The sequence below is a fragment of the Trachurus trachurus genome (assembly GCF_905171665.1).
Source record: "Trachurus trachurus genome assembly, chromosome: 11".
Taxonomy (NCBI): Eukaryota; Metazoa; Chordata; class Actinopteri; order Carangiformes; family Carangidae; genus Trachurus; species Trachurus trachurus.
This window is the reverse complement of record NC_139904.1, coordinates 20,891,018-21,035,196: the sequence shown is the minus strand read 5'-3', so window position 1 is coordinate 21,035,196 and position 144,179 is coordinate 20,891,018. Positions and strand designations below refer to the sequence as shown.

The 144,179-nt window shown below is 43.1% G+C and overlaps 6 protein-coding genes across 10 annotated transcripts in view; 3 read left to right on the top strand and 3 right to left on the bottom strand.

Moving 5' to 3' along the window:
* Positions 1–37,730, bottom strand: part of trit1 (tRNA isopentenyltransferase 1) — a 42,317-nt gene extending 4,587 nt beyond the window's left edge. The window contains exons 1-8 of one of the 2 annotated variants that reach the window (XM_083982450.1): positions 37,554–37,730; positions 20,855–20,995; positions 17,614–17,712; positions 16,881–17,038; positions 15,011–15,153; positions 14,740–14,851; positions 9,470–9,582; positions 9,273–9,350 (exon numbers count right to left, since the gene is read on the bottom strand). In XM_083982450.1, the coding sequence (XP_083838576.1) occupies positions 9,273–9,350; positions 9,470–9,582; positions 14,740–14,851; positions 15,011–15,153; positions 16,881–17,038; positions 17,614–17,712; positions 20,855–20,995; positions 37,554–37,712 (1,003 nt within the window). In that variant the 5' untranslated portion in view covers positions 37,713–37,730. The remainder of the gene's footprint in view (positions 1–9,272; positions 9,351–9,469; positions 9,583–14,739; positions 14,852–15,010; positions 15,154–16,880; positions 17,039–17,613; positions 17,713–20,854; positions 20,996–37,553) is intronic. The other variant, XM_083982449.1, reaches the window with a different exon arrangement.
* A 3,210-nt stretch (positions 37,731–40,940) lies between these two features.
* Positions 40,941–45,513, bottom strand: myclb (MYCL proto-oncogene, bHLH transcription factor b). The gene is made up of 3 exons (XM_083981921.1): positions 45,269–45,513; positions 43,669–44,373; positions 40,941–41,779 (listed from the first exon to the last, which is right to left on the bottom strand). Exons 2-3 carry the CDS (start codon positions 44,312–44,314, stop codon positions 40,974–40,976), a joined length of 1,452 nt encoding a protein of 483 aa, XP_083838047.1. The 5' UTR covers positions 44,315–44,373; positions 45,269–45,513; the 3' UTR covers positions 40,941–40,973.
* A 30,380-nt stretch (positions 45,514–75,893) lies between these two features.
* mfsd2ab (MFSD2 lysolipid transporter A, lysophospholipid b) lies at positions 75,894–92,123 on the top strand. The gene is made up of 14 exons (XM_083982001.1): positions 75,894–76,124; positions 79,312–79,437; positions 80,248–80,372; positions 84,883–85,006; positions 85,316–85,394; positions 85,516–85,688; positions 85,792–85,882; positions 86,413–86,531; positions 86,787–86,870; positions 88,769–88,852; positions 89,032–89,144; positions 89,238–89,381; positions 89,743–89,919; positions 90,188–92,123. The coding sequence occupies exons 1-14, from the start codon at positions 76,035–76,037 to the stop codon at positions 90,240–90,242; spliced, it is 1,584 nt and encodes a 527-aa protein (XP_083838127.1). The 5' UTR covers positions 75,894–76,034; the 3' UTR covers positions 90,243–92,123.
* Positions 92,124–93,033: 910 nt separating this feature from the next.
* On the top strand, positions 93,034–94,572 carry LOC310993924 (SOSS complex subunit C-like). Of its 2 annotated transcripts, none has more exons than XM_083982405.1 (2): positions 93,034–93,502; positions 94,469–94,572. In XM_083982405.1, exon 1 carries the CDS (start codon positions 93,187–93,189, stop codon positions 93,496–93,498), a length of 312 nt encoding a protein of 103 aa, XP_083838531.1. In that variant the 5' UTR covers positions 93,034–93,186; the 3' UTR covers positions 93,499–93,502; positions 94,469–94,572. The 2 variants fall into 2 exon arrangements, with proteins under 2 accessions (XP_083838531.1, XP_083838532.1); XM_083982406.1 differs by having other exon boundaries at positions 94,472–94,562.
* On the top strand, positions 93,380–99,530 carry yars1 (tyrosyl-tRNA synthetase 1). 3 transcript variants are annotated; one of them, XM_083982399.1, is made up of 15 exons: positions 93,380–93,502; positions 94,472–94,622; positions 95,178–95,256; positions 95,366–95,512; positions 95,619–95,794; positions 95,883–96,012; positions 96,137–96,217; positions 96,890–96,982; positions 97,201–97,336; positions 97,459–97,544; positions 97,652–97,784; positions 97,891–98,009; positions 98,116–98,309; positions 98,414–98,555; positions 98,730–99,530. In XM_083982399.1, exons 2-15 carry the CDS (start codon positions 94,543–94,545, stop codon positions 98,838–98,840), a joined length of 1,707 nt encoding a protein of 568 aa, XP_083838525.1. In that variant the 5' UTR covers positions 93,380–93,502; positions 94,472–94,542; the 3' UTR covers positions 98,841–99,530. The 3 variants fall into 3 exon arrangements, with proteins under 3 accessions (XP_083838525.1, XP_083838526.1, XP_083838527.1); XM_083982400.1 differs by lacking the exon at positions 93,380–93,502 and having other exon boundaries at positions 94,536–94,622; positions 95,174–95,256; XM_083982401.1 differs by lacking the exon at positions 93,380–93,502 and having other exon boundaries at positions 94,613–94,637; positions 95,181–95,256.
* A 1,212-nt stretch (positions 99,531–100,742) lies between these two features.
* nhsl3 (NHS like 3) lies at positions 100,743–134,536 on the bottom strand (the record flags this gene model as incomplete). The annotated part of the gene is made up of 9 exons (XM_083981778.1): positions 100,743–100,809; positions 101,290–104,740; positions 104,856–105,053; positions 105,194–105,360; positions 105,453–105,560; positions 106,663–106,801; positions 106,919–106,968; positions 107,114–107,272; positions 134,305–134,536. The coding sequence occupies 9 exons, from the start codon at positions 134,534–134,536 to the stop codon at positions 100,769–100,771; spliced, it is 4,545 nt and encodes a 1,514-aa protein (XP_083837904.1). The 3' UTR covers positions 100,743–100,768.
* Between the last annotated feature and the right edge of the window lie 9,643 nt (positions 134,537–144,179).

The following is a 144,179-nucleotide window of genomic DNA, read 5'->3' as shown; positions in this document are numbered from 1 at the left end:
CGAGGGCAGCAGACACCCTATAGACTGCAGTTCCTCTACTGGGACTCCATTATTACTAAGGAACACAAAGTGGTTACTGTATGACCGATCATCATTCTACACGGCCGACAGCATTGCCTCTGTCAGAGGACTGAGTGTGTGGGAACAATGGGAGTCTTCACAGAGCCACGCCCAGGAAGCTGTACACTTAGGTTTTGTTTGACCTGCTTTTTTTTTTTTTTTTGGCATGAGCCACATTTTCTTCCCTGCGGTTTTTAAATTTGCGTGTTACCGGCTTTAATTTACAATTAGCCGTGTTTTAACCACGTGATGTATTTCATTTATTTCACGTGGAGGTCAGCTGAATAACTGACGGGAGGGAGTGAAGAGGCAAAATAAACACAGAGATCCTCATCGGCGGCGTCTGAGCGCCCGGCAACACTCAGCCTCCCGCCGTGTGTTTTCTCTGCGCGCGCTGATAATCCCCCAGCCTCCCCTGCATGTGTGTTTATGCAGTCGTTAACAGCGGGTCAATTTGTCTGGTAGTGTTTTTGTTTAAAAAAAAAAAAAAACAGTAGTGACTGTTAATCAAAGCGTCAGGTTTCATCACCGTGGTTACAGTGTGTGTGTGTGTGTGTTTGAGGGGGAAGTCTTTTGTATTTGTGGCACAAAAGCAGGCAGGTGGTGGTGGCGAGCGTCACCTGGCATACCCATACCAGATGCAGTGTTGGAGTAGGTGCCCTCCTGTTGCCACTGTCTCTCCTCTCACTTTGTTCTTTTCATCTCAATGCCGCCGGCCCCTCCCGCCGCAACTCCCTTCAGCACACGCCCCCTCTCCCCTCCCCTCCCCTCCCTTCCCCACGGGGCAGTGTGGAGTGGTGGTAAATAAAAGGGAGATACTGTGTGGTGGGTTGCCAGATGCTGGATGGAACGTCCTCCTCCACCTCAAGCCCTCAAGCCTGCTCTGCTGCTCCGCTCGCTTTTTGTTTGGGATCTGGTGAAATCTAACTCTGCTAATCCACTCCGCAGTGAATGAGGGTTGATAAGAAATGCTGAGGGGACAAAGAGCAGGGTGGTCGACTCGACTCGACACACAGACACACACACACCCTTTGAGTGTTGCCTCTTGCTTTGCCAACAAGAAAGAGCATCTCCTGTCGCTGGGCAGCTGCCTGCCAGTGTTGTGTTGAAACAGTGGTCCACCTGTTGTAACGAGTCACTTGCGGTCTCATGTTTGCTGAGTGAGGGTGTGCGCTTGTGTGTGCTTTGCTATAAAAACTCAGCTACCACTGTGTGTGTGTGTGTGTGTGTGTGTGTGTGTGTGTGTGTGTGGCGTCCTCAGCCCAGCTGTGCTTCTTTGGCCGCGCTCCACACTGGAACACGACAGCTGCCTCTGGCTCACTCAGCAGCCTCCTTCCTCTTTCCTAGGCTCCCACTTCCACTTTCTCTCCCCTCTCTCGTTATCCGTCGTTCAAGTCCGACATCTCTAGATCAGGTAAAGTCCCGGAGGTCTGAGAGCTTCTTGAAGACGTGGCCACGGAGAAGTTCAGAAAAATTGGCGCTGAAGTAATTAAATGGTTTTTTGGCACATTGGTTGTTGATGTCTCTTTTGCCTCTATTCTTCTTCACTCCGATCACAATGTTGTGCAAGTTCTGGGGAATCCCAGTGTGTCTCTGCTTTCCTGTCTCTATCTGTCCTGTCAACTGTCTCTGAAATACTCAACTGTCTAAAAAACACATTATGCAAATTTTAAGAAAATAAAATGCAAATCTCAGCATTCCAGAGGATTTTCATACAAATATATTCAAAACTTAAGATAACATAATAACTATGTCGTAACTTGTATTGATCTTTAGACAACTTTCTCTTTTATTAACAGCTTTTCCTTTCCAAACAACGTTTTTTTTTGCCATATTTTAGCACATTTTGGTGTTTGCACAAGAGCCGATGCAAATTTAGTGCAAATATGTCAGCATTGGTGGATTTGTTGGTCGATAACTAACAAGGAACTTAAGCACAGAAATGCAACAAGATTGAAAATGCAACAACATCTGTCCAAAACAACATTTTTGGAATTCTTTTTGCTCTAAAATATTGATAAAGATCACGAGCATCAACAAGGTCATATAGTATGGAGCTCCAGAGTTCAGAGCTGTGATACTCCCTGGCTTTTCACTTGTGTGGTGTAGGAGACGAGCAGCCCTGAGTGCTCTGGAGTCAAACCAAGGGTGGTGTGGTTGCATGCTGCTGCTGCTGCTGCTGTTATTCTTTATTTATGGGGATTTCTGCTGCAGTGGAGGCCTGTCTTCTCTTAAAATACATACATGATGACAAAGATTTTTTTCTATTAAATTTAGACCTTGTCTTTCAATTTCTCCCCTTTTCACTCATTACTTACTGGAAATGCATATGTACGTATTGTCTCATCTCTGTTTAACCCTCCGTGTCCTGGAGGTGACGGGGAGGTCTCCGTGGCAACAACAACAACCCTGACTTGCCTTTAGCTCCATGGGAGGAGGAGGCATCTGTGTGTCTATGTGTGTCTATGAAAGCTTTGCACTTGCTAGAAGACAAGGGTGTAAACTCGCCCCACACCTGTTGCCTCAGCTGGATCAGATTACGTTCACTCTCCATGCACCCAGCTACCCATGTGCTACCCTCCCCTACCCCTCCCCTCTCCTCTCTTTCTCCCTCTCTCTCACCCTCCATCCCTCCATCCCTCACTCACCCCTGAGACTAAAAGATACCTACACCCCTGTTACTTAACACTCACGGGGCCTCAGTCAAACTACACCTGCGTATTCTGGTTACAGGTAGAGCGAGTGTGCTCATGTGCATGTCTCTGGGGACTTAAAAGCTCCGAGGGCGCTGGCATCCTCAGCATAAAAGGTGGCACTTATTAAAATGAATATAACCTCATATTAACATTTTTTTATGAGTAATTAAATCCACTAATTAAACATTTCCTTATAACCACACAAGCGCACGTCCTATAAGCGTACACCCACATGCAGGCGCACTTTAAGGCAGGAGAAATTAATCTTGATTTAATTTGAGCTGACTGACCTGGTGATTCAATCCCCACAGTAACCCACAGTTGAGTCCATCAAGAAGCACGTAACCTGCTGAAAAGTATTTAAGGCACTCAGCACCCACCTGCTCCCTCGCTGTCAGTTGCCGCCGCTTCAACAACAAACTGGAAATCTAGGTTAAACTTGTGCCTTTGAGCCATGTGATTGTGATTTCGCCTCATTCTGCGTATTTACGAGCGCGGCCAACAACCAGGTCGTTCTCTAGCTTCGGCAACCTACTTCACTGTGTCTGAAGCTCCCTGTTGTTTCCATTCATCTTCATCTCTGACCAGGGGTGGAAGTAACAGATGACGTGATTATTTTTCCGATAGAAAGAGCCACAACAGCAGCAGCAGCGTCCTGGTCTGTGTAAAGAGAGAAGCCGCTCTCAGCCATATTGCCATATTTTGGCAAATTTTGGTGTTTGCACAAGAGCCGATGCAAACTTAGTGCAAATATGTCAGCGTTGGTCGATCTGGCAGTCGATAACTAACAAGGAATTTAAGCACAGAGATGCAACAGGATTGAAAAACGCAACAAAATCTGTCCAACTGTTGTTCTGTCAAATTGCTGCTGTTCAATTTGGTGCCAGTGAACAAATGAATCAGATGTCCACGCCTGGAATATATATACACACACACAACACGATCAGACCCTTTATACATCTAAGCGAAAATGGAAGTGATTCCAAACCGCAATGCAATTTTAAACACAACACAGAGAAATTCACCTCTTGTTTCTCTTACTGAGACACATTGAGCTTTGGTCCCTTCTTTAGGTTATCCAACACTTGTTGTTAGCTTAGCATATTAGGTATCAATCTTCTCATCCAACGCTTGGCATGAAAACAAAGAATTCAGGGGCGGCGTTTAGCTCACTGGGTGCAGGCGGCCCCGGTTCGAGTCCCGCGTCGGACGGCCCTTTCCCGCGTGTCATTCCCCCACTCTCTGCCTCCCCATTTCCTGTCTCTCTCTCGACTGCACTATCAATTAAAGGCAATAAAATCCCCCAAAAAACAAAAACAAAACAAAGAATTCAATTTCTTAAAATGTCGATGCAAATAGTATACTATATAGACTCATTAGTAAAGTTATGAGGAAAACAAGTTCAGATTTTGCACTTAAAACTGATGATTGTTTTGTGACATCACCTTAATCCTACACCACACCACAGTGTCTCAGAGGCTTATTGTGTGTCTAATGGAGCGCATGAATCTCCGCTTGTTAAAGACACAGCATTTTTGGAATTATTTTACTCTCAGATATTGGTAAAGGTCATGTAGTACATGTACATACATGACTAAGATGATGAAAAAGATCTTTTTTTTTTAAATTAAATGTAGTTGTTTCTTTCCATTTCTGGCCTTTTCACTTATGATTTACTGGAGCTGCCTGGTGACTCAATCCCCACAGTAACCCACAGTTGAGTCCATCAAGAAGCACGTAACCTGCTGAAAAGTATTTAAGACACTCAACACCCACCTGCTCCCTCGCTGTCAGTTGCTGTCGCTTCAACAACAAACTGGAAATCTAGGTTAAACTTGTGCCTTTGAGCTGTGTGATTTCGCCTCGCTACTGTGTATTTACGAGCCGGCCAACAACCAGGTCGTTCTCTAGCTTCTGTAACCTACTTCACTGTGTCAGAAGCAGTGAAGCTCCCTGTTTGTTTCCATTCATCTCTATCTCTGACCAGGGGTGGATAAAGTGATGATTCTTTAGATAGAAAGAGCCACAACAGCAGCTGCAGCAGAGGAGAAGCCGCTGGTGCGTCAGAAGCAGCAGCAGCAGCAGCAGCAGCAGCAGCAGCAGCAGCGTCCTGGTGTGTGGCTGCTGGAGGACACCACTCTGTGTACAGACAGGATCCGCTCTCAGCTCACATGCTCCAAATGTTTACATTCGCTGAGCGAGGGTCAGCGGGTGCATTTGGACCTCCGGTGGGTCAAACTATGCAATATGATCACTACTGCGCAATGGACCTCAAGATGGTGTCACGATCACGGAGCAAAGGTTCAGATTAGTGTCGGTCAAAAAACTTTGCATCTGCCTTAACTAATCAATCAGTGATTTATTGCACCACCAGGCAAAAAAGTGCTCCAAAAAAATCAAAACACACCTTCCACTTTGTGAGACCAACAAGTGCACACTGGTTCTGGCAGAAGCGAAAAAATGCGACTTCTGCGTTCACTTCTACTGTCAGTGAGGCATACACCACCTTCCACCTGTCTTTTTTTTTTTTTTTTTTGGATCACCGCTGCTTCGTTCAGCTCGGCGTTTGAAAAACTTGCGAGATCAGAGACCGGACTGATTTTGTTTTGCACTGCGAGGGGAATGAGCAGAGAGGAGTCTGGTTTGGAGCAGATTGCGGACGACTCGGCTGCACAGGGGAGTAATTCTCGGGCAGGTGTGTTCCACAAATGACAGATTGTTGCAAACCCACAGTACGGCAAGAGAGCATCAACAACTACTGTGTTGCTTAGCGACGTACAGCGTTTTTGTCAGTTTACTGCCTGCAGCTGCTTTTTGCGTTTATGTTATGTTTATACATCTGCATCTATTCCACTGATTCATTCTGCTGTTAATTCCATGAGAGGTGGCAGCTACGTGATGTATGTAACTTAATATTACCACATAAAGTCTGTGGATTGGCATTACAGCTCATCAGCACCACACACTATACAACACCTGAATCAACAACTAATGTCTAATAGGAACTGAGCGTTATAAGCTTCATAAAGGAGGTTTCAGGGCCTGACTGGATTTGACTGGCTCCTACTCATCTGGTGACACCATATACACAGTGAGATATCAACACCAGTACATCTTAACTGACTTTTTAGGAACAGTGCGTTTACGCGCAACTCTCCAGCACCAGTCTTTCCGCCGCTGCCTTTGAAACCACCCGTCCATCTATGCTTGGTTTGGTCCGCGTAGCCCTCTGTGACCCTGCTGCCTGAGTTTGTGTGGTCGGGGCAAATTCCCGGGAGCTCTGTAATGCTTCAAGAGATTAGCCTGCTCAGCTGAGGCCTCCTGGCATCTGTGTGAGTGTGTGTGTGTTGGCTCAGATGAAACAGAAAAGAGGTCAGCAGTCACAGCGGGAGAGGGAGGTGAACGGAGACGACGCAGAACAGAAAGGCGGGAATAGCCGGGGTTAAGGAGCAGGGGTGGCAGCGACGACAAAGCCCGTCCTTTAGGCAAATATATGTTGAAGACCTGGCACTGAGAATCATCTATAGATAGGGAGTGTGATCCTGGTGAGCTCGGAGCCTGCTTAAAGGGATACTTTACCCAAAATCAATAATTCACCAATCATCTACTCACCGTCAAGCCAAGGAAGGGTTTGGAGAACTTTCAGAGTTATCAAAACGCTTTTGGAGTTCCAGGGGGGGTCCAGCTGGCAACGGATTTTCATATAATGGCGGCAGATAGTGCTCACTTTTGAATTGTCCAAAACACACACTATGAAACATCCAAATACCTCCATACTGCTCGTCTGTACTGACCCAAGTGTCCTGAAGCCGCCACATGAAAAAGTTGTTCAGAAAACATTTATTTCATCTCTGTTTTTAGCCTTGTTGTAGTAGTAGCTCCCAGTGGCTGCACGAGATGCGCAAGATTTGCTGCAAGATGTTCTTCCGTGTTTACATCATACAACTTTTTCATGTGGCGGCTTCAGGACACTTGAAGCCGTAAGCAGTATGGAGGTATTTGGATGTTTCATAGCGTGTGTTAGTGACGATTGTCAGCCGGACCCCCCCTGGAACTTCAAAAGCGTTTTGATGACTCTGAAAGTTCTCTGAACCCTTCCTTGGCATGACGGTGAGTAGAAAATTGGTATAAAAAATAAAAAAAACAATAATTGGAATTATTGATTTTGGGTGAAGTATCCCTTTAAAAGGCATTTGTCAACCATGGTCATATTCTCTAAATCTAGTGAAAGTGAAGCTTTTTGGAAAGTTCTTCAGGGCTTGATCTTCGCGATCTCCTCTTCCTCGCTGGAGTGCATGTTTCACATTGAGCAACAGTCCATTGAATTTAGTCAGGTGCATATTTCTTGTGCAGTATTTTGTAACAGCTCTGTAGTTCTTCTAGTTTAACTCAGATTTGAGAGAGAGATAAAGTGATTAAATAAGAGAGAGATAAAGTGATTAAATAAGAACGTGTTCTTAATTGATTCTGCCTGGTTAAATAAAGGTTAAATAAAATAAATAAATAAATAAAAAATGAACACTGTGAAAACAGAGAACCAAACTCTTCCCTCTTCACATCTTAATCCACTGTGCTGTGTTATGGCATCTACTGTAAGACACCTTCAGACTCATGGATCTACAGCTCCAACATGACCACTTCTGGAACTCGCTTCATCGTCTCATTGGTACCAGCTGCAACATGTTGCTATCAGACATCATTAGAAATGCTTGGCTGTGTTTGTTTTCCACTAAAACAAACAACACGATCCTGGTTGACAAGTGTCAGAACTCTGTAGCGCTTCTACCAGATTCTGTAGTAGTGAAGTGGTGTCTTTACAGAGTCCGTGGGAGGCGGTGTCAGACTCTTAACATTTAGTGCTGATCATATTTGCTGCCTGCTCTACTGTCAGTCCTGATGTCATTCAGGCACTACAATAGCTACAGGGATTTTCAGGGGACTTTCTTCCATGTTTACTCAGGCTGCACTTGCAGACAGGAGTTTGAGATCATCTCTGTTTGACTAAAGCTTTTGAAGAGCTGTAGGAGGCTCAGCCGTTGCATTTCCCAAACATCTTGAGCAGAGTTGGTGTGTAAAATGTACTATTATGACAATACCCAGGAAATAGGCAAAATTCAGAGAATAAAAAATATCAGATTTTACATTTGACACTTTAGCAGATCCCACCAACCACAAATAAACTGCATGAGCATTTTCACAGTACCTTTGGTGACTGCTGAGTTGCATCAGTAGCTACTTTCATTCCCATTTATAGGCAAGAGAAACTTTATGGGACACAAAGTTTCAGACTTTCACACTTAAAGTTTGCCATCACCTCAACAGCTACACTTGTTGTTGCTAAAAAAAAACTGTCTGGCAAATCCTGAGCCTAGACTTGTGAGGAAGCACACACACACACACATACACACACACTGCCTGGCGCACATGCGCAGAAGCAGAGGCGACTTCAGACAGATTACGGCATATGTAAAAGGGTAGTAGCACGGATATACACACACACATGTGATGAAGACCATATGGTGTGTGCAGCGGGTAGGCGGGCAGTCAGAAAGAGGGGTATTGAGGTTTAAGGCCTGGCGTGGCTTAAGCCATTTGGGCCTAACAGGATTAGGAGGCTGGGTTACTGCAGGGCATGCTGCTGGTGGGACAGAGAGGCCAGGTTTCCATTTGGAACAGAGAAACACACACAGTCTTTATATACATTTAAAACACGTCCGACTTCCACAGGCAACAACCAGGGTGGGAAATCAGCACCTGCCAAACACAAGCTGGTTTTGGCAGTGCTGGCTTATTTTTAAATCCATCCTCCTGTGCCAGCCACTCTGGCAGGTAACCAGCCACTATAGTTCATTTCTATGCATTTGGTGCCACAGGGGGACTTGGTATTGGAAAAAGGGTCAGCTGCAGGTGTACGCCAGGGATGGAACTTGAAACATTATCTCCTCGATAACGTCACAGCAGATCACAGAGTCGGCATTGAATCAAATCCAATTCTCAGCCAGTGAATAAATGAATCAAATGTCCACACCTAAAATATATATATATAACACAATCAGACCCTTTATACATCTAAGCAAAACGGAAGTGATTCCAAACCGCAATGCAATTTTAAACACAACACAGAGAAATACACCTCTTGTTTCTCTTACTGAGACACAGTGAGCTTTGCATATAAGGTATCAATCTTCTCATCCAATGCTTGTTATGAAAACAAAGAATTCAATTTCTCAAAATGTCAAAAAACTGATTCAAAAGTATAAAATATTATACGATATAGAGTCATTAGTAAAGTTATGAGGAAAACAAGTTCAGATTTTGTCCAAATTAAACTGCACTTAAAACTGATGATTGTTTTGTGACACAACCTTAATCCTACACCACACCACAGTGTCTCAGAGGCTTATTGTGTGTCTAATGGAGCGCATGAATCTCAGCTTGTTAAAGAGAGTGCTGATTGCTAAGGAAGTGGACTGTGGAGGACAGACACACTGGATGAGGTGGGTGAAAGGTACTCACGTTTAAGGAAGCGGTTACGGACCCATTTGTTCTGTTTACGGGCATAACGTTTTGTAGCGATCTTCACAGCTTCTATACCTGGACAGAATTAAAAAAGAGACCGAAACATTTTTGTTAAAAATACATTCACCTCGCTGATCTGTAAATCAGTCGACCAACCAGTGATTCTAAGTCCATCTCTGGGACTTTGATCAGACCTTTGTCTCGTAGTGTGCACTTCTCCTGCTGGGTGATGCTTTCAGGAGCAGTCAGGTACTCATGGAACTCCTTAAAACCAATGGACTGGAAAATCCCGTGTTGATAGCTCTGACTAGAGAGGAGAGGAGAGGAGAGGAGAGGAGAGGAGAGGAGAGGAGAGGAGAGGAGAGGAGAGGAGAGGAGAGGAGAGGAGAGACGTTACCCACCAATACAAAAAGTTTCCATCTCCAGCTTGACATTTCTAGACACCCAGTGGTGACTCATGTCACCTTCTCCACCTCCCCCTCCATCTCCCTCTGCCTCCCTGAACAAAGAATATCTGTCTGAGCAGATGTGAGGCCCTTCGGGGGACAAAGTGACAGAACAATATTAAAAAAAGTGAAAGGCACTGGCAGAAGAACCCACAGGTGCCAAGACTATAGTAGTCTGACCGGGGTGACATCAGGTTGGGGCAGAAGCCGCTGGTTACATCAGCAGACGGTGCAGACAGAACAATATCAAACCATATCATCCCAATTTGAGCAATGCTGTCTGTTCAAGCCCAAGCTGTACCTCTGTGATTGTAGTAATAGCCCCTCTATTGCAATGTGTGTTAAGTTCAATGACCTCAAATCCTTTCTGAATTTGGAATGATTGCAAAAGTAGCAGAGGTTAGCTGTGGTGTCATTTTTCTCTCTGCCAGTGCAAGAAAGTATGTTTTATTCTATCATAACAGTTGACCTCACTAACGAAAAATCAATGTTAAATGGAAACAGCAAAACAATGGCACTGAGGAATACAGACTGTTTACACTCTGGCATAGACGGTGCTGTGTAAATGCTAGCGAAAAGCTGCTATATGCGGCGTCTACAATGTTGGTAGAGCACCCGCCCCATGTGTCAGTCCTCACTGCAGGCGGCCCCGGTTCGAATCCCGCGTCTAGCGGCCCTATCCTGCGTGTCATTCCCCCTCTCTTTACCTCCCATTTCCTGTCTCTCTCAACTGTCCTATCAAATAAAGGCATGACAAAAAATATATACTTAAATGTGACACTTGATTGGGAGGGGGGCTTTAAGGGGGGGAATATAAAATGCTTAATTTCTTCATGTTACACACTTCAAACAAATATTAACCCACAAACTCAGATTGCTCACACACGGGAGACACACACAAAGCATGAATGCTGCATACTGCACACCCTGAATGACAGGCGCATGGGGATGACCCACTGGTCTGGTTAGACTATGACAGGCAGGTCTGTGGTTTCTGCAGCACCCAGTGCAGACGGCTGATGGTGTCGCCTGACCTGGCTCCTCTGTATTCAGCCACACGTTTCTAAGATGACTTTATTTGTGTGTACAGTATGTGTATGTGCTAGGGTGGGGTAGGGTTGGGGGCTGCTTTTAAACATGTAAAGCTCTTTGTGCTACATTTTTAATGTATGAAAAATGCTTTATAAATAAAGATTTGATTTGATTTGATGCGTGTACGGAGGGCAAGTCAATTCAGTGTGAAAAGTTCAACTCTTTTGAAAGTGTAAAAAAAAGTAAAAGAAAAAAAAATCAATATGTGGTGGTCTGTGTTATGTGAAACACTTTTTTAAAACAAAATTATCTGTTTGATACTACAGCTGAAGAAGAATTGGATGTTGTTAGAATCATCTGCTCTGCTTCTGTTATGCTCTTTACACTGTCCATGTGGATTTCTATGTAGCAAGGAACATGCACTTATTGTTACTCAAATAATATATATAATGTAAGACCAAAATAGCTCTGATGTGACTGCGTTATGATTGACAGTATGACAGTGGTACTGCTTTTGTGGCAAATTGTGTCAGCTAACAGATCAGTGAGCCATGTATCACTGCAAAAAATACAAAATGTTGTATTATATTGTATTGTATTTACATCCCAAATAAATAAAACAGCACAGTTTTATTTTTACAGCTGCCATGTTCTGGTCGGCCTGATCAAAACAATTTCATTTCCTTAGATAACATCACTGAATTCACCATTGTGACCTGCACAGTTTATGTTAATTCTCAGATGGTCTGATTTCATTCCAAGTTAACAAGAAAATCCTTCTTTGGAGCCAACAGGAAAGACAAATCGAAGACACATGATCTTTGCAGATGACTTGTTGTCTGATAATGTTCAGGTCATTACACCGAACATGAGATTTCTTTGGATTTATAGACTTTCTTTTGTATGGGTTTTATATTTTCTGTAGGTTATTTTTTTTGTTCTTTTGCCTTTTCCTATAGCAACTTTATTCTTTTCTTTTTTTAAACACATGGTAGACCAAACATTGCAATAATAATAATCAGTATGTTTAGCCCATAACTCGTAACATTTAACAGAAACAAGAAGAGGAAATAACAAAAAATAAATCTGGCTAGACGGGCAGAGACAGAAATTTGAGAATAGCGACTGAGCACAGGAAATGTAGAGTCAATGGAGGGAGGAAAAGAAAGACAGGGAAAGGCAGGGAGGGAGGGAGAGATCTGACCTTGATGTCTGGCCACAGCAGCCAGCTGGGGATGGAGACATGAGGGTGAAGGAGAGACAGACAGAGAGAGAGAGAGAGAGAGAGAAGTAAGGGGGGTAAAGTGCTTGGGTGATCAGATTGCTGAGAGGGCAATAGTGGCAGAGATGGAGGGAGGGAAGGAGAGAGAGAGAGAGAGAGAGAGAGAGGAGGAGGAGGAGGCTGTTTGATGAGGTGGGATGGGGTGATGGGGTGATGAAAGAAAGGAGGGACGAAGGAAGGGAACTGGCAGCTTCCTGGGCATGGTTCCATCAATGCATCAACTCCCTGCAGCCACACCCCAACACACACATACAAGTATCGATATCTACTGCCACACACACACACACACACACACACACACACACACACACACAGCAGTCTGTTTCCACATATCTGTTTCAGCTATTAGTGTAGCTCATGTACATCTTTATACATATTTCATGTTGCACACACATCTCTTATTTAAACATTTCATTGTCAATGCCAAATTCTGACACAGTATCAATAACATCAGGATTCATATATTCATACATTTTTACACATGAGAAGAAAAAAAAACAACACATATGTGAATAAAAGATAAAATCACACTCATTGGTGAGTAGGTAGCTGCTGCAGCTAAATCTAGAAATGCCTTGGTAGAGTTAAATTGGAGAATTTGTTCCTGCCAGAGAAAGTGCTTGTTGCTGGAAAGTAAAAAAAAATAAAGCTTGCAGAATCAATTCCTGCGTGCTTGTTAGTGAAAATGTCAATCATGATATCTTCCATAGAAGGCAGTGAGTTGTAATTCATGGACAATTACCGACACTCCTTATCTCTCAAATTGTCTTCTGGTGCAGCGTGTGTCGTGACTCACACTTGCACGTTACACAGCAAGAAAGCGAATAATACACACTGACAGATGTTCTGTTGACACTGTGTCTGACATTTTGGTTTCTGTGTTTTATAAAATACTTTTCCACTGGTCAAAAAATGTCCTTTAGAATTACAATAAATTCCAATTAACACCCTTCAACCAAAAAAAAATGCATCCGTGTGGGGCCAGTAGAGGGTCCAGCTCAATTTAAAACATATTTAAAACAAGTGGGGACACCATGTCATAACTGTAAGTTGAATTATTTATATAATAAGAAGCTCTAGCTCATAAACCACACCATACAACAAGAGAGCAAACAGTGGACCCATATGATGAGAGTGACACAGCTCCAGTTCACTACTGATCATGTGGTTACTGTTAAGGAGAGACAAAATGTCAATCTATATCATGTTAAACTAATCCACAGTTTAGCAGACACCATAGTACTGTGAGTATTTTGTTTCCAGGACCACAACAACGTCCATCAAATGTGTGGAGAACTACCCGAGGCCCTGTGGTAATAAGCACCAATCACCAGACTCCCCGGGCAGTGCTAAGGTCCTACAGAGAGGCTTTATCTCTGCAATTATTAATAATCACTGGACATCCAAAAGAAATATTAGTCCCGCCTGATCTAAACTCGCAACCGTGTGTGGGCTGTATCTAAATTGGTCGGTACAGAACAGAGTGACCTGTCAGAGCAGGAAGGAGAAATAAATAACTGGATAGCTACTTGGCCGACTTCATCGCCCTGGTTACATGGACGAGAGGAGTTAGCTCCGGCTTCAGACTGAACGTCTGGATCATTAATTCAGAAGAGGATGAGAATCTGAACTTGAACTCACACAGACACCTTGACCCCTCAGACCCAACAGCAACAACTACAGGGTCACTGGCAGACACTAGACAGCAAATAGGTTTTTGGTCCTTATGGCAGATTCAGACAGAGTTATGGACAGAGGTGGGTAGAGCAGCCAAAATGTTTACTCAAGTAAGAGTATTGTTACTTATAATAATATAATACTACTCAAGTAAAAGTAAAAAAGTAGCCACCCAAGTATGTACAAGAGTAAAAGAGTACTTGGTGAAAAAACTACTCAAGTACTGAGTAACTGCTGAGTAACCTATGATTTATTCGTTGTAGTAGTTGTTGTAATCAGCGCATGATTGTAATAAAATACACAAAAATATAAAATAGCAATGAACAAATTCAGATGTTGCCAAAGAACAACACTTAACAACCAAGACAATATATTAAATCTTCTCTTTACAAAGTAACATAAAGTAAGGCAAATTCAGCCACAATAACTTGCATACAGATGTCTATGAACTGTCCATAAACTCTTTGTGTGCGGTCATGTTGCTGCCTGGCTCTGTCTGATCGGTGAAACCGAGTTAAACGTCGCTAGTGGCTACATTTGATTGGTGAGACGCAGCCACATGATGGAGCCTCTGTTGGAAGTATGTCTGTCAAAATAAAATGAACAGATCGCGCATTGGATCGCTAAAAATTAGTAGCGAGTGGAATGTACCTCAATGTAACGGAGTAAAAGTACAATATACAAAGTCTCAAGTAAGAGTAAAAAACGTATGCTGCATTAAAAAAAACTACTCTTACAAGTACAGTTTATCCAAAAAGTTACTCAAGTAAATGTAGCACATTACTACCCAGCTCTGGTTGTGGATTGTTTTTTTACAGTAAGAAAAAACAAAAAACAGAAATGCTAGAAACAGAAGCCATATGCAACAATTCCCACGATCCTAAAATCCCAGTTCCAACGTGTTTTGCCCTAAGCTAAGGAGCTCTCCAAGAGATAAAAGAAAAGATGATGAATTTGAAAAAAAACAGAGTCTGGTTGACTGTGTTTATTCAAGAGAGTGGATATGTTTCGTTGCTGATTTGCTTACCTGTCATCCTGGACTTTCTGCTGATTAAAGCGTACATGGAAGTCTCTGAGCTCCTCTATCAGTCCTGCAGACAACATCTCATCAACACGAGCATCCAACCGCTCGTCAAGAGCTGCAGGGGAACAAAGGAAATAATATGTAACAAGTGTACCAGAAAAATATGACAGACACACCAAAAATCTTATTTCATGCTGCACTGAAGATCTCATAGGAATATCGACGTTTATGTTCTTTAAATGCGAGGAAATGGATGCGATCGTTCCCTCCTTACCCTCCATGTCTGCGTGCAGCCAGAATATGCAGGGGTCTGGGTACCTGAGTGGCCCCCCAAGCTCATCGCCTCCCTCCTGGCCCCTCTGCTCCTCCAGCCAGTGACTGTGAGGGACGCCTGTCTCCTCATGGATTTGCAGGCTCCTGCAGATCAACATACAAGCAAAGATGTTAAGGTTTAATAAACCTCTAAATTGCACATTGTGCAGACATAACCAAACTAATCATTTTTTAGAGGTTTTTCAGAATAATACAATTTCCTATGATCTTCCTGTACTTGAGTTGAGTTAATCATTTATTCATCCATATAATCCATTGTAAATGAAAACCTCAACTTCCCCCTGTGAGGAGCAAATCAAGAGTAGTTTGAAAAGGAAAAGGTGATCCCTGCACCAGAAATGTTAAACTGTAAAAATAAAAAGAGGAGATCCCCAGTCCAGTTATTTTTCAGCCAAGATTTTAAAATGTCAGATTTAATTCCAAACTAGATTCTTTAGCTGTGCCTGGTTGTGCTCTTTTTCGTTATGATTAAAATAAAAAAGATTCCTGTCCTCTCCCGTCAACAAGAAGAACAGGGTAACCTAACCTGCTCACACAAAAGACCAGAGTGCACTCAATGCTGCTCATCAAGCTTTGTATGTGTGTGTGTATGTATGTGTGTGTGTGTGTGTGTCAACGGACACTCGTCCTGTCAACGCTGATTGGGTGGAGGTCGTATACTGTGACTGTCAGCCTGAGACAGAACATTGGCCCTTCAAGACCTCACACAAAACATGAGAAAACTCAAAAATGTTGTTATCGCATGACACACCGAAAAACACTATACACCACATTATCCCAAGGTTGAAAAGAACAGTTTCCCATTGCACTCATAAAAATGCTGTAATTCTGCTGCTGAAATAAAGGCACCTCCATAAACATGTAGTATTATTCAAATGTTTACAGTTTTTGAAATTAATCTGAGGAACTTGTTTTTTTTGTTTGTTTTTTTTAATTAATGTAATTTGAACAAAGTTAAAAGTCAAAATTGTTTTGCATTAGTGGTTGACTGATGGATTGTTAATGGCCAATATAATAACAATAACGCTGCGTTACGATAACCTTCACTAGATATGGTGCAATAAGATGATGTAGCCTGACTGCATGCTGATACTTCTTCCAATAATAGTAGTTTGAAATAATTAAATAATAAAATGTACTATTAATGCCGATCAATGGGTTTACCTCTATTTTACATGAAATAGCTGATATGGAGATTTTTGGGGTAGCGGTATTCTTTATCTGGAACTGACCAACTCATTCAGTATTCAATACAGATAAACAGATTTTTTCCCGACTAGCTGATGAACTGAAAAAAAAATATGTAGGCTGTATAATGTACACCTTAACGGGTGTATTATTTTGTGACGGGACTTCTTGAGTCAAGTAGTGGCAAGTAATGGCACATTTTATTGTCAGTATCGGTAAAGGCATTATAACAGGGGAAACAACGTTTTTGATCAATGAAAAAAGCAGTGCCATTAGTAATGTCATTATTCCCATCACTGTTCTTAATTTTTTCAGATTCAAACATAATTGTGAAGCTGTGCTCACACAGCTAGCTAGCTGTGTTTAGGCACCACAGCAATGAATGGGAAAGTGTGTCCAAACGTTTGATTGGTTATTTATTGATGTTGTCAGTGTTTCTTTTGCTACTAACTAACTAAGTTGCTAACAAAAACAACTTAACCATAAAAAAAAATACTAAAAGCTAATCTTAACTTAAGAAAAAAAAAGTGTTTAATTTACCTATCCTTAGCTACACGCGTAAAATGAAGAGATATTTAAACCATTTAAGCACTAATATCCAGTGAAAGGCAAGATAGGCTCACCTGGCAATCTTGCGTTTGTCATTGGGGTGTAACATGGCAGCCATCTTGGGGTCCACTTCTGCCAGTCGTTTGTGTAGCTCAGATGCTCCTAGCTTTTCAAGCTCCAATTTTCTGCTTGGAGCCCCATCTCCTTCATCCACTGACTCTTCGTTCTCCTGCTGCGACAGACATTTCATTTAAAGTTTTAGAGTTGACTCAAGCTGTATAAATATTGTCATGTGCTTTGGGGCAGAAATAACATGCATAGAAAGAGAAATAAGAAATACTGTATATATACATATAATATATTTTCTTATTTTTCATAACTTGGCAACTGGGTAATGAAATCATAGTCACACTCTTTCATTACAGTATCAGTGAGCACTGAGAGCAACATAAACTGTGGCGTAACCTGCCAACAGAGTGAATAGATAAAATATGGGAGATTCTCACAGTTGTGAGTTGCCAGGTTGTTGTAACAGATGGGTCGAAATATGTGTGTCTGTGTGTGTGTGTGTGTGTGTGTGTGGACTGTGTGCGTCAACTTACGACATATGATACATATTGAACTACGTATAATGATTATTCATAGGGAATGTTAGGAGCTATGCAAATTATGAGTTTCCTTGCAGAAACAACAGAGTGGGAGACTGTCTGGAGATAACCTTGAAATACTGGAGGCATGGCAGGTGTTGGCAGAGACACACAGAGGACAGAGGGAAGTGTGTTTGTGTTGTAGCATTATGATACTCACCCCTGTATCCAGCAGGACTTTCCACAGCAGAGACTCAATGTAATAATTTGTTCCTCCAACAATGACTGGCAGTTTGTTTCTGCTGTGCATGTCATCTATGTTGAGTATGTTAAGGAGGGAACTGATCTGCACACATTTTATGTAGATGGCCGCACAATAATTATAACTCCTTTGAAATGACCCATTGAGCTTCTTTAAGTGGCATTTAAACCATAACGGCACTGAAAAAGCTCCAGCAGGTTTAATTTAATCAGTCACTCTGAGAGGCTGTAACTCACATTTTGCTAAATCACATAACACCTACTCAGGTTATTCGTGTGGACGGTACATTTTCTAAGGCACTTGTTTAATGGACTCATATTATGTGCACAGTCAAGAAAACTGAACATCCAGATAAGAGAGTAAATTGAGCTTTCTCTCCGAGTCCTTCTACTCATAGTTCAGCATTTAAGTAATAGCAAACAGCCACACAACAACAGCCACACAAAATCCAAAATCCAAAACCTGGCTGGCCAATGGCTGTTTGTTTCAGAGAATTACCTTGAAAAACTGAATTTAATAATATCTCATGACAGATGTGCTGCAGAGGGATAAAACACAAGAAAAGGCAGAAAATCAGCAACAAATCTCAACATGCTGAAGCTGTTAGTGATTCCAGGCATCAACACAGTGCGTGGCTAATAAGAGCATAAGCCACAGCAGAACGCTTGATAAACAAGAACAATGCCTCTTACAGTCAGCGTGGACTGAAACCTTATAAAGAGGACGGCAACAGCGGTATTAAGCTGAATATTGTATTTCTTGTTCTTGTCAGCGTTTACAATAAGTGAGTACAGTGCAGGTGATATGATGATACACTCTTATAGCCATCGTTGAACATAAATATATGTATGAGGCAGGAAGAAGTGTTTTTTTTCTCCTCCTTAAAATAAAGCATTGTTCATTTGCTTGGGTGTGTTTCTGTATATACGTTTCATGTATTTATTTAAAGCTGTACAGAAAAGAAAATTGAATTTGAGCCCACTGTGGGTCCTAACATTAGTGTAATAACTCATCTATCAGACGATGTAGCCCAAACTTTGTGCAAAATTCTATTTGAGTAAATCCAGGATGAAAGTGTGTTTTTTTTTTTTGCATTGGATAATGCAGGCGCACAGATTATACGTCAGCCTGCTCACGATTCATCAGCCACTGATATTGATTATTTATCTCAGCCTGAAGAGTCCCTCACAAAACAACATAAATGTCATCATGTCTTTTACGTTGTTGTTGTTTTTTTTTTACCACCATTTCAATGTGCCATCAATATTAGCACAATAGCGGTGGAGGGCAACGTGCATTTCTGAAGTGAATCTGGTTCAAATTTGTTCTACATACGTCTTTAAGATGAGATTTCTCACCTCTAACCATCTCATGTTGTATGATTCAAATGAATATTCCAGACCTAAGACATAAAAGCAAAGCATTAATCCTATTAATCATCTTCTGGTTCATGAGACAGGTCCTGACACTGGCACTGAGAGTCACTGCAGTATGAATCCGTCAGCTGAACACATCAGCTTGTGCCACCTGGAAACGTTCCTCTATCTTCCACAGAGAAATGTAATGGGCCGATTAACCAATAATCAGAAAGACTGACAGCTGTAACCAAAGGGTCAATAATACTGTTTCTAATTATAAACTCTCTCTCAGCCACAGTTTGGTTCAACTACAATATTAACGCAAAAATATCAATATTGGAGTTCAGTAATGAAAAACCCTACTGGTCACACAGACAAGAGCCTGACTGCCACACCTTTTCTGCACTCTCTTTCCTTTTCTGTCGCATCTTCTCTCATCTTGCACCTTTCCTTCTCTCTCTCTTCCTCCCTCCCTCCCTCCCTCCAGTCGCCCACCTTCTCCACTCAGGGATAATTAAATAACCACTCAGCCATCGTCACTCACCTCCCCTTTCTCTCTCTCACTCTCCCTCTCACGCACACACACAGGGCTGCATCACTGTGTTTGAGGGAGGGAGAAACAAGAGACGGGAAGAGAGTGAGGATCGCTGACAAGTGGTGAGGAAAATTGAGGGAGGGAAAACAGACAGAGGGCCAGAAGACTGAGAGCAATAAAGGAGGGACAAGGGAGGGCTTCAGGAGGGAGATTATATGATTGAGTGAGGGGCTGATAGCTGATGATGTGTCATTAGGTTCCTGCGTCTTTGAACTTCTCAAGCTTGTCAGCCCTCTCTTGGTATTACACACACACACTCACAGCCCCGTTCTTCCTCGCCGTCGTCTCTCCTCCGTGCTTCACAGTTTAAAATCCTCCACACTGCTTCTATCCCTTTAATCTGTATTCATCTCTTTCCATTTCTCCCTCTTCCCACCAGCAGCCTCACACTGCACTGAGCCTATTCTTGGAGCTACCGCATCCCGTCTCGCTGCACTCGGCAGTGTGTGTGTGTGTGTGTGGAAGTGAGAGAGAGTGTGTGTGTGTGTGTGTGGAAGTGAGAGAGAGAGAGAGAGTGTGTGTGTGCATGCCATCCTGATCTATTTATACCGCCCCTAGTTATCGCCTCCCCTCTCCACATCTGTTTGACGGCCGGAGTCTGCAGGAGGGTGTGACTGCCCAAACTATGCGTGTATGTGTGTGTGTGTGTGTGTGTGTAAATTTTTTTGTTTGAAGCCACGGTTGTGAGGTTGTTCCAGTCTTGTGAGGACGTTTTGGGCAGTTCTTAGAGAATCAAAGGGTTTTTCAGGGTTTGGGCTTGGTATGAGGTTTAGGTTGGGGTTGATTGGAATTTAGAAAATGCGTGATGCCAATGAGCAGCCCTGACAATTATAGGAAGGCCAGCATTTAAGAAGGTAGTCTGTGTGTGTGTGTGTGTGTGTGTGTGTGTGTGTGTGTGTGTGTGTGTGTGTGTGTGTGTGTGTGTGTGTGTGTGTGTGTGTGTGTGTGTAGATGCACCACTGACACAGACTCCTATAAATATCTCTAGTCTCTCTTCTCATTTTCAGTGCAACATCTGCAGTGAGACACACTGACAAAACAAGGACCGAGCACACCGTCTACACACAAACACACACAGACACAGACCAATTAGTCAAGAGACGGATCGAGTGAATTCTTCCCCAGCATTTACCACTTGTTAATAAGGGATTCAAAATGTGATGGGGTGATGGCAAAGTGTGTGGAGAGGCGTTAAAGATAACAAACATTGCTCTTCTGCTTTCACACGTTTTGAGGAAAAGGATATTAGAGCCAGGGCTTTGTTCCTGAAGTCCACCACCGTGTAGCTGCTAACTAGCGGGTCCACAAAGCCGATCATGTGATGTCTGCACTGGGAGAGCTCCTCGGCCGTCACCTTGTTGGTGATGATGTCGAGGCCCTGGTACACCTGAGGGGACACAAAAGAGATGATCAAATAAATGCTCGCTCTTCTACAGACAGGTGTATATAAATATAAAGACTAATGGCATAGAATAAGAATCTATAGAGTCTGTCCAGCATAATACAGGTAATACTCAGAAAATTAGAATATCGTGAAAAAGTTCATTCACTTCCCCATGATTGCGAACTGTACTGAACCAGACAGAGAGCTTTTAAAGGCTCAGGAACCCTTTGCAGGTGTTTTGGATTAATTGGCTGACAATTTGAGCTACAACATTGAACTTTTTCACGATATTCAAATTTTTTGAGATTCTGATTTTGGGGTTTTCATAAGCTGTAAGCCATAATAATCAAAATTCTAACAAATAAAAGCTTGAAATATCTTGCAATGCCTGTTATGAGTCTAAATAATATATTCATTTCACCTTTTAAGTTGAATTACTTAAATGAATGAACGTTTTCACGATATTCAAATTTTCTGAGTATTACCTGTAAAAGCATAAAATCCTGGTCAACGCTGCTTTTATAAAACAAATAGGTCAGCGAATTGGACTCAATGCTCATAGGAGGGTGCGTGCGAGTATGCGTATGTGTATATTTGCCATTGTCAGAAACTGGAAGCAGGGCTGTTAAACAGGATCGATGTCTGTCATTCACACAAAGCGACTCTGACCATTTCTGAAAATTATCATCCACACCTCCTCTGTCCATTTTACATCACCCGGTGGCGGTGCTCCCACGTGAAATGTGTCAGCTGGGTGTCATACAGTAGTCTGTCGTGATTTTTATTCTCACACACTCACTCTCACTCTCTCATACACATGCACGCACACCAAGATCACACAGAGTCCAGAGTGTTAAAGGGATGTTTTGGGGTACAGTGTCTCTGTACAGTGTTCAGTTCTCTCTCCCCATGAACTTTTCATCCTTTGAACGTGTGTCTTGTTTACATTTGTTCCATTGTCCTCCTTTGAGAAGGCTTCCACTGAGTTTATGTTCACTTCCTGTGCAGAGCTTCAGATTCTTGTGTGCTGTAGAGGGGCGTACTGTGAAGACACGGGACACTGATGAGCGCCGATAACTGGATCTACATGTGGAGTGACTGCAAAGAAAGGTGACTCCCCCCACATTTAGCCTTCAGTAGATTTGTAGGCTCCTGCATAATGTAGAAGTCACTGTAGTTTGCGCCACTCTTTCTCTACTCTTCTTTTCAGAGCTGTCAGGGCTGCAGTGTAGTTAATATATGGGTTCCTTTATTTATTTTAAGCAGCTTGGAGGTCAGCTATTAACACTTTGTTCAGTTTGTGTTTTTGAGACACTTTTCAATGCTGTGTCATTGGTTGTTCAGTTTTACTAATTGCAAGGGATGGAATAAGTAAAAGGAACGCTACATAAAAGCTCTTTTACTCTGTTCACGACAGGACTGTTGTGCCTTTACTCCACCTTGCAAGGCTGTATAAAACATTGAAACAGAATGGATGGACATTGTTGTTCCCCCTTTATTCATTCACCACCAGTCATACGCAAGACTGAAGCAGGAAGCAACTGGGTCTACATCATTAATTCTAGTTTTGCGAGTTATTTTTTCTTTTAAATAAAATGGGGGCAGCAGTGTTTTCAAAAGCCTTTGTTTAAAGGGCACAAAAACTAGCATTGTGGATGTTGCATGTCATTGTAGAATGAGATGCTTAAAGATTATACTTTCTGACCAGCTGTGGCTCAGGAGGTAGAGTGGGTTGTCCACTAACCGGAAGGTCAGTGGTTAGATTCCAGGCTCCTCCTGGCAACAATTCAATTCAGTCCAACCTCTATAAAGCGCATTTCATGCACAAGGCAGACTCAATGTGCTTCACAACAGGTATACATAGTTACAGTAAAAATAGTTATATAAAAATCAATTAAAATCAATTGAAGAGTGCAAGTAAACAATCATATCTACACCACATACACACTTAAACTCACACATGCGCACCCACTCACACAACCACACACGCACACACACAGTTCAACAGAATGCTGTTGGAAAAAAACAGCATGTCGAAGTGTCCTTGGGCAAGACACTGAACCCACACTTGCCCCCCAATGTGTCCATTGGTTGTACGAATGTGTGTGAATGGTTAGATTGCCTAGCGCTGTATGAATGTGTGTGTGAAAGAGTGAATGTGACCTACAGTGTAAAGCGCTTTGAGTGGTCTGAGAGACTAGAAAAGCACTATAGCTATAAGTGCCAGTCCATTTACCATTTTACCATCAAAACGATTAATTTTTCAAAAATAATACATCCACAGAACGTCTAGAGGGTGCAGAATAAAAGTATCAATTTTACTGATTTTTTTTTGTAGTATAGAAATTATTGTTTTATAAATTTTGACAGGTTGGAGTGAGAGCGGGCGAATGTGACCTACTGGCCGGGAGGAATTAAACTTGTAGCTAACATCTTTAAAGGGATACACCGACATTTTTTTTTTTCGTGTCTTGCCTCACTTCCGAGTCCATGACAAGCAGATAGACAACATCCTTTCGACTGTGCGTGCAGTAACGAGGGAGAGCCCGTATCGCTCGTAATTAGCTTAGCTCAAACGCTGGAAGTGTATAGGTAATGTTAGCCTGCCTCCACCAAGTCATCAGAGACACTCTTCAGCAACTCTAAATGGACCGATCTTCGTCTCAGAGCTGACAAAACTCTCCGGTAAGGCGTCTTGAGCGGTCAAATAACGGGACAAGATCAGTCAAGACGGAGGGTTCAAGCAAAGACGGTTTATTTTGGTTCAAGCTAGCTACATCAAGGGTAGGTCAGCTTCCTATTTCAAAGTAAAAGCACTGGAAGTAACCGGAAGTGCGTTGGTGACAACGGCTAGCATGAGTAGCGCCGAATTTGTCCGAACAAAATTGTAAACAGCTGGTATTTAGACAAATTAACGACACACTGCTGATCTAAACGGCTACTTTCTTGCCTAAAAATGTTTGAAATGTCAATAAAGTGATATATTTACAAAGTTCAGAGCTAAAATGAAATCAGCTTCTGACTGCTGATTTCGGCTGGGGTAGGAGGCAGGCTAACACTACCTATACACTTCCAGCATTTGAGCTAAGTTAATTACGGGCGATACAGCTCTATCTCACTTGTTACTGCACGCACAGTCGAAAGGATGGTGTCTATCTGCTTGTCATGGACTCGGGAGTGAGGCAAGACACAAAAAAAATGTTGGCATATCACTTTAAACTAAACTTTAAAACTATAACGTAGTTGTGTGGATGTTGCCTTTTTCATATAGGGAGCCAACAGGATGCCAACACAAATGAAAATGCAGCAAGTGTTGGTCCACCTGTAGGTTCAAAGTACACCGAAGTAGTTAGTAAATGTACTGTAGATTAAATGTAGGCCATGGTAGACCAACAATATCTAAATGTCAGAAAAACAGAAGTGAAATTGCATAGATAGAAGTGTGCGGAGATCTTTTTCTTCAGAAAAACAGAAGTTAAAATTTGACCTAAAGAAATTGCAGATGGTAAAATATAAAGATCTCCCCTTATTTATCATGCAAATACACTTCTACTGCCCCGTCTTCTGCTTAGCATCTGTGTGTAGTCTACCATCAACCATTTAAAGTGTGTGTGTGGCTCAGAAAGTGAATCAGCACGAAGCTGCCAGGAAAACTTTATGAAACCCTTCTGAGTAAAAAAAAAAAAAAAAAGTCCCAAACACTTTGGACTGAAGCTTCTGGTTGGATTCAGCCTTGATTTGGGAAAAACCATCTTGGTGAAACACTTTATTGTTCAATAATTTAGAGTAGGAATCATGAGCAATCAGCTATGGGACTGCATCATAATCCCAAATGAACATGAGTATCACCTTTACAGCATGAGGAGATGAATGAATAAAGTCACTCACAAGTTCAATCGTGAGCTGATTTTTCCCATGCATTGAGGAAAGTTTGTATTTTTTTTTTACTTCTATGGCTCAGACATTTTCCTGACTGAAATCTCTTTGAGGTTTGCGCAGCTGGAACATGTGGTGTAGATGTGGAAAGATGAGAAAGCACAGGGTTCGAAACACACACAGAGTGTTCTTTTTAGAGATGCTAATATTAGAGGGTTATAATACAACACCATATCTACCTGCAACCTAGAAGTGTCATTAGTGTGATAAGAAATTGTGACTGGGCACAGCAGGCCTGTCAAAGCTTAGATTACTCTACATGTCTTAAGTGTGAGGCAAGATGAGGCATTTAAAGAAGATCTTGTTTTATCTTCAAAAATCAAGCATCAAAGAGAAAAAGTGCAAAATACTGATCAAACAATATGTGTTTCTGCTCTAAGGTGGACTACTTTCGGCTAGCATATGACTAGCTTAGCAACCGACAGCCGACCGAACATTACATCCTGGGCCAAGGCATACTGTATAACTTAGCCTAATAGCATTTTAGGTGAGTTGAGGGAATAAATTAATAAAATGAATAGAAATAAATAAATGAAATAAAAATAAAATGAGTAAAAAAAAGTTAACTGTATAGGATGCTAACAATAGCAACTCCGACAAACTCACGAGTTAGTTCTCCTCCCTAAAAAACTATTCTCTTTCAAAGGTGTTCAGAAATGGCCGTTTGTCCTGTTTGTCGCGCCTCCTTCTACGAGTTTCCACGAGTGGCCGCACAAGTTTACCCAAATTTTATTGGTCGTTATCGAGCGGGCGGGATATTCAATGTTTGGGGTGAGACCGAGCTCGGTGTGTGTGTATGTCTCAGACGTTTGACGGATCCAATATCAGTGGCTGATGAATCGTGAGCAGCGTGACTCATAATTCGTGTGCCTGCATCATCCAATGCGAAAAAAAAACGACACCACTTTCATCCCGGATTTACTCGAAAATAGAATTTTGCACAAAGTTTGGGCTACATCGTCTGATAGATGAGTTATTACACTAATTTTATTACCCAGAGTGGAATCAAATTCATTTTTCTTTTCTGTACACCTTTAACTAATGTATAAGCCCCTGTACGGAGCTTCCGGCAAAACACCACCACTTTCGTCCACAGGGGCCGCCAAAATCAACACTAAATGAAAAGTCTGTACAGGGGCTTTAAAATTAAAATAAAATAGATTTAATTCAAAATAAGAACCTGGATTATCAGGTGGTGAGAATATTTACTCTGCCCGGGACATGCACCGCATGTAGCTTTAGCCTTAGTCTTTTAGCACTAGGTCAGGTATACGTAGCCATCAAAAAAAAATTTCAGAGTTCTTAAAAACACCTGAAGTTTACAAGAGCCACTGTTTTGTTTAGTTTTACAAACTGATGGAGCTAACATTAGCTAATTAAGCCTTAAAAACCTAAACCTATGCCTTACTTTTCTTACTCTAAAGTTACCAAATAATTACATACTTCAAAGCTCTTTCTGATTGAGTTTAGTTGTGGTATTTACATTTTTTGTAGTCGCAGCGTCGGTTTTACTTAATTCATTTGAAGTCAGACAGTGGGCAAAACATCAATTTGGGTGAGTCAACTTTTTTTTTTTTTTAGATCTTTTGGTGTTATTTTTGTTTAATGCAAGTGAGAACATGCAAGTGAGAATGAGACCTCATGATCTTATTTTGTCTCAGCTTTGTTTTTCAGCTTAAGAAGCATTTTGTGGTGCAAGGCGTGCCCACATCCTCTGGAATACCCCGTAACTTTGTTAAACAGCATCTTCCTGTAGTCGAAAATCTCACATTGCAAAGCAACAACATCACAGACTGTTTAAAGCCACATGCGCGCATGAGATAATCAATACAACTGTGCATAGGTTATTGATCATATCCTTGGTGACAGCATGTGTGGGTTTGCGTGCAATTCACCAAATGTTCTTGAGCACCGCAGCAAGCCAAAAGTGGGGAGCAGGGCAGGGCAGAACAACCCAGGCTGATAAATTATTCACGGCTTCTCTGCACGACACCACTGTCAGCTGAGGGAGGGATGGATTCATGGATGGATGGATGGATGGATGGAGATTAATGAATGAATGTGAAGGTTGAAAGGGTTTTTTTTCAAGAGACCAACAGTGGAGAGGATGACAGAGAAAAGGAGATAAACAGACAGAAGAGCACTGTGTACTTGTTACAGAGAACAGGATGCTCCCCGACAAATTTGCACACATTATCCACCACCACCCCTCCTGTCCTCACTGCTCTCACACACACACACTCACACTCTCTCTCACACACACACACACACACACACACAGGATGATAGGTAGCAGCAGAAAAGTGAGAAAGAGAGAAAGTCAGATAGAGATGCTCCAAGAGATAGAACAGCATTATGTTGTCTGTGTGTGTGTGTGTGAGAGACAGACACACACACACTGAGGGTCACATGTCTCTGATTCTGAGCCCCACCCCTGCCACATTAACACACTTTTTGTTCCCTGCATGGTGAAGGGACAAACGCTCTCTTCATAACATGCGCTCACAACTTTGTGGAAGTTGGCGGAACACGTTCCCCGCCGCATGGCCCATTTAGCGGCTGTCTTGGAGCTTTCAATTACATCATATGATCTTCATCAAACGATGGCGTTGTCATGGAAATGTAGACGTTTGAATTTCCATTTTTCCTGAGCACATCTAAGGACTTCTCCAAAGTGTTGATTTCAGTACAACTCCACGTGCAAGGAAGATGTGACGCAATGTTGATTAAAGCTTTGGAACAGCTGCCCACTGAACTCCATGCTGAACTTTCCTCTACTACTGCTGCTTCCAAGGACAATATTGAGACACGTGGCTTCAACAAAAATAATGCCTGAATCTTTTTTTTTTTACTCTACTTTCTTAACCTTGATGATTTCACTAACAGCCTCTGGTTCCTGAGTCCCATCTGTCCTCCTCCTCCTCTTCCTCACGATCTCTCTCATTCCGTTCATCCTGACCTGCCACTGACAGTGCACAGCTAATTGTTACATAACGGCTCCTTAATGTACATTTACGTGTTTGCGTGTTAGAGACTCGCAGATTTCACCTTAGCAAGAACAAGAAAACCTGCGAGTAAAGCACGCAGAAGAAGACAGGGCGGCTGTTGTTCAGGAATTAGATCAGGTCGTCCACCCACCAGAAGGTTGGTGGTTCGATTCCTGGCTATAGACCCTTTCAGAGAGTATAAACAAAGACAGGTGTGGCTCATTAGAAAACGCTCTGCTACACTAAATGGAATGGAGCCTTAATTAGTATCCTTGGTAACACCTGTCTTTGTTTATACTCTCTGAAAGGGTCTATACAGCCCGCAGGTCCAAGTGCAATGCAGTGCAAGACACTGAACCCACACTTGCTCCCGATGTATCATCGGTTTGTGAATGTGTGTGAATGGTCAGACACCATGTGCAATATGTACAAAAAAAAGCACAGCATGAATGTATATTTTGAGTTTTGAGTGGTCCCAGGCACTAGAAAAACATTACATAAGTGCAAGTCCATTTACCATTTAAATTAAAAAGAAAGAATAAAAAGAAATTTGAAGATGTAAACAGAAAAATGCTTAGAGGGAAAGCAGCAAATCAGACAAAATGAGAAAAAATGAAGAATTTCAGTAAAGGTGATGGAAATGAGCGACAAATTGCAGCGATGTTCCAGCTCAGAGACATAAAGGCGTCAAAGATTAAGATCAACATAATCCTGTTTACATGTCTTCTGGAGGAAACTCAACAAAGATGTCACAATAAAAAAAAGGAGGAAGAGTAACTGTCAAGCTTTTTTTGGAAGTAAGAATTAAGACATGACAGAGGATTGCGATAAGAGATGTAAAAGTACGACAAAAAAACTGGAGGAAGAATTAGTGCTGAGCAAGTTGTTTGGTTGCAGCTATACTGTTGGTCATATTTCATGCCATGTGTAGACCAAACAAGGAAATGCACTTAGCAGCTCCCTATTAATGAGCAGTGTGTGTGTGTGTGTGTGTGTGTGTGTGTGTGGAAATGCCAGCATGCACAAGATTTACAGGAGGTGGACACTTTACAACCACCTTTAAACTGCAAAGAGATCAAACTACTGAGCAGATAAACAAGGCCAGGCGTTATCTTTTGTATCAACTCTTAATAAATAAATTTTAAAAGCCTCAAATGGCGTGTAAAGGGTGTTTTCTGGGAAATTACTGCGGAAATGTTTCAGCGATTTGGCTCATCACATTAGACTAATTATAATTGCAAACGTCATAATTCACATTAATGTACTTCAATGGAGGCCCAGTTAATGTGGGTTCAGCTGCCCACTCTTTCCCGTCTCGCTTTTCAAATGGATGTGAATGGATGTGACGGTGTGGCCTGTGCTGCGAGTGAGAGAGGAGTGTCTGTGTGCGAGTGTGTGAGCGAGACAATGAGCTCAGTGTTCGAGCTCCGCGGAGCCTGCAGCCGGCCTGCCTGGCCAACCTTACGCCCTGCACGAGACAGCTGTTCCTCTGCCATATAAATAAGGAGGAGCGAGGGATTGAGGGGGGAGGGGGGGGCGAGACCAAAAGAAAGAAAGAAAAAGGGCAAGAGAAACATAGAGGAGTGAAGAAAAAGAAAGAAATAGAGAGAACAAACACTCATTGAGACATAAAACAAGACTCCAGGGGGTTGGGGAGGGAGAAGAAGCAGACCTTCAGTGTAGTTTTAGACCAGCAGTTTGTGAGTAATGCTATTTCATTCATCTAAATTGTTACTCTGATTACAACTATGGGTACAATATATGTATAACATTGTGAAGGATGCATCTGATCCACTGGACTGGTTCTCATCACTAATGAAGTGGATCCGTTGTTTCATTTCTGGTCCACATATAGTTGGTGAGCTGGTGATGGGTGAAGCTCCCATCGATACTGAATGGGCATCACAGCAAAATGAATTTTAAATGTGGAAGCAGTGGAGGGCATTTACTGTGAAATGGAAAGTCCTGCCAATGATTTGGCTATAGCCAACATTAGCATTAGCGTAGCTCTGAAATACACTGTAGAAAATGAGGTCATCTAAAACTGCAGCAACAAACACAGGCTTTTTTGTTTTTATATATTATTAGCAAAGTTCAGACTATTACCATCTAACTGTGAGTGGAGGGATGTCAGTGTGTCTGTTTGCACACAGGAAGGACAATGTTTGTATTTTTTGGATGAGCATTTAACATCACTATTCTTCTTTTACTTTTCTTAAGGAAAAGGTGAAACTACACTACAGGCAACACAGCACCCAGTCAACAAATTAAAGTATCAAAGTCCTGGTGATAGTCACACTTTTTGTCCCAAAAAATCTTAATATAGTTTTTAACCATTTTAGGAGCTGATAATTTCTATAAATAGTAATAATAACAATACTTTTATAATGAAAATGAATCCATCATTCAAGTAACTCTACTCTATGTAGAGAAACAGCAGGAGCTCCTGGCAGGAAAAGTGACGCAGAAGACATACAGATGGTGTGATCACACATGTGCGAGATGCCGCAGTTCAGCAAAACAAAAAACGCATGCAGGCAGCGTGCTGCCAGGGTTACCGTCGCTCTGCAATTTCACCACAATTGAGTCGAGGTGAAAAAATTTGCTGCCATGAGCAAAGTAACACGATCATTCTAAACACTGGTGTGATCAGGTTCACGGTGAGGGTGTGTCTGTCGTTATGACTTGTGTGCAATCCCATAAACCTTATAGTACGGTGGCCATCAACATGCCCGTGCACTGCAGAATCTGCATGCAAATACATGAACGTGCTGCTATAACCGGTGTTGTGAGTTTTTGCATCATCCAATAACCTGAATGTGAGTCTTAGGATCACTGTCCTTAAAATTATTACTGGTACTGATTAAATGAATGTGTGTTTTCTAAATCAGATCCGACGTGTTAACAATTTCATTAGTGGTTTAAACTTAAAGCAGAAGTAAGCGATCCGGTCGTTTTGGCTAATGCTGCGTTCCAGGCAGGCTTTTGAAACCGTAAATTACAGCTTCAAGTCACAACTTACGACTTTGTAGCGTTCCAGGCAACCCACTCATGTTTTTCCGACCTGTTTTACCTGTGAAAGTCACTATAACGGCCACTCGTAACTTCCGACCCGTGAACTCGTACCAGATCGAACTGGTACAACTTCACAGGTCGGAAAAACACGAGTTACGGGCTGCCTTGAACGCACCATAACAGTCCTCGTCCCTACGTCACCACATTCACGCGCATCCCTTGGCTGCACACACAGCCCTGCATGCCGTTCTCTCTCCTCATTGGATAAAAACTGTAGGATACGAGAAATGTTTTCTCTTCGGCTCAGAGCAGAGCAGAGTGACTGACAGACCCGTGTTTCGGTCCAAACACTCTATGTAAGTGATTGCTGTCGGAAGATATAACTATTTAAGACTTCTATTAACACAAATATATCACTTACTTCTGCTTTAAGTGAGTGGATGAAGATCTTGATGAATGAAGATCTTAATTACACCTCAACATAATACAAAAATCACTCAAAATACACGTCCTTGACTCTTTTTATTCATTTAATTGTTACATTTCCTTTAATACTCACAGCCAAAAAATGCCAAACTGTCAAAGGCTCCAGTCTGAAACAACAGCAGGCTGGGTTGTAATGGGTCGACCCTGGTGCAGTGTAATTCGTCCTTGCTCTGACCCCCGGCCCTGTAGACACACTGTACGCTGGCTCAACATTTCTATCCCTCCCTCTGAACCCACTGCTGTTATACTCACGACTCAACACCTATCTGCCTCCCCCATCACCCCCCCTCCCCCCCTTTTTTTCCTTTACCCCTTCTCTTCTTCTCCCTCAAGGCACCAACCTTCAACAATTTATCCCTCCATCCTTCCTTCTTCTCCCCGTCTCTCTGTGGGGAATGTCCCAGTAATGCCAGACTAATAAATCATTCATGGCGCTGTCCCCCCCCCCCCCCCCACCACCACCACCACCACTCCCCTGCACCCCCCACCTCCTTCTCCTCCATCCTGCCATCCTCCTCTCCCTCTCTGCTTTACTGTAGCAGTGGCCGCATCACCACACCCGCCGACTGCAATCTACACGCACGCATGCACGCACATGAACACACAACAAAAATAAGAGTTAATCAGCTCTGTTTTTTGGCCGGCTCCTACACAGGCTTAGATTACTTAAAAAGCATGCATCATAAATCGGATGTGGGAGGCAGCAGCATCGCCTCAGTTACAATACAAACACATACGTCAAAGCCCAGACAGGTCATAGCCACACCAGACAGATAGAGAGAGACAGGAGGACGAGGGGGGGGGGGGCAGAGAGAGAGAGAGAGAGATAGAGAGATATGCACAGAAACAGAGAGAGATGGGAGAAAGAGGAGGAGGGATGACTGCGAGCGAATTAGAGGGATATAACACATAGCTGCACAGTCTGAGTGTAGGATGTGTTTGATGCGTAGATAAGCAGAGCAGGTGGTGTGTGTGTGTGTGTGTGTGTCTGTCTGTAACAACCTCTGTCCAATAAGGAACCATCACGGCGGCTACATCACCATCCAATGGTTGACTTCCAACAAACCGTCTCCTCTCCTCCGGTCCTCGGGGTGAGACGACACAGGGCGGCTTTCCTCCCGCTCTCTCTCCCGTTTCTCAGAAAATAAGTAACCCTGACAATTTGTCTTCCTTTGTCTCCACTTCCACGGCTAAGAGGACACGGCAGCTCTGTCTTTTGTACGCGCACAAAGCAAAAGGGTCACCGGCCACCAAATGCTTCCAATGGTCCCTAAAAACTAACGTAATGGTGCGTTCATGTGCATGACCTGTTACACTGCCTCGCCCCCCAAGGACCTCCGATGGCCCTTTAGTGAATCACTTCCATACACACACACACCGCCTTTTTTTTTAAACAGCCTGCACTGAAACAATTTATTTTGTGGTGACAATGTGTTATTAGTTAACGCATTAAACGCTTGAATGTGAGCGAGCGTGAGAAATCCGCTCACGCGCAAACAGCACAGTGAGCACAAACTTTGTTTAGAGAGCGGAAAATGTTTTACGATTGTAATCTTTTAATAAAGTAATAACAGAATGGAGCTGGTGTTTTTTTTTTTTTGCATGATTTAGCCAATTATCACATGATTGAATGGACTTTGCATTAATAATTAGCAATTTACATTCATTTCCCATCCTCAAAGCAGCAATTACTATCCAGTTATTTCACCATGTAATAAACACGCTTGAAACTTTCTAGAGATCCAGTGAACATGAAGTTGTCAGAGTTGAGTTAAAGTATCGAGCAGAGGCTGTTCTTTTAAAACTCCTCCTCGCTGGTGCGTTCAAGTGTCCCACAAGAAATCAAGCATCTGTAATGTAATACCTGAACTATATCACAACAACAAACAAATCTTACAGAATCCTGATACATACTTAATCGGCACCGTGGGAAATGGACTGTGGTTTAGTGCAAAGTAGCAGCAGTTTGTTTGTAGCGTGCTTACAGTAGGTTAAAGCAGCTACAGGACTTTCAGATCCTTTAGGTTGGTAGGCAGATTTGTAGAAGTGATAGACGAGGATGAAGTGACAGACGTATGACAACATGGAGAGTATGGCTCGGCTGCTGCCAGCTTTCTTGAAGTGAGCGATGATCACAGGTTTAAGTGCGCTGATCTAATGTTTCAGTCTGAGCACTCCTCGCATGAATCACCTCTGAAGTGCACTCACTCCATCCCCTCGCCGTCACTGTCTATTTCAGCTGTTTCCTATTACCAATAATGCCTCGCCGAGCGTCGTCAGTCTACGGCGGCCTGATGAATCGCCCCTCTCTCCCCTGAGGTCGCACTTGACTGACAAATGATGTCAGCTCATCAAAAGCCTGATTCAGACAATTAAATCCTACAGCTCGTGCAATTTCAAACAATCAGCACAACAGTAACTCATGATTGTTATTCTTCTATTAAATACGCGGGGGCTGAATGATATGCAAATCATATGGCCATTATTTTTGGCTTATTTCCAGTCAGAGGGGATATTTTTGCATTTCACTGTCACGGAAAAAACTTGTCCCCCTAAGGAGAGTATAATTTATAGGCCGTGTAGATACTGCAGGTATGTTGTGACACGCTTTTTACTTTTGAATGAATGAAAACTGCTGCTCCACTAACTTGTGGATTTGTGCATAATTTCGAACATATTTCAATTAATTGTTTGGGTCTAATAAATATATAGATACAAGTCTTGCATTTAATCTGCTCTCACTTTAATTCAAACTTTAGCCCTGGTCCCAGTGGATCAGTTGATGAGCTCATATATCACAAAGGCTTTGTCCTAACCACAGGGGTCCTGGTTCGACCCACGGCCTGCTACGAGTCATCCCTTCTCTCTCTCTCTCTCCCTTATAAATCTAAATAAAAAGGCACTTTCTATAAAAATAACTTTACATATCAAAACGTTATGCATCTTTTCACCGATGTTAAACCTATTAGACTATGTTCTGATAACATGAAGATGAACCTCATCTATCTAATAGTCCAAAAAATACATAGATACGGCTCTCTAAGGATTTTATTTTTTTACTTTTAGCTGATTTTATAGCTGAATTTAAGCTTCTACAGACTGGAGTCTATTTCAAAAACTAAAAACCTTTAAGTTTACAGCAGAAGAAACGGAACCTTAGAAAGTTACATCTAAAAGGGCATTGAGTTTAGCTAAATTTAGTACAGCCTATGAAGTGCTGTACTACTAACCCAGATCTGGATCCATCCAATAGTGAACATGGTGCAAAGAAACCTCTGATTCTCCGTGTAAGACTTTAAATTAATGGGTAATTTAAGACTTATAAGACAAGCAGATACCCAGTGACATAATCCTGCCATAAATAGGTGGGCTGATGGGAACACTGAGGGCTGGCGGACCTTAAATCACACCCACATTTCCCATAATTCCAGCTTTTAGGGTGTGAAAGAACAGTGACAGTTTTTGCTGGAAGCCTCTAAAGGCTCCCACCGCTCCATGCCTGGACCGCACTTTGGGAACGACGGGTTTACACTAGTAGGCAGCACAGCAAAGCACTTCTGTGTATGTGTGTGCCATAGATAGCATGTTCATTTAACGAGTGAATAATATCCCTCTGCATGTCCAATGAACTGTGGGCTGGGTGGGGGGGGCACATGGGCCAGGGGCAGGAGGGGTGGGTGATGATAACACAATAGGAGTGTTAGGGAGTGTGGGAACCAATTCTCCCTGGGACAATAGGCACTTCCCAGTGGCCACAGCATGCCCATTCACTATCAGCTGCTGGGCTGGCGTAGCGCGGCGCTGAATATGCACCAGCTCAGCACAATGCTGCTTTCTCCCAAACAAGACCAGACTGTTTCCTATCCCAAAGACAACACAGGCCCGTTCTAGCCTATACACAGCCTCATTCTCACATAAGCAGTCTCTCTCTCTCTCTCTCTCACTCACTCCGTGTCTGCGTGTCTCCCTCGCTTTCTCTCGCTGTCACACACACCAACAGGAGGGTACTAGCAACCAGACCAGGGATGGTGGAGCCGCGCTGCAACTAGGCCACCAGCTTCTTCCCCACCACAGCTGCTGCTGCTGCTGCTGGTGGTGGAGATATTTTTGGGCTGAAATGTTATTAGCGTAACCCAGTTTACCCAGTACCAGGTGACTGCTGGAAGAGTCGCTCTCCGCAGGGACGCACACACTCAAGGACAATGCGCACGCCAAGTGGCGGGAAGGAGAGGGGCGGGGTGGGGTGGGGAGGCGAGGCGAGGTGGTGCTGAAGCAGGAGAAAGAGGATGAGAGATGTGATGAGTGATTGAATTCTGCGGGCGGAGAAATCACCGCTGCACACTGGGAAATTTGGATAAACTATATTTGCGCGAGTGCGTGTATGTGAGAGTGTGTTCCTGTGTGTGTGTGTGTGTGTGTGTGTGTGTGTGTGTGTGTGTGTGTGTGTGTGTGTGTGTGTGTGTGTGTGTGTGTGTGTGTGTGTGTGTGTGTGTGTGTGTGTGTGTCCATGCGTTGCTCTAGCATGACCCGGACTCAAACTGGTACCCAATCTTTTCTTTTGTGTGCGCGCCCTCTGGTTGCTGCGGCAACGGAGCCTGAGAACCCAAAAAAAGGGAGGGCGGGGCTAAGGGAGAGGAGTGCGAGTGTGAAGGGGACGCAAGCGTGGGAGTTTTTGAATGCTGCTTCACCGACACACACACACACACATACACTCACACTGACACAAACACACACACACGGGGAAGTGAAAACGTACACTGACACAGCACTGAGCTCTTAATGTTTAACATACAGCTTCTACTATTTCCCACTCAATGTAATCTTAAGAAAATGTCCCAGATTAACTGTGACCGGATTAGCTATGAAGAAAACCACACAAAAAAAACGGAATAAAAAACATTTCAGCGATCAGTTCAGCGATGACTCATCAGCAGCATTCACTCATCCTTTTATTTATTTAGCTCAGAGCCATGCTGCTGTGCTTCTTACACAAATGACTGAAAGGAAGTCAGATGCTATTTTTACTCAGTAAGCAAAGCACTTTTCCAAGACCATTTAGCACCTCACATATCTCTCAGTTTTAGTTCATGATTCTAACATTATCAAGCGTCACAACCTCCCTATCAGCCACCTGATATCATTCCTCAAAAAGCATTTATACAGTATGAATTGATTATTTATTGTATCACAAATTACTTTCTACTTTCACTGTTGGGTTCTGGTGCTTTAATAGTTGATAATTATATTGAGAGAATTCTCGTTTTCTTCTAGGCTTCCTTTTACCCCGTTCATACTTCAATTCCCTTGACTTGGCCCATTGTTTTCACTACAACCCATCATCACTGCCATCACCATTAGTTACAAATATTGCTCTTTCACAGGTTTATACATCATACATGTAGTCACTGGTCTAATAAACAGTTTGTGCTTCACTCATCTGTCTTAAAGGGAGCGTCTTGATAATGCAATTGTTAGATGAAAAGGGCTAAATCATAGACTAAATCAAGACCATTCCTCTTTTCTCTTGATATCATGGGGTCCAGACCAGGACAAAGGACACGAGGTGGACAGACAGTCTAGGACTCAACAAAGTGCTGTTTTATCCTGACAAATATCTTTCTTTTGTGTGTACTTGTCTTGAGAAAGTCTTATGTTTCCTTCTCCTTCATTTACCATGACCTCTGCACAACTACAAAGCCTGTTGCATGGATTCATGAGCTCATTTTTGTGGCGTATCTACACTGTCTCCAGCTGCAGTGTCCCTGCAAAGCCCCACACAGACACACACTACACGTCTGAGGGGATGGTAGGCTAAATGCTGGTGAAGAGTCAGAGCAGACGTTTGGCTGTTCGTGGTGGAAGCTAGGTCTGGTTGTGGTTGTAAAACTACTGTCATGTTAGCAGTTATGCTAACGCCTGCTTTCTGGCGCAGTTAAATTTAGCTTTCTGCTCGGCTCTCGTTGTGAAACGGCAGGTTAGACGACAGCCTGTGTGTTTGCATTCGTTAATTGTGGTAAAGATACCGAGAATAACTTGTTTTACTCGATTTATTCCAATCATCTGAGCGTCATCCAGAGCATTATGGCTGCTCCGTCAAGGTCTCCCTGCGCATTTCCCCGTCGTGACACTTCTCCTACCTGCATGGAGTCGGCGCTGATTATTTCTCCCTGAAGCCGTTTCCCGATCTCTATCGCCAGTTTGGACTTCCCGGTGCCGGTAGCTCCTAAAATCACCACCAACGACGGGGCTATCGCTCTCCGCAAGGCGAGCTGCACGCTACGAGTGGACGCCGCCATGATGCTGCTGCTCCGGGGACCAGCTGACTGTCGCCGCGCATGCGCATACGGCGTAGGCTCGAGAGGTGGGCTCTGTTACCAAGCAACAGGCAGCCGTTACTGTGGCAACACTGATTGATGGGGCCGATTTCGTTCTCAGACTAATAAATGTGGCTCTTTCGTAACATCTCAGCCTTCCTGATGCAGATCACGCGCTGATTGGTTCCTTCTGCTTTTGCCTGGATTAAAATCAGTTCATAAAAAACGATTCACACAATGAAATGTCTGAGCACACAGCTTACTACTGTTCCATGTTGCTGCATTTGTGAATAGATTGATGGTTAACATTTACAATGCCTATGAAATGTATTTATAGGGTGAGCTGAAGAATCGTTGGTATTGTTTCTATGGAAACTATCAGGGCTCTGCAACGTTGAGCAAAGATGCTTGTTGTCATGGCAAAGATGCCAGGATGAGTTACCTTGGAGACAGCACAGAACAAATGGTGGCCGGGGGGAGGGAGATGCGTGTTCACTCATACAGGTGGTTTGTAACAAATGAGTGTAATACAATAACACCATGATTCAGTTTAAGGCGATGCTGGATTTGAATGTAGCTTTAGCCAGCTGCAGTAATATAGGCCTATGGACGGTTGGATGATTATTGTTCTTGTGCATGTGAAAGGGAGAAACAGGGAAGACAAACACCTCATTTATGATGTCGAACCATGAAATTTATTAATTTTATGACTTACTCTTCATACATAGAGGCTTATGAGGTACAGAAAAAAACAAAGTGCTGAGACAAGGCTCCAAAATCACCATTTGAACTCCCAAAGTAAGCAAGCAATGTCCACTGCTACCATGACTGTGCCAACCGCAGACACCAGTGATCAATACAAGTTAAACAAAACAAAAACACGGGGCAAACCACTGCTGTGGCTGCACCTTATTGAAAAAAAAACTGAAAATCAGGGCTACTGGTGGTTTGTGCTGAATCCAGGTAATTTGTATAAAGAAGGCAGAGGATAAAGGGAAACAATATTTGTAAGTAGCCTATTTCTTCAACCATCATGAATTAAATCCTCCCTTTTCATCTCAGAGGGTGCTTTATGAGGTTATGTTATACATACAGCATATTAAATTACAGGGTTTTCCCCTTCAAGCAGAGTCGATGAGCCTATCACAGGACCCACGGACTACTTGGGAGGGTGGGGGGAGGTTCCTGAGTGCTGGTGAAAGCAGGCGATGCTACTTGTGATCCAAGTCATTTACAGTACTAGATCCAGGGCTACAGTGTTCTGTTGCATGGCTTTTGGGATGATAGAGAGCACCGGGTTCTGAGAAGAAGAAAAAAAGGTAGAGAAAGCTGTAACATTTAGGACTATAGAGCCAGAGGTTTAAACCGGTAGATCTTCTTAGGCCCTCCCTCCACCGCCCACACTCCATGCCACATTTAAGTGAATGCCACAGCTACAGTGATTGGATTGAATACCACCAGCGCTTTCAGGTGCTTTTCCACTCCCGACAGAGAGAGAAAGCAGACCACACATACCAATTTTCAGCACATAACCACCAATACAGCCCTGGCGGCTACCTAACAAAAATAGTCATTAGCTCACACTGAAACACAACTCGGTAGGAAAATATAGTATAAAACTTTTGTCAACTCTTGACTTGTACAAATAAAGAAACCCCAAAAGACAGAAAAGTAATGAAAACAAGTAGGCATTACAAAAAAACAACAACAAAAACATGGTGTGACAAAGTGGCTAGTGTGATCAATGTTCAGTAAGTGTTTTATTTTGACATTTTCATAATCATTTTATTAACAAAAATAGAAGCTTTGAGTTATCTTTGAAAAGCCAGCAAGCCCGGCCCTGGTTTAGCACGCAAGGCTCAACAAGAACTAGGATGAGTACAGTAGACAGCTCTGGTTTTGGTTTGGAAGGGGCTGTACAGTAAGGGAACTATATACATAATATCCAACAGGATACTCTACATACATTGAAAGGCTTCTATAGGCATTACATGAAATGCAAAAAAAAGTTTACAAATATAATCATTAGTGGGCTTCATTTCCAAGCGGAAGTTGGCATCTCTGAGATATAGTAGATTCAATTTAAGCATTTTTTTAAGCTAAGAGTTTCTTTTGGTTAATTAACTGAAGCCGACATTCACCTTTTGGCTGGTCTCCATTGCACAACAATAATAAGAAGAGTGAACGCTTGGTAAAAATCTTCATACCGTTTTTTTTTTGCAGATAGTTGCTTCAAAATATGATACATTTCAAAAACAATGCCTGCCATGGCAACACATCTTCTCATTTTCCTCCAAATAAAATGCTACTAAAAAAATAAATGGCTGTTACTGTGACCGGTGCTGCAGTCGAAACATCTCGGATGTAAGAAGAAAACTACAGGTTTACCAGTGGAAACCTGCAGGCACAGAAGTTTGACCTTAACCTGAGCTATTACGAGGTGCAGAACATGTGTCCATCCAGTTGTAACATCACTGTTGCATGGCTCAGTCCAGTCCAACTACAGCCCCATGCATCTCCATTATCAGCAAGCATAAAGCTAGAAGCATCTAATGCTGACAGGGGGGGGAAAGAAGAAAAAAAAGAGGACAGGAAACAACAGGGAAGAAGGTCAATGCTATAGACAGTGAGCAAAAAACTAAATGGAAATGGAAAAGAAAAAAAAGCACGCACACACACACACAAGTTGTATGCCAGCATAAAAATGCAGAATTTTGAAAAAAAAAAAGGGGGGGGGGGGGGAAGAAACTCTAGGGGGCTCTTCAGACTGATAGAAAGCAGAGATACCACAGCTGTGCAAGCACATCTATCACAAGGAGACGTCTGACCAGACCATGCAGCAGTTAACAGCACAGTTGTAGCAGTTTATCAACTAGAGGCTGCTGCTTTCACAGCAGCCCTCCCAGTGGCAAGCAACAGTTTTGAATATTTTTAGCAGGGGGAAACATAACTGTTTGACAAATCTGTATTGAGTAACCATGGACATATTCGTCTGCCCGTTAGATTCATGAGATCAGTCCCTAGCTTGCTGTCCCGACCGGCTTGTGGCCTTGTCAATCACTCAGAAGCTAATGTGCAAACCACAAAAACAGAAAACAGAAGAAAAAAACACAACAGAAAAAAAAAAATCCACCTACAATGTGTCCAAATCAAAGTGAACATTAGTGTCTCTTCTCCTTCATGTAGTCCCAGTTAGTTCTGTGAGTGTATGTGTGTGGTGGCGGCAGACCCACGCCTCGACACTCAGGATCGTTTGAGCTGTGCCAGCCTCTGCAGCAGCTGCAGCTGCTTGGCTTTCAGCTGCTTCCTCTCCTGAGCCTTCTGCCTCTCGCTGGTGTGCAGCTGCTGCAGGTACTCCGTGGCTCGCGTCAGGATCGCCACCTTGGGCGTCTTGGGACAGTCCGCCAAGCCCGGGATCTCGTCCCGCAGCGACAGGAAACGGGAGCGCAGGTCGTTCCGCCGCTTGCGCTCCAGGAAATTGTGCGCCTTGCGTTTGTCTGTGTCCTCGCAGTCGGAGGACTGGGGACTGGAGAGGTGGGACAGGGAGTGGGACTTCGACGGGGAACTTTGGGAATGAGATGAGGAGGAAGAAGAGGAGGAGGAGGAGGAGGAAGGGGGGGATGAAGGCGATGTGGAGGAGGTGGGAGAGGAGGCGCTGAGGTTCGGCGACTCCGACCTGACCCCAGCCACGGTCACGTGAGACCTCCTGCTGTCTAAGTTCAGAGGGGCGTGGCCCGGCCGTGGCTGGTGGTAGTGAGAGTTCTGGTGGGGCTGGACCGCCGGGGCGGAGGCCTCCTGCCGGACCCTCTTGCGAGGCGGTTCGGCCGGCGGGGGGAGAGTGTCCGGGGAGGGGGCAGCGTAGTTGTGCTGCTGTTGGTGGATGGAGATGTGGAAACGCTTCATGCCGGGGTCGAGGGGGTCGGCCCGGACCGTGATGGTCACAGGTTTGCGGGTGTTGACCAGCCGACGAGGTTTACGCTGCTGCTGCTTGTGCTCCACCGTCACCACGTCGATCTCCTCCTCATCGTCGTCTTTGTCATCTTCATCATCTGAAAGGAAAAAAAGATAACAATTCAAACAAAAAAAAAGTTATGGGTGGGACAATAGCTCACATTTTTACTATTTTTTTTCTCTTTTTTACACTGCTTACGAGATGTATGGTTGTATGTATATGTGAATTATGTGGCTGTGTATATGATTTAATGTGGGTATATTGTTAAAAAAGAAAACTAAATAATAAAAACTTGATCACAAAAGAAAAATTAAACAAAAAGCTTGGCTGTTGAAAAAAACAAACACGTGGCTCAGACTGCAAGAGAGTGATGGAGCTAACTCCAAAACTCTGTCCCTCTGACTGCTTAAGCCAATTAAATGCTTCTGTAAAAATACTCTTCCCGCAACCTCGTAACACCTGTGATCTCACACACACACAACAAAAATACACACACTCACTAATGCTGTGAATCATCACTACATTAGGTCAACTCGCCGAGTGGAAATTCTCCCTCTTCATTCATGTGGACACGGTGAGGATGAGGGGCAGAGACAGGCTGCGTTGAGGAGCACTCAGGTGAAAAATCAGCAAGTCTTCAACTTGTTAAAACAGACCAGCTAATATCAAATGGCGCACAGGTTTTAAAGACCATTTGCTGCTCTATTTACTCGAGTGGAAGCGGTGTATTAAACTTAAGGGAAGGGTTATCGAGCTGATTCCCGCCAACTGACTCCGCTCTTGGGGAGCATCCCAATGCTCTTGTGAACTGAAACACTTTCAGTAATTGCGCCTCTGTGGATTCGCCCTGCTCAGATAGTAGTAATCTCTGCATGAACAACACAGTAACGAGGGGGTGGACAGGTGCTTCGGAGGGAGGAACATTCCCTGTCTAATATTACACAACATTTCTATGACAAAAAGATGACATTCTCATGTTACCAGGTGCCAGGTAACAAAACCACACAAGAAGCTCTTATATTGGCTCTTCTTTGGAGCTTTATTTCTCACTTTAAAAACGCTCAAAACGGTGTGAAATACTGCCTTAAAACTTGTGTTCAAAGAATAGTGCAGGCCTCGCCGACCTCCTAAATGGCTAATCCCGCTCTATTCACAGCCCAGGCTGGCTGGCAGGCAGGACTGGGACCAAATCCACCCACTGACACAATTGGCGCTGCAGCCTGTTGAGTGGAGGAATGCAGCAACAAGTTCCCTTTGTGACATTCCACACACCATTATGCATGGTCCAAGCTCAGCATCACATGGCAGCCTACATACCAAAGTCGACAGAGTATGGGTTCACGGATGGAAGAAAAAAAAAGAAAAAGGAGCTCTGGAGTCAAGGGGAAAATTTGGGCCAGACATAATAACAAGAGGGTTGATTTTCCCCTCCTCTCCCCACCTCCTCCTTTCCCTCCTTGTTACATAAAGTTCCAATAATGTGCAACTCTCTTCTCAATTCATGTTAAATCCGAGCCGGGGAGTGTGCGGAGGAGAGATATTGTTATCATAAGTCAGACTGGAGGAGCAGGGAGAGGTAGCAGCTGGCCTGCTGGAGCCCTGCCAAGCAGCAGATGTTTCAATGGGCGTGTCACTCTGAGCTCCAAGCATGTGTTGCATGCACCAAGGTAACGCAATGCAGTCATCATGTGCCATGCCAGCCCCTTACTGCTAGATAACGGATAATCAAAGCTATACGTTGACTGAATGAGGGACGCAAACGTACATTTAGAAACCTATAGTTGAGCATGCAAAGGAAATTAAATTAATTAAGAATAATAAAAAATAATAATAAATAGGCAACTAGAATAAAATGTGGGTAAGCAGAGAGAAAGCACAAAGTAGGCTATAAATCTACTGATCACTCAAGATTAAAAACTTGGAGCAAAAGAAAAGCTAGAATTGTGATTTTCAAAGTAAAAGTTCTGTGTTGCATCTGCTACTGACCTGATGAGTCGGTGTGAGACTCGGAACCAGACGACACTTGCTTCTTGCATCCACCGGTTAACGGGAAAGTGAGCACCGCAGCGGGGTCCACGCAGTCCGCCGCCAAGCCGCTGAGGGCTGGCGTGTCGGCGGCTGCACACTGCGCTCTCCCCGGGGACGGAACCGCAGAGCCGGCAGCGACTTTCGCGGCAGCCGCCCCCGTCCCGGGACAGGAGGCGCAGCGCTCCCCTATAACTCTCTCCAGCTGCTGGCCGGCGGAGAAGCCGCTCCACATGCAGTCCTGGATGATGATGGAGCTCAGGTTCCCGAAGGAGTCGTTGGTCGCGGTCAGCTTGCAAGGCAGGTCCTGCTGCTGTTGCTGTTGCTGTTGCTCATCCTCCTGCCCCAAGAACTGAGAGACCCACTCCAGCTTGTCCCCTAGAGACGGGTACAGCAGCCCGACCCTGCCCGACCCTTCCACCGCTCGGATGGGGGACATGGGCGGGGTCGGTACCAGCTCGAATTTCTTCCATATGTCCTCGCTGGGCGCCGTGGACTTGAAGAAATCCTCATCGTCGTGGTCGTCGTAGAAATAATGTTGGTAATGATCGAGGTGGTCCATGTCCCAGTTTTCATAACGAGGCGCGGTGGAGCTTATGCCCGGCATGGGGGCTGCAGGCTGGTGGTGGTGGTCGCGGGGGGTGAATCACTCCCTGTATCCTCGGTCTGCACGGGGACAGAGCCAATAGTTGTATCAGAACTGAGCCTTATTCTCATCAAAATAATCACACTCCCTGTCTGTGGACATGATGCCCTCTGGAGTGGGAAGGGCTTATTTAGTGCCCATGTAGGCTATACTGCTGCACCATGCTGGATAATTATACTGTGTGATATTCATAATAGACCACCCTCTAATTTAAAGGTGAGTAGGGGTCAGCTAAATAAAACACGTGTGAGGACATGGTATGAGGTCACTGAACGCACCCAAAAGTGGACATTAACACAAACCATCTTATGCTTAGGCTAAATACTGCAGAGTTAAAGTTAAACTACTCCGTTGTGCTGCTGCTGCTGCTGCTGCTGCTGCTGAGAAGTTCAAGTTTCGCAACAGTGTTTCATTACATAACACTGTTTTAGTAGTATACTGTGACAGGCAGAGAGAGGGAGGGGGGTTACAAGCGGTGGGGTGGGTGCAAATGACTGCTCAGCAGAAAGTAAGAGTGATTAAATTAGACTGAAATTGATTAATTGGTGAGACAGGTACCTCGGCCCTGCCTGCGCCAATGAAGCCGTTCGAGCACGGAGGAGTTGTAGGCTATGTAAAGTAGGAGCCTATAGTTGCTTTTAGCTCCTCCTCGGTCCAACTCCTTATCAAGCTCAAAGAAATTCAGCTGCGACCCACAAGCGCCCAACAGTTAATTAAAGCAAGCAACGACAACAAAAACTCCACACTCCGAGCAGTCATTTGTCACCTGAACCCTCCCCCTTTAAATCCGCTCCCTGTTCCCGTGCGTTTCTTTCTTTTCTTTTCTTTTTTTCTAACATCCCGACGCGGTGAAAGTTTCCATGGAATAACTAAGGCCTATTAAAAAAAAAAGTGAGATACTGATAAGAGTTTTACCTGGTGCTGAGAGTGAAAAACCTGCCTGCGTCCTCATAGATCCGCCGTGCGCAATTTAAAGTGTCCACAAAACAACAACAACAAAAAAAAGCAGCAAACCACACAGGTCCACCCTCAACGAGAAAATGTGTTAGGAAAAACGCGAGCTTCCCTCCGCTGCTCGGTGTCGGTGTCGCCTTCCGGTGGTAAACACTAAACAGTCAGCGCGGAGGATGGTGAGTCCGTTTTGGTCGCAGTCCCGCCGCTCGCAGGGCTGCGTGGGGCTTTCAGCTGTGGTCACTTTCTTTGCAGACTACTGCACTATATGATCCGGGAGAGGCAGGGTTGGCTGTTATGCATAAAGGGGCGGGTCGTAGTAGCGGAGCCACGCCCACCGTTTAAAGGCGCAGCGCACTCAAAAAAAAAAAACCCGCGCAGCTCTGCAGAGGGACTCTTATGAGAGCAGCAGCAGGTTATGACACTGATTTCATAAGATGACACCGTTCTATAAACATAATAATAACATGTGTGTTTTTGGTGCGTGTGTGTGTGTTGTGCTGCCTGGAAAGGGATGTAGGCTGTAATAGGGAAATCATCCACACAATAAGGAGGGATGTGCGTGGGGGGTGTGGGGGTGTAATTTCATGGACATATGGCTGCAGTATCTGGTGTCTTCAATGCATCATAGTCTCTGTAATCAATATCAAGCCTGTGATGTAGAGCCCTCCCCTCTGAGAGAGTTAATATAGAAGCAGCTCTGTTTGCCATGTCATAGTATGTGTGTGTGTGTGTGTATGTCTGTGTCCTCAACAGCTGCACATACACACACGCACGCACACCAACAACTGCTGACACTTGTCTTTCCTGCCATATGAAACCATTTCGCCCGCTGCCTTTTTTCGACTCATGAAATCATGTCGCACAAACTTTTGCACACGCTCACACTCTCGAGGATGATGATTGGGAAACATCCTTCCTATAACTGCTCCTCTGAAGTTCCTCCTGCGGCGCGGCGGGGAAGCAGACACCGTGAAATCCTTGTCTGTCCACTTCATCTTCCCATCAAACTCAGACACACACACACACACACACACACACACCCCTACCCCTCCTCATACTCTTAATCCCTATCTTCTGTCACTCATCCTCTATTCTTCTCTCCTCAGTTTAACTCTTGCCTACTCTTCTCCCACTCCCCCCAACACCCCCCTTTCCTCTTGCGCTTTTATCCTCAGTCACCCCTGATCAAAAAGATCTTGACCCTACATGAAACGGGGAGACTTTAGAGGGTTATACCCACCATTTCCCAGGAGCCATAGCCTACAAAGACAGAACCAACAGACTGGAGAAACAGAAGCAATCATTCAGTTTCCCCATCTGTATCACTTTCTCTGTCTCAGCTTGTCCTGTTCGGGATCTCTCTTTCTCTCTGTGCTTTCATCTCACTCCTCTCTGTCTTCTGCCTGGTTACATACTTTGAAATACTTAATCTGCCGCCCTGCTTTGAATTAATCATCAAAAGTGAATGGGTGCGAGGCCCGGCTCCTTAAGATGTACAAAGAAAATTGTCTTTTTAGATAAAATAAGTGGATTAAGTGAGTTTAAGGAGTCCCCCCACGCTGTCAGTCATTTGCACAGACAAAACATGTGCACTTTCCTATTAAATAGCAATATTTCACTGACATTTAAATGTAAATTTAGTGATATGGAAAATGTTATATCTATGCAGATCCTCACATGGATGTGTTGTGGTGGAGAGCATGTGAGAAATAGCTCATTTACAGTAATTCCCCTATGGATTAGTGAACCTTGTTTGCATGAAAATGGGAGGTGTAACTTGTGATGTGAGCTGTGGCTCTGATCTGCCGCTATTTTTTCCTCCTTAAAAAAACACCCTGACGGTACAGACATGCAAGTGGCAGTCTCATAGGATTAGAGAAATGTTATCACCCATGAGGTTCCAATTAAGTGATATTTGTTCCTATGCAGTACACTATATGGAAAATGATGGTGTTGATCTGCGTTACATTTATGTAAAAGCACTGTGCAAAGCAAAAAAAAAAAAAGTGTAGGTTCATGGACACTTTAATTTAGTCTAGCATAAAGGCTTAGTATTTAACAGATTGAACCATCTAAACGTTGTGGTTTTCCATCCATCCATCCATTTTTCTCAGCTTATCCAAGGTCAGGTCACAGTGGCAGCAGGTCAAGCAAAGTGGCCCCCCTCTCCAGACGTCCTACTCAAGTAGCAAGATTTTCCAGCTCTGCCTTGGGGATCCAGAGAGCGTTCCCAGGCCAGATGGGATATATAATCTCTCCAGTATATTATGGGTCTACCCTGAGGCCTTCTACCCATTGGACATGTCTGGAGGACCTTTCAGTGGAAGGTGCCCAGGAAGCATCCCACTGCCTCCTTTCAATAAGCTCTTTATTCAAAGGCTGAACCCACGAGGTTATGTGCTGGAGCATTTCTTGATCCAGTACAGTGACTTTAGCAGACGGTTGTAACTTTGTAGCAACCAGCAGTGCACCTGACTAAGAAATAGTCCAGTAGGAGAAACAGTCCAGTCTTTGAGTTAAAGTTTCATATTTACCACCACATGACACCTAACACCACTGTTTTGGCTTTATCCCAAACTCACCATCATTCACAACATGGACTTTTTCTGTCTTCTGTTTATCCCATGATTGTCAAAATATCAAACAAATGCTGTGGGGAACCTTCCAGAGTTGTAATATGCAGTCTCACAGGATCATAAAGCACTGTGTGCTTTTTTTTTTTCTTGGTATCTGAGAAGCCTTCATATTCACAGATGTCTTACACCGGCTGGCCCCTGTGGATTGCATTTCATGTGTCACCAGTGCCTGACTCTGGTCCGAATGTATCAACAAGGTATCACATCAGTGCATTTCTCAAAATATGGAGCTATTTCTTTAACAGACTACAGAAATGATACAACATCTCATCATCATCCATGACCTCGCTGTCCAGTTTAAACCTCTGTCACCGCTCCCAAATATAACTATCCATTCTCTTCTCACATTTTCATCCCTAGATATCTCAGGGGTATCATAGGTGGGGCAGCTCAGTTTGTCAGAAGTAAAGGAGTTTGAGATTTTCTTTCTTTAAAATCACAGACTGATATTCAGCCTATGCTGCTTTTCTTCCCCAGCAGCCTTTGGTATAACATGATGTGTGTTTTAACAGCATTGCATTTTGACATAATGTGGTTGCTTCTAATCATTAGATTAGATCTGATTAAATGCAGCTGTAATGATACCCATGGGGCAGCAGCAGCAGCAAAGTGCAGCATATGGATTTATCATACAGAAAATGCAGATTAGAAAAAAAAGACCACATTTATTCCAAGATAAGATAAAGGTATAATGCAGTATAATAGGTGTGAGTCTTAAACATGCACATGTTTACCAATCAGACACACTTGGACTCATAACACATGTACAGATGTGATGAACATGAGGATGTGAATGCTGACAATCACCATGTCCTGCAGATTAGTGAGAGAGAGAATGCATGGAGTCTCATTGTAACTACATTAATATACCAATACATTTATGACAGGAATATTAATAAAAACAAATCAGGTGGTTGGTCAATATGTTTAAGGTGAAGGAGCAAAAAAAAAGAAATAATGGAGCAAGAGAGCGGTGATGGCTGTGGGGGGTGGGGGGGTAGGGGGAGAAAGGAGATGACAAGTGTCAACCCCCGCACCCCCCCCTTCACCACCTCTTCCTGGGTCACCCTCCTCCGCTCCAAACCGACTCTGACCTTCCAGACTGATCAATGAACACCTAGTCTGGGACCCACCCATCACAGCGTCTGCGGTGTCTGGTGTGGCCACAGGTTCACTTGATGTAATCTGGGAGGCTGGAGAGGAAAAGTGACAGCTGCTACCCACTGGATGGTGTTGACCTCCTACTGACACACACACACACACACACACACACACACACACACACACACACACACACACACACACACGGTAAGTGAGAGGATTGCCTTTCAGTCCAGATGCTCATTACATCAAGCCACTGCACATGGAGCTGCACACACAACACATACACATATACACAGTTTCATTTTCTTTGTCTGACCCTCCACCTCATTCAATGCTGAGTTTTCAAAGGGTCAATTCCCCAAAAAATACAAAAGTCACATTTTCTCACTTCCCTCTCGTGGTGTCTGGTAATGGAGATAGTTTTGGTTTCTTTGTGTTGATATATTGTTACCTGTCATTCATTTTGCCTCATCCTATACAAACGCGAAAGTAAATTATTTTGTGTTACTTTACAAATACTGTGAACACCATTGAAATTGCATTTTTTGGGAGGTGAAGGCAAACACCATAGAGATCTTGAAAAAGAAAACCGGCACAAAATAACACATTTTTGTATGCAATATCACATTTTGAATTTAGTGAATTTAGTCTTTAAAATTGTGAAAATCAATTTTCTCTGTTTGCTTCTTACTGTAATATAAGTGAAGGGGTCGTTCAGGGACACACTTATGCCATGCATGCACCAATCAGAGTTTAGAAGCATGTGGTTCTGATGGCAGCTTGTGTTGCCTGACCTGTCAATAACATTTGATCATCAAGTTTTTGTGTTAAAGGTCCCAGATGGTATGATTTTCATGTTGTTTTTGTTTTTAAAGTAAGTCTAGAGAAATGTACGCATTCATCAAACTCATCAAATACACAATCCAACAACTCCAAAACGCTCTCGTGGACAAGTTGTGACCTGCACATGCACGCTATGAGATAATAACAGAACGTTACAAGTTTTAGAGGTAAATGCAGAGACTGCTGCCGAAAAACTGCCCTCGATGGGAACACGCATCAGCTGTTTTGCATGAATTTACCTGGAAAAAAACTCTGTCTCGTAATGTTCCGTTATCATCTCATAGCGTGGTGAATGTGCAGGTTACAACTTGTCCACCAGAGCCTTTTGGAGTTGTTGGATTGTGTATTTGATTAGGGAAACCAAGAAATCCCATTAGCCTGCATAGCGTAGCTCTGAGAAGATAGCGGCTCTGCTCCGCCATTCTAAATATAGCTTGCACCGACAATTAAAGGTAACAAACCTACTCCTAAAACTATAGGGATTATGGCAATGAGGCATTTGCCAAAATGTTGAACCATCCCTTTAAATAAAACAGGAAAAGTTTAAAATATAGGCTATAGTTTATGACATGATCAAGAGATAATGCCTGAAGTTGTTTTCTCTCTTTCTTTACAGCTGTCTTGATTTTGACTGTTGCTAATTAAATTAAGGATATTTACTATCATAGAGAGATTAGGTTTTCCAGTAATGCATTGGAGACAGTTTAACTGTCATTTACTGTAACAAGGCCATCAAAACTGCATACCATCACAATCATCAACTTCCTCTGAACCTATAGTAGTGTATAATCTATAACCTTTGTATATCTTCCTGGGCCAATGAGCAGCCATCATGTTTCCCCAATTGTCTATAGGCATGTGCGCAAAAACAAACCAATCAATTGATTTTAATCAAACAGCTGCACAGCTAATGATTAGCAGTTTTAGAAAAAGCATCAAGGTGACAGGAAATTAATTCAAATGTCAATCAGACTCAATACTGCATAACTCCAGTGAGTAAACCGCCATGGTTTCACATGTAACAAACACACTGCCACTGTAACAGGTAAATCGACCTAATGCTTTGCATATTTGAGTGAACATAAGAGCTCATCCCAAATTGCACACACACCCATCAGCAACACTGATTAACAAGCGGTTGTTACTCTGTTGCTCCTCTTCTCTCTTCAGTGACTTTATTGCATTCTGGGTAGAAATCAATTGTGAAGGAACAGGCTGTCAGCACAGATTGTACCCTGGAGAGAGAGAGAGAAAGAGAGAGGGAGAGGGTGTGAGTGTGAAAAAGAGAGGGGTATATATACAGTATGTGGTGTGTCAGAAATCAAGGAAATAGCAAGTGTCTGCAGGAGAAAGAGAGAAGAAGAGGGGAGAATGGAGGACAAAAGATGCAGTGCAAAAATAATGAATTTGAGGAGAATGATGTGGGGAAAGGGTGTCATACATCATGGGAGTAAGAGGAAGAGAGGGAGGGAGAGAAGAAAAGAAAAAAGTATGGTAGAGATTTAGGGAGGTGCCGAGATAGTAGTTCAGGAAGAGACTTGAAGAAAATGATGCAATTACATAGCTGATATTTGGCAAGGCAGCTTTCCTGAGCATTCTTGAGGCATTGCACATGCTCTCTCTCTCTCTCTCTCTCTCTCTCTCTCTCTCTCTCTCTCTCTCTCTCTCTCTCTCTCTCTCTCTCTCTCTCTCTCTCTCTCTCTCTCTCCCTCTCTCTTTCTCTCTCTCTCTCTCTCACACACACACACACACACACAAATGCTGACCAATACACACAAACTCACACACACACACAGGAGTACAGTTAATCCTATATATGTATATATACAAACTAATAGTCAGCTAACACATTGACTGATAAATCGCCTGCTGTTGTGCATTTACATTACACAACTGTTGTCAGGGAAATTATCTGTGTGTGTGTGTGTGTGTGTGTGTGTGTGTGTGTGTGTGTGTGTGTGTGTGTGTGTGTGTGTGTGTGTGTGTGTGTGTGTGTGTGTGTGTGTGTGTGTGTGTGTGTGTGTGTGTGTGTGTGTGTGTGTGTGTGTGTCTGCAAAGCAAAGACGCACTAAAGCTCCAGTGGCCATCACAGTTTTGTTTTTGTGTTCACAGTTTCTCCATACCAGCAGGTCATCCTGTTGTGTAAAGAGTCAGTTCAGATGTAGGCCTACATATGAGTGTGGATACATATGAGGCCTATGTTTTCATATGTGTGTGTCACTGCAAAATATATTGTGGTTAATCTGGGTGTTTTTGAGGTGGAAATAAAGAGTTTGCATTCTGTAGCCTTAAAAAAAATCAATAAACATGATCACCCTTAATCTTTTAGTCATCCAAGCATCATCAACTCACTTTTTTGGCTATTTGGGGGCAGCATGAGTGCAACACTGAGAGATTAAAATGAAGTTGATATGGTTATTGTGTTAGCAAACGGCTGACTTCTCTTTCAACCCATCCGAGAGACATAAACCAACTAAGTCATTTATTGGGAGTCATGTCCCTGGTGACCTGATAAATCTAATATTCACTAACCTTCAGCTCTGTAGTGGTCTCCATTAATGCCTGAGGGAAATACTGTATCTGGCTCTTTGGCCGCTAAATGCCCCACACTGCCAAACAGTAGCTGCAACCATAGTCTCTGTGCATGAAGATAATAGCTGACATAGCCAGCATGATGTCAGACATTTCAAATGAGCAGTTTTAAAATTCACCTTTACTATTACAGTAATAACTTAAGCAAATGTTTGATTGTTGGCAGGTTGTCTATCTTGAAGGTTTACTCAAGGGGAAGGCTGACTAATTGGTTGATAAGCTATGTCTGGTATGGTGAGCAGATAGCCTATGGTACCTGCTAATTAGTGCTAATATAAAACCGGCCCTACCAAAATGTCACTCGCTTCAAAAAAGCTACATTGAAGCGTCGTTGCAAGATTCTGAGCAGCTAGCCAACTGTGACGGCAGGCCCTAATCAAACGTAAATGGGTCAGTTGTAAAAATTAACACCCTGTATCTAGTTGTCACAGAGGAAATAATTAGCTATAGAGACCAAACTTGTTTTTTGCACAAAGCTGTAAACCTGTTCTTTCAGCTGATAAATTGGCTCGCGTTGCATTTGGAGGCAGCCTGAAGAGGCCATTTGAAGAACTCCAGTTTCTTCCACGTCAGATACATTTTCTTGTTCTGCTCTTAGGCTATTTATTTGCTATTTTGGACTGAGCAGGAAGACATGTTGGATTTTTACAGATGTTTTATTTAAAACTGCTGTTTGCTAATGTGAATGAAAGCTTGTTTGTTTGATTCTAGAAAACATTGAGCTGTAAGATACTAAAGTTGCAACGGAAAGCAGGGGATAATTCTCTGTTGGTGTGTCTTAATCATTTCAGATTTCTCATTGTTATTCCTATGTCAGCCTAATTAAAAAAATTATTGCATCAATTTTAAGTAGTAATGATGTTAGCTAGGGGCGCATGACGTCTGTCCGACTACCCATTTCTCCGACCATACATTTCTTTATATTTGCGTCCATTAGTCCGACCTCCCATTTCTCCGACTTAAGTAGCCCTAACCCTTAACCTTACCCTAAACCTAACCTTAACACTGTAGAATGGGTAGTCGGAGAAATGAGCCGTCGGACTTTTGGGCAGTCGGACTGATGTATGCTCCCCGTTTGCTAGCTACTTTTGAACCACTGACTAAAATGTGGATATGAGTTCAAATTTACCCATAATCCCAATATCAATGATGGTGTCACTTTAAGACCAAATGTAGCATCTCTGTGTCCCTATAACTCTTGCTACATTGCATGAATACCTCATCCACTGAGTCCTGGCTTTAGCAGATTGGGACATATTGTTCGATAGTGAGACATCTAGTGGTGAGGACTAATGCACATGACTGGAGGATGAACTTCTCTGGAAATGGAACCTGAGTGTTTCCTAGGTATCACTTTACAGAGTTACTGACTTAACCTCAAAATAATCCCTGTCAACATTTTCTGTAGGATATTTCGCCTTTATAAGGGTCATATCGAGGAGGCAGCATCTCATGATGCTTTTCAGTGGACTGGAGTCTAAACCCAGAGAGACAACTCAGTCATTCATCTTAACATTTATGGGAAATACAGTGTCTCCACCATGCCGCATGGACTGTTCAAGAAAATCCACTTAAATCCCTCCTGCAGTGGTAGGACGAGTCTAAAATTGTACAGCTGGCAGATTTAAAACTACACTAATCAATATATTTTATGGATAAAATCAATCAGATCCTTTAATGTGACAATGGTCATATGAGAAAGAGAGATACACATCTGTTATGTTCTTATAACAGACAAAGAAAGGCGAAGTAGTCAGCATTATAATTCCTACAGCTCCATAATTATAGAATTTTCTCATCACCATGCAACAACAGCTATTGTTATAGGGTAATATTATTAATTGCATGTTGAAGCAAATACTGATCTAAGCACCCCTAAATGCTGCTTGTGCATTTTCCTCCATAACTGTCCAGTTCTGCACCAAATTGTATAGATTTCAACACAGTATGGTGTACAAATTGCTTCAGTGCTTTGTGCAAAAATCTAAACAGACAGATATAGAAAGGTCTCATAACTTCCTTAACAATTCTAAATATCACCCCAGTAAGTGTCATATAACCCACACATATCAAGCACATGAATTACAAACTCTGGTTTATGTGCTTGGCCTGCTTGGCAGTGGCATGACGAAAGCATCGTCCAATTGGTTAATTGTGCTTTTCTTTTTTCTTTTTTTATCAGGCCAGTTTGAAGCTGGCCTCCATAGAGAGATGACATTGATCTACAGAAGACGTTTAGGGATGCTGTTTACCAATGTGGAAGGGGGAGAGGGGGCAAATTCAGTATACTGAAAGAAAATAGAAATAGAAAATAATGTTACGGAGGCTAAACACATGAGGAAAAACACCCCACAAAGTTTTCTTTCAATCTACATTGTAAATGAATTGTGGCTCCTCCAGATGGTGAGAGGTGTGTGATGTCCCAGGGGGGGCTAAATAACCAGAGTCATTGGTTGAGGGCTAATATGACTAAAGCAGCTGAGGGCACAACAAGACTCAGCTTTTGTTTTTTGAAAAGGCTGCATTTTTTAAATAGCTGTATCGTACAAAAATATACTGATAACTAAACCACTGTGGACAAATCACTGGCAATCTTGAGGAATAAAATATGTGTCTTAATAGCTCTCCATAACCGCTCTACTTAACTGATTCGGGTTATGAGGATTTATGGATTTATGTAGATTTATTTTAATATAAAAGCTCACCTCTTGCAGCTTTAAAGCAGATATGGGGGTGCTCAATGGGATTCCTGGCTGCTGAATACTAGTCCTGAGCTGGTCTTATAGCCTGGAGGCAGGAGAGGCAGGGGTGTGTGGTAACCTACAGATGGGCACCCAGACACAGATGGGGGCACACACACACACACACACACACACACACACACACACACACACACACACACACACACACACACACACACACACACACACACACACACACACACACAAAGCACCCTGCAGAGAGATCAAAGGAGGGAGTGTGGCTTTGGCTTGTCGACAGTGAAGACTGATAGATCATGGAGGCATCTGTGTTGGTTGGAGAGTAGAGGAAGCTGGGAGGGAAAGGAGAGATCTTCCACATTTTCATCACAGCAGTTTATGCAAAACAACATCTGAACGTTCTCGAAAGTTGTTAACGACCGACTTGTTAAGCAGAACTAAAACACATAACTGTCAAAAACTCTTCTGTTAAAAAAATCTGTTCTCTGTTTTTTTTTTGTGTGTGTGTGTGTATGTGTGTCTGTAGTACTCAATATAACCCATCATGTCTGTGACTGAAATGTCTGTCACCACTTGGCGACATGCTATTTGATATTCAGATGAACAGACCCCGCTGCTGCAAATGAGATGGGAAAACCATGTCTGCTTTCTCTCTCCTGTCAGAAGGCTCTTGTCAGAAATGTTCACGCTATGAAGAGAGTTTCTTATGCAACAGAGGAGGATAAGTGGAGATAAAAGGAAGAGGAAGAGACCACCTCGCTTCATAATTACTTCTAATTAAGATTAATTTGCGATCCGCAGAGTGAGGGTAATTCCTGTTGGCCCGGTGGGTGTGATTCTCCATACAAGGATGACTCAAAACAAAACAAGGCTGTCAGCACAGATCACCCCACTAGCTAGCAGGGTACCATAATACATTGCCTCATTTATTTCACTCCACTGGTACATTACTCCCAACATTTAGAGACCATTTATTTAGTGGAATGACAAGTAGATAAGTAACCACTAACATGGTACATACATAAATCTGCTATAATCAATATTATTTAGTGGCAATTCACATTGCTAGATGTATGTGAAAGTTGGTGCCCATATTGATGAGTGATCATTTTAGCATTTTTCCAATTCATTGTTTTGGTTTTATAGAGGAACGTTAGTAACTAGCTAATGAACAAGTGAAGCATTTGAAGCAACATTATGTAACTACTGTACCTTATAATATTTCAAAATGATTTTGACTTGTAACAGGACACAGAGTCCCTGGCTGGCCTGGTAGTGCACGATGTAACACTCATTGCCAACACGTTGTATTAGGGTATCGAGGCCGCTGCTCTCAATGTTTCTGCCATTGCTGAAGGAAGGGCAGAAGAAAAAGTGGCTGAGCAAGAGATCGAACAGGGGTAAATCTTGGACTGTCTTGACTTGTATACTTGTTGGTGACAGCTTAAAGGGATACTTCATCCAAAATCGATAATTCGCCAATTTTCTACTCTGTCACGCCAAGGAAGGGTTTGGAGAACTTTCGGAGTTATCAAAACGCTTTTGGAGGTCCAGGGGGTTTTCCTATAATGGCGGTGGATGGTGTTCACTTTTGAATCGTCCAAAACACACACTATGAAACATCCAAATACCTCCATACTGCTCGTCTGTACTGACCCAAATGTCGTTATAAACCATTGGATGTATGATGTAAACATGGAAGACGATTCAAAAGTGAGCACTATCCACCACCATTATATGAAAATCCGTTGCCAGCCCCAAAATGTAAGTGTTGTGTTTCATCTCAGCTCAACTGCTAACGGTAGGCTACAACTGTTAAAACCGAGGGCCTTAAATTATGTGTTGTCAGGGCTGCTAGGCAACAGGAGCCGGTAACAGGACGCAAAACGAAAATCCCCCTTAAGCTAAAATGTGTTTTTTTTTTTTTTTTGTCTTTTTGTCACAGACCAAGGATGCAACTCCTGAACTGGGACACAGCTAACACACACAGGCTGAACTGTAATGACTCATAAACTGGACTGCATGTGTAAAAACCAACATGAAGTGGACTTTACATCTCCCCACCAGTGTCACGGTAAGCGTGGACATGGTTTACATTTGCTGCATCATTACCCATGGTCCAAAAGTCAGACAGATAAGTTATGACTGTGCTTCCCCTAGCCCTAGGCCAGCAAGACTAAAGTATACGAGTGAAATATCATGAGGTGAAGATGGGGATCCACTTCCAGTTCTCATAGTGTGGAGGTTGACAGATCCCCTCCACTCAACAATTAAATATCTTGAACTAATGGCAGGTTCACACTGAGAGGAGAGAAAACTTATCTGCTCCTTATCTCTCAGACAAAGTAACAGTGGTCTGATGAGATAAAGCTCCCACACTCAGTATTACGAGCACAGGCACAGATTTGACCTACAATTTCATTGCATCACACTTAACGGAAACCCCTGAACTGTCAGTGATGGCCCAAAGAATTGTGGGTGTTTCTTTTCTTTGTCCGACAGTTGACGTTAGATGTCTTTCAAATGACACAGAGCAAATGTTGAAGCGCCCACACACAATCTGCTACTTAAGACCATATATTCATTGGGGTCTCTATGGGTCCTCACTTCACTACAAAGACTTTGCTGCCCCCCACCCTCCCCATCTCCCCCTCCCCATCTCCACCACCACCACCACCACAGGAACACACAGCAATTGTCTCTCACCATCCCTTCAGAGTAAGACACAATGGTTAACGTTAACAATACCTTTTCAAGCTCCTCCTTAAATGTTGCCAAACTGTGGCAGTGAATTGTTTGTGTGTGTGTGTGTGTGTGTGTGTGTGTGTGTGTGTGTGTGTGTGTGTGTGTGTGTGTGTGTGTGTGTGTGTGTGTGTGTCTTCTCCGTATTGTCTGTGAAGCATATGGCCTTATGACACTGCAGGCAGAGGGTCACTGGCTCAAGGAATTTAAGCCACTCTGGGAATCTTTCTGTCCCACTGCTTAACTCAGTTGTAATTCACTCATGCATGAAAGTGCAGACACACAGTTAATTCACAAATTACTTCGTCATTGAGTTAATTGGTTTCCTACTCATCTGCAAACCTTAAAACCGCAGTCTTCTTAACCCATCACAGTGTATTTATAGTCAGCAACTAAATATTTTAACCCGCAGCAACAAGTTGTGAAGACAACACGGGTGTATTTATTATCATCTTAAAGTAATTACAGCTGTGCCAGTCTAGAAGAAAAATGTTGTGTGTTCAGCATTAAACTTTATTCCTTCACTCGGCAAGAGGTATATTGTGTTAAATTATGTTAAGTTATGTTTAAACTACATTTGGTAAGAAAGAAAGTTGATTCAACAAACCTGCTTGCAAAATTCAACCCTCATCATACACCGAGCAACATTGGCATTCGTTAATAGTTGTGATCTGTCCATGTAATGACTCCAAATCCAATATTTGCTTCTCTGGTTGTAGTTTTCCTTCCCACCAGCTCCTGAGGGAAATATCGTTTTCAGTTCTTCAGCTGACCCAGTCTGTTCACCTGCTAATCACTAATTGTTCATCTGTTTGTTGATTTTTGTGCGGTAAGTAGGCTACTATTTGACTATAACAGCTGTGTCTGGAAACACCACAAATGAAAGTGGTGAGACTCAAACAACATTATAAAATGCTGCATTCATCTACACAACAGTTGTTGGCAAAGACAACAAGGTTGGCAACACTTGTGATTTATTATCTATATTAAGTTCAACGAGGTGAAAACATCCAGTTGGGATGGGAGACAAACATTTCAAGAAGTCTGTTTCAGCTCAATACAATGCAACACAGTTTTTTTTTTATATAGTTAAAACTAAACAGCAGCAGGTCTCTGTTTTAGGGATGTGAGAACTCCGGAGTAGAGTAAACTCCAGAGGTAAATGTAGCAAAAGTGATGTGTTTTAAAACTAAAAATGATCAGTGTGGCTTAAACCTAAGAGGAGCTGCAGAATATGCTGACTAGTCTCTGCTGGTGCGTTTGTGAAAGAGGATGAGAGGATTTATTCTGTATACTTCTACTGCTCCACCACCACATTGTTTCCACAATCCAATCTGTCATTCAACAGTCTCATAAAAGAGTTACCAATCACATAGAGATTCTGATTTAAAATCCATAAAGCATTTATAAAACATCGTTATTAAACCTTGAAGCTGCTCAGTTAAAATGATGTTTATATGTTAATCCATCAGTGATAAAGATCCAGTCATTCTTTGGAGATATAACCCTGAGATCCTTTTATATTGTTTATTTTGCTGATAATGCCTCTCTTATACTGGATTCAAATATGAATACAAGACTTTCATCGTCAGGTCTTTGTATGCTGTGATATCTGTACTTTTGCTATATATCTATAAACCACATCACAACAATGCTCCCCAGTAATGAATATGTGTTTTGTTCTGAAGTTGGAGACACATTGGCTTTTGTTCCTTTATTGCCTTTTGTTCTTGTCTCTTCTTACTGACATATGTAAGTGTTTGTGTGAGAATTTCAAAATACATTGTTTTCTTTTGTTTTCCTTTAATACGATCCAAACCGTGACCCCTCCCCTATAGTGTAGATATTGTGGTATATATTGACCTGCAAATGGTGCATACCATTATACCCCCAATGCACACACACACACACAACCACACTCAGACACACAGATGTAATCAGGAGCAGATATCAATGAGGAGCATCTTGTTACCTCTTAACTGTGGGGAGGGAGAGCTTCTTTGAATGATACACACACTACCCCTATTGTAATGCTACAACCTTTGGGGGAGGGGATGAGGGGTAAAATGTGGGATGGATGGGAGGGATATAGATTTCTTTCTTCTTTTTTTTAATGCTAACGTCTCTTTAATCCAGGTTAATTAAATGTCTATAAGAAGAACGGAAGTGGAAAAAAATGATGAGATATAAGGAACAAGTTGGAATGTAGAGCAAGCTAATTTCTACTGTTGGATGGGGGGGTAAACTGATGAGACCTCAGGGAGAAGCTCTGATGGTGGGCTGTGGTTTCTCTAGTGGCTGCCTGCTGCCCGGGGGTCCTGGGTGGGCTTCCATGTGTCGGCCCTGGCCAGTGGCAGATGTCTCTCTCTTTGAAACAGCAATAATTTACCACTAATCAGCCTGAGGTGTATGATACAGTAACAGAGGAGGAGAGGGGGGGTTTGAGAGGAATAACAAAGAACAAAGAGAGGAGGGGGAGGGCGAGTGGAGTTTGTGAATATTCATTTAGTTTCCCTGGAAAGATAGGATGCTGAACTTTTTCTGTGTATACTGCTCTTCTCGGTGTTTGTGCACACTGCCACACGTGGTAGCATTAAATCTACCCTTGCACTGTATATCTCTGTCCATGACCCCACCCCATCCACCCCCACCTTGCAAGATATCATGATGGGAATGCAGTGCTGACATTAATTTATGGTGATGACCACAAACTCTATGTGTGTGTGTGTGTGTGTGTGTGTGTGTGTGTGTGTGTGTGTGTGTGTGTGTGTGTGTGTGTGTGTGTGTGTGTGTGTGTGTGTGTGTGTGTGTGTGTGTGTAGCACGGCAGTAAATCCCTCCATACTCAGGTTATTATAATCAGACCTGTATCTGGGTGTATTTCTCCCATGCTGACACATAACTCAAAGGGTGGGTGGGTGGGAGTGGGGGGGGGGGGGTGGAACCAGCACCCACGTGTCGGTTGTGCTGTGATGGCAATTTGTGTGCACTCGTCAAGATGCGTTTGTGTGCATTTTGTGCGCGTATGTGCACAACTGCATGTCAGTTCCGATGCTCATTTGTTCCCATCTGTGTGACTCAATGTACATCATATGCGTAAAATGTGCGTGTGTCTGTGCTGCCTGTGTCTGTGACTGTAGAGATGTAGCCCCCCCCCCCAGTATCCTCGAGGGATGATGATCCTCAGATAGAGCCTGTCAATCATTGTGATTGATCAGTCTTCTGCCCCTCCCTCCCTCATTCCAATCCGATCCCTGTCGCCCTCTCCTCCCACTCTGAGCCCCCTGGTGATTAATCACTCAGTCAGTCAGACAGGTAGCGGTGACATCACCCAATACTCCCCCCACCCTCCTTTAAAGAGATACCACTGGTCAGCGAAGATCCAGCTACGGCCCCTGCAGTAATCACATTTACATGACCTCACATTCACTTTAATCCTCAGCGGTGTGTCAAAGGTCTGCACTGGAGATGACTTCATTGGTAGATAAAAATAAAAATTAAAAAAAGAGCTAATTTGTTAAATGTTGGTAGCACCATCCATGTGTGTTCTGCAGTTGTGTGTTTATTTGGAGTGGATGTAATCCATAGCTACAGTGCTTCTCTGCAATCAGCTACCAGGTGGCACACAGAAGGCAATCAATGACATAATTACACAACATAACGATGTTGTGATGCACATCATGTCTAACCTGAAATCCACTCCTTTTCACAGCATGTAACTACAGTCAGCTGAGTGAAACGTCATTAGCTGACCAGATGATTTGGACTCGGCGCATTTTGTTTGATGGCCCAGGATTGGTCACAATTTACAGTGAAATTACAAAGCTGTGCTTATCTTTATAGTTTTGTAATGGCTAACTGACTTTAGCCATTAAAAACCACTGTTTTTATTCGCACATGTACTGCTTTAAAATAAACACTGAAACAATATCTGATTTTTTTTTTCTATACACATCATAACTGCTCATGTCTGATCATGATGACAGTCGTGTATTTACCTAACATCAGTCTCAAAGTCTTATTTTATTCATTATTCATTGGGGCATTTTCATTTTTTAGATGATTTGAACTCTGTCCTTGTATTGTTCCTCAAGCTGTTCAGCATCCCATAATGTTTATCATAACCCATGACACTGATTGACTGGCAGTTCACAACGCTTCACATCTCCAAAGCAAGAATGACTAATACCTATAGCCATGTCTGGTGACCATATCTGGCAATATACAAACTTGATTCAGAGCCCAAATTAGAAATGCCAGGTGATAAATGCCATTATTTTCTCTGTTTGTCACACTGGCAGCTCAAGAATGGCTCAATTTCGTCTCTGGTTGTTGTCACAGTGAAACAGTGACAAGATCCAGAACCACTACTCCAAGAGGAGCAACAGATCAATGTCCTTTCAAGTCTCCAAAGCAGTCTACTTCAGCATCAACAGCTGCAGCTCAAGGACGGGGAAGAAGGCAGCTCTTTCATGCAACCCTGAGAGGACTGTGTGCAAGTGCCAAGGTCCCTTGGGGGGAAAAAAATTGTTGGTGCTGTCACCGTGCATGGTTTTACAAACACTGTGCACTTGAAAAGAGACAGACATGGAGGGTCATGCAGAGTATTATTAATGACTTCTGCATAGAAGCAATGCCCACTGCCATACTGTGTTTATGTTGTACTTACTTTGTGTGTTGTGATAATGTGAGGAAGAAAGTGCAGCATTGGCTAACCTCCACCCTGGTCACCATTAACACGAACACTGACCTTTGCTGCCCCCTGCTGGACATGAGCTTTTACTGCGCTCATCATGACCCATTGATACTTTTCTTCATATAATTTCCATATCAGAGCAACAAAGGAAAAAAGGGTCTCCCGCACACTGTCAAGTCACTTGCAAAAGACTTTAATAAAACAAACAACGTTTCGGTCCACAGGACCTTTTTTCAAGCAGAGATTTTTCAAGCAGAGATTAAATCTCTGCTTGAAAAAGGTCCTGTGGACCGAAACGTTGTTTGTTTTATTAAAGTCAATGTCTTTTGCAAGTGACTTGACAGTGTGCGGGAGACCCTTTTTTCCTTTGTTCACTCCCTACCCATGCTCCAACGCACCTGTTTTTCAAGATTTTTTAGGTGTGCATCAGCTTCCACACCTTGACTGCATATCAGAGCAACTAAATACAGCAAATGTTGAGCCTCTATCTGTTTTTTACAGTCTGCACCAGGGCCGTTGCTAGGAATTCTGGGCCCCCTTAAAGAATAAAGTGGGCCCCTGCCCCCTAACTTTTCCATTTTTTTTTCTTAGACTACGTACATATTATAATTTTTTATTTAGCCTAGTTTGTTTTGATGCTAATGCAGCATTACTATGAGTATTAGTCATTACAAAGATTAGACTACTGGGGTTTTTTGTGGGCCCCACTGGGCGCTGGGCCCCTAGAATTATCATCACCTTTCTCCCCTATACAACGGCCCTGGTCTGCACATTTCAGTTTGCACATTATATGTTCTCACGGTTTGTATTTTCTAATAGCATAGAGGTCGACACAGCAGCTCATCTCATAAACCTACACAGAGGCTTTATTTTGCCTTCAAGAGATGTCATAAAACAGAAATGTATGGAAACACATGGGCCATATGTGTGTATGATAGCTACAGATGTAAAGCAGTGCTTTATGTAGGCTGTGGTTGAATTGGCAGTAAATCGACAAAGCTTTGGTGGAGATTGAGTGAGGGAAAAATTTAAAATTTGGGACAAAGTACTGAAAGCAGTAAAAAAAAAGATATTTACATTTTATTTTATTTTTTAATAACTGTAAATTATTCTTTGTGTGGCATCTGGTATCAGCAAAGGACATTGTAATTTGGTCATTTTACCAAAAGGTGGCAGCAAAGTTGTTGGAGTATGACATCATCAGTGAAAGGTAACTTCACCAATGTCCAACATGTACATTGTTACATATTTGAAGTATTCACAGTAACAGGTGTAGAGAAGAATCTGAAGATTACATGAAGTATATAACTTGAATTGAAAATGATCCCATTTCATGGTGAAGCAGCATTTAGAAATGTTTTGTCTTTATGTAAGGCACATTGAGTTGCCTTGGCATAAAATGCACTATATAAATAAAGATGCCTTGCCTTGCCTTGCCTTCATTGCATCCATACATTTGGAGTCATGACCAATTCACAGAGAAGATCCAGCAGTCAAATGGAATTTAAAAATAAATAAATAAATAATTTACTCTTTAATGTGTCCACAGTTTACAGTTTACTACATATATTTATAGACACACCATACTTGCCCACGGCTACCCTTTTGATCCACTGAACTTTCTTCCACTGTCTAACAGGTATCTTTAAGGAGGTCAATGGGAGCAGGAAGCTATAACTGAAATATAGGGGTTGTAAAGATAATGGCTAATGGGTTTAGATAATGGTTTACTCTCGGAGAAAAGTCATCTGGTCCTACCGGTTAATTTCTGAGTGTTTGTGTGAGAGTGTAATTCAGTGAAGTATGCAAATGAACTTGAAATACAGTAGAAAGCAGGTGTTGACCTATTTCAGTGAGAAAATCAGCTTGTGCTTCTTTATGCTGCTGTAAATAGTGAGATTCTATTGAAATGAAATGATAATAAAAACAAAGCAGCAGAGGTGACGCACAAATCAGATCATGGAGCTGGTAGATGGCTAGCAGTGAACCCATGAACTGCAGTTTCCTTTGACTGTCCTTGTCTATTTTCTCCCGAGGGACAGAGACATACCAGCAGTTGGGTGAACTACACACACACACACACACACACACACACACACACACACACACACACACACACACACACACACACACACACACACACATGCAGTGCATTTACACTCTCACAGATAAGGACACATGCACACGTCACAGTTTCCATTCTAAACATAAATAAACCCTCTGGACCCTACGGATCACAGCTGTAGGAGGTCTATTATGACACCCCAGCTGCTCTTGTCCACATGTTGTACAACATCACATGATGATGGAGCCACTGAATATTTCCGTACGGCACTCGCAGCGTCTGATGGATCACCAGAAACAATCCCAGCTACTCATTCACCAACAAATCAATCAAGTTTGAACGATAGTGACCCACAAAACATGTATCGTCCGGGCTCTGACCTGAAGTAGACAGGTATACATGCATGGGAGTCAAAATGCCCTCTGGTGGTTTGAGGTGACCTCCGGCTGAATCATTACACAGTCACACCACAGTGACCTCCCACGTGGCACTCGGCACATGACCCATCATGCACAGCCAAAACATGAGCGCACGCTTGATCTGAAATGTAATTGAGGTGCTATTTTGATGGAGGTTATCATCAATTCAGTGTTTATGGGTGTTGATGAGGCCAAATTCTATTGCTAATGACAATAATAGCAGTGATAATGAACTTTTTAATCACAGTGCAACACAAATGGACTTTGTTTTATAGCTGCATGCGTGTGTGTACGTGTAAGTGACTGTCACATCTGAGTGTGTTGCAACAACAGTGTCTTTTTGTTTTTATGTGATATGCATTCCTGAGGTGTGAGTGTGTGTGTGTGTGTGTGTGTGTGTGTGTGTGTGTGTGTGTGTGTGTGTGTGTGTGTGTGTGTGTGTGTGTGTGTGTGTGTGTGTGTGTGTGTGTGTAGTACTTATCTTGTGTTTACATAGTCACATGAGGACTTGTCCTATATGCAATTTCCCATATTGTTAATCATTGATTATTATAAGATGAACATGTGCTTTACAGTTGGGGTTAGGGAAGTAGTGGTAATAGCTGCAGTTAGAGAATGAGTCAATGTAACGTCCTCTGGTTTTAAGAGAGTGTGTACAATGAGACAATGTGTGTGTGATGATATGCAGCACTTGGTCCATCCTTTATGTTCTAATTTCACTTGATATCCTCCCAACCATCCCATCCATTATCGATCTGCCTCATTTAACTCCATTAACTTAGCACTCAACCATCATACCAAAATATTATGTAAAATCCCGATTACAAGTACTGAGCTCCAGCCACATGCAGACAGATGTTCATATACAAAGACTGGCGTCACAATTTCCCTTTCATTTCTTCATGCTGAGCTGAAAGCGCTGAACATCTAATCTGATCCTGAGCATAGTCCTCTCATCTGATCTGACTGATGGGCGATAAGATCAATGCACATTTCTGTAGCTGCAGCCACCAACTAGTTAGCTTAGCTTACATGCCAACTTGCACCATTTTATCATTTATTAGTTCTACTTTTCTACGATGAACTTCCTCTGACAGTTTAATTAATCACACAACCTGATAAACCTGAGGTTGTTTTGTACTGAGTTAGGCAACATCAAAATTTGCCTACAAAGAAAAGTGGGTTGCTGTTATTACCATATACATGCTTGAGCTTGGCAGTTCTGCATACAGATGACATGTGTCTAATCACCCGTGTATTTATGTTTCTGCTGCTGTTGTCTTCCTACATTTGCACTGCAGTTTCCTTTTTGTCAGGTGATCTTTATTCTGTCTGCACATGTCGACATTGTCTTGTTTTCATTCTCACAAATCTCCTGTTCTCCTTCTTTTTTGTGAGAAGTGCCTGAAAAGTCCCAGGAGGTTCTTTGATATCTGCATCATCTCATGAAGATACTGTTGACACTAAAAACACATCTCTGTGTCATAGATATTGCCCAGGGTGAGGTTTAAGTGTATTCGTATTATTGCTCTATAGTCTTTCAGTACATTGTGATCTTTATTCTTTTACTGAGGCTATTATGTACCATGCTGTGCAGAAAAAAGATCATAACACTTCTCCACTCACAGCTCCCTCTTTTTTAACCCTTTGAACCCACTCTGAACGTTTACAGTGGTTGGACACTTTGCACTAATGTGTGAATATGTGGGACTTTTCTGCTTAAATCCTTTACATACCCTTATAATTAACACAAATTCAGCTGCTGATCGTATGATTGCTGGAATCTAAAGTCCAAGGCAGTTTGAGAAATAGACTGTGTCAATGTCCCTTCTCTCACACTCTCACCCGAGGCCTGTACACAACCTGGTGTGATCATGTGCAGGCAGACGCACTGACATCACCAGTCTGGGGTAGATGTCTCAACGCCAATGAGGTCGGACCACTCTGATAACAGCGAGGTTCAATGTTCTGTCGCTGCGAGCCACACCGTCAAGAGACATGGACTTTGAAACAATCACCTCAGCTTGTTTGTGTGCGTGTGCATCATCTCAGGTTGTTGTGTCTGCAGCAGGACGGGGGCCTGACGGAAACAGATACATCAGATTTTATTCTGTACTTCCATGTTAATACAGAAATTTCAGTGGCTCTTGTGATTTTTTTTACCCACTTTCTCCTTCTTCTTTTTCATTTTAACAACAAACACGGAGCTGTTAAAAGAATAGTTCACCCAAAATTCAAATTTCACTCATTATCTACTCACCCTCATGTCGACTAAGGGCTGGGAGAAGTTTCAGAGTTATCCGTGGCTTCTCTGAGTTACAGGGGGTCTCGGCATAGCAGAATTTGTCTATATAACGGTTGCAAATGGATACCACTTTTCTTCGTAACAAAAAGACACACCAAAAACATCCAAGCTGCTCGTATATAATGTCCGTCTTGTATTGAAGCCCCGAAATGCGAAATTGTTCTGAAAAAAATTAAATAAGTCTATATTTCAAGCTACTCCGTCCAAGGAAGAGGAGCTTCCGCTACAAACAAGATTGAAATATAGACTTATTTAATTTTTTTCGGAACAATTTCGCATTTCGGGGCTTCAATAAAAGACGGACATTACATACGAGCAGCATGGAGGTATTTGGATGTTTTTTGGTGTGTCTTTTTGTTACGAAGAAAAGTGGTATCCATTTGCAACCATCAAATGGACATGCAGTGCTGCACGGAGCCCCGCTGTAACTCAGAGAAGGCACGGAGGACTCTGAAACTTCTCCCAGCCCTTAGTCCACACGAGGGTGAGTAGAAATTTCAATTTTGAGTGAACTATCCCTTTAACTATGTATGTGTTTTTGTATTGTCCTCCCCATAATGGACCTGAGTCCGTAATAAAATATTATCTATCTATCTATCTATCTATCTATCTATCTATCTATCTATCTATCTATCTATCTATCTATCTATCTATCTATCTATCTATCTATCTATCTATCTATCTATCTATAACTGATGAGATGGAGACTTTTCACGACTTTTCACTGTGGGTTTCACAACATAGTGACAGTGACACATAAGGTTTCTCACTTTCTAAAAACACAATAACTTGTGGTTGCAGAGTGCTGCGGTCTAGTAGTTCTCTCTAAGATATGACGTCATCTTGTCTACACATCTTTGTTGACCAAAAAAAGCAAAAAAAAAAAAAAAAAAACCTAATATGTTGATATCTATCTTAAAGCAGAAGTAAGTGATATATTTGTGTTAATATAAGTCTTAAATAGTTATATCTTCCGACAGCAATCACTTACATAGAGTGTTTGGTCTGAAACACGGGTCTGTCAGTCCCTCTGCTCTGCTCTGAGTCGAGGAGAAAACATTTATCGTATCCTACAGTTTTTATCCAATGAGGAGAGAGAACGGCATGCAGGGCTGTGTGTGCAGCCAAGGGACGCCGTGAATGTGGCGACGTAGGGACGAGGACTGTTATGGTGCGTTCAAGGAAACTCGTTTTTTTCCGATTGTGAAGTCGTACCAGTTCGATCTGGTACATAGACTGTACAAAAAGACGTACTGGTACGATTTCACGGGTCGGAAGTTACGAGTGGCCGTTATAGTGATTTTCACCGGTAAAACAGGTCGGAGAAACACGAGTGGGTTGCCTGGAACGCTACAAAGTCGTAAGTTGTGACTTGAAGCTGTAATTTATGATTTCAAAAGCCTGCCTGGAACGCAGCATTAGCGAAAACGACCGGATCACTCACTTCTGCTTTAAACAATGAAGCCATTTAGGTGAACATTTCTACAGCAAGCACATCAGCCTCCAGAGTTGATGTATGTGATCTCACCGTTGAGACAAATTTAAAAACAAAATGAAAAAGATCAGCCCTTTCTTCATGGGGAGAATAAACAATGGGAGAGAGGACATTGCTGGAAAACAGTACTGCCATAGGAAATTGTCTGTGAATTACGCAGTCTTAAAAAAAAAAAAATTATTTCTAAGAGGAATTTAGCCATCATAAAGAAATTATATTTTGTTGGGGAGCTGTTAATTACAATGACACACTTGCTTCCTAATATGCAAGCAGGCCACTGACCCCAGGAATCTATGAAAAAATAAAGACGTAGTTTGATTCTGGCAGCTGAGGGTGTTTAATGTGTTTATCATAAAGACCTCTAACCATTTTAATAAAATGACTGAATTCTGAATGTAGTGTTGATTTACTGTGTAGCCTAGTACCTCTACAAATATCCACAACGCTGCTGTGATTTTTGTAAAATCAGGAGGTAAATAATAAAGTAGGTGTAAATAAAAACACTGCTCCAGTTCCAGTGTTTGGTACAGACATGCTGACTTTATGAACAGGCACTGAATGGGGGCCACTGCTTAATGTAGTTCCACCTGTGCTTTTCCTGCTGTGGTCAGTCTCTGGGCCTCCTGCGAAAAGAGTCTGTTGAAAGAGAAAGGTTGTATCTGTGTTATGTTCGATTTCTGCTTTCAATCCCATGAAGCCAAGCGTCACATTTTAATACCACGCAACACCTCTGAATGATGTGTATTTTATATGACGTACAAGTTTTGGAAATCTCAATTTTCAGCTCATTACTGAGTAAACCTCTGAGGGGAGAAGTGAATGAGTGAATAAGTGAGTGATTTTGTACACAGCCGCCGCCTGTTCTGGTTGAAACAGCGGGTTTGAGCTCCTATGCTGTAATAACAGTATTAAAACATTTGCTGGCTAAATACCAGCCCAGTCATTTCCATCCTTACACTCTCTTTTAGAGACTCACTCAGCCATGGAGAGAGAGCCTATACTTCACAGAACCAGTAACCACAAATCGACAGCGGGCCACTCCAGTCAGTCTTCCTCATATAATCAATAATCTGACACCAAAGAAAAATGCACCTGAATTGGGCTGGTGAGATGAGACAGATATGAGTTAGAGACTGAGCATGATGACTATGTCAACATGAGCTGTTCACATACAGTAGGCTATTAGCCTAGATGTTTGACTATCTCTGCTTTGAACCAATTTCTTAGAGTTTTGTAGCAGCTTGCGTTGAATAATGAAGCAACAGAGTAAGGATGAATATGGATATGACTGCACCCTCTGTTAGCAAACTTTGTCCACAAGTGTCCCTTATTTAGACAGTTACATGTAATTCCAATGTACAAGAAGGGAGGACTAGATGTCAGCATGTATAATTATTGTTACAATCATGAGTTCAGTAGAGCAATATCTTGCCAATTATATCAACTTGCCTCCAGCAGATGTGATGGTTTAGTGGTATTGAATCAGGTAGGAATGTGAGGGTGAGGTCCAAATGAAAGGGAGTAGCACGCAGGTCTCAACAGGTTGGGGCGTATAATTAAAGAAGAGGGTTTGCTACCCTGGAGATCAACAGTAAACTCAAGTTGCCCATTATTTATGGAAATTATCTTGGCCATGTTTCATAGCTATACAAACTCAATGGAAATTGGAATATTCTTTTTTTTTTTATTATTATTTAAAAATGCAACTGTGTTTCACAGAGACCACGCACACTGACAACCAATCACACACACAACACAATGTGACCGAGAAAAGTAACAACTGCCTCCCTGTAAATCTGTCTTCTCTGAAACCCACTTCATGTGAAGAAAAAGCACATGACAACTCCTCCTACCCCTACAACTCCCATCTATTCATCCATTAGCTGCACCGCTTCTCCTTTGACAGCTGTGTGTGTGTGTGTATGTGTGTGGAGGGGGGGGGGGGGGGGGGGGGGGGCTGCATGGAGCCAATCCCAGCTGACATTGGGTGACAGGCAGGATACACCCTGGACTGGTCACCCATTTATCACAGACTGAACATATACATGTATGCAAACAACCGTTCACACTCACAGCTGCAGTCATTAATTTATCTTTATTGTTTTGGACTGTGGGAAGAAGTGAGAGTCGGAGGAAATGCAGGCACAAGGAGATCATGCCACCTCAGTAACCCCGCTCAACCCTCCCTCACACAGATTTATGTTATGAGTTTCTATGTGTGTGCACATTCCCTCCCTCCGTCCTGAGTTTCCGTTGCACCTGTAGCTATGTAGCTATGTATAATCTCTGCTCGGGTGACGCACACAAACTTCGACCTTCTGGACGGCTCCTGCATTCGTCGCATGGCGTTGCTCTCTCAGATTTTCACACAGACTGTGTTTGGCAACAAATACACAGGAGTCACGAGCTTTTACACACAGGCAGTGAAGTCACTTGTACACAGTAATTTCATCGCAATTGCCAATGTGATGTCCATCAACAAATGGTGTGATGGGTGGCACATGGGTGGCAGTGGAAACTTAATGCACACACATAAACACACATGCACATACTGTACACATGCTTGAATACACAAACTCATGCTTGTCTTTGTTGTGACCGCGTTTTACACTGTACTCATTTTCCAGCACTACACACAAACGAACAAAGACACAAGGCGAAATCCAAGGTATCGTTTCAAAGTCATAAATATCTTTTCCAAGTTACACACAGGGTCACAGCGTTTCCTTGTGTTGTTTATTTAGCCTGTCCGGGTGCTTTTTCAATAGCCAAGCTACAACAAGTGAGACAGGTAAGCTGATCCATGGGAAAGCATCTTGCTGGATTAGGTTAGGTCCCTCAGGATGGAGTGTAAAAAGCTTGTTCTTGTTGCAATAAAAGCCGAGAGGGATTGTTAGTCAATCAGCTAGACTAAGTCCCTCTTGGTTTACATTGACTTTGAGATGAACAGTCCATTCATTAGCTAGTAGTGGCCCCTAATGTGTGTTCTTCACACCGTGTCACAGCAGTGTAAACAGTATAGAAGTGTGTGAAACTTGGCCGACATCAAAAGGAAAATGGTTTCAATATAGTGTTGTAAAAAAGTCCACTTAGTAAGAGTTGTTTGGTTGGTACTTGGTTATGGATTTTCAGATCCTTTAGTTGAATAGATGTTTCCACAACATCCTTATTTCAATGCTCCCCCTTTCTGTTCTGGCTTGTGAGAAAGTCTCAATACATTACTGCCTCATCCTAACGCTATCCACTTCCAGGACCACCATCAGCTTTGGTGCATTGAAACCCCAGCTCAAGGTTTCCCATGTCCGTACAGGTTAATGTTACAGTTCCCCATTCTCTCACATCATTCTCCTCATCTTCTCATGACTACATCTGCACAAAAACAGCAGATGAATGTTGTAAATCTAACATTAGCTAACTCTGGCCTCCATTAACCACTGGTTTTACAAGACAAGACCAAGGAAGGATGGTGGCTAAATACCTGTTGAGCAATAGTGTGTTCTTTGGCTTGTGGATTAACTTTAAAAACTTGTTATTTCATGCAAAATATCAGTAATTGTCTCTCCCCTGTCGTTGTTTCATGTTGCCTCGTCTGTCTTTTTACTGTTGTCGTGGAAACTGACATGAACTTCTGTCCTTCAGTCTTTCAACATTACAACATTTCTAGAAGCCTCCTTCATCCTTTGTGCAATTAGCTTCTCGACAGACAACATTACTGTAATATTTCAACACTTTCCAACAGACAGTAACTCTTTGCACCAGATGTTTTACAACAAATTCCTTCACTTACGATGAAATCGGGTCAGAGGTGAGCTAATCTGAGCCCACTGTCACCTGAACTCAACAACATTATTGGAAACAAGCCATAACATCTAATCTAATCTGCAGTGTGTGTTGACACACATTGATTTGTTCTTAGTACAGTTTCACTTCCCACATGTGCATATGGTATAAACTTGACTGCACAGCTGGCAAGGTCAAGGGTTGACCGCCACAAGTTTAACAATGCCTTCAGGAGGTTCCTGCTCAGAGGTGTGTGGGTATTGGGTGTGTGTAAACAGATAGGTGAATGGTTCAATGATAACACTGCATTGTAAGTCAGTGTTTGAGCTAGGGAGGCGGCATATGTGCTGGATGATACCCCTGCGAGTTGTCCCAGAGTGTGTGTGTATGTGTGTGTGTTTGTGAAAAGACACTGTGCGTGTGTGATTATAAGTAAACACTGCAAATATCTACATGTCTCCTGCAAACCAGAGGTTCCTAGCAGACACACACAGATGAGTATTCAGACTAGTGGTGTGTGTGTGTATAGATTGCATATATTGGAGGCTTCATGGTATGTGTGCTCAGCTAAAATAGGAACATACTGTGCTGTATGTACATACATAGGCTGCATGCACGGCCAGAGCAGAGGACGTTTTGCAAATAAAGACTTGAGTCACAGGATTTGAGAAACCGTCAGGCAGCGAGCAACCTCTGGGCGAGCCGCATAAGATTAGCTGTTTGTTCTGCCACACATGAGGAATTTTGTGTATGCCTCCATTTAGCAGCTCGGGTATGTGTGTGCAGGTACTAAAAGAGGTTTAAACAGTTGCTTTGAACCGTCTTCACTGATGGTCAGTACAGAGGAAGGTGGTCACTTTGAGTTATACATGCAGAAGGGTGAAAATACAGCAAAACCAAGCAGAGACAGCAGAAATACACTCATAAGCACACACATACACAACTTGTATAGGGGGGATGGTTGTAACACTTTTTGTCTCAGCTCCCATAATTTGCAGAGTGTTCATGGTAGGGCTCTCAAAAGGCGACCCTTTTCATGTAGGCCTATGTATTTTGTACACATTCAATTTGTACAATTTCAATTTCTTCAATTGAAAAACTTCTGTTTTCTCTCGTTACACTCTGAATCAAACAGGTGGGGGAAGAGAAATCCGCAGCACTACCTGTAGTTCGCTATGATTCTTTGATCACTGTGTCTCATGCGGGAATTAGGCGGTCAGACCTGTACTGTGAAGGAGGCTCAACATAGCCAGGCTTTGTGTTCATGATGCAGCTCAACAAAACCTCATATGATTCTACTACCGCACGAAATGGAGCGACAACTGGCTGATTTCAGCCAAGAGCAGCAGGTTGTTATAATGGATCGATACAAAAAACCACGATCGTAGCCTGAAGCGACAGTGTTGCTGGAAATATGACGAGAGAGAAGACTGCTTTTAATTTCTGATGGCTGAACATTGAGCTGCTTTTAAATATGACGCTTTAGAAGAACAACTGTTGTTTTAAACTGTGTTTTCATATATTTCACAGATCGCAATTATAAAATGCGAGTATGTGTTTTATTGAAAGCAGGCTGGTGTGCGTATGAAAATAGGTCATTCTGGTATTATCAGAATATACATATTCTGATAATACCAGTGAATGCAGAACATGTATCAATGGAAACCTTTCAACAGGAGGTCAGAAGCAGATCATACAATTCCAGGAAAGATGGTGACACTTAATGACACTTACAATAATAAAACAACAAAGGTAAAAGGTGTAACAACCATCCCCACCCCTGTCAGCCATTGTTTGACTCGCTGTACCACCATGGTGGTTTAAAATAAACATTGATGAAATTACTCATATTTTACCTAAGAACCTGCTCTTTCATCTTATACAAGTTACCTAATTCAAACTTCAATGGTATCAATACTTTTTTTTGGCTGTAAAACCTACACACTTATTGACACAGCCATGCAAATTCACATGCAATGTCAGGGAGTGAGTGGGTACACATGATATTACGTAATCACATAACTCTAATGTTAGTCTAGCCCTTATTGGTGAAAATGATGCTGTTACAACCATCCCTGGTCTCCCCTATATACACAAAGATGTGCATATTTATAGGCTATGTGACATAGTATCTCCTGAGTTTTATTAGCACATTTCAAATGGAAGTTTTAAAAGGTATAGGCCAACTTACTATATCATCAAGATATAGTAATTCACCATACATTTGATCCATTTATGCATTAATTACTGTTCACCCTCAAGTAGAGGAATCCAGTTCAACTGTCCATACATAGTAAGTATATGAAAAAAATATAATTCTTATAAAAATAAGAAGGGGGAATAAAGGTAGCGGTATTTGCATGTCAGGTTTGTTGTGTGTCACACATACGATTGAATTAACGAGACATAGGCTACTAATTGAATTACAGTAATAAGAGAGAGGAAGACACAGGGAAAACCCAGACGTATTGGGGAACAAAGACATAGACACGAAGGTGTCTAAGAAGGTTTCTAGGTAGCATTGTTATGTGAATGGTGGGGATGTATGAGCAGTAGGTTTATTTACTGGATCTGGATGTGAAGAAAATGTATGGCTGAGATAAAACTGTCACCACAGAGAGACAGAGGAAATGTCCTCATTGAGGAGTGGGTGTCACACACTTGAGGATGTGGCCAAGAAATTAATTAATTTGCACATTTTTTTTGTTAGTCTAATTCATAATTCCTTTTCTTTATTAGGCTATTTTACTACTCCGATTTATGTTGAATTAAAAATGCCTAATATATTTATCCTTTGCACCTGTTAGGCCTACTGTTTGGTGTTATGTTTTTGTTTTCCCTGAATGTTTTTGCACTTTTATCCTGCTCTTAATTTTTTTTATCCTGCATTATTATCCTAGTGTATTTTTCAATTGCTCAATAAAACGATAAAAAAAAAAAGATTCTAAGATTTAGGCAACCCTCCTGTGGATCAACAATATTAGCAACACAACAAAAACTATCATGTTCAATAAACCTTTGCTCCATGCAAGAATCTAAAAAAAACAAAAACTCGTGGTCCCTGATGACTCGGTTGAGCCCATGGTCGAGCCCCGCCTTTTGGAGGGCGGGGTCAAACATGGCGTGAATGGCACGTTGAAGGGGCGGGGCTCTGTTGAAATTACTATGCCACCGCATCCTCTCTCAGCTTTCAAAAAGATTGTAGACTACGACGACACCTTTGGACGTGACTCTTCAAAACCTTATCGAAGACTTTTATTTGGGAGTTTTTTTTCTACATTTTTTTTCTGTGTGTCAAGTTTAAAAACCTAGAGAAAGCAGCTGCTGTGCTATGGCAAAAGGAGAAGGAGGTGAACAATACTCCAGCGCCAGTTTATTGAATAAACCGGTCAGCTCGGATGGCATCACGCTGGCTAGGAAGGTGGGTTTCATTCATTATGTTTGTTCAAAATTCAGCCTCTGTGGCACTTTGTTGAAGGTTTGTTTAAAGCAGCAGATGAGTGCAGACGGTGGAGAAGCCGGTTTTAACTTGAATGAATGGAGAACACCGGTCAAATGACATATTTCTAAAAGGAGGGACCCTAACGTCTCACAAGGCGCGCGCGTTGCTTATTGTCATATTTCGCCACGGGAGTGAACCAACATTATGTCGATTAAATGTCTCAGACGACTCTGAATCTAACGAAATTTTTTTTATAAAACGATGAAATTACGAAAAAATAAAGTTAACCGAAGTGGACGAACCCATCCTCCTCTGGTCTGCCGAATATCACGAGACAAAATGGTTTAAATCACACAAACCAAGGCTGTGTACGGTGTTTGACACGGAAATAAACCAACTTTCAGTTATAGTTTCTCTCTGAACTGTAGCTACTCACATGTGTTTTCGGTGCAGTCATTACCCCAGCCACACAGGGCTAATTTTAAATCCCGAAAAGAAAATGCCCCTCGTCTCACTTGAAGGCAGCACCTCCTCGAAATATGCTCATGCTCTTCTTATAATAGCAGAGCTCTCCACATTTATTATAGGCCATAGATAGAAATGTTGAAGTTGAGAAATACCCTAAGGATTTTTCTCGTTTCATAAGGCTGCCATTGAGTTATAATGAAATGAACAAAGTGAAAATCAAAGTAGAAACGTGAGACAAGACCGACCAGCTTTTATTAAATAGGAAAAGGTGTGGAGGGAGGCTGCATCCTTCACCACTTCATTGGAAACGGTCGCTAGAAAAGGTGTGTTTGGTGTTGCGTTCATGGGCCCCCGTGAAACCCCATCTCAAGAGAGGAATGACAAGTTGGCGTTTATTGTATCAAAAACATTTAAGACAACCACAGCCATTGGTATTGATCGTATCGATATTGATAGGTGTCCTTCTATTTCAGAGAAAAATGTGATGCACTGTCGCAGCAAAATGAGGAAGATACATTTTTTCATCCCTTTTTGACATAGCCTAGTTGTTATGGGATATGGGAAAAGCTTTCACTTTTAACTGTTTAGTTTCGCTTTTATGTTACTTCTCAAGAATTAACTGAAAAAAAAATCCCTCCTGATATGGTAATCTAGGGGCATTTACGAGTGTAACTCCCGTTTTTCCTGATACCTCTGAATGCAGCAGGAAGTAGTGGTCATCAAGGCGACGTGTCAGACACAGACAGAGGGAGCAGGCTGGGGATGCTGCCTTAAATCAGGAATTTCTATGTACTGGTGTAGACTATTCAAATAGTTGCATCTAAAATCCAAAATGCATTTACTACCTTTTGTGTATTGGCTAAAAAAAACACCCAATTCAGTTTTCTATTTACAGTGATAACATATCATTACTGCTGCCGCTGATAACAGAAGCAGTAGCCATTGAGCTAGAGGAGGGGCTGCATTTTATTGCTTTAAATGACCACGTTTACAAAACTACATTAATATATATGGAATGAGAGGCACTGCATAATTTTGCAGACAAAAGCGGCTACATATAACTCCTCTAATCTAATAGGGTGCATTATGCAAAGTGCATTGTTTGAAAGCTGTGGAGAAACAGAGTGCACACTGTTGCAAAGATACATTCCTGTGTTGGTCACATAGTCACTGCAGTGGACTTATTAAAAAGAGGAGTGGAAAAAATGTATACATACAAGAAGAGCAGGTGTAGAGGAGTTTACCTACACTGTCACACAAAAATGTTGTCGTCACGGGCCCTTCGTCAGCCGTAGACCAACCGGCCCCTGCCGAGTTTACAGCTGCATTGTTTAGTTCAGAGGGGGGGACGTGGGAAGATCACATGGCAGGGTCAAGTTTGAACCATGAGACAGAGCGTTCAGTACCATGGAGACCTGACCCGAATCACCAGAGTCCTACTGTTGTAAGGCCAACCATTGTGTTGTTCAATCAGTGTTGTTAGAAGAATTACCTCTTTGCTTTAAAAGGTGCTGGTTTCTCATTTCAGCCACTGAGCGTTTTGTCACCTAAACAAAGGCTTCGTTGGGTGTATCAACATGACAGGAGCTGGTTTTGCTCAGTGTTGGCACAGTCGTGTGGGAGTTGGATGGCTGTTTTCTTGTCAGGAGGTAGAAGAGCGGTAATGAGCCCGAGTATCAAGGCCATTCTTATAAAACTGCTCCTCACACAGGTTTATGTTTTGTCCGAGGCTGTTAAACAGCAGCGGTGGTGAAAACCTCTTTGACAGACTGAAAAGAGGGCCGATTAGGCAGCAGCAAACACAACCTTTTGATTGGCCGGGGAGGAGGGTGTGTATTCACTCCGACACTGGCCAGAGCACTGGTCAAACTGGCAGCCATCCATTTGGGTGTTAACGCAGCGCTGCCAAGGTGCTGTCTGCCCGGCCTTTAGTGTGGGTGACACCATGGTGTTGTCATGGCCCTGGCCCTGGCCCTCGCCAACGGTGATTTGTGCTTCTATTAAAGGAGTCGTTTAGAGTCTTGTCTGTCGAGGGAATTATTACATCTACAGTGAAGAAGACCAAGAAGAATGAGCCCTTGTTAGAAAACCAAGGGGTTCTTGTTTCCCCAGTGGCTGTCCCTGACTTCAGCCAAATATGCTAGTGATAGTGAGCTTTACTGCCAGCTGCACTTTTAAGACTCTGACGATTTAAGAATTGAGGCCACATTCCCTGTGAGGCTTTAAAACTCTGTTATTGCCTAAATGGCGAGAAATCGGTGAAGCTAAGGATCGAATGATCTACAGGTGGAGGAGTGTTGCAGTGCTGCGACAGAAATGGAGAAAGTTGTCTATTTATAAGCCAGGGGGAATATAACTGTGCCGCTGTATTACAGGGACCCGTCACCCTGACAGGGTTGAACTCCGGTTGTCAATTTCGCTGAACTGACCTCTCCTATAATTATGCGGGCTAAGGCCTGCCAAAGCCTGAAAAGGGGGTTTGTTAGCAGCAGCTGCAAATACTTAAAGACACTTTCTGTAAAAGTAGGCTAATGCGTAATGTGAGCTAAGTGAGCATTCATTTGTTAGGTAGATTAACAGATCTCATGTCTGCTCTTGTATAAAAATGCTTTTTATTCCACTCCCACTTAATGTCTCGTTCATTTTCCGCCATTAACTGTGTTTCTCGCTTCTGTTCCTCTTCCCTGTTTTTCTCCAGCACGAGCACAGGAACAGGTTGTCGGTCTGCAACAAGATCTGCTATGCCATCGGCGGAGCGCCCTACCAGATCACTGGATGTGCCCTGGGCTTTTTTCTGCAGATTTATCTTCTGGATGTAGCTCAGGTGAGTTGGTTATTAAAAAAAAAAAAAAAATCCTCCATGATCACACCTGTCCACATATTTAGTGTCACTTTTGTAACAGTCCTATATATAGCCACCCCGCTGTCCTTAAAGAACCCCGTTACTGTGGACGGGAACATAGTGTGCATCCACCACTGTCCTTCCAATGCTGTCACAGTATGTGAGGTGGCATTTAGAGGCTTGGAGCTGTACACGATCCTTCCTGTGCCCTCACAGCACCTCTTTCATAAGACCACATTCAAGACATTGTGGCCGCCAAAAGCTCGCCAACAAATGGTCTGATTGTCCCGGAAAAAATGAAGAGGTGGAACAGTCTTCTCTCTTCTTTCCATTATTGGCTCCATGATGGGGGCTCCACTGTACAAGAAGGCTTACAGGGGCTTATTCTCAAAAATGTAGGGAGGGTCATGGGGAGAGAGAGAGATGGTGATACTGGCACCATGAGGAGGGGGCTCGCTTTAATGGGCTCTGACACTGATCTGATGGTAAAGGCCAAAGTAACGTGTAAGTCAGCAGCCTCCCAGGGTTTAAGCTTTTGTCCAGCGGCCGAGGCTGCTGATTGAGAGTCTATTAGACGACACAGCATGGTGCAGATTGTACAGTGAGGAGCGGAGCGTTCACGCTGCCTGGCTTCCACTCGGTCTCCCCCGAACAAAGCTGAATGAACCGCTGAGACGGGCTGAAGTTGCCAAGTGGCACCTTCGACGGCTCGCTTGTGACTTATATTTAAGTCTGTCTCTCACTACCACAGCACTAATTGCACTAATCTTTGTGTCTTTCTGCTTTCCACAGTTGGACCCCTTTTACGCCTCCATCATCTTGTTCGGAGGCAGAGCATGGGACGCAGTCACGGACCCCACGGTGGGGTTCCTCGTCTCCCGAAGCCCATGGACACGTTTTGGACGCATGCTGCCCTGGTAGGTCTATATACCCAGCTGTCTGATGCTGTTGATTCACACAGTGCAAGCTATTTTTAGAACGGCAGAGCAGAGCCACGAGCTGCTCAGAGCTACGCTACAGAGGCTCATGGGATTTCTTGGTTTCCCTCATCAAATTGATCAAATACACAATCCAACAACTCCAACAATGGGGGCCAATTTGCCAAAATGTTTAACTATCCCTTTAAATCCAGATAATCATCTAAGGAGCGCCTTCCTCTTCCTCTGGGTCCCAGTCAACTCTTTTTCCATTACCTTGTTGATGTCACTGGAGCACCCATTGTTACGTATTTGCTTTTTTTGAGAGAGGGGGCTGCTGCTGTCATCTTTAGTGAGTCAGGTGGTCCTCAGGGTGGAAGATTTCCAGCTTTCCTCTGTACATGTGTCACAGTGTTTGGGGGTGGAGCTTCTTCCTGGGAATGGCGCGTCATCGTCATCCCCTACAAGGGGATGGGTCGTGCTGATGCAATTCATGCTCTACCACTTCCTTATTGCCCACACATGCGTGTATATTCATTCAAGCCCCCTCCCCCCTCTCCCTTTCACACACACAGATGCACACAACTGCTGCTATGCAAACTCGCGGTGGCAATAGAATAACCCACTGAAACAGTCCAGGCCGTACCACTGACGCCCAAACACAAAGATACTGAGCCCTTTTTTTGTTTTTTTAACTAAACATCTATAAGGAGTTCATGCAGCCGCTGGTTTCCCACAGCGCGGCCTTTGGCATGGCATTGACAAATATAACTTCTGCCTGCTACCGGGGCTACACAGTCAGGAGGCACACAAACCGTTTTGCAGACTAAATTCCTCCGACACTGGAGTCTCTGTCTGTGTCGGACACATTTTCAGCTATTTGACATTTTAATATTCAAAATAATTTTGAATTTGACACATGAGAAAAGAGAGAGCCAGACTTATTATTCTGGTTTTATTTCAGTGTGACCCGTCTGTGGCCTCTTTCTTTGTGAGATCCCTTAATGAAGAGCAGCGTGGATGGAGACAAAATGAATGTTAAAACGTTGTGTGTGTGTGTGTGTGGCGCTCAGCCTGAGGGAGTGGGAGGCTTCAGGCCTTTTTCACAGAAAGGTTACTGACCCCTTTTTTTTAACCACTACTTCCCATCCCCCACATCTCCGCTTCTTCTCTAAGCAGGTTTATCTGAGTTACTCATGAATATCAGACTGTGACTTTTTGTCCAGGGTCCCACTGTCGCCAAAAATTGCCCGTGGAGCTCTTGGTCCATGTCCGAGAGGGAGGTAAAATTCACACGGCCGTGTTAGATAAGTGCGGTGTAAGGTGTCAGACGCTGGTTATAGAAATGGCCGCCAGCCCCTTGTCAGCACCGAGGATGTTTTACAGCCAGTGTCTCTTCAGTAGTAGCTGGCAGGACGTGCTACCTCATAAGGTGGCCATGACAGAGGAGGAAAAGGGAGATCAGGATGTCGTAGGGGGTCTCGGCACCTTCATAACGAGAACCACACATCAGTGATCTATTTACCCCCTGCCTGATAAAAATATAACATATGTGAAGAGCAGCACAGCTGGGAGTAAAATGCGGCCATTAAGGTCCCCGGTGGTTTCCAATCCCGGCTTCCTGTGTTAACGCTCCCTCGGGTGTCACTGTGGAGAAAACACCTGCATAATTAATTTACACAGAATACAAAGGAATTGCCATCCTTTACAGCTGGTTAGAGTATTTTTGTCTTCGGTGAGGAAATAAATGTAGAGCACATATACACATGTGCAAAAGATATTAAAATCTTGTTCTGGATGAGCAAGAATTTACTGAATGCATAATCTGGTGGAATATTTAGAAATAACACAATATTTTGCATTTCGCTCGATAACCACAACATCTGTGCTCTTGTCAGATTTATTGCTTATGCAGAAAATGAATCTAAATCAACTTGATGTCCTGGGGGATGATCATGTCGCAGAGGAGGTATATCATCGTTTCTGTAATTTTCTGTCGGTGCAGAGATGCTGACATGTGAATCGAAGCCTCTCAAAAGTGGGTCATTCTTCATGTCGCTGGTGGAGATGCATCCTGCCTGTTTTACCGTCAGAGGTGTGTGTGTGTGTGTGTGTGTGTGTGTGTGTGTGTGTGTGTGTGTGTGTGTGTGTGTGTGTGTGTGTGTGTGTGTGTGTGTGTGTGTGTGTGTGTGTGTGTGTGTGTGTGTGTGTGTGTGTGTGTGTGTGTGTGTGTGTGTGTGTGTGTGTGTGTGTGTGTGTGTGTGTGTGTGTGTGTGTGTGTGTGTGTGTGTGTGGGTGGGTGGGTGGGTGTGGGTGGGTGTGTGTGGGTGGGTGTGTGTGGGTGGGTGTGGGTGGGTGTGTGTGGGTGGTCGGAGGAACGACCGGCATGTTAGGTCATGTGACTGACGATCATCACGGCCACGTAATGTGTACGAGGAGATGAGGAGAGCAGCGAGGAAGACCACTGGAGCTGCTTCATCTTGAAAAATCTCTGTGTTTAGGGAAGTGGGGGAGGGGAATAGACATACTCGTCTCTGATTGGTCGCTCCCACAACACACCACCTCGCTCAGCCAATAGCGCCGGGCTAAAAGGCCCGGTTAGGATTTTTAAAGGGTGACTGAGGAATTCAAGAGGTTACTACAGTTCAAAGATGGAGCAGAATGATTTTCAGTGCTGCTGCTGCTGCTGCAGAGCCACAGGAGCCGTAACAAGTGACAGACCACAGCTGTCTGCCGCACCCTAAACACAGGATTTGTCTTTAAACACTCCCTGGTAATAATCCATACCTCAACTTCTAGAAATTCTGGACGTCTGTCTTGCTCTGTATGAATTTAAAACCAAGATGAGATGAAGCTTTTATATTGATTATGTTTTTTTTCATTATTTTCTATAGCAGTGTTTCTTTTGCTTATTTCTTGGATTTTGAAACAGAATATTTCACAGATCTTTTACAGCTGTATACACACCCAGCCCAGCGGTGGCTGCCAGAAGAATAAATTCACATATCAGACCTATGACACAACAGTTACCAACCAACAGAGTCGCTGAGATAAAGTCACCCCTCCCTGCTAGTCAGCACGGATATTTCAGAGCACATATTAATACGACTCCAAGGGGTGAGGGGTCTACTCTGCACAGTGCTTATATGTCACTGCAGTCCTGCAGGCTCAGTGCAAGTCTGAGCTTGGATGCTGAAGAACAGCATGCACCCATAAAGATGCAACCGGAAGGTTTATTTAAAAAGGGATTCAGACTTAATTTTGGATGTTGATTTTTTTTTTCTAAAGGGGCGTATTTCCAGTAATGGGTCAAACTGAAACAAGAGGAAGTGGTGTATATAATTTGGATGATAACGCTCATTTCAAGTAAATGGACATTAACATGCACTTCTGTTTGTTCTGTATCTGCTTCCACTTGCACACACTGACTCCCAGAGTAACTTTCCCCAAGTGTACAGTTAATCACATCACATGCACGAGAGAGCTCATTGAACGCTGCTCCTGACGTTTCTCTCTTTAAAGAGATGTAGATCATCAGAGTTCAGATGGATTAAGTTGATTAGCTTCTAGTGAAGCCGGTCTGTTTCTGTGACGGGACAGAAGCCGGTGCCTTGGTGAAGTGAGTCACCGTATTTTCATTGGATGCTGTTGTGGCCTGTTGTGTTGCGTACAGGACGCATGATTTCATATCCTTTCCGGCGAGGCTGCGTAACCTCATTAACAATAGAGGAGCAAGCCGGATGACCTGAGACACTTCCTGTTTTACAAGCTAGACTACATTTTTTTCCCCTTCCCGTGCCGGTCAGAGGTGTGGTTTCTACCCAGACCCTCTGTGATTGGTCAAGGTTGGTGCGGCCTTAGGTAGAAGTCGAATGAAGGGCAATAAGTGACTCAAGGAATTCCATTCCCACAACACTTATGCGTTTCTCCTTCACCAGATACAGTGACGTCATGGTTGAAGTTACGGGAGGAGTGACGTGTGAGGCAGAAAGGGAGGCAGTGTACAGGATGGCACGGCTGTGTTTCCAAAATTGAAACACGTTCTTGTTAATATGAGTCTTTGAAATGACTCACACGTCCATACTTGTCTCATTAAACATCATACAGTACGTGTAACATGTAAGAGAAACCGAGCCAGCAGTCGTTCGGTGTGGTGACGCTGACCAGGCCGCATTCTTCCAATATTGTGTCCTCTCATAACCCTCAAATCCTGACAAACATCAAGCTCAACTTGTTCCACGGCCCGGGGACATCATGTCCCTGGTAGTGACGACAAGTGAGGGCAAAGTAAACGCAAGTGAAGTCCTGCTGAGGGAAAGTTGGCACAGACTGAATGAAAGACACACTTGATCGGCCACAATTTGTTATGTAATGAGTGGCCCCATCTTTTCATGATTGTTTACAGACTGGGGGTGTTTCACGCTCGAGTAGGATCACGTTTTCATCCACTGATGTTGTTGTTGTTGTTGTTGTCCCCCCTTCTCTCTCTCCCCCCCTGTCCCTCGTGCAGGATCCTGTTCTCTACCCCTCTGGCTGTGATTTGCTATTTCCTCATATGGTATGTTCCTCCCTTCGAGAACGGCAAAGTCATCTGGTACCTAATCTTCTACTGCCTCTTCCAGACCCTCATGACTGTGAGTACTTCACTGAATGTTAAATCTATGTCTTCAGTGTAAAAACAGCAATTTGCCCCTTTCTTTTCTTTTACAAAGGATTATTTCATGGTTTCTAGTGTTGGTGCTAAGCTAAGATAACTGATGATATCTTCATCTTTACCACACTGACATGAGAGCAGTACATCTACTCCTTTATAACTGCTAAAATACAAATAAACACATTCCCCAAAATGTAGAGCAATTCTTTTCACTTTTTGAATGACCAAAACTGTATCACAGAGAGGTATTAACCTTTCATTCTCTGTTTTTCTTTGTCTTTGTTATCAGTGCTTCCATGTGCCATACTCTGCCCTCACCATGTTCATCAGCTCGGAGCAGAAAGAGAGGGACTCGGCCACTGCATACAGTGAGTATCACAGCAGTCGGTAAAATGTAAAAATTGTGGTTGTCTGAATGAGTCTCCTCACCGAAAAGACATTGAATGCATCACCTTGTCAGTGATTAAACGTTTCCCGCGATTCTTTCAGGGATGACAGTGGAAGTTCTGGGCACCGTGTTCGGCACAGCCATCCAAGGGCAGATAGTAGGCATGGCCAACGCGCCCTGCGTCCCGGGTCCCGCCGACATCCTTGCAGACCTGAATAACAACAAGTCTGTCGGACTCAACGTGTCAGAGAATGGCATCTCCCTGGACCACACGGTAAACACTCTTCTTTATCACAACCTAACTGTCAAAAACCACGTGAAAGGACTGTTTTTCTAACTGCGATCCATCTCTAATCTGATCATCTCTTCCTCTACAGAAAGTGGCCTACATGATCGCCTCCGGCATCATCTGCTTGATCTACATCATCTGTGCTGTTGTTCTTTTCTTCGGTGTTAGGGAACAAAAAGGTAAAACATCTTTCTCCATCCCCACCCTTTTATTCCAATCCAAAAAAAGACAAGTTGTATATATTTCTTTACTTTGCAGATGTTGATCTGGCCTTTTAAAGTGCTTATTGAATATGAAAAATGACTCCAGCTGAGTGTCTCTCATGGCTTTTCACAAATAACAGTCACTTATGTTCTTGATTGGATGCAGATAAACACACGTCTTTCATGTGACAGAGCTGTTACTGATGTTTGTGTTGCGGTCCAACGGGGATGTACAGTTACAGCTGAATGATATGGTGTGACTGTGGGCTGACGTTTTGTGAGAACACTGAGGCCTTGGTTAAATTGGAGGCCTCGTGACCAGGACGGGGCCTAATAAGACACAATTGTCCAGGAAAGGATGAGCCTGAGAGGCAGCTGTTAAAGTAGCATGAACCAAAAAGCCATGCTAGGAGACGGGAATGAGATAGATATGAATTTAATAGATGAATATAACTACAAGTCATTTTGCATCTTTGTTAATCGTTTCTTGCTTTCTGTCTTTTCAGAATCTTTTCGTCCCAGGTCAGAGCCCATGTCTTTCTTCCAGGGCATTAGGCTGGTGATGGGACACGGACCGTACGCCAAACTGGTCATGGTCTTCCTCTTTACCTCACTGGCTTTCATGGTGCGCATAGACACACACACACACACACATACAAATCAATATGTCAGCCCAGTATTTTGTCTGTTTTCTGATGTGAAGTTTGTTTTTCCGTTACCGAGTTCAGCCGCGAGTGTCTAGCTGCTCTGTGCTACCAGCTGGAGTTTACGTAGCACCACAGTGTTGACTCGCGGTGTCTTATGTCTGTGTGTGTGTTTGTGTTTTTAGGCAACAAAACTAAACCGAAGTGTGTGTGTGTGTGTGTGCTTCGTCCCACAGCTCCTGGAGGGAAACTTCGCTCTGTTCTGCAGCTCCACGCTGGGCTTCAGAAACGACTTCCAGAATATTCTCCTGGTCATCATGGTGAGCACAACACACACAGAGACATAGACACACAAGTGGCATTTTCAGACACATAGAGATGGGTGCTCTGCTTCCATAGCAACGACCGCATTGCTCTCATCACCTGAAACCTCGGACGGCCCGTTTGTGTGGAATAAGTGGAGCCATTAGCTTCAGAGCGGAGATAAAACTTTATCCCCCAGGAGCGAACGCATAAATTGTTTTGGGTCACAAAGCCTCACTGTCTCGCTGCCCGTTTCCATGATGTGTGTCCACTCTGACTTGCTCTGCCTGAATGCCGCCCCATTCCCACGGACAGTGAAGGAGCCACAGTTGCTTCTCCTTTCATGTCACGACCTCTCGTCTACATAAACCTACATACAAAGAGAAGTCTCGCCTATAAAGGAATCACTCAGGCTTTAGTCGGACAGGTATGAAATCCAGTTAATCAAACATTGTGCCTACTGTAGCGCAGCACGGCAGCACTGTACAGGCTGAGAAAGTGCAGGTTAAAGAGGTTGAAAAGATTACACGCTTTGATCCTTTACTTTATGGAAAGGATTACGAAGCCAAGGCAGTGACCTTTTTTTTTTTTTTTTTTAAAAGTACACTTATTTAGTAAAATGACTTTCTACAGGCTTCAACACTGTGCGCTTTCAGAGCCCCAGCTCCTTATAAAGTTACCCTTAATCAGCACTAAGTGATCCTAATCCTCACCTTCAGTAACTTGATGAGATGACGGGCTAATCTGAGAGGCTCCGCTCTTACTAGAACAAAGATGAGTCGCACAAATCAAACTGAGAGGAGTTATATAAAGGTGTGTTGCTCAAACTGCTTTGCCAGTTTTGTTGAAGTTCAAATGCAATGAAAGATTGAATGAGAGCAGCGAGGCAGACTGTCCAACAGCAACAAGAAGGAGCTTTGTGTGTGTGTCTGTCTTTGTGCCAAAGCGAGCCACGTTTCAGAGAGCATGTTGCACCGTGTGTTTCTCTCCTGCCCCCATGATGTCGCACACAGCAAATGAGCCCCATAATCGAGGCCTGCGTAGTGTTCGTGTGGTAAAGGAGCAGTCGTACTGTGCTGCACTGTTTCAGACACTGAGATGAGTGCGTATAAGGAGATTTATGAGCTCCAGTCACGAGATAAAGTCAATTAACATATGATGTTTGATTTCTGAGGAAAATGCTGATAAGACTCGTCGGGTGTGGGCGCTGCGTGTGCAGGCAAGTTTAGACCGAGCTCAGCCGCTCACATTAACGCTGATACAAGTTCAATTTTCTGTTGCAAGTTCAAATTCGAAGAAATGAGATAATGTGTTCACTCACATAACCACATAAAAAGGCTTTAGCTGCCACACACGTTTGTCATCGCAGAGGCAGAGATGGTGTGTGAGCAGTGTCAGGCCTTTGCTCATAATAATTAAAATAAGGCTGGTGGAAAAATACTGTTGCACTAGGGCTGTTTCTGTTGTCTTTACCTTAGTCAAACACTGAAGGGTCAGAGGTCAGACTGATCTGAGCGAGCCCTCTGCCCCCCACCCCGTCGTTAGCATGACCCCTGTGGAACGTTGCATCTCGTTGAGCTCGAATTTGTTTTGGGAAGAGCCGTAGAGGTCGTATTACCTTCCTTCCTCGCTGTTGTGTTTGGCATATACCAGAGGTCAGAAGTGCTTCTGCATCGCCGGCCGCTCTTTACGTCTGAGGCGGAAGCTGAAGCATTTTGAGAACGCACCTAAAGTCATGTTACGCAACACAACACAGAGGATCCACCGCTTTACGCTTCTCTAGGTTCAGGCTAACTCGTAATAAAGAGCCTTTTTGTGGAATTTATTGAAACCAGTTATTGGTTTCAGTTTTGTGTGTTTGTTGACGAGAAACAGCTGGTTAACCGGAATTTAAATGTTTTCTTTCCCCCCACAGCTTTCCGCTACCCTGGCCATCCCCTTCTGGCAGTGGTTTCTTACTCGCTTTGGGAAAAAGACAGCGGTTTATACTGGCACCTTGGTAAGGCCCACAGTCACGTCCAAACACCACTTCTAAGTCACATGAAGCCTGAGATTGACAGGGTGTAAGAGTTATCCTATGATTTCTAAGACGACAGCTCTGGAGTCTTTTAGGAAGTGAGATGTTAGGAAGTAAGGCTCTGATGGACAGCTGGCTAATGTGTCTTCTCTTCTTCTCAGTCTGTGGTTCCCTTCCTGATCATGGTGGTGTGTGTTAAGAGTAACCTCATCGTGACCTACATCGTCTCCTTCGCTGCCGGGGTCGGAGTGGCTGTGGCCTTCCTGCTGCCCTGGTAAGTACCCGCACTGCCTCCGGGTTAGCTCTTACATGGAGTAACATGAAGTGTGTAGGTGAACCAATCCTGAATCTTTTTATTTCCTCTCAGGTCCATGCTTCCTGATGTCGTCGACGATTTCCAAGTACAGAACCCCAACTCCACCGGCCACGAAGCTCTTTTCTATTCCTTCTATGTTTTCTTCACCAAGTTTGCCTCTGGCGTCTCTCTGGGCATCTCCACACTCAGTTTAGAGTAAGTACAAGGTCACACACACTCAAACACATAACCTTAATCGGAATTTTTTTAAGTTTGTAAAAAAAAATCTAATACACTGGGACACAATTTGAGGCTAAGCTGCATCCCCCAGCACCCAAATCCCACATCAAAGCAAGGAATTCCTTTCGCTTTCATTTGATCAAGTACAGTAAGACTGTTTGTGTGTGATGAGTTCATCCATCACATGATCCACTCTACAGCAGTGTTGGCTTTTGATCAGCCTCATGGTGGGAAACCTTCATATCAAGACAAAAAAATCTTACTGCTTTTTTTTTTTTACTCTTGTACATTAACACTTGTGTGGTCATTTCCATAATTCTGTTTCTCCTCTCTGTAGTTTTGCAGGCTACATCAGTAGAGGCTGCTCTCAACCAGAGGAAGTACATATCACCTTGAAGGTGCTGGTTTCCGCCGCCCCACTGGTTCTCATCGTTATCGGCCTGACCATTTTGTACTTTTATCCGATCGATGAGGAGAGGAGGCAAGGCAACCGCAAACTGCTGCAGGAGCAGAGGTAAGGCTGAGGACTGAGAACCTCTCCTCTGCTTGGTGTGTGTGTGTGTGTGTTTGAAACTCCAACTGAAGTCGCTTGTAGATTGAAAAGGTTCATTTTGTTCTCTTCTTAGCACTAGTTGTACCATTCATTTTAAACAGACAAATACAATAGGAGGTGTTCTTTTACGCTTCTGAGGAAGACTGCAGGTGACAGTTGAAATTCAGCTGTCACCTACTATTTAAAATAAATAGTTCAACTAGTGAAGTCACTTGTGTTTGTGTTGCAGGGACAACGAGACAGATTCAGACACTGACTCAACAGAGCTGGCCAACGTGGTCTAGGACGTTTACGATAAACTCACGGACCAATCGGGTGAGTGACTGGCATTTTGCACTGGGCAGGACCAACGGACATGGACCTGTCGGATCATACAGACACTGCCTTGTCCAATCACATCGCTGCTGCTCCACATCCCTGCAACTCGGTTGATTCTTCAAAAGTATCGCCTCGGCCACGCTGAGGCCTTTCTAAAGACAGATTTCCTACCGTCCTCATTTGTGACTTTCTCCTGGCATGAAATTTAGTTTCCTCTTTTGTTCAGTCAGAAGTCGTGTGTTATACAAAAAGTAAGGCTTTTGAAATCTGAGTACAGTGGAAAAAAACAGTTTTTTAAAAGGTTAGTCTGAAAATGGGATGCTGAAACTGAACAGTTATCATCTATTACAAACCACAACAAACCTTAATGACCTTGAGCTCTGCACTAAAAACATCTTTGCACTTCAAAGATGTAAATATCATAAGAAACTTGAACAAACAGTGACATGGCCTTAATTTCAGCCCTGGTGTGGGGTTAAAATTCAGAACTGATATCTGTGTCATTCACTTGCTCCAGAGTCATTGACCTGTTGTGTATGTTGCGTTTCAAAAAAATGTTTAAATGTGTTTTGTAGTTCCACTGTTTCTCCTCATGTTTTAATGAAACCAGTTTCCATTTCATTCCCGTCCCTTTTTTTTTTTTTTCTGTAGGAAGTCGTGTTGGAACTAGCAGCCTGACAGTAACAGCTGTCACTGGCTCGTTTTAGTTCCCCATCATAATACTGTAACCACTACATAAGTAAAAGCTGTTAGTTTGTACACATAAAAAGCTACAAAGTTTATCCAGCAATTGCATTAATTACATTTCTCTTGTATGACAGCTACTGAAGACAAAGAAAGCTTCTTTTCTCTAAACTTTCTTTCATTTCCTTAATATTGAACAGAACGGTGACTACCGCCGGTACTAATTGAGAGATATCATTATTTAAATATTTATTAGTTATGATTTTACAGTTTTTTGTTTGTTTGTTTGTTTTCAATTTGTGTTTGCCCGAAAGTCGTACTTCTTGCAGTATTTAAATGTATTTAAATCTGTAGGGAGCTTTTCCAACTGGATTTAAAAATGAGGAAAATGTGGTGTGATACAAATTTTAAAACATTCACAGGCCTTTTAATGCATGTTGCCATCACTACTGTCTTTGCTCCATTGCCTTCAAAAAGGGAAGCATGTAATTGTGAAAAAAAGAAAGAAAGAAAAGATTTGAAGGTGGGGATGTGACTTGTTTTAGTCTCCCTTGGATGTATTATTTTTCTTTGTACATATGTATGTTTACAGGCAGAACCACCAGGATGCTTTGTGATCATCTCAATCCCTGTCATGAAAAAAAGGATTGACATATTTCATATCTGTTGATGTGGAAACGTGTACACAGTGTCATATGTTATACATACTGTTCCATCCTTGACATGTTGTTCCTGACAACTGAGTTGCCAAATGTGAAAATGTTCATATTTCATTAACTTTATTTTATTTTTCATTGTTTGTCCTCATCAGATGATGAGTGTACATAGCAACATGGTGCCATTTACACCAATGAACCCTGTTAAAGTTGTACATCATGTAAATCTCATCCTGTTTTATTTTGTCAGAGTTTTGTCTTTTATGGCTCTGTCGCTGACCCTCACGACTCTTGAGGCTGTAGCCAAATGTGTGAGCTTTAATCCTACTGGGACACACAGAAGCCTTGTGTACATGCCTCCTGTGCATATGTATATATTGTATGTAAACCTGTAAATATCTTTGATATTTGTGGCTGCAAGTGTAATGTATATTGTACTGTAGTTATTTAAGGAAAAGATGTTGAGATGGAAAAAGATATTGTTAATAAATACTAATTGATAATGTGTATTGTGAACAAGTTGTCAACATGTCTTTACATGAAGCACATCCATAACTTGAGCTGGAGCCAGTTTAAACCCGAGCATGAATCTGGAAGAGATTTTTAATAGATCACACATCAAATAGGCAAATGAGCCCTAACCCAATGCTATGGAAATCCTATAATTATATCAGTATCTCTTCAGTACTGATTCTGGGATTGTCATAGCTTCCTATAAGTGCCATCTAACTGTACTCAAGTGCACCAATAGAAAATCTAATACAAGATAAATAAAATACAGAACAATACAATATTAATAACATTGTAGATTAACATCTCATTTGAGAAATGCACGGAACAATAAAGAATTACAGGAAGCATGATGTGAAGAAATTATCACTTAAAGAGACCATTAAAGAACACGGGAGGCTGCACACTTACTGGCTGCACACTGCATGGCTTGTCATATTTCCATTGCATGCATTGAATGGTATTTACTGTACACTACTGCCATCTAGTGTTTATTTTTCTTTGTAAAATCACTTCACATAAGAAGTGAAGTAGAAATCGAGTCGCTTATGAATCTCCTTCCTATCATATCACTACACCCATTTTATAGCTTTAGTGGTTTTGAGTGGAGTAGGCCTAGGACCTATTTTGTACCACTGACTCGCACTAATATTGACTTTGTGAACTGATTTAATTGCTTTATTTGTAACATTTAAGTTCAATAGTCTCGTTGTATTCGCATGCATACATTAGGCACATTGTTTAATGTTTTCAGCCTCTCTGATAGGCTACGTGTATTTTGTTTTAATAACACTCGAGTTCCTGTAGATGCGCCTTTATTTTGAAGGCAGATTACTCAAACCGGAAGTGTTCGACCGTGTTAGCACACACTGCCGATTTCAACACATTTCGCCACTTGAACACTTTATTGTTGTCCCCTGTGCTGTGTGTCTGTCAACTACAGCGACGTTTTGTCTTGACCAGCACCTGAAGCAGCGACACAAGCGAAGCGACGCTGGCGGTGACGTCTCTCTCCTCCATGGCCTGCAGCCGCTCCGCCCGCTGCTGCTGCTGAGCCGACATGGCCTCCAACCCTCCGGGACAAGGCTTTCAGAACAAGACCCGGGTGGCCATCCTGGCGGAGCTGGACAAGGAGAAGAAGCGGCTGCTGCAGAGCCAGTCCATGAACAGCCCCGGAGCCAACATCCCCCTGTCGTCCAGACCGAGCCTGAAGGAGGTGCGGGACAGCGCGGAGCAGCAGCACATCGCCGCCCAGCAGAAGGCCGCGCTGCAGCACGCTCACGGCCACTCCTCCGGCTTCTTCATCACACAGGACTCCTCGTTTGGCAACCTCATCCTCCCGGTGCTCCCCCGCCTGGAGCCAGACCTTTGACTCTGTACACAGCCTGCACCCGACACTGTCAATAACTCACATTGAAAAATCATAGATGTTTCTCTGTTGCATAATTCAATATTTGTCCTGTAATCAGTGTAATTGTGACTAAGGCATCTCATTAACCTCACTGTCAGAATAAAACATGGTCTCTGAACACAATGAATGAGAGTTGCGCGATTTGTTGGGACACAGAAAGAAACCTGGGTCCCCGAGAGGAAGACTCAGTAATTATATCATTATAAACATATGCAAATGTTTGTGCACCGCCTGGTCAAAATTTCTGATAATGTGAAGCCAGTAGAAGATTAAATAATATCTAAAAGGCATGAAGTTAAACACTCATTTGCAATAGTTTAAGCAGTGTATATTATTTTTGTTTTCTATAATTTTAGAGTGAAAAGGGGAAAGCAGCACAGGAGACATGCTCAGATGATTTTGATCAATGACAAGATTTATTTACACGCTGTAAATCCCAAATGGGAGCTATTAAGAATTATGCAGGGTGGCAAAACCTTTTGTGGTCACTTTTCCTTATCTGTCATTTATAGACAAAAATTAAAATTAAAATAAAATATTGTTTGAAATGTAAAGGGAACATGCCATCTGTAACTTTGTTCCTTTGGAGATCATTTCATCTTGCTGGACAGAAATTTTGACCAGGGGTGCCCTAACTTTTGCTACTTCACTGATTGTTAATATTTTATATGGTATAGCTTATACAAAATATATGGAGAGACAGAAACAAGTGCAATTTGATCTGAACTGCGCGTTATATGGGTGTTTTACTGAACTGTGTTTATTTTGAGGCTATAGGCACATCATGGATAATACTAGATAAGAATGTCGTTTTGGGCCATATCTATTTCATTCATTAATTCATTAATTAATTAATTAATTCATTCATTCATCTATCATTTATCTATTTTATTATGCCACACCAACCACAATCTCTGTATTTACATTTCAGTAGAATCACATACTCGGTACTCGATTGCTTTCCCCCGGAGCCTCCGGTGAGTCGATCGCAGAGCGGAGTCGCTGATGCAACAGCAGCACCGACTGGTCCACCCTGCCGGCTTCTCTCACCCACGGCCCCCGGTAATAACAAGTCAGGATTTGAGGTAATTCTGCCGCGTGTACAGAGCGGCTCTGTGGTAAACTAATGTTACCGTTACCTGTCATAAAAATGTAGCTGCTAAACATTTCGTAAAGACGAAACCGGAGCTAGACGGTGTCAGCTGCTGCACATGGTTTCGCTGCTAGCCGGCTACTAGCTACACAGCCTGACACTGGATGGTTGATTCAGCAGTAGTGTGACGTTTCTCTAAGCTCCAGGTCAGCTTAACTGCAACGTCACCTTATGGTATATGTAATATGATATATGACTAATGTATTTTACAAACTGTCGCAAAACCCGCCCACTAGCACTTCTTTGAAATGTTGTGTTTCTGCCTTAAAACGTCCATATTCGGGATGGATTAGCCACTGTTTGCTCCCGCCCACATGTAGCACAGATTGGTTGAAAGGAGCTTTATGTAACGTTGATAAACATCCAAATCATCTCTGAGGAATGTCAATGTGTTTGTGTGTCTGTGTGGTCAAGAGCAACACAAGAAGTGAGTAGAAAACAGTCTTATCATATGCTCATAACTCACAACTCTACAATCCTCAGTCAGCAGCAGCAGCAGGCCCAGAGACATGGCAGATCAGCTGAGTCCGGATGAGAAGTTTGAGCTCATCACCAGGAACCTCCAGGTGGGAAACGCATGCACACACTTTTACAAACACTCATAGCAGCTGAGCCTTGTCTGTAGCTTTTGGTCTCATGAATCTTTCGGTATGTGTGTGTGTGTGTGTGTTGCAGGAGGTTCTGGGAGAGGAGAAGGTGAAGCAGGTTCTTCAGGAGAGAGAACTGAGAGTTTACTGGGGCACAGCGACCACAGGCAAACCCCACGTCGCCTACTTTGTCCCCATGTCTAAGATAGCAGACTTCCTGAAGGCCGGATGTGAGGTGGGTTCGATCCAGTGAGCGACTCATCTCTCAACAAGAAGCTGATTTAATCTGTTTTTATAGGCGCTTACACCTTTTTTTAATATATCTTTTTCTGTTCCCTCAGGTCACTATTCTGTTTGCCGACCTGCACGCCTACCTGGACAACATGAAGGCCCCCTGGGAGCTGCTGGAGCTCAGGGTGAAGTACTACGAGCAGGTCATCAAGGCCATGTTGGAGAGCATCGGGGTCCCTCTGGATAAACTCAAGTTTGTGAAAGGAACTGACTTCCAGCTGAGCAGGTCAGTAGGACCAACGCTGCTTTTTTCATTTGTATTTGTAGAGCCTTGTCTTGACGTGAGCTGATGTCTTTGTTGTTGTGTTGGTCAGAGAGTACACTCTGGATGTGTACCGCCTCTCCTCCATGGTGACCGAACACGATGCTAAGAAGGCCGGAGCTGAGGTTGTTAAACAGGTGGAGCATCCTTTGCTGAGTGGGCTGCTCTACCCTGGGCTGCAGGTAATAACACTGTCATTAGATGGAGTATCAGCAGTGTTACACACAAATTAAACAAAAAACGATTCATATATTTCAGCAAATGTCAATTTATGGTGATTTTAAAATGAAAACATGGTGTCTGCAGGCTCTGGATGAGGAGTACCTGAAGGTGGACGCTCAGTTTGGTGGCGTGGACCAGAGGAAGATTTTCACCCTGGCTGAGAAGGTACGCTCCTCTTCGCCATCCTGGCACATTTAGCCGAACACCTCACCCTCTGTCTGCCATGCCTTGTTCTCACTGCTGAGCTCTTTTCTTTCATTTTCAACATTACATTAGTTGATGAACTTGCTCAGTGTAGGTGTGCCGTAGCTGGTTTTCTTGTTGCACAAGTTGAACTTGTTTCAATGGAAAATACTTTATTTATCTAGGTTTATCTAGTGTGTAGAAGAGATTTTTTCTAAGTGTTGACGTCGCAAGGCGAAGATCTTATATCTATCAGATTTTAAAGCAGAGGTTTGTAATACAGTAGGTGGTCGTGGTCCAGATTCAGACTCAGAAACCATCCTATATGTATACACAGGAGGAAATGAGATGATAGACACCGTCAGACAGAGAATAGGTGGTGCTGAAGCTGTCCAGTAGTAAAGATGTGTTCAGATTTGCTTTTTTATGAAAATGGCTGAGATTGTTGAGTGGAAACAGAAACTTTAGAACAATCTGTGTTTTAATTAAAGATGCACTTTTTTCAAAAGCTACCTGTCATGAAATTATTACATCACTCAATGACAATGAGAAAAGCACATAGAAGTCTTTGCTTTGAGGATGCTTTACTTGAGTAAACACTGACCAACTGGATCTAATTGGATTTGAATTGACTCTCTGTCACTCTGTGTCCAGTACTTGCCTTCTCTTGGCTATGCTAAACGTGCCCATCTGATGAACCCCATGGTACCAGGACTGACAGGAGCCAAGATGAGCTCTTCAGAAGAGGTAAGGCTGCACACATTTTATCTGTGAATTTGAATATGGAAGAAATGACCTTTATAACCTTTATTATTTTTATCATTATTATTGTTATTATTATGTGCTGGCTTTTGTTGTGTATAATGTTTTGGTGTTGCACCTAAGGATGAATATAAATTAAAATTAGTTATTAACCTGTCCTGTAGTCATGTTACAAGCTAAGGTTTCTATTATGTGTGCTGCAGGAGTCAAAGATTGACCTGCTGGACTCCAAAGAAGATGTGAAGAAGAAGCTGAAGAAGGCTTTCTGTGAGCCCGGCAACATCCAGAACAACGGCGTCCTCTCTTTTGTCAAATACGTCGTCTTCCCTCTGCGTGGAGGTAAAAAAACAAACAAACTAAAAAAAACTGTTTATTTAATCTCTTGCTTTTATCTTTGCTCCTGTCTTCCCCTCCACTTGTGATGGGAATATACTGATAGTTGAGATCCATGTGTGTTTCAGAGTTCAGCATCAAAAGGGATGCTAAGTGGGGAGGAGACAAAGTCTACAAAGTATTTGAAGACCTGGAAAAGGACTTTGCTGAGGAGGTACGGTACAGACTAACTAGATTATTTGAAGAGTCAAACCTGTGGTAAAATGTTTAATTTTCCCACCATGCTCTGGTCCAATCATTGATGATCTCTGCACCTGTTAGTCGATCCATCCAGGAGACCTGAAGGCCTCAGTGGAAGTGGCACTAAACCAACTGCTGGAGCCAATCAGAAAGAAGTTTGAGTCGCCTGAGCTGCGCAAACTGACCAACACTGCCTACCCTGACCCCTCGAAGAGTGAGTGTTCAACCCCACTGTCCCTAATTGTGTCCCCTAATCTGATGATCTGAAATCAGCTTGTTGCATACAAAACTCACTGCAATTTATTTATGTGTAACATTAGAAGTGGGAGGAAAAGGCGCCAAGGCAGGAGGAGGTGGAGGAGCAGGAGGAGGAGAGAATGATGAGCTGGCCCCCTCCAGACTGGACATCAGAGTGGGCAAGGTCATCAGTGTGGAGAAGGTACCAGATCAAGATGTCACTTGATGCCTGATGCCTGATCAGATGATTGACGTATAGTTTTGGCTTCGGTGTGTTCACTCTGTTTCTCCCTCTCTCCGACCATCAGCATCCAGACGCTGATTCTCTTTACCTGGAGAAGATCGACGTGGGCGAGGCGGAGCCGAGGACAGTGGTCAGCGGCCTGGTGGCCTATGTTTCCCAGGAGGAGCTGCAGGACAGAATGGTGCTGCTGCTGTGTAATCTCAAACCCCAGAAGATGCGCGGGATCGAGTCGCAAGCCATGCTGCTGTGTGCCTCCATGTTAGTGCCATTTATTTATCTTGCCTTGGCTTGCACCAATACAACTGCAGCTTGTCCCTCAGCCTTAAGTTGTTTTACACTCTTTCTGATTGGTTGATTTCTAGTGAAGGGGATCCCAGGAGGGTGGAGCCTCTAGACCCTCCAGAGGGCTCGTCGCCAGGGGAACAGGTCATTGTGGAGGGATATGAGACGGGCAAAGCAGACGAAAGACTCAACCCAAAGAAGAAGGTGTGGGAGAAACTACAGGTGAGATTCAGTCAGATTTTACTTTCACTTAATAGAATGGAGCCGTTGTTGATGTTAGAACCACACCTGTGCCTCTCGTGTTAGGACAAGTCATCTGAAGTGAAAGAATAACACAGTAAATTCTATCAGTTCTGTTTTTAGTTCAGACGTGTTATACTTACTGTCTTTTCCCAGGTGGACCTGAAGGTATCAGACGAGTGTGTAGCTCAGTGGAAAGACAAGCAGCTGATGACCAAACTGGGACAGATCACATGTAAGACACTGAAAGGAGGCAACATCAGTTAAATACACACACGTCACAGTCGCCACTGAAGCTGCTGCTGCCGCCAACCACCTGACAACAACAATACGCTCATCACCAAATTGCCATGGCAACAACGATACATCTTCATCACTGGACTTCATGGGACATCGATGCCAAAAGTGTCAGATGCTTCAGACTGGTTTTGAACAACTTCCGTTACCTTGCTTTGACTTCAATATAAAATATCAACCACTTCTACGAAATCTAATGTACCGTAACTAATCAACGTCTGATTCATTATTTTCTCTTTTTCGTTTACTGGTCATTGATGGTTTTAGTAATACACTTGTACTCAACAAATACAACAAATGTTCAAATTGGATAATCACAGAAGGTTTGATTGCTTGAATGCTAAGTTACCAATTGCTCATTCCTGGTAGTAGCTCATAAGGAATCTCAGGTGTATAAAAAGGGACTTAATGTTTCAGTTCTTTTCCGGAGTTTAATTGCACTTGTGTTGTTAGCCTTCATGGTAAATGTCAGGGCAGTGGTCAATCAATAAGAATGGTTTCATGGGTTTCAGACATCAGATGTGTAGAATTGAAATTTTTACCTTGTGCTATAGGACGGTTGTGTTGTACAGAAATCAATAAACATTTACTGTCATAATCATATAATACATCATCTCCAATATGAAATAAATGCTGCATTCTGTGGTCTGCAGGAAGTAAGTGTTTGTTTTTGATGAAGGACACATGTTAAACCTGTGGCTACTTGAAAGACAGGAGGCAAGAAACAGCATATTTAATACACTTAAATTTTATTTATAGAAGTAATAACTGTACATAATTCTTTATAATCATCAAAATGTAGATTTATGACCCATTACAAAGAGTCGGCATAATTCACTCATTGATTTTTGCTGGGGGAAAGCATTCTGTGCAAATAGTAATGAGCTCGATTTTTCCATCCAAAAGGCCAGGGCCAAAGATTTAGATAGCGAACATTTAATAAAAACACTGATCTCACACTAAGTCTACTTCCAGTGTATCAATCATCCAGGGCCAATCTTCACATCCATAGCCCAAAAAGTGATTTTCAGATGAAACAGGTTTTTAAATATTTCATATTTGGTAGGAAAAGGTGACTGACAGTGCTACTAGTGGAAATAATCACACATAAATAAATAGAATAGTTTTGTTACTGTTCCTAAAAGGGTTTCACAGAATGTGTTGGATTGACCCTTCTCTATATCCAAGAAATAAACTGTTAAAGCATCTAATATAAGACATTTTAGCAGTTGCTGTAAATAGATGCCTTTGTGTTAAGTCTTCATTTGTAACTTTACAAACATGCCTGTGTTATGACAAATCTCTCATTCTTGTGAATGTGCAGCATCCCTTTTGCTCAGATCTGTCTATAGCCACACTGTGAAAAGCCAGGACTAAAACTGAATGTTGTGTGCTTTTGCTCAGATATTTCTTCTCCTGTATTGTCAGCCTTTTCTGGCAACTGCCTAAAATCCCCATGAAAATTAAGTATATTACAACAGGGGGGAAAAAAACAGACAAACTTCTGTACAGAAATGCTTTGTTGAGATAGTTTCACACTCTGAGCCGCAGTGACCACTACCTACTTCAACCTCTAGGAGGCGATCTCACACAAGCCAAATATTTACACTTGAGCCAATGTACACCATTTCATCCTGAGGGGCCTTAATAAGAGATAAACTATAGCTTAGAAAAATACTCCAGAATAAAGCTATCATAAGAAATTGGGAGCGACACATTTTTTTTGCATAAATATGTAGGAAGGCCATAAACAGGCTAAGGCTTTTGGAGAAGACTAACACAACACTCAGACAGTTGAGCTTAATGTCTCTCTGTAATGTCAATCCTTGTTAGGAGTTGTCCTTTCACTTTGCTCCAGGCGTGAGTCTGGTCCTCATTTTCATCACCGCAAAGCTCTTTCAAAACAGTGTCTCAATTGTATCTGCTGTCACTCGTGTAGCTGGAGGAGGAAGAAAAGTGGATGTTAGACATTATGGAATTACCATTATACAGTTACAGGAACAAACATAATGAGAATTCTGCCCTAACCTAATTCAGTTACTGAGACACGATCATGAGCTTCAGGTTAAGGCGGACTGAGCCACATGCCATGCTTGCACATCTCACTGGTGGAAAAAAAAAGTTGTGGGCAAGTTGGCTGAATTTATATTGTGTTTGTGTGGAGGGGGTTCCATGCATGCTGACGTGGAGAGCACAAAGTATGCTCTTTTGTATAATGTTCAAGTGTTCAGCTGTTACGGTGATGCTAGATTGCTGAATTCTGCTTTTCATGAGCATTGCATCAGTTATTGTTTTAAACTAACAATGGATCAGCCTTGAGTTTACCGACTTTGCACTGAAACACATTCGTAAAGGTGATAATGCAAGAACAACATCAATATGTTTAAATTTAATTGTAATTAAAGTTAATTGTCCTTACTTGTTGTCTCAGGAGGTGTTATTCCGCTTGCGTGTTGTCCATCTCCTATTGCTCCGTTTCCAGCAACGCAGTGCTGTGAAGGACTGACGCTGCCGTGTGTTGGCTTCTTAGCCACAGGTGGAGGAACTTTGTCACACTTCACCCCACCATTGGAGAAAGTGACGGCCCTTGATTTGTCGGATACGTGCATAAGCTCAGCCGCCAAGCTTTGCTTCAAACTTGCCTGAGCTTCGGGGGAGGAGGCGGACGCAGTCTCAATGATGACCTTTTTTGTGCTCCTGGAGAAGATGAAGCTGGCGGTGGAGGCTGGGGACTTGTGCAAGTCACATCCTTCAGGTGATTTCGGGGACAGAGCCCCCGGTTCACTGACCAAGCTGTAAGTGGATGATCTCACACCCAGTCTGGAGGGAAGGCCGTCTCTTGAAGACATGGCTGCAGTTTTCATGCGTATGGCTTCCTGTAAGCGCATTGATGGGGTGTTCAATGTCACAGGGGATCCTTTCGCTGTCTGAGGGGGAGATTTTAGAGACAAGGACTTGCGGATGGGCTTTTGTGGAGTACTTGGAGGTCCTGGGATTGAGACCGGGCAATTCTGTTGAAGGGGAGCTCCCTCATCTGTTGGCTTGTCCTCCGTGGAAGCTTTCGCCTGCTCTTCAGTCATGTTTACTGATCTGAGGCGAACCATCTGAAGCAGGGATGGGGTGACAAGAGGTATGTTTGCATCCTCTTTAGGAATGGGCACACTTTTGTGGCGTGAAAGGAGCTCCTTGCTTCTACTGTCCCGGTTTGATATGCTAGGCTGCCTTCTGAAATTAACCCCATGGGTTAGATTATCTGCTGGTAGAGGGGGGGCTACTGGGACTGTAGTTGGAGTTTGGGCACTAACAGGAGGCCCAGACTGATCTTCAATTTTCAGCGAGTCTCGTCTTAGGAAGCTGCTAGGGGAAACAACAGCAGATACTGATATCGGGATCTCTGCTCTTGTAAAATGTGGTAAAGGAGGTGCATCAACTGATGGAGGCAGGACACTCTCTGGAAGAGATGAAACACTCTCCATTGGTCTGCAAGAAATATCATCAGCACTGTTATCTTGTGGAACAACCACTGCAGCCAGTTGTGGAGTTACGCTGGGCAAATCTGGATTTTGTCCCTGTATGGACGTCACAGCTCCGCTCGAGTCCTTAATTGTCTCTCCAGCCTCCTGTGTAGCCACAGTTTGCTTATCCAGCTGTTTGACACAACTGTCCATCACATCTGGTACAGACTCTGTTACAAAAGGTGGTGGAGGAGGAGGGAAGTCCACCTCCTCCCCTCCTTCAAAGACCGAATCCCCTTCCAAAGGAGGTGGAGGTGGTGGCCAGCAAGACTCGACCAAGTGGACCTCCTCCTGTACCCTCTGTAAATCATCTGATGACATAGATACTGATGAGGGGGGTGTCTTTCTTGAGGGAGGAGGTGTAGGGTGGTATGCTGGGGGAGGGGTGGGTGGTGGTGAGATCTTACTAATTTTGGGGACCTCTACGGAAAGAGTGTGCATGGGTGGGGCGTCACTTCTATCTGTTTGATTCTCACTCTTATCACCTGCTGCGACCATAACCCCGTTCTGTGGAGAGGTTGCATGGTTCTCAACAACTATCTGAACTTCTGGCACAGCACTGCTACTCCTGTCCTTCTGCTCAATCTCTACCGACTGCTCTTTTGAAATCAGCTCCTCTCTGTGCAGCACCGTCATGGGCTTCTTCATCACAGGAGGGGGGTCTTTCTTTGGAGATGTCTTTTGATTCTTTGGGCTCTTCACTACCAGGCTACTACTTTGCTCTTGTCTTTGAACATCTGCACTTGCTTCAACTTCCTTTGTTTCAGTACTTTGACATTCCCTGTTCTCAAGTTCCTCGTGGACATCAACAGGATCTGGTATCTCAGGCTTTGCTTTGCCTGTTGACATTTCTAAAATGGGTTTGACTACAGTTGTCTGTTTTTCATCTAAAACTTGCACTTCCTCTTTGGCTTTAGTCTGGGTCCCTGCCTGTTTATCTATGCTGTCCTCTACCTGTTCGGGTTTGTGAGTTTCTTTGCTGACATTGGGGCACGGCCCACACAGGAGCTCAAAGGTGCGCCTGTTGTGGACCCATGTCTCTGGAGGAGGAGGACATGGTGCCTTGACCTTGGGAGGTGGTGGGATATTCAACAGCTCTTTGATCTCTTCTTGCAAAGTTGACACATTGTTATTTGGTATGAGTTCATTTGGAGTAACAGTAGGTGAAGTTCCTTGCAGAAGCAGATTGGGGTTACATGTGGAAACATCTGGATTGACAGGCTCAGATGTACCTGATGATAGAGACGTAAGAGAGGAGGAAGGAGAAGCTGCTGAGGATGAGGCCCGGGATACTGATCTCTCTGGTTTGATTGGTTTCTTCTTCTGTTTTTCTGGGGAGGTTGGGGAGATGCCCTTAGGGGAAAGTGTTGGGGTTCCACTTTGGCTTGAATAACCACTGGAAGGGGACATGGTCCGTTCAAATTTCCCCCCTTCTGAGGGAGTTTTCTGTGGGGAGGAGCTGCTGGACCCTGACTGGGGCTCTGGTGACCCTCTTGTCTCTTTGGAAGACGTCAGTGTGGAGGAAACATCTGGAGAGCTGGACCCAGCAGAGTTGGATACAGGGATGAGGATCTTACCGTTATCTCCAGTCACCAATTTCATCTCATCCTTTGCTGCAGGATTTTCTGCACCAGTTTCCACCTCTCCAGACACAGAATCACTAAGATCTATGCTTTCTACTAGAACCTTGGTGTTACTCCTGATCTTATTACTGTGGAGAGAGTTTGTTCTCCGTGGAGGGGCCGGAGGAAGCTTGGTCTTCATAACGGAAAGACTACGAATAAAGTTGCGCTTGTTCTTTGCATCCTCCCCAGCAGTCACTGAAGCTGACTCGCTGGATTCATAACCTTGACCTGTAACAACATATTCACTTTTACTGATGGGGCTGCCAATCCCACAAACTGAGATACGAAGACTGACAAGTTCTTGATCTCCACTGGAGTGCACTGGCTGACTTTCCTGTCCACTGGGACCCATTCTCTGAGAGTTACCACTGTATGCGCTTCCCTTAGAGGACACAGGGGAGGAGTTTGACATCATGGTCTTGGAAGACTCCGACTCGCTCCAGTTTGACCCGGAAGTTGATGTGGGCATTGGTGTGGAGTCATTGCAGGAATGTTCAGTCTGGGAACCATCGCCATCTGACCTTCTGGACAACAAAGGGCTCACTGATGAGTCCCCAGATGCCAGGCTGCTTTTGCTTACAGTGTGGACACCGCTGCCATGATTGATACTGCTACCACGGGTCCGGCTGCTGCGGTCAATCTCTATAACTTCGACTGAGGCTGGTAAAACTGCATTAGGGATGATCGTAGACAAATAAGTGGCCTGAGGAGATATGGACATCACTGGACCCTAAAGAAAAACAAAAAATTTCAAGAATGGTCAAGGCCGAAGCAGTTAGAGTGAAGTTTCAAAACATTAATCTAAATGTTAGACCACATCATTAAGAGCCCGTTTTTATCCTTACCTGGGGTTCCTGAAGGAAGTTTAACATTGCTGAAGGACAGAAGGTGGAAGAAGTGGTCATGCCAGGTACAGCAACCGACTTGGGCCTCAAGCTGTAGGTGGAGCAGAAGTGGGAACCAAAGCCCTGATGGTTCAGGGACTGCTCATCCTGGTACATTGCTTGGAGGTGCTTCCTAAGCAGCTGTTCATCTCTGGATGCCTGTTAAGGATAAGATAAGATAAGATAAGAAGACTTTATTTTATGTTATATTTATTTATTTAGGAGTTGAGAAAGCCTCATTCATACGCGTTTGACAAAACACAATGTATGACTTGTCTCTGTTGAATCCATGACTGTACCTCCAGCTCTGAAAGATGTACTCTTGCTCCTTCCTTATTTGCTGTCGGGGTTCCTCCATCAACAGTAGGAATGATAACAACCCCTGATTGGCTGCTAGTAATCTGTCCATTGTGGTTCGGAAGCTGGGTAGAACTAAGTGGCTGGAAGGTGGAGCTTCTGTGCAGTGCTGGAAAGATGTTGGATTACAATGAATAACATGTTTACCACGTAGGATACGTCATGTCTATTGGTTATTCACCGATGATGCTGAAAACATACCAAGCTCTTTCTGGACCTGGTTGGGAATACCCATGATGGTGGTGCGCCTGCTCCTCTTCTTACTCTTGTCTAACCTTTTCACTGGATTCAGGGGCTTGAATGTTGAACCTGAGAAAGAAAAAAAAAGAGGTGCTATTTTTGCAAACACAAGACTGCATTTGGCACAGGAGAAAATATTGTTTGAATAATGGGAACACTGTATGATAATGCATTGAAACTCAGCCTGGGAAGGACTGGATTTTCTTGAGGGATTAAAAAAAAAAAAGGATTTTTGAAATATGATAAGAATACCAATCACACTTGCTACATGTGCACACACACAGAGCGGCACATTTGCCTTCCAGCTGTGAAATGCAGAGGCAGCCGCAGTGTTGCCTTTTTAGATGCTTATAACTTTTGAGTAACCGCAAAAAAAGCTACAGCTGTGTGTGCATGTGAGTGTGTGCGAGTGTCTATGTGTTTGTGTGAAGTCCCTCTGCCTTTGATTTCACACTATGACTGCAGAAGCACCAAGCAGCTGGGAATGAGACGTGCATGCTAAATAAGTACATGCCTATTGCTCGTCATAAAGCAGTGAAACTTTGGAACAGAGCTTTAAAGGGATAGTTCACCCAAAATTGAAATTTCACTCATTATCTACTCACCCTCATGTCGACTTTTCTTCGTCCAAAAAGACACACCAAAAAACATCCAAATACCTCCATAGTGCTCGTCTGTAATGTCCCTCTTGTATTGAAGCCCCGACATGAGAAATTGTTCAGAAAAAAATTAAATAAGTCTATATTTTAAGCTTGTTTGTAGCGGAAGCTCCCAGTGTCTCAGTTCACTGCGCTTCCTGTGTCGACCGGCGGAACAATTTCTCATGTCGGGGCTTCAATACAAGAGGGACATTACAGACGAGCAGTATGGAGGTATTTGGATGTTTTTTGGTGTGTCTTTTTGAATGAAGAAATGTGAGCACCATTCACAACCATTATATGGACAAATACTGCTGCGCGGACCCCCCCGTAATTCCGAGAAGGCACGGAGGACTCTGAAAATTCTCCCAGCCCTTAGTCGACATGAGGGTGAGTAGATAATGAGTGAAATTTGAATTTTGGGTGAACTATCCCTTTAACAAGTGCTATGATTAGCTCAGATTTTTGTGACGTGAATGAAATGCTGATGCTTCCTCTCTACACACACAAACAGAAAGGGGGCTGTTGTTTACCTTGGCGGGTGAGCACAGGCCTTGTCGACACAGAGGAGGGTACTGTGGTATCAGTATTCCCGGTGGTGGATATCGAGTCCGGACAGCCACCTCTGTCCTTGGAGCTGATATCCTGCTCTGGACAGAGGGTGTCTGAGGACTGCAGGGGGATACATATATATACACACACACACACATACACACAGCAATATTCAGTTAGGGGGAATTTTTAGTGCATAGGAAGGATTTCTGATCCACAGAAATTTGGCGCACTTACAGCGACGCTTTCATCATCCGGGAAGTTACCAGTAAGTCCATTTGTGTGTTCTGTGTAAACCAAAGGGACAAGGTTATGACACAGAACCTGAACCCACTCACACTCGTCGTATTCATCTCTACACACGGTGACCTCCACTGAGAAAACAGCCACAGACAAAATTTGATCACTTTAGTAATGTCTTTGGTGTCTGACCTTCCTGCTGTAGGATCTTCAGTCCCTCCTGAGCCTCAGTGTGCAGGTCCTCCAGGTACTGTGGCCTGCTGCCCTCGATGAAAACATTCTCCTGGTGGTGCTGTGAGGTGGTGTAGTGGACCGTCAACCTCTTCTGGTCTTCATTACCCTTTGGGCCAGCTGTTTGGATGGAAGAGAAAGATGGCGTTGGTTCACAGAGAAAACAAAGGTTTTATCTCTTCTGGATTAGATGCAGTCAAGTCAACTCCTGCTGCTTTTACCTATGTAATTATATTTTCTTTTTGTTTTGTTTTGCTTTTTATTTTTAACCCTGGTAGCTATTCACCAGCTGATGTCCAAGCCTTTTCACCGCTGCTTCCATGTCCTCTTACACCAATTTAAAACACACACACACACACACATGCGTTCAACAAGAATCCATTTGCCAAAACGTCTATCAGCTTTACAGTGAATCCTTCCTGCCTCCTGGCGTGAGTGTGCGTCCATTAATGGCCACATCTTTGACGCAGCACAATCGTTAAATCTCCTCCGCCGAGCAGTTTTGTGAGCAGACGTCCCAGCCTGGCCCTCAACGGCACACACTATTGCCTGGCTAATCTCTTACAATATCTCTCTTCCCCGCCAGGCCCGGGGGGGGATTAGTTAATCTGGATTGTGCGCATGAAAAGACGCCACTGGACCCCCTGCTGTGAGACGTCCTGCGTGGGAACTGGACTGGGGTGCCCTTACTCAGTGGTAAACACAGAGGAGACTGAACTTAACTCACACTTAAAAATAAAATACTAGTTTCATAGTAGTTGACAGAGATGAAGCCAGCAGGGCCATGCAGGGCTGTCTCGCTGCCAGCTTTAATTCTGTTATATCAAAACACAGTGTTGGGTTCTGCAGAAATTCAATAATCTCATCTTCAATCAGAACCGTGCAATAAACTGCTGTAGAGTTGTGTCTCGTGCACTCATGCATTTGCTGGAAACCCATCTCTACACAGTATAACGTGTAACATATAGGCAGGGCCGTTGCTAGGAATTGTGGGCCCCCTGAAAGAATACTAAAGTGGGCCCCTTGCCCCTGACTTTTCCACTTTTTTTCTTAGGCTACGTATGTATTATCATTTTTTATTTAGCCTACTTTGTTTTGATGCTAATGCAGCATTACTATGAGTATTAGTTAGGGTCTTATGCAGAATAAATCAGTCATACAAAGATTAGACTACTGGGTTTTTTTGTGGGCCCTACTGGGCGCTGGGCCCCTAGAATTATCATCACGGCCCTGCATAGGCTCTCAATGTTGAGAGCATGGCCTATGAAAAATCACTCATGTAAAGTGGCTGTTTCTTTAGTCAAAGGTCACTGTGCGGTATCCACTTTCCCTCCTTTGTCATTTTTAACACTGAGGCTCTCAGTCTCGCCCGATTAGGTAATACTGTGTGAGTGTGAATGTACATACTGTACAAGTTTGTGTGTGTGTGTAAGGTAACAGACACTCCCACCCCTCAATCCTCCCACATTCACACAGGTGAGGCAGCTCAGACACAATGCCCTCCCCTGTGTGCGGCTGTGGGAAATCTCAGGTCATTGTGAACCTGGGACCGTGTGGAAGACTTCCTGAGGGGGGAAGTCCAAGGACCTCCACCAGAACCAAGCAAATCTTCGCATACAAGGAGCTGTAACCAACAGTTGTGATTAAGGGAACAAGTAGCCGCTGCCTAAGAGTCCACCAGACCACTGTCAAGGGTTTAGGGCTTTTGGTTGATTAAGACGATCGCCAGAAAATCAGTTAATCCTTTTATCCCATTAGAGAGGACCCCCAAACTGCATGCAACCCTAATTCTTGCGTGCCAGTGTTTGTGTGTTTGTAGGACAAAGAGACAGAGACAAGAAATCTGCAAATATCATAAAGTCTTTGCACTAAGGTAAAAATGCACACACCAATCCACCACCCCCCATAGCCTCAATAATACAGCCAAAGTTTCTACAGTACTAAAAGAAGGCCACCAAACTCCGGAAACCCTCAATCAAAGCAGGTATTAACGTTATATAAACCAGCATTCATTTCTGTCAGCGGCCTTAAAATCAAAGTTACAGGCTGCCAGATTCCTCCACGTGAGTCAGCACTCACCCTTCTTCTTGAAGACAGACAGCAGGGAGTGGAGGCTCTTCCTCAAGTAGACCACCATACCTACACGTGTGCCATGGCAGACAGAAAATCTATACAGTGGTTAAGCAAAGCAGAATCCAGCAAGTCCTCCTTCTGTCGCTCGTGAAAAAAAAAAAGATCAGTACGAGTCCCAAAGAAGATCCTTATGAACTTCAAGGAAAGAAAAAATGATAAGAGAGCTTGAAAGCGTGAGGAGCTCTCCGTGTCTCCGTTCACTCTGTGCCTGAGTGACTTGGGAAGGACAAGTGCACAGTAAGATCTGCTTCTAGCCAAAGCAGTCTGTCCCCAGCTGCCTTATCCCTGAGTCTGATACCCTCCTCGCTCCCTCCCTCCCTCCCTCCCTGCTCTCTCTCCCTCTGTTTTGCTTGGTCGCTTGCTCTGGCCCTCTCCGTTGCCGTTCCCCTCTCTATTGTCAAATGAAGGAACCCCCCCGCCAGCAAAACGGCTGTCAAAGTTTGGCTTTCATGAAGCATCCACCCCCACGTCTCTCAATATAGACAAACACGTGTGAGTGTGTATGCACACACACCACCATTGTGAACCCCCTTACTTCCTTTTATTGATAACCTTACATCCATAGCAGATAAAGATCAGACAAAATTGATGTTTTTATTCCGTTTTAACACCTTTAGATTCATCTGATTTATTCTGAGAGCCTGGGAGCCACTTGTTTTTACATGTTTACTTTGTGTTTGTTCTGTGGGATGCTATTTTAAAGCATATCATTTTGTAAAATACACCCCTGACAATTATTGGATTAACCCCGATCCACCTTAACCCTAAACAGTCTTTATTAAAATGCATGGATGTAAATTTCCTACAATGTGAGAATGATAAATGCCCAGTTTTTAGATGTGAACAGAGCATAATAGTGTCATAGCTTTGATGAACCAACATGGTTATTTTAAATGAACTGCCTTCTTCGGCTTCTAATATGATGAAAGTGTTGCAGCACTGGAGGCATCCCTCTTTGTATTTACTGTCATCACTCCATCTCCGAGTACAAAAAAAGCTACGACGACGCTATAATCACATGTATATTTTAGGGTTATAAAGTTCTACTTGTCATTGTCGCTTCCCTAATGAAAGCCTTCAGCGTTACGCATCTGCCCGCCTCTCGTTATCTAAGTGCTACAGGGGCTACATGTGACAGCAGAGGTTGTGTCCGCACGGTGAAAAGCTAAACAGCCATCTCAGAGTCCTGTACATGTATGCGTCCTCCTCTCTCCTCTATCACCGCCTCACTTTCTCTGGCACTCTCTCTCTCCCGTCTGTCTCTCCCTTTGCATCTTTCTCTTTCTTCTCTGCTCTGCGTTCCCCTTCCTGTCTGCTCTTTGGCCTTATAGCCACTGAGGTCTAGTTTGAGTTATAAATAGCTGACATAGCCTCAGTTCATCATCTTTAATGGTGCTGTGTGTGTGTGTGTGGATGAGTTTCTATGCGCCTACTAATGTTTCCTGACAAACTGCAGAGGGTATGAAACACAACACGGCCATGAAGCAAAAAAAGAAAATAGACAAAAAAGCTAAAAAAGGCTGATTCTGTGCCAAATATACAACCAGTGCTGTGTTCAGGATTATCACCCTGGTGCATCAGCACTTTTACCCACTTGCCCTCTGAATGGATGTTTATTCCCAATAGGGAAAAACCAGCAGGGGTCTACAGCTGGTCCATACACCCGGACCAGCTGGACGGTGGCAACACAATTACTTTTACTCGCACACTGCACCAATGCATGACTCCTGGCACTTGAAAATTGAGGTGGGGATACTAAGCTTCTTCAGTGAGGAAATCTCCAGCACAGTGTCTAGGAGTCAGCCTGACCAGCCCGGGGTGCTGGCTGCGGTTCAGGATCAGGGTTAGCAGGGCTGGAATAAGCTGAGGCCTTCAGGAGAACAGCTTTAGACATGGGAGCCAAGCCAGAGGATTAATGCTGCCACTAGCTTAACCTGTCCATCTCTTTACCTAACACCAACCACTCCTGACATTTGTGCTCCCTCCATCACCGCGTCTCACTTCCATCTATCAGTCTTTTTTACTTCAAGTCAGATCTTACAGGATCCTCTGGATGACATCATCACCCATGCAGGCAGCTAATTCTCACTCATTATCTCCTAATCCATATTAATTTCTGCAAAACAGTTGACCAATATGGGACATGTGGGAGCTTATGTGCATAAGAAAACCGCTTTGTGTCGTGGTGATGTGGCTCTTTGAGTGCCAGATTCTCCCTTTCTTCGAGAATAAATCCTTCCACACCCTGTCCCCTCAAAGCAGACCTTTTCAAAGTGCCAATTTTGGGGGTCTCTGTCCCGGCATGTGTACCCCCCCCCCCCCTGTTGTTAACCAAGACCCCTCATATCAATATTCATTAGATGGCCTAAAGAGACACCATCTGGTCTTGGGGGAGAGGGCAGAGGGGAGAGAGGGGCTTCAGATGCCTTTGATTGAGTCCACAACGCACCATTCCGCTGCATGTGTGAAATAAGTGCGCAAGAGGAAAGTCCCTGCTAAAATCATGCATTTCCCACACTCACACTTTAACCTTAAAAAAGGATAAAACTACAAATATTTAACTGCCTGTTCCTCCTTTCAACAATTTAAAACCAAGCAGCGTGGCTTTCTTAGGGATAATTTGTCCAACTCCAAAGATAATATCGTAAATCAACAGAGCCAGACAGAAGGACTTGTTAACACGTCAAACAGCCTGTTGAAGAACAATCAGAGTTCAGACAGCCCACACCCTCACTTGTTATAATGTCAAGGGCCAAAAAGCATTCGGATCATTAGTTAACGCCACAGTCAAAAATAACTGTAATCATCTGACGTGCCATTTACTGATTTCCATCTGAAGTTGTGGGGCGGGCTGCCTGGAATCTGTTGTGCAACTACATTTAGACTGGATGTAGTAGTGTTTACTCCAGTTGTTTCTTCAGAAGTAGCACACAAAAACCTTTTTTATCCTCTCATAAAGTTGTGGGACTCAAAGTCGGAGGAGATGAGGCGAACTTATCTTCAGTCTCATGTGTGGGTCAAGATAAAAAACTATTCTCAAAATAAAAACTCAACAGTATATCTTGTTAGAGCTTCTAGAAACACCTCAAACCCAAGCCAGGTTGTTTTTTTCTGACTACAAGGTCCAGTTGCAGTAACGCACCACATCTCATTAACAGGAGGAAATCTGGGGAAAAAAATTGTGAGACATTACTGAGTCACTAGCGAGATACGCAAGTGGTGTCTTTAAAAAAAGGTTATTATATATCAGTGTTTCTAGCGGAGACAGAGACGTCATCAAGACACTGATCTGTATCAATGCTGTTTTTCCTCGTGCACACCCATGTGACTCCTTGCTCCACTAGGGAGCGCTGCATCAACTTTGACTCTCTCGTTTCCTGCGTGTATGAGACTGCAAAAAACAGCAGGTCATCTAATGAGGCCGCTTAGTGGAGAGAATCCACAGGACCTGTTTGTACTGGTGCTGGACAGGGAGCAGCGAAATGTAAAATATGACTCCCTGTGGACGGACCAAGCCTAAACCATGACACTAATACACAAACACACTTATTGGAAAATGTAATACTGTGACCACACGGTGAGTATTAGCTCATCTCATGTCCTCAGCTCACCCTCTCATTGGCTGTACAGAGGAGGAAAGATCTCATCAGAGAGGGGGAGAGGGGTGGGGGGGTGGAAGGAGGGGGGCTGTTCTGCCTTTGTCATAACCTCAACATCAGTACCGGGTGAGCATAGTCGCCACTGGACCATAAGAAGTTACAGGGTTTCCACTTCACGCCCGGCTGCACTTGAAAACGGCCACCGTGTGTGCGTATCAATGGCTGTGTGGTTCAGTGAGCACATGCCGGGTTCACTAGAGAAAGAAGTGAAAGCACAAGGGGAGACAGGGACAACTATGAAGTAAAAAATAAATGAACAATTATAAATAAAAACAAAAATATTCATTGTGTTTTCCAATTAGAATCTGACCATTAAAGTTTCTAATTTGAACATATAATTTTTTTCAAGGCTCATTAATTCCTTATAATAACTCTACTCTGTAGTTTTTGATTCGATTTGATTTGATTTATTTGTCAGTAGAAAAGAAATACAAAAAAACTGACGAGGATAACACAGAAAAGTCCAGGACTTATTTCCACTGTGGTCCTCTAAGACCAGTTAATAGCAAAATGTGCTGAGGAGTACCTAATGCAATATTGAGGGGACTATTTTCAATGGGGGATGAATACACCAGCAGGCCAGTGTATGTAGAACTCAATCAAAATAAATATAGTACCCATAGAAGCATGTCACACTGGAAGTTATACGTTATAATAAATATACATGAGGACTATGGCTACACAGCTAGGTGTTAGTAGTAGCACTGCTTGTTGTGGTCTTTTCACTGTTTATCATCACCAGCCTTACTCACTGAGGTGTGCATGCCCTGCAGCATCTTTAGTATGTGTATTTATCCACTGACCACTATGATTTGCTGCAATATTGGTCTAATCCAGCTGCTCCTTCCATCCCTATAGACAGATGTAATGAAACTGCCAGAGTACAGGAAGAGAGGGTTAAAATGTGACCAGCAATAAAACTCTCTCTCTCTCTCTCACAGACACACACGCACGCACATACACATGGGAGTCATTATTCAGCTCATTGCTGCTCCCCTGATTTGTATTCTATAGCCCCTGTGGTGGACTTGAGTTATGAGTATCCCTACATTGAGTGGTGTAGTATTAACCAGGGCCAGAGAGGAGCAGGTCGACCTCCATCCTCCTTATTATGTACTGTACATATCTAGTAGAGTATTCCATGTTTTGTGGATCTTGTTAGGATAACATCTCACAGTCCGTTCAGGTGGCCTGCACACAGGTAAATATTAACTATGAGATTAGGCTCATTCTTTTCCGTTTTTATCCGATGCGAGCTGATAGCTGAGCAGGGAGCATGAAAAATGAAACATACAAGATGTAGAACCTGTACTACAGGACTGTGGGGAGGGCAGGGAGATGACAGCAGAGATGAGGAAGGTGAGTGAAGGAGAAGGGCAGAGGAAATAGGAGAAGGAGGAGGGGAATGTCCGGGCAAGGAGGAGGAGGACATAAATCACAGAGTACAGTAAGTGACACTACTACTGATTACGGGTTATGCACCCTTGTGCAAGGCAGCAAGCCACTTGGCAAACTGCTGCTCAGTTACCAGGTTTATTTACACGTAGTTCAGCTGACTTTGCTATTTAGAACATGACTGTATTCAGCTGTAATCTGAACTGAAGCTGCAAACACGGTTTCCTGATGGCTCGTATTGTAACCTAGCCCTGGTGTGTCTCACTTCTTCCTGTATGTGCTGCACCTCTTAAATCCTGACCTGAGGCAGGATGTAAACCTGAGCTGAGTCGACTGGCTGCACTTCAGGACCCTCTGCGATGGCACACACACACACACACACACACACACACACACACACACACACACACACACACGCACACACACACACACACACACAAAGCTAAACTTAGCTGCTACAGCACCAACTGTGTTTAAAAATAGCATCAGTCACTGTGTTTGTAATTATTCCTCTCTCACTCGCTCCCCCCGTCTCTCTCTTTTTCATCCTGATAAGGGGATTGTGGGTATTTTTCCTCAAGGAGGATGAGCTGTTTTTGCAGCTTGTCGTTTCAACTTAAAAGCTTTTCTTTTTTTTAATATTTTTTTTGAGAGCCAAATTGAAAGCTCTGTAAACACAGAACCAGATATGGATGCCTCACAGCAGAGATACGGTTGACCTACTGTTCAACACATATGAGATAATAAATCTATTTGCTGCCAACTGGTGTGTGGGAGCAAGTATAGGAGTCTCCTGGGTGACCCGGGAAAATTAGAGGGTACAGAGAGATGCAAAAGCCTCCAGAGGAAACCACCCTGAGAGCAGACAGAGTAAGTGCATGGCATACTGACGGAAAAAGTCTTAACTTATTTAGTGTGTGTTCCTGTTTGCAGTTATTTGAGCAAACGGAATACACGACTTAAATGTACAACGCAGATACAAGGCAACAGGTGACATCTGAAAATAGAAAAGAAAAAAAAAAAGCACAGGTTCAGCAGAGTATTTGAGGCCATGTCTCCCTAATGGTGAATGGTCCCATTTAGTATGACTGATGAGTTAATGAGAGACCTACAGCTTCCGCACAGACTCATCTCCGAGCAGGACATGACAGGACAAGACAGGACGGGACAGGATAGATCCCCTCAAGTCTGAGTCCTTTGTTGGACCTGTATCAGTTTCAAGTGAAGCAAACTCTAACCACAGAGCAAAGTCTCAGTAAAATATGCACGTTTGACAGTTGTCATGACATACAGTCTGATATTTAAGTGTTGCATTATGGGTTAATACCACAGAAGTAATTTGACATTTTGGGAAATTCACCAGATAAATTAGTATAGATGCAAGAGCCAGCGGCCTTCTAGCTTCACTATTAGAGACAAGAAATGGAAAATTAAACACACACATGTAATAAAAAATAAAATTACAATTACATTTTTGCATTAAAGGACCCATTTTTAAGTTTTGCTAATGGTAGCTAGCACAGCAATAGCTGTTTACCTATCAGTCAAGAATAAAAGCCCAGCATCAAATTTTATTAATTTACTCAGCAGGAGCTGTCTCCAGAGGTGAATAGCAACACAAAAGTGAATGTCTATCTCCTTTCTTTGTTTTGTTTTCTGCTGTAGTTAGAATGCTAACCAGCTAGCCCCTAGCCCATCTTGTTGCTTTCTGATAGTGAGTCACTGTTGCCTCCAGTCTGCCCTGTGGACGTAGTGCTGCTTAGAGGGAGAATGATAACCTTTTGTCCTGGAAACCCAACCACAGACAAAGACCTTGTCTAACAACAGTCACCATCTCATCACTGTTACTTCCAAGAAAACTCACAAATAGCCACTTCACATCTACATCTCACGAATGAGAATTTACTTTATTTGAGCTCATCCATGTCACTCTCGCTCATATTTCCAAGGAACAATTTACTGTACAGATCAGTGGTTTCATGGATTCGCCAATGTTTGGTACAATTCTACAAGATATCAATTGGCTACATGACAAACCACATGTGTATCTCTGCACTGTCACAGAGGACGATCCATGAGGCCTGAATTATCACCATAGAATTATGACATTTATTTCATGGGGAAAAAGAAAATTCTTTCATGGTCAGCAGCTGTAAAGACTCCTGACCTTCTTGACCTTTTGTGAAACTGCAATAATGACACAAAATCAAAATGTCACAGTCTGGTCTCATTAGAGAATCAGAATGTATGCCCGCATTTGACCGTCCTTGTAACTAAAATGTCACTTACACCATGTTATACGCCCATCCTCCACTGGAAGTTAAAGACATTGTACAGATTTCCAGACATTGACTTTTCTGTGATACAATCATCCCTTGTTCTGTTCTGTACATGGACTCTGTCCACTATAATGGATTAATTGCATGTGATTCAGCCACCGACTGCTGCCACACAGAGGAATTGATATAGAGGCCGTTTAACAATGCAAAGTGTGTTTTCAGGATGAAGCGCTCACTCTGTTGCTATGGAAATGCTGATGCTTTTCATCATCATCATCATCATCATCGGTCGAGCTGATGAGAAGAGAGGGAGCAAAGTTCAGTTGAAAAAAACAAAAACAAAAAAACATCTGCTTACGTCCCGAGCACTGAGCTGTGAGATACGAGTGAGGAGTCTGACAACTTTAAGTTCATTTGACTGTGCGTCATCCAAATCACGCCAGACACATTAGGCTTGAACAGATGTAGGCTGTTTTCAATACACGCCACACATGTACCACACACACAAACACACACACGTAAATGCACAGGCAGTGAAAGTATGCAATATAAGTGCTACAATGTGTGTAAGTGAGTGAAAGTGAACGAGTGTTGTGGGAACGTGCGCGTCAGGTCGTGCGCGCGCCTCCTGCCCACAGAAAACAACAACTCATTCTGCCAATTGTGTGGCTTCATTAGTGTCGCATAAACACACTCTTCCTCATCGCTCTTCCTCAGTGAAATCCCATTATGCACGGCCAACGAGCTAAGCTTCCCCTCCGTAAACAAGTCGAAACCATTTTGACTGAATTAGCGTGCAAACAATTGCAAATCCGCGTGAAAAGACGACAGCGCGTTTGAGTGAACGTGACGCCAGACGTCGAAGTATACAAAAAGAGAGCGAGGCTGGCACCAGCTCCGCACCATCTGCTGGGCACAGATCCTCAGCTCCCCCGGTGTAACCTCCTCACCAACATGAGTCCAAGGCCTCCTGACACCAGTGAAATTACATAATTATGCTTGTTGACTTAAATGATTGTCTGTCTGGCAAAGTATTACACTGACTGACTAAGTGCATTTCATGGGATTTATTTGCCTGGGACCATTTTCAAAAGAAAGAAGCAAAGATGTGACGCTCCATCCCCACTAATACTACGAGACCTCAGACAAAACAGAAGTTCAGAGTGAGCGTTCTTTCAAGGAGGTTCTGGAGGACCCCAAAGTAATGATCAAATAATGATTCCAAAAGATATTCAGAAATATAGGTTGTGTCCGAAATCCCTCACTCATTCACTACTCCCTACTCACTATATAGTGAACATTAATAATCACTAAACATTCGGACACCACTACAAAATGGCGTGGTCACTATATAGTGCACTATATAGTGGTTAGGGGGTGATTTCGGACACAGCCATAGTCTCTGCATTTGCAACATATACAATCCTGAGTAAACAGATTTGCTGTTAGTATAAATAAAGAGTGGGGGTACACAGAGGTCCTCAGACAAGATATGACTTTGTGAACCTGTGAAAATTGCAGAAAATTGCAATAATGTGAAAATCAAAGCCATCAAAATTCCCATGATGTGTGTGTGACACTGAAGATGAATGAACACACAGTTGAACAGATGAATGTTTTGGGCCCTGAATTGGATTGTTTGTACCCTCTGTGGTGCTTTTATGAACTTGTACAGCCTACACAGTGACCAACGCTGTCTACACATTTACAGTTTGCAGAGTTTTTCCCAAGTTTACAATGGGTGATACACAACAGAGCTTGAAGTTTTCACAGTCCCATTGACCCTTATTTGATTCCACATTTCCTCTCCGACCACAGCTGTTATTTCAGATGTCTGAAATGATTTCAGGGAAATCGAAATGTGTGTGACCTAGAAAACCTAGAAAAAAGCTTCACTGAAATATTCTGCTACAAAAGCTGCTGGTATATCTGACAGAATTTCAGAGATGAATCGAGGGACCCTGGTGAGGATTTCATGTGCTAGATCAAAAATACTGATTCTCAGGCTTTTGTGTGTTGAAAAGTAGCTACATTAAGGGGCAATACCAAAGACAGTTTTAATCAATAATTGTTATTTTGCTCCGAAAGTGGTCGTAGTAATTCCTGATTTTATAGCCAAGTTCATTCAAAGATATTGGTTTCGGCCCTGACCACCAAACCCCAGACAGAAAATACACCAGGAAGTGATGAGAACAGCTCATCAAACCAGATTTATTTTTATCAGAGACGGGAGAAACGTAGAAACCCCTTGTACTGAAGAAGAAGTTAATTTCAGTGAAGTTTGGTTCCCCCTTAGGTTTGATTTCACTTTCATCTTCAGCAGCAGGGCAGAACAAGCTTAGCCAAGACTGTCACAAGTTTTAAATTACAGATTGGACACAGTGATGAAGCATAATGTAACCAATAAACGACCAGTTTGTTCTCATGTCAAAATGATAACGATCAAAGCTAAGTCATGCCAAAAGTTGGAATAATTACCTTTGAATAACAGGGTCACACACAGGTCTGTGTGTGTGTGTGAGAGAGAGAGAGACAGTGCCTGATGCTTTAATTCAATTTAGGTGGCGATACAGGAAGCCACTGGACTTAGCCCCATTACAGGGCAATCCAAACACTGAGCCCTTTTATACTGAGGGCAGAGATTCAGCCTCTGATGCAACCAAGCTGCAGGAACATTGTTTAGACATGGTCAGAACCAGCGTGTGTGGTGATGTTACTCCGGAATAAATGTTACTCAAACGCAAAGTGCAATGATGCAAGCGTAAAAGAAAGTCAAGTGGTAATAAAACATACTCATTTCTGGGGCGTCGAGTGGCGCAGTAGGTTGAGCAGGCGCTGTACTGAGGCTACAGTCCTCACTGCAGGGGCCCTGGTTCGAATCCCGCATCGGGCGGCCCTTTCATTCCTCCTCTCTCTGCCTCCCCATTTCCTGTCTCTCTCAACTGCACTATCTAATAAAGGCCCAAAAAGCCCCAAAAATATACTTTAAAAAAACAAAAACATACCCATTTCTTAAGCTAGTGATATCCGGTTGAGTCAATAGGGGCACGACAACCATTGTATTGATGCTGAACAATAAAATACAAACAAACAAAAAAAATTAAGTAAATGAAATGAAATAAAATAAAAACACAGCACCTTACAACTGACTTATTATCCTCTAATAAAGCAACTAATGTTATAAGAAAGAATTGTTACACATTCAACACAATGTAATTTGCTTTGATGTTTTTGTTCAATATTATATTATTGTTATATATCAAAGTTCAATATATATTATTATATATGTACATCAATGAAAAGATTGCGTGACTACAAGTGAGTCATTTCACATTAGACACAGTCTAATTCTGATCCATTGTTTGAATCAAATTGTTGACACGTGCGGCTTTGATCAAGCAAAGTGTTATAATGGAAAATGACTGTAATTTAATGGATTATAGCACTCAGGTAAAAAAAAACATTTCACATCTACAAATGAACCCAATGCTGCTGCTAAGAAAACACTGAAAAACAGGATTTCCTTCCAAGTGGCAGCTTTTTAAGTTAAATTTGGGTCAAGTCATAAAATTGCAAACTTACACACACAGACATTCTTTTTGCACGAATGGGATTTGCTTATTGGTTGTGGCTCATTTAGAAGGAATGATCCCAACTTGAAAGTGTTCTTAAAAGAGATGCCATCCAATGACTAAAAATTTCCCATGCTACATTTAGGACAAGAGTATGCAGACTAACCACAACTGCAAGATGCCAAAACCATCCTTTGATTTAAAAAGGAGAAAACAAAAGTTACTGCTGCTAAAGAGCAAAAGAGGAAGAAGGAAATGATCTCCCTTCACCTCAAAAAAACAACAAAAAAAAAAAAACACTCTGGTGACAGTTTGGTGCAACAGGCCAGAACTTGGCGAAAAACTGACAACAACAATTAAAGAGGCAGTAGCAAAACGAGCTGTACTGTCCTTGGGGTCTTAAGGAACCTAATGTCACAGGAAGGAGGCGTGGGGTGATGAATGACAAGGCCTTTCACTGGCTTTACACAGAAACAGGGCTCTACACAGTAAGTTGTTGATGGAGAAGAAAGGGAAACGCAGAGGTTGGATAAGAAACACTCATTGGAACTCGAAAATACGCCTTCAGAAAGAGCAGAAAAGCGACACAAGGTGGAACGGAGGTTTGTGTTTGTAGGTCTTGCTCGGCTGAATAGAAAGCTGAGAAGAGCTGTGAGATGCACAGGGAGACAGCGGCAGAACATACAAGATCAAGGCTGGAAGACAAGATGGGGCGAGGCGTAGGAGGAGATAGATAACGGAGACGAAGACTCATCTTCGCTTTATCCGCGACTGCGTGTTGCCTAAGCTGTCTGCGGGGAGCCCGTGACTTTGACAGTGGCACACAGTAAATGGGATCTTCAAAGGAGGACCAAGAAGAGAGCGCCTTAGCCCCGCTTACAGAAATCAAAAGGCTTAGGCGAGCCATACCCGGCAGGATAATGGAATATAGAATATCACACCCCGCGCATAGACAGCCGTAATGAAAATGGCAGAAAGATCCTGCGGCAGCCTTGTTCTCGAATTATACACATCCCTACACAACATGTTCACGTCTTTGTCTTCTCTTCTTCTTATTATACTCGCTCAGCTGAAGTCACCTTCTTTCTGTTTCTGTTCTCCCTAATGCTGACATCAGCTTTCATTGTTCTTCACCTCTCAATCCGTCACTGCCTATTTTTCCATTTCTCACAGTCAAAGGCTAAAAGTTGGCGTAAACGTCCCCGTGTCCAAATGCAAATGTCACACCTTTGGAATGTCGAAGATGAATCACAAGCCGCCGACAATCCCAAGGTCAAGGAGATGGAGGTGGGTGGGGGGGAGTAGAGTGCAGAGGAATGGGATGAAAGGGAAAGCCAAAGGAAGGAGGTTGTGATTTCAACAATATGTCCTGATATCTCTGGTTTGTAGTAATATTGGTTTATTAGATGGATCATTCTGACGTCTTATTTTGAGTCAGACTATCCAGTGATAAGAGCCAGCTGAGGCTCTCCCTGCAGAGTGGACAGTTATGAGAAGGTAATATGAAGCATCTGGAGACCCATCAGCTGCATCGCATGATTTTTATAAAACATCAAAAGCGGGTCTTTGTGTGGGTGTGTATGTGTGTGTGTGTTACTCCTTCTGCATCACTCTGACCACCTGTGGATGCAGGAAAGTGAGTTCATAGTGAGCTAATCCTGTCCACTGTAGCTGCTCAGTGTTCACATCACCAGATGAATAGGCATCTTTGTGACCTCTTAGCTCAGCTGGTAACATCTCAACTCCGCCCAGCATATTGTGTCCGCTAATAGTTTGTGTGCATAGTTTGTGTGAATTGTGTGCATAGTTTGTGTGAATTACTGACAGATGAAATAAAGTTTTCATTTAAAATAAATGAAAGCATCTCATTTATCTTCATAGCCACTAATGAAACAGAAAGTCCATCAGCATCTGTTTCGATAGTCGTACTAAATATCACAATGATAATATCCTCCAATAAAAATGAGGATGAGGTGGTCAGTGACTAAGCAAAAGCCAGTGGGAAGTATGAGAAGAGAACAAAACACACTCCCTTTTGACCTTGAAAATAACACAGGCAGAGCAGTGTAGTGCATGTGTGACATCCAGTCGTTTCCTAGTCTGCAAAGTGTTGAAGAGCATCAACATCAACAAGCCCTGAGGTGTTATAGAAGGTTTTTTTTTTTTCATAGTTTGGATCGTGGCCAAAAAACCACGGATATGACACATATTCCAGGAGCAACATAGTAAGGATCTATTCACTGAGCTCATCTCCTGCATGCTGCATGCGCTACTGAAGCACACAGACCATGAGCTCTGCCTTTACTGATGGATTTAATCCATCAGCTGTGGTTTACTGGTGTATAAATAAAGCCAAGGAGTATTGTATCGACATGACAGCAACCAGAACATGTGTACACAAAAAAACTCTTTTACTCTCTCTGGCTCAGTTTAGCTCTGCTTTAGGATAGTGTGCAGAAAGAATGATCATTTAAAAAAAAAGAAAGAAAGAAAGAAAGAAGTGAGGCTAATTTCAACCTGATCTGAGAAGTGACTGAGAAGTTGTGTGTTTGTGCGCTGGATGGGTGTCCATGCGTATGAAAATGGGCTGGAATGTAGGAATGCATTCACACCCCAGGTTTCTGAATAAACTCCCCATGAATGAGGGCGGTGAATACAGAAGAGCTGAAGACGACGATCACACACACACACACACACACACACACACACACACACACACACACAGACATCAACCACCCAGAGAGAAAATCAAATCAAGATGTGTATATATGCACACACAGTCATTATCTACTTTGAGCATAGTCTGTCTTTCATGTAGACACACACACAACAACACACAAATGCCATCCTGATGTTGTCATAAGAGTAGTTCCTTAACTGTCCGGTTACAGATGACCACCACAGGTTTTGGGTCAGTGGGGTTAGCTGTTTCCATGGGAACGAGCAGCATCAAGGGGGCAATTTCGGCCATGTTGGGTTAAAGTTAAACTAAACCATCAAAACATTTCTCTCCTCTGAGTCTAACTGCCTCAGAAAACACACCCACAAGCAAAATGGAAGTCCTTACTTATTGATTCATCTCGGCCTGATTGTTATGGCTGTTATATTTCATGTTGTCTAATGGCACAATCAGATAAATGCGTTTGGTAATATTCTAATGCACCGGCTCCAGCTAATGGCTGTGTAACCATGACGGCCTCTAATGAAAGCAACAACAAACACGTGTGGCAGGCAACAACATCTGTTCGTCACAAGTCTTCACACATCCACTGTGAAGCAAATGTGGACATATTTATATCCATCCAAACTTGGCCACGTTGTCTCCGCCCGTGTTTGAAGTCAAAAAGCTGAAAATACTTTGCCAGTGAAGCGAAGTTGTGGGGAAAAAAAAGATTTGACGTCAGATTTTCTAAGATGCACAATAACAAAAAGATAAAAGTAGACCTGGGTGCCGGCGGAACAAATGAAAGAGAAAACAACATCTCGGAAAAAGAAAATATCTACTGCAATACAAAATCTCAGCGCCAGAACATTATCTGACAATCTGTCTGTGTCACTGTGAGCTCGTGTTAAACCTGTTATTCAGGTGTTTTTTTTTTTGTTGCTTCAGGGACAGTTAACGGAGACAATGATCAGTGTGGGGCTGTCTAAGCTCTGTTTCCCACTGCAGGTATAGTGGCTTGGCAATAACAGCAGAGGCATAAAATAATCCCCCACTCAAACGCACACAAACATATACACACACACACACACTGTGGCATTAAGGTGCAGGGAGGTTTTGGGGGCGAATTCAGACTGTGTTCAATTAAAATCCTCTGTGACTGTGCTCATCTGTCAGCAGGAGAAAAAAACAAACAGCAGAGCAGCAAGAAGGCAAAAACCACACTTTCCCACACACAACACAACCCTGTTCTGCTCACTTGTGCAATACACAGGAAGCCTTGAAGCTGACAAAGGTAAAGTCAGCATTGGAATATTGTCACCTTGCACCTAAAAAGCTTACTGTAGGAACTAATCTACATGCACATGGCCACACTCACACACACAAGTCAGACACAATGGAATCCCTTCACTAACAACTTGCATTCAAAACTACTCAGACTTTACAAGCAGGAAACATAAAGCTCTCCTCCCTGAACAGGCAGTCAGGATTTTAAAATGAATATTCATAACAACACGGATCAGCTCATCCTGCGCTCCTCTTACCTGTTTTCACTTTGTCTGTGCGTCCAAACAGCCAGAAGCCTTTTGCTTTTTCCCGGGCAGGGTTCGGGGACGAGGGTGCGGAGTAGTTTGTCTCCGCTTCTACCTTCTTCTTCTTCTGGATGCTGTTCCCCATCGTGGGGCAGTCCTGCAGCCCCCCTTAAAGGGGGTCTCTCATCTTGCCGTCCTGTAACATTACATCTGTATTCCTCCTCAGAAGATCTTCCCCAAGTCCCGTGCCGTCCAGCTTGTAATCCCACCCTGCGCGAAATTCAATAGTGCATTCCTGAATCCCTGTGGTCAAATCATTCTTGCTGATTCAGTCCTTGCTGACACACACATACACACCTTGGTGTAGTGTTGGCGCGCTAAAGACCCACTGACACCATTCCTATGAAACAAAATACACTCCAGCTGAAATGCTAACACACACACACACACACACACACAGGCGTGCGAGTGGATCCAGAGCACAAAAATGCAACACAAACACTCCAATCAGTCCTATTCTCTGAGCTGACACACTTCTAATCATGAACCTCCAGCTGCTGGAGCGACGGCAGCATCCGGCACTGACAAGCTCACTACCAAGTGTGCGTATGCATGTATGTGTGTCCTTGTAAGTGTGTGTGTGTGTGTGTGTGCAAGTGCCCCTCCCACTCTCTGCCTCTGTGATCACGGTGCTCCCAGGCTGAGCATTCACACAGCTGAGCAATTTCAGTTTAAGAGAGAGGGATTAAAAAAAAACAAACACACATACCTTCATCAACATATAGCTAATGAACTGATTCACACTCATCACTCTGCAGTGGTTAATGGCACACTTCACTCTCCTGACTTCCTCTCTCACTGAGCAGTTATCCTTTCTGCAAATCGTTTCGAGTACAGATGACAGATCCTGTCAACGCGATGTGGTGATGGAGACAACACAGATTCCTCTGTCACAATTACACACACACAAACACACAGCACTGACAGGAAGAGAGCGGTACATGTCGGTGCTGTCTACGCGCAGGAATAAGCACTGAGATAACAGGTTTAGAGTGGAAACTACAAACAGCGAAGGAGGTTGCTCAATAATTCAACTGATCTTTACTGGTGCAGATCTGTTATCTGCCACCTTTTGAAACTCCTCACCACACACACACACATACACATACAGATAAACACTATAAAGAACAGTCGACTGGTCAGACAGATCAAAGCTTGTTTTGAGATGAGAACATTCCTGCTATGGTTAGAGGGAATACAGATGCTGAGCCAGATGTTACAGAAACAGAGATACGGGCAAAACTCCAGAGAGGTAACATCACGTATGCTGAATATCACAGTAAAGTGAGCTAACAGCTAAAGAAGCAGAGAAGGCAACATTGCAGCAAAACCACCCTGAATATTTACTAAAACTCATCATCTTGTTCTTCATGCTCTGTTTCCCTCTGGCCCCTCCCTCCTACCCCAGATCCCTAAAAAAAATGTTCAGTGTTGACCAGCCTCTGAATACCACGGTGACTTAGCAGGGGATGTCCCACACTGATGACATCAAGACCTCTGCCATCACTCAGTGTCAGTGACACCGCTCCAGGAGCTTGTGGATCGATAGCAAGCATCCAGAAGGAGGGTCAGAGGGAGACAAATGGAGGAGAAGAGACAATATAAATCCTTATCATGTGAAACCGAGATTCCATATTTGGATGAAATGGACGAGGAAAAGTGGAGTGATGGTAAAAGGGTAAGAAATGAAACCGTACTCTCCTCACCATGGTCACCCTGATCATGTTTCTTCTCACCACTCCACTCTGGTGTGTGGAGAACTGCTGGAAGATAAAAAGCACTCCAATAAAGAAAGAGCAGATTTACTGACTGTAGGGGGAAGGGGAGGGCTGCTAGGGTGCTGGACAAAGAATTTATAATCCCCCCGTCATTTTTGCTATAAAAGAAAATCGATTTGGTTCCTTCAGAGCAAGGAGAAGTTACTGGGACTTTCCAAACATGAATGTGAATGGCACACACAGCTACAGCGTGTGTGTAAATGCATCCATGTGAGAGACACAGGAAGATGTGAGAGTATGATGTCACTCAAGCCAAGTGTAAAACGATCTGCAATAAACTGCTCAGTGAGAGACGCTGCCTCTTAACGCAGCCCTAACAGAACCACACCCAGTACTCCGAGCCCACTATCTCATCTGACATAGAGTGCACTTAGATGGTGTGTGTGTGTGTGTGTGTGTGTGTGTGTGTGTGTGTGTGTGTGTGTGTGCATCTGTGTGTGTTGAGCGCTCTGTATACCCAGCCTTCACCTACGAGCTGCAATGTACCGTGCCAACCATGCCCTAGATACATTTAAATATGAGTGTGATCAAAGTGCGTGTCATTGTCGAGAGAGATTTTAGGTTTTGACAGCTGCAGAGAACTCAAAGGACTCAAAGAGTGGGTGTGTGTGTGTGTGTGTGAGAGAGTGTGTGTGTGCACATGAGTACATTAAAGGACATCAATGTAGAGGAATGCCGTTGTCAGGGAATAGTTGTCAGGGAAAGAGGTTGTCAGGGTGACCATCACCAGAGACGCAAGAAAGGATTGGGGAATCTACCTTTTTAAATGTCTCTGTGTCTACTTTATTGTTATGTGTGTATGTGTGTGTGTGTGTGTGTGTGTGTGTGTGTGTGTGTGTGTGTGTGTGTGTGTGTGTGTGTGATTAGTGGTCCAAATTTGAACATCTGTTTAAAACTGTTCCAGATGTAAATTATTGATTGACCTATATGACCTTGATGAGATCTATTAGCCTTGGTGCAAGGCTTTTCACATAAATCCTCACATGCAGTAAATCTGCCAACATCAGCCAAGCACTCCCATCTTGTGGCAAGACTCTGCTATCACAATAAATAAGAAAATCCTAAAGAGGCATCGATGCAGAGCATTTATTAGCATGCTCAGTCAGTAACATCCAGCTGCAGAGATGAAGTTTTGATTCAGTTTAACCTGCAGCACCTTCTGGCAAAGGGAGTAGCTGCCCATCTAAAAATGCTAATGAGCGCCATCTACAGGCAAGTAAAGTATTGAGTTACACAACTAGAGGTTTTTTTTTCTGTTCAGGTGCAGTTTGACTGTGTGTTCAAAATGTCTTGTTGACTCCAGCATATTTTCTGCTGCTGAGCACTTGGGAAAAGGGAAATTATTAAGTTCACACTACTCTGAATGACACTGTGTGTTCTCTGTCCCCCCCTGGTTAGTTAAAGTGCTCAATAACAGTGGAAAGCCATTGTATATATACAGTATATAAAAAAAAGACAAACAGCTGTGGAGCATGTGTTCAGTTCAGGGTTCAAAACCTCAGCTGTTATCACTTTTAGAGCTGCGGTGATTAGTTGATCACAATTAGGAAACAATTTAGATAATCAAGTAAAAATACTCCAATATCTCTGGGTAGCGGACTGTTGGTTGTACAAAACAGGAAACATGTTGGACTCTGGGTATCTGGGATGACAGGTTTATTTTTTTACTACTACTTTTTGCCATTTCATGCTCCTAACAATTGATGAGTTGACCAAGAAAATAAATGGCTGATTAATTAACTTTGAAAATAATCATACTATTTTTCTGTGGGTGTTGACTTTGCAAACATCTATAAGTCTAATGGAGGTATGGGATAGCACGTGCAGAACATGTAAAACAGTTTTTACAGAGACTCTGCAGCCTGCTAAATAAAACGTGTGAGGCTATAGAAGGTCAGCTGGATGATCAATCACAATGCGTAATTACAGCTTTAGTCAGAGACAAACATTAGATAAAAGGACACTCTCTCGCTCGGACTCTAGATGTCAGAACATATATGGTTCGAAATGTCACTTCACTCAACACTGACTGGATTCCTGAGTTGCTTTGTCATCGTCTGGTCTATTCTTCTCTTTGGAGAAAAAAAACTGAGAAGGGGGGAACACACAGCTGGATCAGGTAAACACTGCTCAACAGGTGTATCTATTACAACATGTTATGTAACAGGCACACACAATCACACACATACACACAAACGCAGTCTTCAGGGTAAATCAGTTGAATATCCCTGTGTATACAGACTCCCACTCCCTTAGTCCCACGCTGATGTCTTCCAGCTGCGTCCTCGCCACATCAAACACACTCCACTTCCTATAAAACAACCCATTAGCTCTTATTCCATAAACAATGCATTTGGAAAAGGATTTTGATTTTGATTACAAGTCTACGTATGTGTCTATAATATGTGTACTTTGTAAGGGCTTGCCTGCCTGATGCTCGAAGTTGTATGGAACATATCAATAACATTCAATAACATCCTATTCGCTAACAGTGCAGATGTTGTTCCCTCAGTTTAATGTTCTCTCCATCTCTATTCTCCCACTCTGCTGTTTGCTACTTTACTGTTAAAACGTGACCTGAAGGACGATGAATGTTTTACTCTGACATCACAGCTGGACCCTATTGTGCTGCTGCCACGGCAACATGCTCCTCACAATGCCGTTGCCTGAGAGACGTTTACCTCACCCGCGTGGCTTCAGGTCTGCGGTGATGGATGAGGGTTTGGAGGTATCTGCTTACCCAGGTAAAATTACCTCGCTCATCAAAGAGTGTGTGTGTGTGTGTGTGTGTGTGTGTGTGTGTGTGTGTGTGTGTGGTGATGGGTGCTCGCTGGGGTTGCATTAAACTTTCACACTCCTCCCTCTCACGCCTGCTGTATTAAAGTGTCCCTGAGTTGTGGCCTGTAATCGAGTTCAGGCTGTGTACAGTGTTCCCTCTGTGTAATAAGACGTTCGCTCCACACTTACTTTGCCAGGTCTATAATCTGCACTATATTTTATAAATCTACACACCCTGACTGTGTTTTCTGATGTGGCAGCCCCCCACACACACATACTGTACATCCCACAGACACAGACACAGACGGAGAGAATCGACAGAGAAAACGGAGCAAACAATGGGATCCATAACAAGCAGATTTACAAAGTCTGCATTTATGACACAGTAAAAACAAGTATCCTCTTCAAATGCATAACACATGTAGAAAACAATGACAACACACACGGACACGGACACACACGCGGCATCCTAGGGATTGCGCACGATGACCTCACTGCCCAAACTGCCGGCCAAAGATGGCCTGTACTGGACAAAGCAGGTAGTTGCAGGGGCTCTATACGCCCTTGTGTGTGCACATGTGGGTGTGTGTGTGTGTGTGTGTGTGTGTGTGTGTGTGTGTGTGGAGGTGATGTAATGAGTGCTAGTGTTGGGATGGCGCCGCCCTAAGCCCAGCAATATGACGCTGACACACACAAACAGAGATACCCTCTGATACTGGGTAGCGCTCGGTCACACACAGAGCGCTGCAGACGTCCACGCACGACTACAAACACACACACACACACACACTGATTACACAGTAATAAGCAGTGAAGACCAACACACCCACACACACTGCTGCTGAATAGAGGATGTTGAGCAAAGCTGAGACGCAAATCAAAAACAGTAGTACACACAGTAATGAATAGGCAACTGCAACAAACCTGAGAAACAGAGACATGTGTTTGTGTGAGTGTGTATGTGTGTGTGTGTGTGTGTGTGTGTGTGTGTGTGTGTGTGTGTGTGTATGTGTGCGCACGCTCTGAAGTCGCTTTAATTAAAAAAGCATTGAGAGACTGTTCCCTAAGAGTCCTCTCAAGGCTGAATGGGGCTTTGTCATTCGTTGTAATCTCTCCCCTTCATCGCATAACTCTAGGCCCAATCTGGCATCCAGGCTGCAACGCACTCGCACACGCACGGACACACACACATACACACAAACCACTCTAATACACAGCTCACAGGAATTCAGCACATCAAAGAGTGTTTTTTTTTTTTTTTTTTTTTTTTACAGGAGGGGAATCTGTAAAATATAGCGGGCAGTCAGAGTCGGACCACTGACCACTGGATCACAGCGGAGCCAGTCATGCAGAGATGACAGAGCCAACGTAAACCAGCCAACAAAGACATTACAGTAAGAGCAATGTGTAAGAAGACACAAGGGGACAGAGCAAAGATGTGTACTCACTGAGGGTGGCAAGTTTAAACAAAAATGTGCAGTGATACAAGAATACAAGGCTAAAGTAACACGTTCTTCACCCAACTATAAAACTATGTTTTAGTTTGCTAGTTTAATAATCGTAGAAAATGTTTAACTAACTGGACGAACACCTTCTATTCATATTAACCTGCCAGTCTGAATGCAAACAGACAGTTAGACAAGGGGAAGAATGAAAATGTGAACATGTGTGTGTCTTAAAGGTATAATTTGTAGGAATTACCCCCATCTAGCGGTGCGGTTGCATATCGGAACGTATTCTTGATGTTGCATTCACGTGAAATTGGGCAGACGTCAGACAGACAGTGCGTCGCCCACTTATGTATTTGTAACGACTGGTAATAACTCATTCTAAGGTACGAGAAAGCTTTCATTTGTATGCGGGTGTGATTCGACTTCAGTGAAATACGTATTTATGAAAGCAATATTTGATTTTTGCTAATAAAAAGCCAAATAAGTTACATACTGGGGCTTTAAGAAATAAGTGTGTGTGTGTAGTACTAACTAAAGCTTGTCATGTTTCTAAAGTCACCCAGTGAGCTCAGGGTGAATGAACCACAGCAGTGAGAAGAAAATAAAGGTGCAGTGAGTGTACCAATTATTTACTGGTGGGAAAAAGCAGGCTTCCCTCACTTTCTCTGCAGGAGACAAGAGAAAAAGACAAAGCAAGCCTAATAATTTGTTCACACACATACACACACACACATGCACGCAGACACACAAATTCACAGGTGGGAGAGAGGGAGCACCAGCTGTTCATGTTGGTAAATTAGGGAACAAATCACTCAGTCAAAGTGCATGATTGTTGCTTTTGTTGGAGTCAGACAGGACTCCTCAGGCTACAGACCTCCTGTGTGATGACAGCAGGATAACTCTGACAAGATCCAGGCTCTGACTTTCAGCTGCTCTTTGCAATATTGGCGTCCTGTCTAACTTTCACTTTCTGTTTTAAAGGTTTCACAGATCCTCTCTCCAAAAATACAACTTTTAAACTTGCTCTAAACCCGTCTGCAGTTAGTTTAGATAGTCGACCACAGTCACAGTATCTTATTTCCAAATTATCTTAAACTAAACAACATTTAAATGGCTGTAAAACACTATGGGAAAACAGTGAATGAGTGAAAACCTCAGTCATCTTCACATGGTCTGACTGGACGCTCCGTGATCTGTGTCTTGGACATGTTCGACTGCGGTCCCTCTCAGTTTTAAAACGGGAAAATCAAAATGCCATAAATACAGTTCCCACACATTCTTACCATCAGGCTCTGACCACATTATCTTCTGGGGAGTTATCAGCCCTGCTACTTTTTAAATCTCATCTTTGGTTTCAAATGGAGTCACAGTCTGTGTTACCCATCCAGTGTTCATAGTTCTCATAATAAGGGATCATGGAAGTCCTTTCCAGGCGGAACAGACACAAAAACCACAAATGAAGCTAGCCAGAAAAAAAAAAAAAAAAAGGTCTGAAAACATTGTGAATCTGGATTTCCAAGAGTTGTTGGATAGTTACTACAGTAACGTGCACACACACATGCACACACATACAATGACAGAAGAGAAAGGGGTGGCTTTAGAGGTGGAACAAAAACAGGAAATGGGGACTGTGGGTAATCTCTGTGCTGCCGACCAAGCAAACGCATCAGTAAACAGAAAAAGGGGATTAGACCTCTGTGTCAGTCTGTATCTGTGTATGTGCTTGTCACTGGTTCCAGGTTATAAACCCACAGGCCGATGTCTTGACGATAACAAAATATCTCTTAACTTCCCATCTTAATCCGAAAGTCCAAACAGTTCACGGAAATTTCGTGACCATGCAGTGAGCCTGTCGTCAGACAAAACAAGACAGAATTATCCTGCAGAGTTGCCAAACAAGTAAACCATGGCTTCAAAACCCTGATCTGCAACTAATCTGGGCCTTGACAGAACTTGTATGCCGAGCTTATTGGAGACAGAAACAGAACCTCTCATTGACCTCAGGCTGATTCTTCTTCTGATCTAAAACCTCCGTTAGTGGATAGTTTGGCCACTTGGGGGCAGCACAATAGGCTGGGAGCATAATCGTTAGTTCAGCTATTGGGGCAAATGCTTTCGCTCTGATGCTATATGCTAAAGATTGTGACTTTTTAACCTCCAACTGACATGGGGCAACTTTAGCATTGATTCTGAGTTGTGTTTTTGGCGCCTGGTGAATTTTAACTTCTACTTTTTTTCTCCACCATCACATGAGGGAAATATCTGGCTCCTTAGCTACTAAATGCTACTATGCTCACCAGCGAGTTGCAGTAGTTGCGTACAGTGACTTTTGCAGAGAACCACTGAGCCAAAATATGGGTTCATCAGAGCGGTGAGAGAGATGATGATGTGTGTAATAAAACCAACAAAGAGCTGAGAGATGAATAAACACTCCTCAGACCCGAGGGTCAATTGTTAACGTGATAAATATTTATTAATGTAGTATTAGTGACCTTAACTCATTGAGTGCCATTGACGTATATATACGTCAATCAAAATCCAACGCTTGAGTGCCATTGACGTATATATACGTCAAATGCAGTTTTCTGCGGCTGGTAAATGGGGACGCTGTTGCGCACACTGTGAGTAATTTTGGGGCTTCTGGGATGCGTAGAACGAAGAAGACTGTAGATCAGAGCAAGAAGTGAAGAGGAAGGAGAAGACCGGAGTGCGATCGGTACAGAGATAAAAAAGTTGGGGAAAGTTTCTATTTCTAGAGAAAAACGACGGGCAGAGCCTGGAACAAGTGTAACGTGGAGCTGGAGGAAGCTTAGCCACGGTGCTATTAGCATAGCTCCAGCATGAAGTGATCGGAGGAGGCAGGAAAGGTAAACATCTAGATGATCAGCACCGAAATGCCGAAGCGAAAGCGGATCGCGGAGTCAGTTTCACCAGTTGCTGTAAACCGACGTCGTGACGACGAACCGAGAGATCAGCGCGGTGCGTCGCTGTCGCGGCCGCGTCCAGCACAGAGGCTGAAGACGCCATGACGTCTCCCTCCCTCCTTCAGAGACGAGGGGATGTAGCAGGAGGAGAAGTAGGAGAGGGGAGGGGCAGAGAGGGGGGAGGGGAGGGGGGAGGAGGGGGTTAGGAGAGGGTGAGGGGGCAGCAACTGCAGGAGGAGTAGGAGAGCAGGCATCACTCTGCAGAGTAAGACTCCTACTTTTTTTTTTTTTTGTACAATGAAAAAACATGTGAAATGAAATTTTCAGATGTCTTACATGTTTTTGAAGCCAAAATTAAAACGGATAAATCACTGTTTTTCTTGAGAGACTCTCTTTCACAAAAATGCATTTTTCTCAGCTTTCTAGAAAAAAAGTGGTCTTTTTGGTGCAACCAGGCTCTATTCAACTTAAGATAAATTAAGAATGGAACAAGGTACAAACAAATGGTTTTTCCCTAGTTAAATAGAGAGTCTCCTCTTTCCTTTGAGCTATTTTGTGTTTTCAGAGTCATAATACAAAATATTCTCTTGGTCTTAAAATATTACTCAAAATGCCCCGAAACGCTGGCACATGGCACTGACCATTTTATAAAAGGTCTGGCACTCAATGAGTTAAAGATGAACTATATCATTTTGTTAGTTTAGATTTAGACATATGTAAGTTTTGATTTTGGTGTTTGATTTATGCTCATGAATATAATCAAAGAGACAATCCAGTTAAATATTTCTCTAGTGCTTAATTCTATACACTCCACTTGTAATGACCCATTGCTACTCAAAGATTATTGTAAATGTGCTAAAGTCTTGATATTTAAAGTCATTTGTTTGTCAGATTCTTCTGTTGTCTATATGATGCCATCACCCACTCACCTTTTGCAGGATCTTGGTTCTGAAGTCCCAGTTTGGCGTCCGTCACACCAGTCCCGGTTCGGTTCAGTCCCTTGCCAATGCTCTTTTTCTTGCGGCTCCCCTTCAACCAGCTGAAGGCCTGCCCCAGGGAGCTTCCCGGCTTCCTCTGCCCACGCTGAGCCCTCGCCTCCCGGGCTAAGATCTCAGTGATGTCCCTGGGTACCAGGTCGCCTGTAGACCTCCTCCGGGACATCCCCGAGGTTGGTCCTGGGAGTTAAGGCCCAGTACTTTTCCCTTAAATCAGTGTGCGTCCTTACAGGGTCTGAAGTCTCCCTTCTTCTGGGGGGCGGGGGGGTTGATGAAGCCCCTCTGTTCCTCTTTGGCCTCACTCTGTGTCTCTGTTTTTCCTGTCTGTCACCACCTGGGACAACAATGAGATCAGCAGAATGAGAGAGACAGGGTGAGATGGAAAAAGAGAGAAAAAAAAAAAGCTGAAAATGGAAGCCACAGGGAGCACAGGGTGACATGAGAAAGCAGGAACAAGATGATGAAAAAAGCCAGACTAATTAGAATAGGGAGATTAACTAGAATAAGTCAAACTCACAGAGGATTGTTACAAAATAAAGAGCTTAAGATATGGCTGTTAACACTGTATCATGACCAAGAGCATTCCCACATTGTCTTACTAAAGGTTTCCCTTCACTTGTCCGCCCCCACTCTTCCTATTTTCTCATTTTTGTGTTTGTAGAGAAGAAGCCCTAGGGAGAACTGGACCTCTGCAGCGTCTATGTATATGTGTGTGTGTGTGTGTGTGTGTGTGTGTGTGTGTGTGTGTGTGTGTGTGTGTGTGTGTGTGTGTGTGTGTGTGTGTGTGTGTGTGTGTGTGCATGCAAGTGTGACATGTGGTTCACATCAGCAGAAAAGTAACTACGGGTGAGTTAGAGAAGAAAAAGCAGATTAATTCAATAAAACTAACAGTGGAAAATACTTTGAATGCATACTTTTTTACTTTCTAAAGACATGCAAACAAGGAACGCAGATGAGCACATGCATTTTCTCAACACAAACAAACAATGCTAAATACGCACTGCGAAATGTTCAGACGTGTGTACAACTTACTCAGCGATCGTGCTGTCGTCTGCTGCGCTCCCCTCTTTTCCCTCAGCCTGAGAACAGCCTTGCAGAGCATTTGTGTGTGTGTGTGAGTGTGTGTGTGTGAGTGTATGTGTGTAGCAGAGTGAATGAAGCTCCATGCTCTCTGAACAGTCAGTCCCTCCCTCCGTGTGAGAGCCAGCCTCTCCTCCCACCTCTCACGCTGCTGTTAGGAGTTAGATACTCCATTCCAGTGCTGGCTGGTTCAAAACAGCTGGGATTTAGTATTTCAGATTGAGTGTCAAGTCCTTGACTTGACCCTTAAAGGTTAGTAGTATTTTCTTGTCATGATGTTGGCTTTCCTTTCATACTTCTTCCTACCCTCCTTTCCGGGGATCAGGTGCAGTCATCCCAGTCTCCCTCAGGAGAGGAACCCCTGGGTTGCAGATCATCATGGAAGCTAGGAAAGACAAATACACTCCTTGGATCAGTGTATCCATATCATAGCACAGTACAAGACGACAAGCCTCGTGTTATTCTTTTGTTGTTTTCACAAAAAGGGACAGGTGGATGTTTTTGCTCCAGAAAAAAAAGGTTTAAAAAGGAAATCTGATGACAAAGTTTCCTGGAAAACTACTGTCCAGTCCAGTGTTAGAAAGTGGTCTGGCAAAGGTGAAGCCAGATAAACGGGAGTGTCTCTTTCCTGTCACCCTGTAGCCAGGTGGAAACACGACACCCCTTGTTAAAAATAACACACACAATTAGAGCGACAGGTAGAGCGAGTCACAAGAGGCCAGTTACCTTTAAGTCTTGTCCACTTGTACTCACTGTCAAAACAGACATGCTCAGTGTGTGTGTGTGTGTGTGTGTGTGTGTGTGTGTGGTGGGGGCAGAAGTGAGTGCAGTGCATATGTATGTGTGTATGTGTGTGGTAGGACTAGCTTATCTAGTTTAAATGTGGGGAGGGGAAGGGGAAGAAGGAGGACAGGAGGTGGAGGAGGAGTCGAAGCCTTGAGGGAGCAGACTACACCTGTGACCACAGACTACAATTATATATATATTCTATACTAATGTCTAAGCTCTGTGCGTTTTAATACTTGTAACATCTCTACCCAAACACTGTAAAAAGAATCTGTACATTATTGTGAACCAACCAATCAACTGTCTCTAACCTCTTGTGACTCCAATCACTAACAACCATAAGCACTGCTGTACGTTTGTTAATCCAAGTAAAGACCCAACATAAATGTCACAGAAGTAGTAAGACATCTCCATGCTGAATAAACATAAAATAATAATGAGCCGTCATTTATTTCGCAAACTCAGCCTCCTGGTTTTAGTTTTAATAACCACAGTAAAAGGTAATGACAATCTCACAAAGCACTTGGCTCAACACCACTTGTCAAAAGTCAAGAGCTGTTTTACATTTGTGTCATAATTGACATCCCCTGCCACAATGCCCCACTATTTATTACAGTAATTAACATTCAGCCCTATACCTTCTTTTCTATAAGAGATGTTATTCAGCTCTTTTGCTTTCACATTCACAAGTTCTGCTTCAGTCTTCTTCTTTTAGCTCCTGAGATGGTGCAGATAAATGACCTGTCTGTTGGGATTCCTGGGTTAATTCTAGCACAGGGTCTCAAGATGTCACTGTCAGCTGGTTCAGAAAAGAACCCATCATGCTGTAACAGCCTCCATCCCTCAAGTACATAGGCCTACATCGTATACCGTCAGCGGCCTCTTGCTGCATCACAAGGGCAAACGTTATGGAGAATCAAAAAGATCATCTTCAACCAAGAAGGAATAAATACAACACTCCAAATACTGTATCAAATAATCACACATTGACTTAATCACTTCAAGATTTCAGTCTTAACTTTCTTCCCCCTAAAAGACCGTCCTGATGCACAGCCCTGAAAGTGAGATGATTCATAATGTCTCTGCGTGTGATGAGGTAGTGGCTAGCTGTTTGTGTTAGTGTGTGTGTGTATGCGCACATGTGTGAGGTGGGGGAATCCATACTGTATGCGTGTACTGGTGTGTTGGGAGGGGCTGAAATGAGTCATAGTTTAGTTCACTCATGCCGAACACATTGGAATGTTTTAACGTTTCCATGGCGATACAATAGAAAACAGCCACCGTCAGTATGTCTGTAGGGGAGCTGCAGAGTGTCTGCGCTGGTGTGTGTGTGGTAAGAGGTATAAAATCATTAACTCCCAGCTCCCAGAACAGTATGGGCCTACTGGGGAATGTATCACCAATCCTCCCGTTATACTTGTTTTCCCCTTACTTTGTCTAGTGTTTTCTAACTCAGCTACATTTACTGACAAATCTTACATGCACGCACATATTCTTTTCAAAGCCTTTCCGCTTGACAGAAGATTAAACAGAATCTGTTACAAACATGTTAATAGGCTACTTTTGTTTTGAAGGAAGGTGGACTATGCACACCATGTCAGATGGTAGAATGAGATTCGGTATAAGGGAATGGGACTTCTGAGCATGTTTTGGGATCTATTTCTTATGTAGCAGCAACAAACTTTAATTCTATATCATTACAGGGGGAATACAGTCAATCTGGGATCCTGTTTATTTATGGATACATGATTACAGAGATATACAGGATCTTGTTATGTATAAATAATAAATCTTACAAAAAGTGAGTCAGTATCTGGAAAACTGGGCCCATATAAAACATAAGTGCTGACCAAAACAAGTTCAAACAGTCTGAAGTACAAAAACACAACAAGCTACAAGGAACCTATGGTGGATAACACATAGGACTGTGGCATGCTAGTATCTTTTTTTTTTTTTTTTTTTTTAAGTATATTTTTCGGCTTTTTGGCCTTTATTTGATAGCACAGTGAGATAGACAGGAAAGGGGGAGGCAGAGAGAGGGGAAATGACATGCAGGAAAGGACTCGAACCGGGGACGTCTGCGTCTGCGTTGAGGACTGTAGCCTCTACATGGGGTGGCCGCTTTAACCACTGCGCCAGGCACCGCCCCTGGCATGCTAGTATCTTGCAGATACAATATTTATCATATTCACCATCTTAGCTTAGCGTGTTAGCATGCCTGCAGTTGCTAATTAGCAATAATATCAACATATAGGGCACAGTTTCAGGGAATTTAGTTTTGCAAGTATACGGTCTTAAACGCCAAATTAGCATTTTGACCTGATGAAGGCATTGACAGAGATCTGAAAATGTCATCCTTTGGAAAATTGCATTGCAATCAGACAGTAGGCTACTCAAAACTACAAAAGTCAATCAGCTGGTGGCACTGTGAGATTCATCCTCTCAGGACCATGACAATTCTACACAAATGTGATGACAATTATGTATTTGTTATTGAAATTGATATACTGACTAATCAACATCACCTGAGCTACTAACAGGGCTAAAAATTATCACATAGATTAAAAAAAAAAAAAAACTAATGTTGCTGTATCATGCTCACTGATTTAAAGTCAAACAAGGTCTAATGCAACCTGAAATACAGAGACAGGAACCTCAGATAAACTACCCAACATATTTTTTACATAATATATCATCATATGGTCAAATCTGATCCAAGAAGAACAAAAGCATCAAAGAACTTGAATAATGATGTAATTCACGTTAAAACTGTGGTTCCCCATCTCATAACTACTGCACACACTTAAATAGATTTTTTATGATAATATCTGCACCAAGATAATGAAGTGTAAAGCTGCCCCTGAAAGATAAAACAGCATCTAAAGATCAAACAATTCTCTGTGGAGTGAAGCACCTTGCTCAAGGACATTCTGGGCCTTGAGACTGTCCAGTCACACGGTACCATAAACCAGGCAGCACTAAATCAGTAACGACAGCAACGCGAACTTTCTGTCTTCAGCCACTGTGTGTATGTGTGTGTGTTGGATGTGACTGAAAGGAGGCTGTGGGCAGGAAATCCATACTGCCGGTTAGGATAAGCCCAGCTCTCTCGGACCAGCATTATCATTCCCGACCTGCCTTTGTCCTGCGACAGACACATTCTTTCTGCACCGACTACTTCTCTCTGTCCATTTCTCAAACAAAAGCATCCAACACTGAAACTACATCAAAAAACACCAATCTGTTGTTTTCTTCCATCACCTCTTTAAAGTGAGAATGAATATTTACTGTTAAAAAGCATTTCTAAGAGCTGGTGGGTAATTGAAAGTGATGAAAAGGAACAAACCTCCCCAAAATTACATTCCACAGTTCACTATTTATAACATCAACCAAGTGAGAAGATGGGAGGGGTGCAAACGGAGGTGAGAGAAGAAAGAGAAATGAGGGCAGAGAAGAAAAAAAACGTGGCATGTAATAATAGTGTAAGAGAGAAGTAGAAGAGATTCCAGGTTGATACTCAGCTGTGAAACACACTGAGGGGAATCCTCTGTACAACTGTGCAACAGAGACAGCTTTGTCTCATCAGCCTACGACTAGAATAGACGTTAGAGTGTCTGTTGGCAGGGAGTTGTGCTTAGTTCTGGTTGAAAAAGGGGGTATGGAAAGACGAATGAGCAGGGGGGAACAGACTAAAGCAGTTCAAGAGTGAAAAAGAAAAAGAAACAGTGTGGAAGTAAAAACAATTCTCTGACCTCCGCTGCACTCCAGCCTTCCCTGTCCAGGCATGTCATTGCCCTTCCTGCTGGATGCAGCCACTCACCACATTCTTCGGACCTACCTTGAACAGGAACACAAAAACACTAGGTGATAGGGTTGTGGACAGGAGGTGTCCATTTCATCGCCTCCATAAGAAGAAGTGAGGAAATGGAAGAAATATTGTTGAGTCATGTCTGTGAGTGGGTTAAGTTCGATGAGGACGACAGGAAAGAGAAAATATGTGTTGAAACTGCTGCAAACAAAGCTATAGGAGTTGGCTGTTGCCGGCTTTATGGTGCCTCCAGGGAGCAATTTGGTCTGTGAGCCAACAACAGACACAATAGGGCTAAACAAGGGTTTTCATCTGTTAGTTCTACCCTCACATAAAGTGATATCCTAGAAACACTGCTGTTTTTCTGACTCCAAGCTCTATCACTCATTCTTAGGGACATATGTGTAATTTAATTTTCTGGATGTCTTACTCATGTCAGGCACACAAATTACACAAAAATAATTACACATTATTATTATTATCCACAAATAATGTGTTTATTGCCGTATTATAAAACTATGTTAACTGCTGTCACTAGCAACCTCTTCCTGACCTCCTTGACAGTGACAAGTGTAACTGTCGGCTGCAGTGCTTTGAACTTAAAAGCTGTGATGTAATGGAGGAACTACACCACAATGCTGACCCTAGATCAGTGTCTATCAGTTTGATGGTATCTAAGAGGAGGAGGAGAAGGGGGTGGATGGGATCTTAATGTGTGTGGAACCCTGTCACACATCAGCTGCTTTGACCCGTAAGACATTCATCAAATTTTATTGGCCAATCAGTCTGGCCTTTACCTGGACACGTTCAAGCTGGTTTGTTGGTGGTTCTTGCTTTAGGTGACTTGACCCTTCTTGGACATACATAAACAGGTATCAATTTAAATAAAGGGACATGTAAAATGTTAAAAATGGCCCATGAGAAGCTAAACTAAACACAGTCCAAGCAAAACACACAAAGCCCAGTAGGTAAAGTCTGAGGTTCACCGTTCACTGTGGAGGCTCTCATGCATTTCTAGGAATCCAGGAGTGGTCACAGCCAAGACACACCGGCCGCCTTGAGAGCCATCTGGTCAGCAAGTCACACGCACATGAAGATACACAATCAGACTAACACAATCCACTCAAGTAAAAATACAAACAGATATTTAGGCTTACACTCCAGATATATTTGATTAAGAGAAAATGTGTCTTTTTCATTTTCCTGGCCAGAAATCTTTAACTGTTTTATTGTCTTTTTAGTCATTTCATGTTAAACCACGTGACCTGTTTTGATTTTGATTTTTCATTGTGTAGTTTACTCCGCACACAACAATAGTGGAAGAAAACAAAATTCACTGAAAATAAAATGAATACAGTATAAAGTTAGATTAAGTTTTATACACACCTATACTGTACATCCCATTATGTAAAATGGAGGTGGTTTAGGTAAAGAAAAACATTCATCATGTTATGATAAGGCTGAACTGCTCCTTTAACAACATGACATGAAATATTTTTACAGCAGGAATTCCTGAGAGGGTGTGGTTGCTGCTGGGTTGTTTGGGATCGGACAAAAACAGGCCACAGCTTTCCATCTAGTTATCCATCCATCCATCCATCCATCCATCCAACTATCTCTCTGTCTGATTTTCTTTGTTTCTCCCTCTCTCCAGTTGCAGAGGAACTGTCAGTCTGTTTTCATTCTCTCCAGGGGGTCGTTTAAATGAGGCACTGACGTCACAGCCAGGAAACCTGAGATGACCTCTGTTGAATATTTACTAAAATAACAGGATTGGCACTCGTGCAACATCTAATTAAGAGAGCTGAGAGAATCACCACTGTGGTTCTCTCAGCTTAAGCCATTCCTGAAAACAACAGGGATTAAGTCCAAGGCTTTTGGGAATGTGTAAGAATATGTTTGTTAACTTTTGAAGTCATAAAACTTACTTTATTGTAAGCAGACATCACAATATACACTGCAGTATTTACCACACCATCAACCATATTAAAACTGTTAAGTCCACCTCTTTTAAAGAATGCAAACACAGTCATGCACTTGAGCACATGAAGACACGCTGAACAGTCGCACCAGCCAATGGCTCAGAGCGGTTACAACATTGCCCTTACATATACTTTATATGTTTGGATTTTTAGAAACAAACAGGTGAACAGTCTGTCCTCTTTGGGGCCTTTTTGATACATGCTTGTGCTACAAGTGGTACCAGTAAGAGCTGGGTGAGCCAGAGGAATGCTACAGTTTATACAGACATTGTGTGGTGGATAACATGTTGGTGTACTCTCTGTGAGATCCATGTACAACACAGAAACAAGACTAAGTGTCTGCAGCTATATTAGCAGGTCTAAGGGGCTGTAATATGCTAAATGCTGCAAAATTCTACAGACAGAAAGAACGTTTAAGACTTCTTATTGGATAACTGGCCTTGTTTAAAGGACTTTTACAGGTCTAGTTCAGGAGTTACAGGATCAAATGCACACCACAGCCTGTTCGAAACCTTGAATGATTGTTCTCTCCAAGCATGTTTTTCAAAACTAAATGATCCTCTGCTAAGATTGATATTTTTCGTTTAACATGGTTTTCTTACATAAAAGTGAAAAAAAATGGAAAGCCTGGGCTTGAAGCACATCTACACCGTTTTTGAGAATTGCTGGACCAAACCATATGCCCTACCACTACTGCTTGCGCTAGGTCAAGATGGTTAGCCTTAGAGGAAACAGAGGAGAAATTAAACCACATATGGTTGAGGCATATCAGAAGAGTTTGCATCTTTTTTTGTTAGTTGGCATATGGTAATGGCTGGCAGAGTGTTAGTGGTTCTGTACTGACAAGGTTTTAGATTTATTTTGTGCTCCTTGGTTTCCTGCAAGTCTGATTGGATCAGGTCCTTAAGAACATGAAAAACCTGGCTGCCTAAGTCTTTCTCTAATTCAATGGTTCGCTGCAGTTCCATGGTGGAAATATGTAGTCATGTTGTTGACTGCTTTTCATGATATGTCTCCCATATCTCTTACATGTAAACATGGCTGAGAGCTTAATTTTCAAGACTGTTCAACTCTGTAGATGGAGCCTGACATCAATGGCCATAGAACCTACAGAATAAACCTCACTGATCATGTGAGCTCATCTCTGTCACCTTATCTGTCATCTTTCTATATCAACGGTTCCCATCTGCACTGCTGCTTCATGGGAACTGGTTGTGACTGTGCAACACTATGAGGGTGATACACTGAACAGTAAAAGACTGTCACAAAAGGTTGACACAGTGTTTAATGCCTGGGCTCTGCCTCAACACTTCAAAATGAGGGCTATTTTAAAAACATCCACTGGGTAGCTACAGCTTGTTCCCTGTGTCTTTTTAAGGGTAAGCACGTCCATCATCTTTAAATGGAGGAAACACACTCAATCCAGACCAGTGGAAAAACACACTGACGGAGGACATGGGGCCACCTACTTCATTATATTTAGTGATCCCTTAAGACTATGAAAAGCCAACTCGTACAAACACGGAGTGGCTGATGACAGTAAGAAGATGGTGGATGGCAATTATGTAGCAGAGGCACTCTCTTTACATAAACACTAGATAAGGTCACTGTCATTAAAACACACTTAGCCACAGTGAGACAATGCTGCATGATTTCATGGAGTGACAGACTGCAGGGTACAAAGTCAGAAAACAGTGGTCTTGTTATCAGATGGCCAGTTGAAATGCCTAGGGACAACGAATGAGCAACATCTCAATAAATAGTTGTCAATGTGTCCTTGAGAAGGCATTTTATCTCTTATCTCAGCAGTACAAGCCTGGTTGTATTGGACGGCACCAGGATGAAAGTGGGATTATGAAGTAAGACCATGTTTTTATGAGCTATTCTTGTAAAAAGAAAAAAAAGAAAAGCTTTCCAGGAGAAAGGAGATGGAGTATATATACATTTTGTTTTGAATGGGATATATAATCTAGAGGGACCTTTCAGTGATGGGAAATACATGCAGATCATCCCTACGAATCTTAACCAAATTTTAGCAAGTGATCTGCATTGGTGGTCCTCCACAGTCTCAGGTTGTGGCAGGAAAATACTTATGAAACCATGTATTTTTAATTTCTCTGGAGTGTACCAAAGAAAACTGGTTTGAGAAAAAT

Excerpts from the sequence above, each read along its gene's own strand:
- myclb (XM_083981921.1), bottom strand. The coding sequence starts at position 44,314 with ATGCCGGGCATAAGCTCCACCGCGCCTCGTTATGAAAACTGGGACATG. Across the intron at positions 41,780-43,668 it reads GTCTCACACCGACTCATCAG|ATGATGAAGATGACAAAGAC; the intron begins GTCAGTAGCAGA and ends TTTTCCTTTCAG.
- mfsd2ab (XM_083982001.1), top strand. The coding sequence starts at position 76,035 with ATGGCAAAAGGAGAAGGAGGTGAACAATACTCCAGCGCCAGTTTATTG. Across the intron at positions 85,007-85,315 it reads TCTTCCAGACCCTCATGACT|TGCTTCCATGTGCCATACTC; the intron begins GTGAGTACTTCA and ends CTTTGTTATCAG. Across the intron at positions 86,532-86,786 it reads TTACCTCACTGGCTTTCATG|CTCCTGGAGGGAAACTTCGC; the intron begins GTGCGCATAGAC and ends TTCGTCCCACAG.
- LOC310993924 (XM_083982405.1), top strand. The coding sequence starts at position 93,187 with ATGGCCTCCAACCCTCCGGGACAAGGCTTTCAGAACAAGACCCGGGTG.
- yars1 (XM_083982399.1), top strand. The coding sequence starts at position 94,543 with ATGCAACAGCAGCACCGACTGGTCCACCCTGCCGGCTTCTCTCACCCA. Across the intron at positions 97,545-97,651 it reads AAAAGGACTTTGCTGAGGAG|TCGATCCATCCAGGAGACCT; the intron begins GTACGGTACAGA and ends TGCACCTGTTAG. Across the intron at positions 98,310-98,413 it reads ATGCTGCTGTGTGCCTCCAT|TGAAGGGGATCCCAGGAGGG; the intron begins GTTAGTGCCATT and ends GTTGATTTCTAG.